Raw genomic sequence first — 125551 nt, 5'->3', positions numbered from 1 at the left:
AAGATCGAGCCCCACAGCTCCCAAGGGTTCATCTCAATGTGAGCCTCTGTACCACGGAGGGGAAGGTGAGTCTGGGTGCTATGGAACTTCACCTCTGCTCTTAAAGGTCACATGTCCCTGGAAGGCATATTAGAGGCCCGATGCTACCCGGGGCAGCTGGGGGGGTCTTGAACTCAAACAGTAAAGGAACAGAATTGATAGGAAAGTCTTCCTCAGATGTCTGAGGAGCGTTACGAGGTACGGCATGGTCCAACATTCCCGCCCGTCCAGCTTCAAGTTCACACATGTCTTTACAAATGAATGCATCCATTGTTCCTTTAGGGTTACTTTTTAATAACTTTTTCAATTTTATTGATGGTACCAATTAGTATGTTAGCAAGCTAAAGAGCTGAACTACAGCTTGGACCCCCCTACAGGAGTTTTATAATCATGTATCGTCACACAGATAAATGTGTGCCATGGAGGCACCCTTGCCAACCAACTCCGAACCAAACAGGCAACTGTTGTACTCTGAGAACCCTCCAAGGTCCTCTCTTACCTCTAAGGCTCGGCTCTCTGAGTTCCTCCTTCTCTCTATAAGGCTGAGCTCCTCCTTCTCTGTCCATAAGGAGCTAAACACTTTAGACAGAAATCACATGCCCTACTAAGCTGTGGTGAAGATTTACTCCCACCGGCAGATATATATCTGGAAGAGTTGGATATATTATGTTCAAAACAACCCATAGATTCTAGAAAACTATTACTGCGTCATTATTACATCCAGAGCCGTCCTCTTAAATTTCCCTCATCAGAACCGTAACAGCACCTTTCATAGAAAACCTGAATGATAGTCAGAGCACTTCCAGCAGCCCCTTTTAATTCACTCATAAGCCTTATCCAAAACTCGTAGATTGATCAATATAATATTCAGGGCAAACTTATTAACTTATTAAAAAAATTTTTTTTTATAGCTTTTGAATCCAGATCTTTACATTAATCCACAACAAGTTGACCATATGCACCAAAAACGTAGTGTTTAAGTTGTGGTCCGGGATCCATTATTGAGAATCTGTTGTGGTTTTTGTGAATCCTACTGCAACAATAAAGAACCAACAGGTGAAAATAGAACCTCTTTGGTAGAGGCGTATAATGTACATGATACAAAGACAAACAACCAATGTCCTCATCCCGTCCCTGAAACGCTGTTGTTAACAGTCACATCATTCTGGCTTATCCAAAACGTATCCAAAACTCTGTCTGAGGTATTGTTGGTCCTGAAGGAGGGATACCAATGAACCTCGATGTTAATGCTCTCATTTAATCATAAACTCTGGGATCTGGAGCGGCTGAAAGTATCTAAATTCTGGGTGGTCCAGAAGTCCCTGATACCAACTGACCAGCTAACAACTTAAAGTACTCTAATAACTCAAGCCTTTAAGTCAATCCACGGGGCTCTTACGAACAATGAACAACACCAAATCCCTCATAAATCTTCATGACGTTTCAATTCTGTGATGAAAACTCTTTCCTCCCGGCCTTCCAGTCAGGATATGGTTAAGTCAAGCAGCAAAGCCACACCACTGTGCCCAGTGACTTAAGTCTAAGCCTCCATTCAGAGACTCTCAACCAGAATCACAAATGGGAAATCGTCACAACTATGCTGAAATGTCCTCGCTTAACCTTTGTGGAGTTGGAAGCTTAAGTATTTCAGATGGTGATCAGTGATCCATTTTATGTCTGCTGCTCAGTAAAATCAGTCATTTGTGTTTTAAATGGAAGGTACTGCTCCTGACCTGGTGCCATGACGACAGCCTTCAGTCCACAAGCTGCTGGGGCAAACCTTCCTTAACTACCCTATTACAAGCACAAAGGGTTGTAGCCTAAAACACAGTATGACACTGCTTAAAACACCTAATCAGATAACCGTGTTCTAGTTAGCATGCATTCTTGTGTCTTTTGACACATTCTTTGATGGGGAAGCACGATCATCACACAAGCTTTAAATACTTACAATAAAAAATATTGATGCTACCATTTTTCGCGATGTAATATTGGAAAACACGCAGACAAACAATCACAGACACACTCACTCCCATTTATCACCGTGCCTCTGAAAAATACATAAAAGTTGGAGAAAAAGCAAGTGACAATGAGTGCTTTCTTGAATAAAAAAACCATCAAAAGTTCATGAAGAAAAAGAGACGGATGTTACTGTGGATAGTACAGAAAAAGACGCGGAAGAAGATAAGTGACAAAATAATGAGGGTGCAGCTTACAAAACATTTGTGTGGAGAAGGCTCTTTCAGCTTGGTGCAGTATCCACAGGACAATATACGAATTAAAGGCAAAGAAAATTATTGAGTGAAAAGCAAAAGTAAAAAAAAAAGTGTATTCCATCTTTATTTCTAAAACTGTTTTTTGTTTTTTTAAGAATGACTGCCAGGCTTTAACATTTTGATAAAAATAATATATAATTTTACTATTTTTTTCTTTTTATTTAAACAGTTATAACATCGTTATTAATGACATCTTTAAAATTAACAGTTTGTTTTGTTTTTATATTGTACTATTGGCAAAACTCAATCCTTGCATACGGTTTCTACCGTATATTCTGTTATTACTGTTGGGATGCACAAATTTTCTTGAAGCGCATCCCAGGGATGCACTACTTTCTTAAAGTAAAATGAACTCTGGATAACAATAACAATTCAAAATTTAGAAAGCTTGGATAATTTTTCTTATTTCAAGTCCTAAACAGAAGTTGAATTAAGAAAAAAACTTTTAATCACTACAGTATCATTACCATTATGTAATTATTACACCTGCAATTATCTCAGTTCACTGCAGATACTTTCAGAAATTTTACTGTGTCTCTACTAAAATCTATATTTATTTTGTGTTTGAATATTTCTGCGGTATATTAAGGCCACCATATATTCTTAGAAAGTAGTTTTTACGCTTTGATCTGACAACACAGAAATATCTGTAACGCCAGATTACAGACTAGCTTCTTTAACCTCATTTCCTCCTCAGCATTCCACCATAAAAATAGTTACGATTTTTAGTATCTTGTTATAACTAGTTATAGAGTTCTTTGTAATCTGCAAAACATTACTTATAGTACACTGAAGCAGAGCTTTTTTTGCAGTTGTGCAGCATGTAAAGCTTTACTAACTTCATCTCCCTTGAAGTGATGAAAGTAGTTTCCTGCATTGCATGTTTGTGTGTCTGTGTGTATTAGCATCAATTTAAGAATGAAGTGGCAAGAATGCAGAACATTTTAAAATGCAATCAGTTTTCACCAAAGCATTGTGTAAACGGGGCCTGAGGCAACGAGGTCACCAGTTCCTCCTGACGACTATGAACAGTATAGATGTTGTGAAACACACAGTTTACATCCTGTAGTGAATAACGTGCTAACAGGATTTGGTCTGCGGTTGTTGCCATAATTAAATCTATTCGATGCTGCAGAGCCGAGAGGCTGAAACCCAACCTGATATCCAAAATATGCACTCAGACCCTTTCCCCGATCTGTTTCCTGTCAAGTCCTGGCACACGGAGCTTTCTGTCCACCCCGAGTGTGTGTGTGTGTGTGTGTGTGTGTATGTGTGTGTGCGCACAAGGGTCTCCAAACTTTTTCCTGTAAGGGCCACATAATTTTTCCTTTCTCTAAGGGGGGGACTGGGGTCAGCAACAGAAAAACTGTGAAGATCACAGAGGTGCCTGAATGTAAACATTTATTGTCTTCCAGCAGTAAATATTAATAATAACCCTTTCCAGCTATTATGTCATTTGGGAGAGCAGCATAGAAATCAACGAGACTGTCCAGCTTGAATTCGACCGACTCAAACTGATAAGAAAGTTGGGTTTCATCGATGACGGCAACAAAGGGGTTCTGGAAAAGATGGATTTCTTTTGCATTTGCATGTAGTTCATGGATTCACACACAGAACCTTTCAACTGGGAATGGGACCGCTGGATTCTCTGCAGAGAAGTTTTGGGTAGCAGAGAGATGGATGAAGATGTGCTTCTTCACTTTGTCCAAAACCAGAGCTAGTTTAACCTCAAATGCTATATAGATATAGATATAGATATAGATATAGATATAGATATAGATATAGATATAGATATAGATATAGATATAGATATAGATATAGATATAGATGTAGATGTAGATGTAGATGTAGAGTCTGACGCCGAGCGCTGCAGATCCACCTGTTCGCTGCACTCAGACCTGCTTCCTGATCTGGATGGGGAACATGAGAATATGGAGGACTCTGCAAGGAAAACAGGTTTTGTTTTTTTTTTAAAGGAAAGAGTCGGTCTTATTATCCTCCGGATGGGTTTTGCAGAGGAATGTGGCGGAGCTGAAATTCTTTACCATAAACAAAGGATGTGCTTTCTTCTCTTGTCCTTCTTCGTCTCCTCCTGGTGTTTGTGTTGGCTGGTTTATTGTGTTTCACATTGAGACGTGGTTTCAGGCTTTGTGTTTGGGTGACACGCAATATGAACCAAACTAAGACCCCCCCCCCCCCAAACCCCCCCCCCAAAACAAACAAAAAAACAAAAGCAGACAATAACTCTCCTTTCGTCTGTTATCGAATCTCATTTTTCTGAAATCATTTGTTGTTTTTCTTGAAGACAATTTGTCCCATCTTCAGCCGCTCATCTGGATCTGGGTAACGGGTTTACGCTTGAGCCAATCACAGCTGACTGTGAATCGGAGGGCAGGTACACCCTGGATAAGTCGCCACTGTACTGCAGGTCTTACACTAACATTCATTCTAATATTTATTTACAATTAAATCTGAAAGGGAAACTTTGCAAGACCGACTTTTTTATTTTGAATATACGCTACCTTTTATATCTGTCGATGCATTTATGTATTTTTGTGACCTTCTAATACAGATGCAGTATCCATACTTGTTCTGTGATCCATACTTCTATTGGATCTCAGTGTGGCCTTTGACACCATTTACCATCAGATCTGAATAGAGAGATTAGGCAGTTTTATTTTCACTAAAATAACAACTTTAAGCTGGTTTAAGTTCTATTTATCAGACAGAATTTGTATGTGCCATAAGCAGTTCTTCTCTTTAAATAAAGGTTAGCGTTGCAGTTCCACAAAGATCTATACTGAGTTCTTTTCACTCGTTTTGTGCTTGTTTAAGGTAATATCAACCCCTTTTCTCTCTAATCCTGTCTGCAGGCGTGATAACTGACATGACTCTACAGGTGAGGGTCGACTACAGTAGTAGGAAGCAAAATTTGTGTCGTTGATACCATGACGATAGGAGCAGAGAATTTGAAGGTTTTACTGAAAACTGTGTAGAGGTACTCAGGCGAAGTTTGGATAGATTGTTAGGGAAAGATGTGCTGACAGGTCTCAAGCCTCGCGGACAACATTCCACCCACTGCCGAGTGTGAGACCATCCCTCTGGCTGCTGCCTGTGAAGCTAGAAAACATTATTTTGCCGAAATTATAATTGATCAAACATTTTTTATGTGAAGGAAAAATACATTTGGAGTCAATAAAATTTGGTAAGTTAGTTTTAATTATACGTTATGATTGTTTTTTCTGCATCCAGCTTAACTCAGAGCAAATGGCAGAAATAATATATAGGCCATCAGGCCCAGATGACTGTCAGCAATGAAAGGGTTAAAAAAATCCATGATGGTGATTTTCTCTTCTATGCAGACGATACCGAGATATATTTGTCATTTAAGCCCAACAACACAAACAGATCAACTGAAATCCAGGCCTTTCTTGAAGACATTAAAATGTGGATGGTCTGGTTTTTGCTTCAAGTCGGACAGAATTGAATTTTCCATTTCCCTTGGCCCTACTGTTCATACCCCAGAAATACATTAATGAATGCTGTAAACAAAATTAGGATGACACCTCTATAACCTCTAGTAACCTCTACTACAAGAAGCTTGGGAGTGATCTTTAATCGGGATCTGTCCTATGACTCCCACATAAAACAAAATCTCTAGATCGACAACATTTTTTTCAGTTATATAATATCATGGTCATGATGGTTCCACTGGTGACTTCTGGTGAAGATGTGACCATGAATCCTGACCTGATTACCATTCAGTTCCTGGACTGCACTTGTGTAGACCTCCTCAATAACCTGTTTCCAGACTCAGTTCCACCATCATGATCTTTGATTGTTGTGCTCTGTCTTTGTAACATCTATTGTATGTTTAGGGAGAAGAATTCTTCATCTGTGTTTCTCCCAGAGGTTTCTGGAGGGCTGGAGATGGAGGGATGGAGGTAGAGAGCTGGAAGTGGACGGCTGGAGGCAGAAGTTGGGGGACTGGAGATAGAGGGCTGGAGGGGGTGTCGCTGTTTTCTATTCTGGGGTTAGACAAGGGAGTGGGAGGAACAGATTATACAGAAAACCACTTCCAGAGGAAGTTGGTTTTAATGCTGACAGAGTTCCTGTGGAGGCTGTTATGCTAATCTGCACCTCCTCTCTGAACGGTGAGGAACATCCGTGGTGGGGGAGAAAGTTCATGGTGAAAACCTATAGCTCCGGCCACAGATAGAGGGGGTTGAGGGTGGGGGTATGGCGCAGAGGAAGCACACAGGAAGCAAACACAACATGTTTTCATCTGTCCAATGGCATCACTGGAGCTCTCTTACCTCACTCTGACCCATCTAAGAGGGGTGACATCTTGTTTTCAGAGTGGATACATCCACCCACTCAACCCCCCCCCACTCCACCACCACCACCACCACCACCCACATGCACAGACAAATACACACACACACACACACACACACACACACACATTTCAGCACCCCACCAGATTTTACAGCTGGATGAAGAGCATCAATGGGAGCAGTGAGTGGCCAGACAATGGGCATAAACGTCCAGGCTAGCAAGCCGTCACAGGATTTCCTGGCTTACGTTTACAAAAAAGTCAGACCTTTCCGGCCGCACAATACAGAATGAGTCTTCAGCGTACCAAAAAAGAGCACGTTGGGTAATCCCACAATCAGACAGGTGGCGTTAGCATCAGTTTACGGGGTTGTGACGGGAAGATATCAGCTGGTTTGTTTTTCACTGTCGCTGTGAATTACTGGAAAGGTTCAAACTCCAGCGGCTCGGAAACTCTGATACAACAGGGCTTAAAGAAAGAAAAAAAGCAAACAGGGACACCCGGACATCAAACGGTCTCATTCTGACCCCCCCGTCCTCTCTCTCTGAGCCAGCATTGAAGTTGTCAGGCCTAGTTAGCGGAGAGACGCCCACCGCCAGCCTGTCTGCCATCCCAGCCGTCTGACCCCCCCCCCCACAGACTGTCTGACTGTCGCTGCTCTGTGCAGCTTTCGGTCCCGATATCCCCGACCCCGTCTGGATCTCACTGAGGTTGTAAAGGCAGCATTAAGATGCCCTAGAATTTGATCAGAGTGAGATCAGTGTCTAAAATTATATAGGTCAAAATTATGCTTTGACCAAAACTACATTTCCCACAATGCAGTAATTAAGCCCCTTTAAACTTTGACAAAAACATTTTGAACAAAGTTAATGTCCTAACTTGTGTTTGATATTATTTTTATTTATTCTCTTGAATAGTTTGAGCCTTGATTGATGGAGTTCTGTGGGTTTAATAATTTGACAAATTAAAAGAATTTGTTATAACAGAGAAATAAAAAAACCCCCAACATATTTTATCAGTGTAACTGTAATGTTTGTAACTTGAATAAGTAAATAAATTTAGAGTTATTTAACATTAAGGAGAACAGTATTTTCCGCACTGTAAGGCGCACCTAAACGCATTTAATTTTCCCAATTTCTTATAATCCAATGTGCGTTACATATGAAAAAAAGTTTTAAAATAGACCATTCATTGAAGCTGCGCCTTATAATCCAGTGCGCTTACAGTGTGGAAAATACTGTAGTTACATTTATTTTACATTACATTGAGTTACTTTTAGTTACATTTATTAGTTACATCTGGCCCTTTAAAGACAGCCGTTACGCCGTGTTTCAGTATCCTGAAACAAAGTTTTATCAGACAAATCTATTACTGATTAACAGAAAAATATGACAAATTTTAAAACAAGCTATCCAAATATTGTCAAGACTTTGCAACAAAACAACAAAAGTAATGGTGAAGCTGGATAAATAGATGTAATTTCACTGGAAGCTCTGGGTGTCTGAAGCAAAGCGTGGTCCAGACATGCCACTCAAACCTCCCCCCTCCCATGACAATCAGAGTTCCTCTCAAGTTTGACTTCCTGTAAGCCCAGAGTCCTGTGATCTCCTGAGGAGCACAGCATCAGGGATTCCCTCATCCTTTCCTGTCCCCCCCCCACCCTCTCTCCTCATGTCCCATCATCCTCCACTTCCTCCTCGTCTTTGCAGGAGGACATAAGCCTCTTATCACCCGGCACCGGTGGGCTGAGTGCCTCACAAACTGTTTAGAATGTATTGCTTTCGCCCAGGTGGCTCTGAAGGAAGCAGCTCAACGGGATGCTTTCATTGACATTAAAACTACATTTATAGTTGTTTTCTTTAAATTCTCAGAAACCTTGCAAGGAAAAAAACATCAACCTGAAACTGGAAAAACAAGGCAGCTGAAGTTCACCAGTAGCGGTGAAGAGAAGTTTGGGGAGCAATTTCTCAGTACGGTGGTTCAGCGTTGCCCCAGGGAGGTGAAAACTCTCCCTTGGAAAGTAACAGATGCACAGAGGAGCTGTTTGTGCCGAGGGGAAATGAGAGAAGCTGCGATTATCAGCTCCAAAGGCAAAAAGATCCCTCCATTCTCTAAAGCCTCTGGCTCTGAAGCCTCACAACCCGTTCATCCCACCTGATTAGAAACACAAAAGCTCCTCATGACTGCTACTCCGACAGAGAGCTGCAGATGTAGAGGAACCTGTGAAAAAAACTTCTGTGACCTCTCTCCCCTCCACACAACCGACCAATCGCTGAATTTGTGGTTTTAGTGTAATATGTAATATGTCAGTTTCCTGTTGTCGCCACCACTTCCCTACCTTCATAAGGATTGAGGCTAAAAAAAAAATCAAAGAGAAACGGAAGGAAGAAGTGAGGAAGAAGATAAAATTGCATATCTTCGAATTTTTGTAGTCGTCAGAATGGAATTGGAACCATTGTGTTTTTTTTAGTTGCATTTCTTCTCCTGTTTTTTAATTCTTTAATCATTTATTGGACACTAATGACCTAAAGTATTTGGCAAACTGTAATCCTGCTTCCTGGAACAGTTCCGCCTCCAGGTGAGAGCAAGATGCCCAGCACAGCGAGCGGATATCAGCAGACCATCATCCTGTGTGGGGGGGTGGGGGATGGGGGGGTGACCCGTGCCTCCTTCAACACCCCAGAGGTCAGCCAAAAATAGGTGTTGGATTCAGATGGCGCTTGTGTGTTCAGAGCTTCACTGACCTGCTGAAAGGAAGTCATTGTCTCGCAGAACTCTGGAAACCTTCGTCCCGTTGTCACTTTCACTGGAGGGTGGGAGTTACTGACTCAGCAAGGTGTGAGTCATCACAGACATCTCTCAACAGAATAGACAGATTTTTTACTTTCTTTATTGTGTTTCCTTTTCTAAGTAAATAAATGTTGTTGTTTTTTTAATTCCTTGTAGTTTTATCTGTTGCATAAATTATCTGCAATACTTAGACCGACTCTTGCCTTTCATGGTACCTTAAATGTGTTGCAGAAAAAAGAAGAAGATATTTTCAGTTTAACTTAATTGCTAGTAATATCACAATGTTTAAGTGATATTTTAAATTTATATTCAGTTTGAGACTGAAGGACGTCTGTCCACAGCAGCAGTGAGTCTGGATACTGGTGGTGGTGGCGGCTGATGACTCTGCTGAGGCAGAGCAGGGTGATGATATGGTGAATACTGGTGAATCTGTAAAGACTGGGCTGTGATGAGGAGATGGAGAACAAATAAGAGAACCAATGTTTAAAACCACAGCAGCGCGATGATTAGCTAAAGCATGTCCCTCAGCTATTTGAACTATTTCATTTGAGCAGCTAATATCTCAATTGACAGCCCATTGGTGATAAGAACTATTACAACTATATTATAAATGTGCAGATTTACAAATAAAATACAAATAAAATAAAAAATGAAGTATCTTTAGATGCACGTAGAGAAATACTGTAGTACATTTACCACTAGCCTCCCTCCAGACACACATGCAGCCCCGTCTCTGTTGGTCTGGCCAGTCCAGGAGCCACCGTCACCCAGCACACAGAGGATCAAAGCCAGGCGGGAAGGGGAGGGGGCTGTTAGGCTCTAATGTGTTTCCACTCGGGAGTCGTCTCCCTGGGAAAGTGCAATAGGTTAGAATATCAATGGGACGTGCCTGGGAGCGTAACCGCTCACCTGTCGTCTAACTGCTTTTGCACAGTTCCTCCAGTCAGGAGGCGACCCGGCGTCTTGTCCCGAGGCTCCCAGCAAACACCTGACGCTGGATGGATCCTGGAAGCAGCCAGACATCCCGTTGAATGCAGAGTGCAGTTAGAGAAGTTCAGTCAGACGTCTTCTAAACGTCTGCAGACATGAAGTAAAGGCCGGCTCTGTTTCTCTCAGCACCGATATGAGTCCCGTTAATCTGTTCAGATTATAAACACTATGTTCAAGAACAAACATAGAGCGATCAGATTATGAATAATCACTGTTGAGTGTTTGGCTTGATCAACACAAGAGGATATGAAACATTCATTCATTCATTTTCCCATACCGCTTCCTCTGCTTTCGTGGGTCACGGGGCATGGGTCATGCTCATAAATTCGTTATTTCATGTCGTGGAATGGATATGAAACAGTTATGATAATATACTGAATGTGCCAAAGTGCTTAAATAATCAGTCCATTATCAGGCTGATTACTCAAAAAAAAATAAAAAATAGTTGCCAAATTCTGAAATGCTGAAAATGATGATAAAGTAAAAATTTGTGTCCCTGTTTTACCAGTAAGCGCATAGTTACACAAACACGTTTCTGAGAATCATCTCATAATGTTGTGCATTGTTTGTTTGATGTTTTATTATTGTCTATTTAGCAATAATTGATCATCAACCATCAGATTGTGTCGGTCAGAAATTAAATGTTTGTGCGCAGACCGGACCAAAGATACAACGGAAATGTTCAGTTGATCCAGCTGTTTTCTCCCCCTCCTCCACTATTTTTTTTTTCTGCATCACGCCCCCCCCCCCTTTGTCTGCCCCACTCCCGCATACCAAGTGTCCGGTGGGGGGAGGTAGGTGGGGGGGGGCAAACAGGTGTCTGACTGTTGCAGCAACCCGTTGGTTGGTCTGCAGGTTTTACCCCATGCTCCCAGCTGCTTTCACACACACACACACACACACACACACACACACACACACACACACACACACACACACACACACACACACACACACACACACACACACACACACACACACACACACACACACACACACCTTCTGGATGTATGACATCTGAAAATGCCGATGGATTACTTTAGTAAATCTTTTGACAGATGGGCAAATGCTGGTGGTAGTGGTGTGTGTGTGTGTGTGTGTGTGTGTGTGTGTGTGTGTGTGTGTGTGTGTGTGTGTGTGTGTGTGTGTGTGTGTGTGTGTGTGTGTGTGTGTGTGTGTGTGTGTGTGTGTGTGTACTTTCACTCGTAACCTGAGCACTCGGCCACCTGCAGCAGACGACTGAGAAACACATTGAAAAGACAACACACACACACACACACACACACACACACACACACACACACACACACACACACACACACACACACACACACACACACACACACACACACATGCTCCGTTGTGTTATTGATGCCTGCCAAAGTACAGTACAGAATGTATAGGGGTCCAGACGTGTCCCGCCCTCCTCTGCCTCTGATTGGCAGGCGTGAGGATGTCATCACCACACAGGCCCACACAGACAGAACAGGAAGTACCGGCTGTTTTTCCTGTTGGGCTATAATACCAATATGCATCGGTAGTCACCATGACAACCCCCAGCAGTAATCATAGCAACAACAAGTGGAGGAAAGAGTCTTCTAGATGCTGCTGATGGACAGCAGACAATCACTTCTCCTGAGGGAACAGTGTTGTTTAATACGCTTCATTCATTCATTCATTCATTCATTCATTCATTCATTCATTCATTCATTCATTCATTCATTCATTCATTCATTCATTCATTTATTCCTGAACTGGAGTGTTGAATCAGCAGCAATCACGTTGTTATGTGGAGTCATGGCCGTACAACTGCAACAAATCAGGGCAGCGGTGGGTTATGTGGTGAGGCCAGTCTCCCCACTTCCCCTCGTCAACACGTTGAAGTATCCGGTGTTGTATGGTCGCCATACAGGCTGCCCACTAATCCATAGGGATGGCAACAGCGAGAAAAAAAAAGATTTCCTCCTTGTGGGATTAATAAAGAATCAAGAGAAAGAAGAGAATACAAACCTCAACCCTCCCCCCCCTTCACATATTTTAGTGTCAGTAAATAGAGATGTAGAGAAAGTTATTCCACAATAAAAAAAATTGAGAAATGTTGTGAGAAACATTGTCATTCCAAGCCAATCAGAGCAGAGGGGTGTGTCATAGTGTTGCCATAGTGGGAACACACTATGGGTGCTTTGAATTTGGTCTCGTAGCTAGAAGGTTGCGGGTTCGAGTCCCTTCTGTGCGGAGTCTGTATGTTCTTCCTGTGTCTGGATGGATGGATGGATGGATGGACGGATGTCTCTTCAAACTGCAATAGGCCACAATTAAAGTGTGTTCTCTGCTTTAACAAAGGCTAATTAGAATACCCTGTAATATGATTTATTTATTATTTATTTGTTTCATTAAAACAGAGTCAGTCGATTATTATTTCACTACTGTTCATTTGCTCAAACATCCTTCATACTGATGTCTTTTTTTTAAATCCAGTGAGTCAGTTATTTTCACCGAGGGCCACATCAGCATAACGGCTGTCCTCAAAGGGCCAGATGTTAATGTAACTAAATGTAACTCAGTGTAATGTAACATAAATATAACTACTCCTTAATGTTAAATACCTCTAGATTTATTACTTATTCAAGTTACAAACATTACAGTTGTAAAGACAATATATGTTTGCTTGTTTCTCTGTTATAATATAATTCATTTTAATTTGTCGGGTTATTAAACCCACAGAACTCCATCAATCAAGGATCAAACTATTGAAATCAATAAATAAAAACAATATCAAACACAAGTTAGGTCATTAACTTTGTTCAAAACGTTTTTGTCAGTGATAAAATTGGATAAATGACTGCATTGTGGGAAATGTAGTTTTGGTCAAAGCACATGTTTCACCTTTTTATTTTTAGACACTCTGACTTTTTATGCTCTTGAAGGCCACAACAAATGATATGTGGCTGTGGCTCACCAAACATGTTCAATTAAAAAGAAAAAGCATCTCTTCTCTTCTCATCATGCAAACAAATATGCAAAATATGCAACACAATGCTTGATCACACAAAAACAACAGCAGCTGATGTTCAGTCACGGAAACACAAGTTTGATGCAAAAAAACCACACAAACAAGTAGTCGTGTTGTGATGTGGAGGCAGACCGGAATTTTGCTTCCCATCTGTAATTCTGCTACTATTTCTGTTGTTTCAGCTTCAAATAGTTTGGTTGACCACCAGGATAGTGAGAAATCAGAAATATATGGACCATCCCAAAATAGTCCAGTGGAGCTGGAAGCACAGATCAGCTCCCTGGTGTCTGCTTTGAATTTACAAATCCCTGTTTTAAATATCCTGAGTCCCATCGAGCATCTGAAGGCTTTCAAGCCATCCTTCCTGGGTATTTTCAGAGTCAGACTATATGATCATTGCGTTTGGATTTGAAACTCTTTCCTGCTGACGGATGAGGCAAAGATCAGACGCCGTTAAAACCCTCAGCAGCTTCGTGAGAATCATTTGTCTTTGAATCCAGTGAAGCTGGTTATATACCACAGGAAATGGAACGAGACGCCAAAGGAAAGTAAAGCCACGTACTGGGGTGTTCTACATTGTATGGCAGGTGTGAGTGACCCTGTAATCTGAGTTAATGTAAGATGAAACCATTTCTGATTGAAGAGACCATTTAGTGATGTGGTGAGTTAGCTTTAGTGTACAAAAATACCAATAATTCTCTGTTAAATCATCATTTTAATTCTTTTATATGGTGTGAAATAATGAGGTTAAAACGGTGCACAAAGCTTGTCGTAAACATCTAGAGAATTATTCCATCTGCTGCTTTTTGGGGGGAACCTCTGACTAGCTTCACTGTTCCGTCTGTTTGACCCACATTTGGATTGTTCCGGTCGGCTCTGTTCACGCTGTTTCCAGCTGCAGCTGTGCAGCCTGTCAGCACCGAGAGGCATTTAACCTCTAATGAGCCAGAGGTTTTTAGTGAAAACATCCTGGAGCTAAAACTGAGTATATGTTGGACTTAAAGTTCACCAGAGAGTTCACCATATCACCTAACAAGACAACCAAGTCACTGGCAGCCAGAATTAACAGTTATTGCATGTTTCACTACCCAAAGGAATGGAACCAGCCCGCTTGGAAATGGAGACAAAAAAAACACATTTTTTAGACTGATCTGGACCAGTTGGTATCTTCTCACACCACCAACCTGCTGATGTAAGCCCCCCCCCCCAACTCCAGCCTGAAGATGTATTTAATTTACACTCATAAAAGCACTTAGATGTTTAACAATAACCTATAATTATAATACATTTCAGTGTGTACTTGTTTTATCGTCATCATGCCTGTTGAGATGAGTGAATTAGTGCAGATGTCAAAACTTGCTCCATTGGTGCCTATCGCTCTTCTTGAGGGGAAAATATCAGACTTCAGATTATTGCACTGCGTATATTGTGTGATAATAATATGATAATAATAATATTCATACTCCATTCATGTATGTCCCTGCCGTTACCTAGACTGAGTCCTTTTTCCTCTCAGCATAAAGGAGAAAAGAAACATCTGGATGCAACATTTACCCTGCATGTCATTACATTTGCGCTGAGGCTCACAGACAGACAACAAGACATTTAGAGCCCCGACAGGTGGACGTCCTCTCAAAACACACTCTCTGGCAGCCAGAGCCCGGTTTGAGGGAAGACGGGAAATTCATCTGACAGTAGGAGACAGTTTGTTGTTGGTTCATCTTTCAGAGGATTCTGTAATGTTGGCGTGTCTGAAAACCACACTGGACACATTTGAACACTAAACCTGTCTCTTTTAGCTGAATAACAATGACAGGGACGCCCTTCAGGCTGCAGGGGACCAGGACAAATCGTCCTGCCCCGCACGCCACCCAGGGTCATGGTGGTGGTGGGGGTTTCATTTTACAGAAATGCTATCTAAATAAAACAGTTATACTCGTGTGTGTGTGTGTGTGTGTGTGTCTGTTAATAATAATAAATGTTAATAGAAATAGTAGGTTTGTGTTACAGCATTAGCTGCTCCACACTGAGCTATTGTTAATTTTTCATTCATTCATTAGGAAGAGGAGGTAAGAAGCCGTCTTTTAGTGTAGCATTGACTGTGTGTGTTTAAAGTTTGTCTCATCAGGAGTCAAACATCAGACAGAAACTGACTGACTGATGCTTAGATGGTCCTGATGGGTTCGATGCACTGGTCTTTGCACTGGTTCCGGAAAAAAAACCACTCACATGCTGCTGACCATACTGCAGACCACTAGAGGTCCACTGATCCCTGATTGGAGGCCTTCATCTGACGCTGTATGCCTAAAACACACCTGAAGCCTTGGAGTCTTCTTTCTGGACCTCATTGTGTTTTTGATCACATAACCATCCTCTGGATTCAAGCACAGACATTCATAGAATAACAGGAATGTCAAATAAAAAGCAGAATAGTTTGTGTGCAAAGCTGCTTGATTTGTCTCCTGAAGAACATTTGAACCTGAGTTCTGAAAGAGCTGATCCGGTCCAAAGAGTTTGAGCGCCCCCATGTGGTCGGGGTGATTCAGCCTGCAAGCCTGCATTTTCATCCATGTGTTTGTTACTTATTTTTCAGCAGGAGAAAACCTATTAAATAAATATCTATGAAGATCCAGAATGAGCTCATCTAGGACTACTTTTGCCTTTTTTTGTTGTTGTATTTTTTCAACCCTTTCTTTGATTTTTCAGGGAACAATGCACAGATCTGGAAATAAGTCAGTCATGTTTAGGGGCCTGAAATTCTTGTGTGTCTGTAGCTTGGCTCTTCATTCAATCTGGATCCACCAGATTTCATTGATTCCACAGGAACTCAGGAACTTTTGTGGTTTCTTCATGCCCTGAGATGAGCTGGCATCTCATCCAGGGTGTACCCTGTACTTCTCATCTTGTCTCAGCTTCATGATGAATGAATGAATAAATGAAGGGAACACAATGTTCCTTCTGATATAAATAGAAACTCAAGGAATGTAAAAACACACCAGTAATGTTTTTGGCTAGTTGTAGTATTTAAAGTTGTCCTTTCATCTGTATGTAGGGCAGCTTCTTGTGATTGTTACCATACCAAGGTTGTTGACGATGGTTTTTGTGAGTAGTTTGCTGGTTGACCACATGAAGAGCCCCGGATCAGGAAGTCATTTGTGTCATTTTTACGGTGTGTCCTGGTTGTTGAGGTCAGCATGGTGGAGCAGCGGGTAGCACTGTCATCTCACAGCAAGAAGGTCCTGGGTTCAAATCCTCCTGAGGCTTTTCTCTGTGGAGTTTGAACGTTACCCCCCTTGTGTGTGGGGGTTCTTTCTGGCTTCTCCAACTTCTCCCCCCCATCACAACCACATGCATTAGAGGTAAAGTGATGACTCTAAATTGAATGTTAGTGTGACTGGTTGTCTGTCATTGACCCAGCAATAAACCCCGCCTCCCGTCCAGTTGTAGACTGGGATTGGATCCACTCCAGACCCTAAACAGGATGAGTGGTACAGAGAATATCTGAATGTTCTTGTCACGATTGAAGACGATCAAGACTTCAAGATAAACATACTATTATAAAATGATGCATTTTAAATACCTCATCTGTTAATCAAACCTTACCTTACAGTCTGCTGCTTTACTTAAGGGTCCACCCAGAAGTAAAGTTTCTGTTAGAAACCAAAGAACCAGTCGCCTTCAAACATATCTTCATTTAATGCACAACTTTGTTGCATTATTTTTCCTGTTATACACAACTTATATTTAAAGCAACTCTTCATCACAAGCATCTAGAACACACAGAACAAACTATCAGGGGTGGAAACGAAACGGCCGTTTGTCTATTGTACACCATGTTCTACGCAATATGGAGGAGCCCTCTTTGTACAAATTACATCCAAAGAATAGATTTTCTTTTGTCAGAAATATGAAGACATTCAATAATAAAATATTCCACCAATCCTTTCATTTGAGCACAAACGGATTTAAAAAAAAAAACTTTTTCTAACATTGACATCACTTCCTAATTTGACATCACTTTTGTAATCTGTGTTTAATATATTTTCTGCTATTGATAGTAATTACAAAGCTCAGAGAACATCGATCAGCCTCTTCTGGAGTCTTTAAAGCCCCTCTCTGGGCAATTCAAAGGGGAAATGGTTCAGTTTTCACCATTCAATAAAACAAGTATATAATCCAACCATACAAAATGTGTAAACTAAAGCCACTGTAATTAGAACAGTTTGCCAGGAACTTCACTATAACCCCTCTCGTCTCGTTGGGATTCAGAATCCCCAGATTAAATTAAAAAGGAAGCCATTCTTAGAAATTGACATCAAATTCTTCAAAATGCATGTTAAGAGATTAAGATTGGACCAGAGAGCAGCTTTGAATCCCCATTGGCTGCAGCTGCGTTCCCGGGCGTTGGTATTGGTTCAGCAGCTTCTGGTCGTCCCCCTTCTCTCCACTGACCAGCGTTCCTACTCAGTACCGTCAGGAGAAACATTTGCTGATCAACAGAGTGGGTTTCAACCGAGCTGTTCAGCATTCTGATAGGACGTGATGTGACAGATGTAGTCTACTGGTTATCCACAAGTTCCCACCTGGATTCTGGGTTGATCTTAATCCAACAGGAAATGACTGATTCTATGATGTACACCAAAAGCTGCCCTTCACAATCCTTAAATAGATTTTTCATTAATGGCCAAAATGAGTCAGATGAACAGGATATCAACGGCTGGCACAGAATGCCCAGTCAAGTATATAACTGTATTTTACAGCATAATTTGTGAATTTTGGCTTCTCTTGTAGAGAAAATAATGTTTGAAAATAATGGTTTAAAAACCATTTATCTCTAAAAATACTGATCACATCAGCATGAATGGATTTCCTCAGGTACCTGGCTCGAATATACTCTGATGATTTCTACTCAGTAATTAGAAGCAGCAGAAGTCAGGAGAAGTATTAGAGACCGTCTTTACAAAGGAAGTGTTGTTTAATCATCGGAGAAAATGGATTTAAAAAAAACAAAAAACAATCTTTAACCCTTCAGCTGGAACACAAAATGATAAAACAGCATGTTGGGGTGTAGCAGGTCCAGACCTATGGTTCAGACACGTCCAGGTGGGGCCTATTGGGGGGAGACTCAGGCAGGAGCTAGAGGTCCATGAAGGTTGATGTTAGGGGGGCTGGAGGGGCTGGTTGTTGTGTCCCGACCAAAACGACCGGCCTCAAGTAAACTGGTACTCCTCTGTGTACTCTGTGTCCTCTGGAGCGTACTGGTTATCCCCAGCTGCATACAGGTCGTTTCCAATGCCGTACTGGACAATGCTGAAGTCTTCAGTCGTGTACTGGTTGTCCCCCTCAAACGATTGTTCTGCTGCATTTTTGTTCTCAGTGTTTGCCGTATTTAATCCCGTTTTCTTCACTCTGAAATGGGATTAATATTGTTGTTTGTTAGGGGTTTAGGTTAGAAGGAGTTTGTGAAGGTGTGGTACAGGTGAAAACTGAGCATGATGAGGCCTCTGGGGGAATTACTGCTAACTCTGGGCGAGGGTTACACCTCAGTTTTGTACAAAAATAAGTATTTTTAAAAGAGACAAGAAATCAATCCTTGGTCGGGGCTATGAGGCTCTTAGTCATGTTTGTAGTGTATCTTCTGATCATTTAACGCACATGTGGAATAATGGCATAAAATCACATTAAACTTAATACCACTGGAATAGTTGACACATAGATTCAAAGGCAAGGCAAACAACTTCTTTTGTGGTTTGGGCTCCTTTTATTAGATAATGTGAGAGATTGACTGGTGTGGTAAAAATGTAAAAATATCATTTAAAAAAAAACCTTTTAAAAGTTGTTTCTCTGCACTGACTAAACAAGTAAAAACTAAAAGCTCTCATGCTGACTGTCATAAAGACAAGAGGACTTCACTAAAACTGATGATCAGCATCTCCAACATAGGCCTTAGATGTGAACACTTACTGGTTCTTGTGTTTGGCCCCGCTGATATGAGACTGGTACTGCTCCACAGAGTTTAGTTCAATGTTGCAGACGGTGCATGGGTAGCCTTTGAGGGTGGAAGCTACAAGAAGAGAGAATGGATAGTTAATCTCCGGGCGTAGCGGCGTAGCTTCACGGCTGTGGTTGCGCGTCTCACCTGGTGCCGTGGCGGGGCCGTACGTCTCCATCAGTTTCTGCTTAGTCATCTGTTTCCTGTGCTTCTTGCCCACGTAGTGCTGCTGGGCCATGAGCGGGTTGTTAAAGGAGGCCTGGCAAATGGGGCAAAAACGGTCCGGGTTGCTTTTGTCGTCGCCCATCGCAGGCTCACTGCTCGTATCCTCTGCAAGTTTCTTCTTTGGGGGAGCCGTTGGTGGCGTTTGAGAAGCTACTGTTGATCAAGAGATATTGTGTCAGGAATTAGTAAAAACAAACAAGGAAACATGGAAATAAGTCCCATTATTAACATATATTAGAAAATAAAGCAGGAAAGAGCTGGAGTAGAGGGCCGCTCGAGTCAGGACGGTCTTTGAGGACGCTACTCCAGATAGGTCATCAAAATCATCTTGTGCATATTAGATTTTTTAAAAACAAGAGAAATTCCATTTCTAATGTCAGCAGGTATTTAGAGATCACTGAAAACACAGGAATCTGACATGAATAAAATCATCAACTGCTTTTTAAAAGTGAGCTAACCTGTGGTCTGCTGACCAACAGTTTTCAGCCTCAGGTTCTTGGAGTGGACTTTGCCCTGGTAGTGCGTCTCGGCCACCACACTGGAGGTGAACGTCATCTTACAAAGATTACACACCTTCGCCCAGTCTGGATCTCTGTTGTTACAGGCTGGCTGTAATACAAAAAAACAGAGGGGCATAAATCATTCATGGTCACAGGAGTCTTCCTCTGCTCCATTAATGAAGGTCAACCTGGATGTCGCTGGTGGGCATCAGTTCTCTGGCTCCTAAAAGCCACTTTTCATTAAAACTGTAGATGATTAAATTCACTGTTTACACTAAAAGCTGTATTTTCTAAAAACAAACATGAAAAGCTGACGAGATACGTATGTTTAAGTGGCGTTTATGAGAAGTTATGTCTGAACTAATGACACACTAGTTTGAATATCCTCATTTTGATATTTGAAAGGCCTTCAAAGGCCTTGTTGGCAGCCTTCTGTAGGTTCATGAATGGGCCTCACAGTCTCGCTGGATTCCACTCATGGTTGTCAAATTCATGTGTGGAGTTCTGATTCAAGCTGGTTTGGCTCACATTCGAACTGAACAGTTTACTCACACTGACAGATGAAGTAGTCTTCAGTTTTTTGATCACTGGCTCCTCGTTTTGGACAGAAAAATACCGGCGCACTTTGTTGGCATGTTTCTTACTCTGAAAAGAGAAGCAGATGAAAAACATCAGCGCCTAAATTCATCACAGGAACTCACTGAAGCGAGTGCAGGAGGAAAGTTTTTTTTTGACTGCGTAGCTCCACAGACAGCAGCATTCTGATGACTCCCAGAGGGAACTGGGAATGAACGCGACAAGCGGACTGGTTAAGTAGCACAGAATCTACTGCACTGACCAAGCCATGTCTGTCATCGATCTATTATTACTATGTACATGTCAACTATTAAAAATACGGCCTAGCAGCACTAATATAACGAATGCTTACCTGCTCCAGCTCAAACTCAGCAGTAAGTTAAGTTTAAAGTACTTTATTGGTACAGATAAAAGTTTAATCTCATCTTGTTAATCCTCTTTTAGCTCAGCTAAACCCCAAAAATATTCATTGCAGCCACATTCTGGTCAACAGTTAAGTCTGGGACTCTAGTCAACTATCTGGGCTTCCAGCGTGGTGGTGCCCCAAATCTCTAAAAAAAAAAAAAAACACAACATGTGGAAATACAGTAGTATAAAAACACGATATAATGACTGGAGTCCAGACCCACCAGGGATGACATGATGCTATTAACTGTTCAAATGACATTGGCAAACTGTTCAACCAGTAATTTTCCACACAACGGAACTATGTACTGGTGTCTGGAGTTGTGGTTTGTGTGGCCCTCAGGGGACAGCAACCAAAAGTCACACAACCCAACATATTTCCATCATTTCTAGAGTGTTCTCATGTTTTTCATTGTAGCCATGAAATTTCTGTACATGCACAGGCAAAGAACCAAGCGCACAACGACAGATTCACTCCCATAAGATATATACAAACAGTGATTAAGTTTTCGCTCTCACTCGTTCTTCTTCATCTTAAGTTCTTCTTAAGTTTTCGCTCACACTGATTTGGGTTATTACACATGGCTCAACAATAACAGTAACAAAGCAGTCATTCAGTTATCAAAAGTTGGAAATAGTTGTTTTGCTGGTGATAAGAAATAACAAAAAAAAACACAGATGCATCCATTCGTTTTTGTATGAGCCATTAATACCAGTTCCAAAATATTACAAGGCTCCTAAAGGAACTCTGATCACAAATTATGGCTTGTTGGAATGCCATCCAAGAAATACAAGAAATATTTTAACCTCTTGTATCTCAACCTCTGTTGTGTCCCTGTGGGATTTGATGCAGTGAAAAATCATCATGAATATTTTTTTCATTATCAGTTATTTTGTTGTCTGTCTGGATGGAGAACTGGAGGATTGCCCAGTGATCTGGTCCTTCCTCATAAATACTACCATGACTCCTTTTAATGGGGCATCACTCTTTAATTATAATCCCATTAATGAAATGCAAAACGCATTTGACGATGACACCTTCTAACTAATAATCAAGCTGAGTAATATGGCATCAAAAAAAAAGTAAAGTTCCCTGATGCTGAAACAGCAGCAGAAGACTGTCACTGACCTGATAGTGAGTTAACTTCTGAGACTCCGAAATGAGGACAGCACTGCAGATTTTACACTGGGAGTCAGAAAACAGGTCGCTGTGCTCCTTGATCATCTTATTTACTAGAAAGAGGGAGAAAAAGAAACAGGACAAATGAAGTTACATATTCTGGGAACACGCATTTACATCACACACACAGAATAATCTCTTCAATAAACTGATCAATAACTCCGTACGAGAAGCTTTTCATTCATCAGGATGGTAAATCTGCACAGTAGAGTCCACCTCCAACAGCAACAGAATGCTCTGTATTGGACAAATACTGTACACAATTTAATTAGGGAAACGGTGCTCTGCAGGGATGCAATCCTCAACATCCCATCATTTTAAATCACATATATCAGGCAAGAATGAATCTTATCGAGTACCACCAAAACAATGCAGTATGTTACTTTGCAAGGTAGTCAGCATGGAGAAAGTGTGCAGATTTATTTTGCAAGTACTGTATTAAAGAGTTATTCCTGTTCTACACATAACTAAAATACATATGTTGTATTCAGTTGTAAATATTATACTGCATTTAAAATTTCACTACAAAACATCACAAGCAACACTTGCAGTTCCTGAATATCCCGCATAAACAGTCTAACAAATAATGTAAGAAAATTACATCTGACAAAATTATCTCATGGGACAAACTTCGAGTTCTTGGATGTGCCAAAATCAATCGTTCAGACTAATTACTTATCATATGTTCGATCCCAACCTCTGCACTGACAGAACATGCAGGGACTGAAATGAACCCGGGGATGCAAACAGAGACCCGTCACCCATGTGGGCCACTCACAGCATCCTGACGGCGCCAAGGAGGCAGAAACAACAACAGCCACGCACATGTTTTAACACTTTACACTCAAATATACAACAAGTACCTAAAGTCAATATCCCACCACCACACAAACGGGTCCTGCGTGTGTTAAAGAGGCATTCCTGCACAGACAGGGCAGGGTGGACGCTGCGTTAGCTAGGCACCATTCCTGCGTGGCCCACCCTGGATGAATGCGCTCGTTAGATTAGCTCAATCGAACGTTCCCCTCAGAGTCTCCGCTCCTCAAAACAGACGCGATCACCGGCAACAAAAAAAAACATCTCATGCATTCGTGCTCTCATCGACCTTGGAGCCCCAAACGGCTACAGCTAGCTTGGCTTAGCCTGGTCTGTCAAAGCCGTCCCTGTCAGCTCCAGCTAATGATGCTAGCCTGTTGTTAGGTGACAGCAACACTGTTTAATTAATAAAACACAAATGCCAACGAGGCTCGTTTGAAATTTATGCGGCAAATTAGAAAATAAACATGGCATACTCTCCGCCGGTCCCGAAGGCAGGAAAGGAAATGCATCCGTCTCCATCGCGACGGCCATTATTTGTGTCACAACCACAGACGTCTCAGCGCGCATGCGCGATGAAGGAGAAGGAGATTTTTAATCGCACTCAAACATTTTACAATTTTACATTAGATGAAAAGTGCTAAATTGCTTAAAAAATACTAAAAACCAACAAAAAGAAATACAATTTAAAAATCCGTGCATTATATCAGGAAATTTGCAAGAGTGAGTTGATCATCAACTAAAGTGCATAGGACATATTTAGGTCTTTTGTCATTTTCATTTGTCATTTATTGTTTTCAATTCTCCTCTTTCTGGTCACGTAAATTGCGAGTTTTGCCTCTCCAGAAATAAAATTTAAAAGCTGCCACTTTCCTTGATTCAATGTATTGTACCCAGCACCATAAATAAATTTCCTGATATTAAAATTTTCACTGAACAGATTTAAAACATTCGTTAAAAGAGTGAAGAGCACTGCAAGTCTCTTACAATCTTTAAAAGCATGAAAGACTGTCTCACGAAGGGGACAGGAGGGACACTGGGTGGACACAGCTGGGTTAAAAACAGAGATAAGCATTGGAACCGATGGCACCATGTAAAGTCCTCCACTGAGGAGAGGACCCTCAAGCTCTCCAAACAGGGGACTGAAGAATCTGTTTAAAACAACCTATAAAACTTGATCCCTATTTAAACCTCTGTTCTTTTCTTCTGTCTTTTTTAATAAATTATCTTTATAATTTGTAATATTTTATGCAATCAGTTATTGTGCTAACATTACATCTGCTTACCAGTTTATATAAAATGCTAAAGCTGATTGATCTTGGTCTCTAATGTTTTTAAAAGTTAAAGTCTGCTGTCAGACATTATTCTGCTGGGTTTTGTTTTATAAATAAAGTTTTTTTTTTTAAAAAAAACTACGCTTCCGCATCATACCGGAAGTTCTCCAATGGTAGAATAAGAGACTTTAAACTATTGACAACGTACGATGACGTCTGACGTCAAAGTTTCGTTTCCGCACAAAACATGAACGGATCGAAATGAGTCGACAGTGAAGTTTTCTCCTCACGTTAATCACACGGTAAGCAAATTCCGGTTCACTTCATGTTTAAATACATAATCATTAATGGTTATCCAGGCTCACGCAATTGTTTTCGAATTCACGGCGAATAAAATGTAGTTAGCATACATCACAGTAGTACTGGATGTATGCTAACTACATTAGCCAAAAGGCTACACTGCCAGCATCAAAACAAGAGGGCTTTAGCTAAATTACCTCATTCCTGCTACTCAGCACGCCAACCTTTTGTGATAAGACTGCTCCCGAATATTCATGCCATGTTACTGTTACTTTATTTGGAATCACTTGAATCTGATCATTCTGGTGATGTCTTCTAAAAGTCAAAACTACTTACACAAGTGTGACCAAGCCTCATAAGTAGACAATTGTCACAAAACCTAAGAATGTATGTTTTCGAATCTTGTATATCTTGGCAATTTTGAAATTTCTGGCAATTTTAAATATCTGTCTGAAACATAAACATGCTGATATTTAAAAAAGGATCAAATAAACCTAATCAAAGCCTTGCAGTCAGATATGTTGATCCTGATTCTGTGTTGTTACATATGTTAGCCAGCATACCACCTTTGATATTTGTTTCTTAACATGATCCAGGTCAAGGTGTCCTGTTTTGGCATTCTGCCTGAAGGCCTTTTCTTCCCAGTCTTGGTTAATTTTTATTGATCTGGTTTATATTAACAAGGGGTTTAGGTAGAAATGTGCACTGTGGGTATTTCTTTAAACTCTTCATCACACATGGGATGTGGGGTTGAGTGTGGACAGACCTTGTAGGGAGAGTGGAAGGGAGTGAATCTCAGACAGACCAGTGATCAGTTTTTTAATCCCTTGAATCCCTTGAGTTTTTCCTGTCAACCTGATTTGTCAAGTAGATTTGATTAATTCAAATGTTCTTACAGAGTTGGACAGCATGTCAAATACGGACCCTGATTTTGAGTTCATTGCTGACTGGGATGACGTCACAGCTGTGAGTTATTGATTCATGATCAAAATGTCATTTCTACCTTATTCTTGTTAAGCCATTAACAAGTTATTGTTTTATCCATAGAAATTCAGCTCGCTTCAAGGAAAAAATGAAAATATTATGTTCCGACCGTCAGGTAAGTGACATTTATGTCTTTGTATATCATTCATATTAAAAAATAGGGCTGCATTGTTGCAGCTTTCCTCATCATAGTGTATGTATGAGAATTGTTCGCTTAAATCACACACACACACACACACACACATACACACACACACACACACACACACACACACACACACTTTCACATGAGTAAAATATGACTACCGTAGTTATCCAAGATTGTGCTTTTTGAAGGAAAGTGTGAAGTTCAAAGGGAAGAATTGTCATCAGTTGAAAACTACTTGAGCAGGTTTCAGTTTCTGTTTAAAGATATCAGATTAATACAACTACATTAAAGATATCAGATTAATACAACCTGCGTAATAACTTCTCTAGACCCTGTTACTTTTGACAGTGACAGGCAGACTGAACTTGTAGAAATTGATCTGTATGTAATTTAAGCAGAAAGAAATAATCAGCCTGCAGTTGCACATTGACCTAGAAATTAGAGGAATCACAAATTCATAGTGTTTTGGACCTGGACCTGAACCTCACCAGTGGAAATAACCCCATGCAGAACACTGCCCCCACAGGCTGGTATGGCAGGCAGTAGCCATGATGCGTGTGTCACTTCTATGGTTAATGGTCAGCAAGTTTGACGGATATGAAATATCAAGCTGATATTTTTTCTGATGTGGTTTTAGCAGTACATCAACATGATATATGAAATATAATTCAGACAAATGAACATTTATTTAAAGAGTATTCATATCATTATGTTATAATATCATTAAACAGGTTGGAATTTGCATTTCTTTTTTGTAATCAGTCCATCTGTGTTGCTGTGGTGTTGTTATAATGTGAACCAGCATACTGGGGGCTACAGTAGTGTTCGGTTTAAGGTAATCGCGCGAGAAGACGCCACACAGAACGCTCGTATGATTGAAATCTGAGGTGTTGCTCAATTAAAACTAGATGGGGACTTTTTTTAGTCCAGGTAGGGTATCATATAATTCATAAAATCCTGCTCAGACCTGGGTTTTTGTCCTGTTTCATCTGCAGAGGCGGTGTTGGATAAGTGGAGCCTTGTCTCTGCTGAGACCAAAGCAGAGGCCGCACAGCAGATGAAACTCTTCTCATTCTGGCTTCCCATTCTGTTGCGGCGTGATGAGTCCAGTACCACTGCTTGCTGGGCTTTACTTATTGGGCTAATTGATTCAAAGTATGTATAATTGCACAAAAAAAAAATTTCCTAAAAATTTTTTTTCAAACTACAAAAAATTATTACTTGTACTATTAAACATTTGGATTGTACCATAGTGCCTAATGTGATGGTCTCCCTGTCCTAACAGTGAAGATCTAAGTCTGAAGAACATTCACAGGATAGAAATAGTGGAAGCAATCTTCAGAGCCCTGGAGAAAGGAACTGTAAGTTGACCATGTTATCATTAAGTAAAGCCTCTTTTGTTCAAACACATGGATATGTGGACTATGGAACTGTTTGTGTGAAGATAAGGTTAAGTTGTCTGGATAGCATCGAGTTTGTAGCTGTTAAGGTCATGACCAGTTAAGGCAGTCACAACTCCCGCAGTTTTCAGCTCCTAGAACATTTGAACTGGACCTAAATCTAGTCTCTGGTTTCCTTCCAGCTGAAATTTTAATTTCATTCACACTTTTGCCTGAGTTTGTTTCATACGGGAACTTCCTGCTTCAGTCAAGCTTCTAAAAAAATTCAAATTTGAAGGTATAAGATAGAAAGTGTTGGATAGACGGCACGTGAGTGTTGGGTGGGCGGTAAGAGAGTCAGTGGTTTCTACATAATAGAAGAAAAAGAAAGTCCACTTTTTTATTCCCAACAAGGAAATTATCTTTACACTCAGCTATACAGTACAGTGTCCGAGGAAGGCTAGGTGGGGGCAGGAATCGAACCGCAGATCTCTGATCATAGGGTGGGGCCCGCTCTACTGTTGATCCACTGCCGCCCCATAATGATCTTAACTGTGGCCAGTTGGGAGCTTCGGTGCTACGATGCAGAAAAGGCTGGATCTGTAATTTATTATAGATAACGCGTAACACAGACCTTGAAGATTGAGGAAAATAATATTACATTGTGTTGTTTATTGTCATTTGTTGATGATGTTTTTGCTTTTCCTTGAAAATCCTGTTTTTTTCTCTGTTCCAGTTGAACAAGAACCAATCAAAACGCGCCGTCTGGCTAACCGGCCTGCTGAACACGGTAAGAGTTAGATGGTAAGGGTGAGATGTTTGAGCAGCAGTGGAAGACAGATATTTGAGAGTAGATGGTGGGAGACGACGGCAGTAGGGCACAGTCAGAGCCACGGGTTGCCCTGGCAACCAGCAATGATGTTAGTAGACTGTAGTAGTACTACTACTCTAGAACACAGCAGTACTACTACTGCTACAGCACTAGCTATTGTGGTTGTTCATTTTTCAGGTTGTTCTCTTGACGCTGTAAACCAGAGTGTTAAGAGGTGTTTTTTTTCTCTCGGAATGTGTTTGTTTCTGTCGTCAGTGTTGCCCGGATTCAGTCGAGGTGACCCTCCAGTGGTTGGAGCGAACAGGAGAACCTGGCATCCGCCACCGTGTCAGGCAGCTCGGCCACACTCACATGTGCTTCTTGGCGTTACGTTTCATCTTCACTGAATGTGAGACACGCTTCAGACTGGAGTTCACACTCTGCTCTGCTGCTACACTGACGTTCACACCAGCTGCTCTCATGTTAGGCCTTTAATCTGTGTGTAGAGGAAACCCCCCCACAGCCTGGAGGTGTGCTGCATCTTGAACACCAACTCTCCTCTTTTTGTTTCAGTTATTAATTACATGCTGGCGATGGGTACCGACTTGATGAAGATGATGAATTCCCTGTGTGTTCCTTCATCCCCCTTTCATGTCGATGTAAGACCACAGCTTACCTAATCAATAAGTAGTAATTGGTTGTGTTTAACATCCAAAAGTCAGAAGTTAACAGAATAATGAACCAAGGAGAACCCAGACGTGGTGTGTTTCATCAGATATGTGACACCAGGCTCTTCACATTCTGAGGTGTCGCTAAATGTTTCCTCCTGTCCTTCATCCAGTTAAGTGAAGAAATGAAGAAGAAAGGAAACGAGAACTTTCAGAGGAAGCAATACGAAGATGCTCTGAATTTTTACACCAAAGCCCTCGCTCTTTAGTAAGTTGCTATTCAACAGGATCCTGTCTGACAGGATTCAACCAAACTATTGTTTTGATTATCATAAACAGTTTGACATTTTATGATTTTGCCTTTTTATAATTCTGAAGTCACTAGTTAATTTTACACAGCTGTAAAATGAAGGAAAACACTGGTGGCTCTGCAGGTTTTCTTTGTCCTTGTGAAGCTGGGATCTTGGGACCTAATTGATATGTTCTCCATCAAATTGAAGCAATATGAGAAATGTCTGTTTAGCATTGCCAGCAGAAACAGAGCTTCTTAGAAACCAGGTTCATTGTGGGGTATCAGATTGTTTTGATATCACAAATGTTCAGTCGGGGTACTTTTGTAACTGAATTCCTTGTCCTTCCTCCACACAGCCCTGAAAATCACATCGTTTATGGAAACAGAGCCCTGTGCTTTATGCGATGTAACATGTATCTGTAAGTGCTCTCATCTTTAAATACACACATTTTTAAAAAAGTATTTAATTTTTTTTTTTATTATTTAGTGCTTTTAAGAGAAATGAGGAGTTTTGTGTTGTTTGTGCTCCTCTTTTCTTGGCAGTTACTGAGTGCTTTGGGATGAAGTCGTTTTTCAGTGTTGTCAAACTATTTCCCAAATGACCATTTTTGGTCTGTTTATGCTTCTGAATCGATTTCTGGTGCTGAAATCCTCAAAAAACACTGTTTATTGAGAACATCTTGATTTTATTGTTAGTGTTCATGAAAGTTTTTAGAACTGTTTTAACCATATGTGTAATTTATTTTACAGAAATGCTGTTGGTGATGGAAAATGTGCTGTTCTGATAAAACCACTTTGGGCAAAGGTATAGTTTTTAAAAAATGATGTACAGTAATGTAGAGCAGAGGAGTAATAAAGACACAGAGACTGATCGAACAGTGGATGCAGGAAACGTGAGATCCAGAGAATCAGCAGCATCAGTGTTGATGCCGTCTAGCTGTCAGAGACATGACGTACATTTATTGTGGCAGTCTGATACAATTTAATATTACTTATTATTACAGGCAACTGCAGAAAAGTTCTAGGGAAATTGATTTTTGGTGAACTGGAGCATTAAATACAAATATTGAGTTGTGTTTTTTTCTTTAGCCCTGCTTTGTCACATTTTTTTCTGGGAAGGTGAACAGTTAGGAGTCAGAACTGTGGTTTGTCTTTGCAGGGTCATTATCGTTATTGTGAGGCTTTGTTCTTGCTGGGGGAGGTCAAATTGGCTATTGAAGCTAACCGTTCAGCGCAGGATCTGTGCAAGAATGAGCAGGAGGGAATCAAAGACCTGGAACAGCAGCACCTGAAGTTCCTCTCTGAAATATCCGACCTCCCAGGTATTGTCACCTGTGAACTGTGGGTTTTTGTTTTGTTTTTTGTTGTTATTGTTTTTTTTCTATAATGTAAGAAAAATTTTGTTTAATTTTATTTGTTTTTTGTCTGTTTTTTTTTAACTTGGAATTCTCAATGAAAGCCAATTTTGTCTCTTCCGTCTCTTTCTTCTGGCATCAAGAAAACTGATCTTAACTGAAGCGAGTGAGGGTTTAGTTCTTTTGACGATGTTCTGGGTTTTTTCGTGACCTTTTGGATGAGTCGTCCACCTGGTCCTGGGCTCATTTGTATTAGGCTGGCTACTCCTGACTAGGAAGGTACAACAGGGGTTTGTGAGCAAACATGCAGCATTCAAACATATACGTATATGCTTTGTTTTCCAGTTGAACGTCCGAAGAAGACTCACAGTAAAAGGTTTGTGTTTGTGCGTGTGTGTGTGTGTGTGCGCGTGTGTGAGAAATTAATTTATGGATGTTTTAACTACTTTCTCTCTTCCACAGATCAGAGAGTTCTAACAGAACACACGTAGTGGAGCCACAGCCAAAGTCTGTGGGAGAAGAAAATCATATTGATCCACCGGTCGGCACGGCACCACAGAGGAAGGTGGGTAACGATTAGTTTAAGTTACAGTGACTGTAGTTTATTTGTGGCAATGACCCTAAAGGCGTGTTAGACATCTTGGTATAGAATCAAAATCGGGGTGGACTGTTGGCAGAACCCGTTTTTTCAGAAAATGTTAATTTGCAATGAACATTCCTCTTAGCAGGAGCAGGAGGAACGAGCTGAACTGAACCAAAACCTTGGTTTAAAGCCAAGCTTTGCTGATCTACCTTTGGACAGTCTTTGTTTGACTGTTGCCTAGGAGACAAAGCTATTGTAACATTGCACCCATTTTCCACAACATATCTGTGTGAGGTGAGCTATTTAAGCCTGACTGCTTTGTTCAAGATTCTACACAGACCAGGCTCCACACCGAGTTAATATGAATGAATTGAGAGACTGTCTATATATTACTGTCTATAAACTATATCAGGCTATAAAGTGTCATGTGGAAGATTTTTGGTTCATGGTGTGCCTCGTGAATATTTTTAATGACAAAAGTGTGCCGTGGCTCTAAACTGATGTGTGCTTACAGTTCCTGCAAAAGAAAATGGACAAGAAACCAGGTGAGTTTCATTTAACAGCCACTCACACACACGACAGGTTTACTGCTCCCTACAGATGGGTCTAATGCAGAGAACAAGTGTCACCGTAATGTATGTGACATCAAAAGAAGTCGTTTTTATGTAATCCGTTTAAGCAAAAGAAAGTCAGGGGCATGTTTATGGTTTGATTCTCATGACTTTACTGATGGGCAGAGTTGAATTTAAATCCTAAACTCAACCTTTTATCTCAATGTTTTCTCTCCAGGCAAAGCTAAATGTTCTTCACAAGTAGATGACAGTTCTAAAGATTGCAAACCATCGACAAGGTGAGTGGAAATCCTGGGACTAACATGAAATGTTTCTATAAACTACTGTATGTCGTGGGTCCTTAGGAGACAAACTTTCTGCCTCTTAGACATTCAGTTATACATCAAATTTCACAAATGGTGAGGAAAGGAAAGCTGGACCGACTGTACGTCTGGTCTTTGGTGTTTTTTTCTTATTATATAAACGCACAAACAAAAGCAGCAGTCGTCACATTTAACTTTACAGTCGGTACCTAATTCTCTACTAATGTTTTATTTGTTGAAACGTTGCGGCCGGTATTTATAAGGGCCATATTTGTTTTAAAGCGGAAACTGAGAAAACACACGCTAATATGACCTTATAAGGATAACTTACATTCACAACTCTTACTCTGATGTATCCATACAGTGAGAACCCACCTGAAGTCATATTTAGGTTGCTGGACAGCTAGCAGGCAATGCTTAGCAGGGTCCTGAATGGCAGCAGCCATGAGGTGTGGGAGGAACTGAGCCTGATGGATGGATTCCAAACTTAACTCCTGATTTACTCGTCTGTGTTTTCAGTGATGTTTCTTCAAAGAATGGGAAAGGACAGTCTGTCGCCACACCGAAGAAGAAACCAGAGGGCAAGAGTAATTCAGGAAGTGAAGTCAGGCAGGTGGGCAGCTCGACTTTATCATTAGCATGTGAGACGTTTCCAGTACAGGGTCGCAGGAGAACTGACTTGCTCTGTTTTCTGTTCAGAACCAGCAGGTGGACAGCAGTAAAGCAGCGGTCTTAAGGTCTGTGGTTCAGGATGCCTGTGCCGCTCTGGTCGGCCTCCGGAGTCGTAACGCTGAGCAGGCGTTCAGTCAGGCGCTGGCCTTACTGGACACCAGCACTCCCAAGGTAACAGCACTCATACGCTAACAGGACCGAAGCAGTGAGCACCATTAAAGCAGTCAAGAGGAGCGTTGGTTTATACAGTGTGTGTTTGGTCTGCTTTGCACACGATATTCCTGACCTTTCAGTTTGCAACAGAATTCAGACTTAAGTGCAGCATGAACCTGCTTTCAGTTGGGTTTTTGTCTGCGCTATCTGACAGCTTCAAGAAAAGATTTGATAATCATGACTATACCAAACAAATAAATATATTTTGTGAAGCTTGGTGTCCATTATATCAGTTATCTGTTGTCAAAACCCACTCAAATCACTACAATGACGTGGAGCTTCCTGTGGTTTAAGAACTTTATAAAAGCTCAGTGTCTTATGTGATGTACTGCGATCTCTTACAGACTAATTGATTGAGATTCTGTCTTGTCAGGAACTTGGACTCTGCACGCTGGATGTGATGCTGCTGCTGTATGGATGTGTAACCGCCCTGACAGAGATCGGCATGCCTGAGGTAACAATAACTGGGCACTCCACTCACATTTTCAATAAACAGTTGTCGAGGTTTTTCAGATGATCAACAAGAATGCTTTGGTATCTTAATTTTTTACGCCGTTGAATTAAATGTGTCCCCGGCTAGTGGCTATCTACCCATATTCAGCGATTGAATGATTGTTTTCTCAAGTATATACTCAATGGTGATTTAAACAATCACTTTAACACAACCCAATCTTTGACATCTAGCTTCACAGTGTGTTTTTCCTGAAATGTAAAGGTGCAAGTTTTAGGGTTTAGAACTTTAAAAAAAACAACTCATCAATGGGGTCTGAAGGAACCGTTTTGATCCCATGACAAGTACATCTACTAATGTTAGCATGCTAACTAGGTAGCTCCACCCAATCTAGTAATATTTCTTAGTGGATGTAGAGAGACCTCGTTCAAAAGCGAGACAAATGAACTACAATTCCCCAAAACCCTCAAGCTGGTTTCATCAAACTGATTCTGCACTGAACTCTTTAACTATTAACATTTACTATCGTATGTTTTCCAGTGTCACAATCTTTGCTTTGTTCAAAACAGGAACTTGGAGCGGCACGAAGACTTTTGGACAAAATTCAAGCTTACGAGGAGAGGACGTTTCAGTGCCTTGTTTTTTATGCCCTGGGGCGGATTTATGTCAAAGAGAACAGGTAGGTCATTTCTGGTCCTACCAGACCTATTTTCCAGTTCTGTTTCAAATTTTTAAAACATGAATCTCTTTCCCTAATAGGTTTACAATGGCTCTGGAGCAATTTTCAAATTCTTTACAAATGGTCAAGTATCAAATAGTACCGTGTAAACACACCTGGCCTTTAACAAAAGAGGTTGTCAAAGAAACACAGTCAGATTATCTCAAGGTATGTTGTCGTCATAGGCTCGTTTATATCTGACAAACAATTACACATTTTTGAATTACAAGAATATTTGATTATATGTCTGTGTTTGAATGTAGGACCACATGCACAGCCTATCAGAAATCACTCTCTTTAAGCTCATCTAAGTTACATTTCCTTTTTTTTTTTTTTTTTTAGGAAATATTGGAAAATGCTATTGAATTGTGTACATTTCCTCCTATTCCTGATGCCATTTGTCGATTTGATAAGTGCCACGGTCATTTGAAAGCTGAAATCTACTTCACAGATCCAGATTTTAAGGTAAACGGCAGCTATTAAATATAGAAGGCTGTTTAATTTAATAAAAATAATAAAAACCATGATAGATTTTAAACTTCTGGACATCTCCGTGCAGGGATTCATTCAGATACGCTGCTGTCAGAACTGTTTTGTTGAGTACCACGCGACATGTTGGAAGACCCTCAAGGCAACATCCAAATTTGAAATAAATGAAAAAGTATATTTTTCGATTCTGTTGCAGCATTTTTCAAAGGCTAAGCTAGTTCTTTCCTTCACCTCAGTTCTTCATTGTGTTGTTTCTGTTGGACAGGATTATGTGCAGAAGCCGTGTTTTACTCCAGACTGCATAGGGGAAATCTGTAGTATCAAAATCTTTGGTTCCACTGGCATGGTGAAATGTAAGGTAGGTAAGGTTTCTGCCAGTGAGTTTCTCATGAACCACTTGACCAGTGTTGACCTGGCTTTTCATTTTTAGTTTGAAGTGGCCATCCTTAAAGAAGAGATTCCAAAGAAGCCAAAAGTCAAGCAGAAATGTACAAGGTGAGCCTGGATCATTTGGCCTTTTTTAAACTGGTTTGTATGGAAGATGATTTTATTGTCCTAGCCTGAAATCAGACAACACACACACAGCAGTACACTTCAAAAAATGACTGAACTTTTTCTTTTTTTAGTCTAAAAAATGTTAAATCAAAAGAAGAGCACCGGCTCAAGAGGAAGCAGAGGAAGCAGGCGTTTCAGGAAGCACAGAAACTCAATAATGAGAGTCTGGAGCAGAAAGAAGATTCTGCCCCCCAGGTTCATCAGAGAGGTACCGCTCCTCACTTTATCACGTGTACAGAGCACAGCAGTGTCTGACTGCACTCAGGTTGAAGATCCCTTTTGTTTTTGTGGAGCTGGACCTCGGTGACAGTCTGGAGCAGCTCAGTTTGACATCCATGAATCCTTGCTGCATTTCCAGAACATCTCTGGAAAGATCTTATTTTGGGCCTCATTTTAGTTCTTAAAAGTATTGTTTTTTGTTTTCTGCTGCTCCAGCCTGGCTCCTGTACAGGGACAGGGTTCTTCTGCAGATAAACCAGAACATGGAGCTGCTGAGAGAGGAGAAGGGCCTCCATGTGTCGGCCCTGACCAGCAGCCTGAAGCCCTGGCTGGAGCTGGACTCGCTGAAGGGGAACCAGCTCGCGGTGAAGATCCTCCACTGGGAGATGGAACAGCTGGACAGTGTGGGTCAGGTTGTTGAAGTGCTCCTACAGAGGAAGAACCGGGTTTGGGCCCGCGTTCTCATCCAGTTCCTCAGTAGCTGCCTTAATCTGAATCCTAAACTCTACAACTGGGCGTGTCAGCTGAACAGTGCAGGTCAGCATTTGACAACAGCAAATAAAACGAAACATGTTTGAAACTCACTTCATTATCAATGATTATGCAGAATTTATTCAGATCATATGAAGTCTGTGTGATTGCTGTTGACTTCAGTGACTTCCTTTAATGAAGGAACACACGTTAAGACTGTCCCGCTTCCTTCAGGTCTGAATGCTGCTACGTGTTTCGTTGAGCGCCACTCGGGACACCTGGAGCAGCTGGACTTGTCTGGTTTGATGGACTTCAGTCCTCTGCAGGAATCAGTGGTAGAAAAACTCGGCACCAGACCGGAGCTGTTTTCAAGCATTGGTTTGACGGTGACTGAATACCTAAAACAGGCCCCCCCACAGGATATGAGACTTTTTATTTGGGCTCTAGAGGAGCATAGAGATAACTATGACTCCTGTCATTTTATACTGGATGAATATTTTGATATAATGGGTATGTAACTTTGCTAACATTTTAATTTAAACATTTATTTGTTTCTGCTTTATGCTCTTCTGTCGCTAAAATTGCCTTTGCTTATTTTTCAGATGGAAATTGTTCAGTTTTAAAAAAGTCTGATGAACCTCAAAATGTAAGTCTCTAGAAATGTAGGAGCATTTTCCTGGGTTTGCTGAATGAAACCTGGTTGTCACTAAATTGGAGACTAAATTTGAATTTCCTGTTGAGAGATTAGAGATGGAGACCAGCATCAGGTCTGGGTAGTAAACACAAGTAGGTTTGATGTAATGTAATCCACAGAAAGGTCTAGATTTCCATTCTAACGCTTAACCTTTCATTCTCTTGATTTTCATGAACATGAACATTGACATTTTCTTTAAAATACAGATATGAAGTTATTAGTTTGATCATTACTGATGATGAGAAGAAAATAATTGTTATTTCTATCTGGAAAAAAAAATTATATTCTAAATAACCCATGTAAATAATATATGAAATATATATGAAATTATATGATTGGGTCTTGAAATAATCATGATAAACCATTCAGTCTAGGTTAAATTGGCAATATATTTTGGTTGCTGTGGAATTAGTTGTGGTGATGAAGGCATCGGGGGCTGATTCAGGCACCTTGAATTTGATCTTTTACTCTTAAAGGATTCATCCAACCTGAACTTGTAATTTTTCAGTCAAACTGCATTTCTCATGGGTCCATTTTTGTTAAGAATTAATGTTTTTGGGAAGCAACGATAGTAATGGGATATTTTGATGAGTTCATTTAGTTTGTTTATTTCATGTGAACACTTAAATCATCCTAAATGTTCTCAACACTCTTCAAAAATCACACTACTGAGGACTGCGATACGTTTCATTGGTTGTAACTTCATTAGCTGGGTTAAGTCTGCATGAGACTAATCCTGATAAAAGTTGAAAACCTCACCAGATTGATTTTCTTCCACACCCTTAATATAAACAGACATTCATTTGTTCTTGTTTCAGAATTCTCCTATGAAGAGAACCCGGAAAAAGAAATTGAAAAAGGTGAAATATCTGCTTTACAGTTGTTAATTGTAAAGGTTTGATGTTTTTCTGGTGCCGTTCTGACGCTCTGCCTTCCCTTCCTCTCAGGCTGTTAACGTTTGGTCCGGTCCAACGGATGAATGGGATCAAAACATTTTAGAAGACGACTCTTTGTGAGTTGGTGCTGTGTGGCAGCTCGGATTGGGTTTTGTTTCCAAGTGGAACTGGTTTTATAACGCTGAGCTCTCCTGTCAGCAGATCGTTCCTTCACCCTGGTGATCCGTTCAGCGTACCCAGTCACCTTCAGGAGCAGGTGGCCGAGTTTGAAGAGCAGTACAACAGCAGACACGGTTTTCACTCTAACGTGTTTTTGGACAGCAGTTCTGACCAAATAAAAGAAAGTTTGTATGAGTAAGTGTGGTTTTTCAGTTTTAGAATTGCTGAGTGCTGTATCAGAATTAAAATAAATAAATATAAAAGTGAACACTTTAAAAACCACCTTTACCCCAGCTATGACTGATGTTTTTCCACACGGATGTAGGAGCTTTTATTCTGTTTTTTTCTTTTATATCACCAAATTTCTGCTAAATGAGAGATATTAGTTGCACGGTGCGTCTGATTTGTGTCATTTTTAGATTTTTTAGCTCAGAATGACCCTCAGTCAGCCAAATGAGTGCGTCTCTGAGAGACATGAAGTTACTCCTGTATGAGAGACACCCAGGAGTAACTTCATGTCCCTCAGCGGACATTCAGACGAGTCAGAAAATGTAAAAAACAAAGAGGTTTTTGTGGGAGGATGCTCTCGTTTCAGTTACATGTGAGGTGATCCAATTTGATTCCTGATCATCAATCAATCAACTTTGTTTTATAAACCGCTTAATCACATCAGCGCTTTGATTTCAAAGTGCTTTTAAAGACAGAAACCCAACAGAATCCAGAGCAAGAATAAGTCATTTTTCTTTTCTTTTTTGTGGAGCATGTAGTTTGATTTGAATATCTGATCGTCTCTGTTCTTTTGCAGATACTTTGCACAGATCTTGGAGGAGTGTGGTCCTCTGGTCGCAGACGACCCCGTTCTGGTGGGAGAACTGAAATACTTCCCTCCTATGGCCCAGCAGAAGATCAGCGAGTCGGGCGGCTTTGAGCCCTTCTTGTTGAAGTCTCTACGCTTCGTAAAAATAGGGCGTTCTATCGGCCTGGCTAAGCACGCCGTTCCTCTGCAGGAGGCGGAGTGTGGATCCAGACCGGATCAAGGAGAAGTACTAGATGTACTAGAGAATAATAATGCCTACTCAGCAGTTCCTGATTCTTACACTCCCCCCTCCACAAGCAACCCGTATGATTATTCACCTCCAAACAATGAAGTCTTTCCTGTGGTTCCATATCTTTATGCGTATGGCCCCCTCCCTCCTCCTCCATGCGTCCAGCCAGCAATGGGAGTCACCTGGCATGTTCCTTTTCCACATCTGGCCAGCGGTTACCATCCACAACAAGCTGCTGGATATTTGTACGACAGCTACGAGAAACGGAGCATCTATTTCAGTGATGCTGACGATGGCGTTTCAGAAAATGATCCGTCTGTTTGTGGCGTCGCCTCGGTGACGTCCGAGGACAGCGCTGCGAAGAGACACGCAGCAGCACAGGTGAATCCAGTGTGTCCATGGAGCAGATGGAACACGGTCACGTTCGTGTGTGTCGACTTTAACTGTCTTGACGTTTTTCTAGACCTGTTGGGAGAACATGAGGAGTGTATCGGTGAATACTGAGCCTGTTGAGCCCTTTGAGAGTTGCCTGGTAAGTTCCTTTATAGCTTCATGACTGAGTTGATTACATTTCTTTATTACATCCCACAAAGCAGTGATGTATTGTAATTGTCAGTGAAAACTAGGTCAAATTTCAACTTTTGTACATTTTTTTGGAAAGACGAAACGAAAGGCGTTATATTCAGAGAGGCAAGGGGATGAAAATTAAATCACATTCTTGACCTTGAAAAATTAGGTCAAGGTCAAATGTTCACATTTGCGCCTTTTTAGGTACAAATCTCTGAAACCTGATGAGATAAAATCACAAAACGAAAAGCAACATTTTCAGGAAGACAGAGTCAGAAAACAGTGATGATGTCCTTCACCTTTGGAAAATTAGGTCAATGTTTTTTACCACTTTTGTGTCTTTTAAGGTGCAAAAAGGGTAAAAAAATTTATATTTCAGGGATGTTGTGGGATGTTAGTCTCTGACTGCCTTGTTTGGTTTGGTTTTAGTAAGCTAACACTTGTACATTCTTCATTTTAATATATACTTAACAAGGACAACGCCGACTTTTACTTTTGTCTTCAGTCTTGAAAATACTGAACATATTCTTTTTTTTTTTTTGGTCTTTTTTTACTTTTCCAGGGTGACATAAACAAAAAACTACAGAGCATCAAGGAGTTGGAGAAGCAGATCCAGGATATGCCAGATGACTCTGTCAGCAGCAGGAACAGAGAAGAGCTCTCAGTCATGGAGGAAGACCTTCAGAAGATAACCGCCAACATAGAAGTAGGCTCGACCAGCTGTGTCTGGAATGTGTTGAGAAGTTATCGACGTAATAAATGAACGACAAATGACTGATTTCTGTTGTCAAGGTTACCAATAAAGAGCTGGCGCTGTTCCAGCAGAAGCTGGAAGAGGAGGTGAAAAAGGACCAGAAGGAGAAGAAAGCCAACCAGGAGTTACTGAAGAGCCTCAAGGCGGAGATGGAGGAGTTGGTGGAGGAGCAGGGGAGGTGAGGGAGACCACCTGGTCCGGGTTGTAGTTCCAGAAAGGATCCCGGGGTGGGACCTGGAAAGCTTGTATCCTCTGTAGAGAGGTTTCCACAGAACGTCACATGTTGGTGCTTTCAACCAATCAGAGCCTCAGCAGGTGGATCTACATCCAGCAGCCACTCGTCACTGATGGTTGTCTTTATTCCCACACAGTCTCGCTCGAAGGGTCCGAGAGAAGAAAACCAACTATGAAGCAGAGCTGAACGATTTCCTGGAGTTGAGGTCAGTGCTGAGCGACAGCTGAACCAAAACACCCCCCAGACTTTTTCTTCACTCCTTTCTCCTTCTTGTTGATCAGCAATCAGTCTGCTGCTGAGAAAATGAGTCTGGAGGACGAGCTCAAACGCTGTGAAGCTTCTTTCGCCGCCGCCACCCGGAGGTCTCAGAGAGCTCAGGTCAGTCCGGAAGTGGCGGTAAAACGTAACACCATAGCACACGTTCCAGCCATCGCTGACTCGGTCCGTTGCTTGTTTTTTCTCCTCCAGTTGTCACTGGTGGAAAGTAGTCGTGATCAGGGTTTATACGGCCTCTACAGAGAGCTGGCCAACACCAAGGCTTGGCTGACCAAACTGGACGAGGGGGCACACAGGTAAGAGGAGTGGAATCCAAACGTGAGTCGGAGAACTCTTTGTTTCCACCTGATGTCTCCCCCCACCCACCCTCGTCCTCCCCAGACACCCAGACCTGGAAGCGTTCAGGAACACCTGGAGAGGCATTGTCCAAGAAATCGAGAAGAAAATCTCTACTGCAGAGGTACGTGAAGCTGAGGGTTACAGATTTTTCGTGTTGGTATCCAGGATTGATCGGTGATCAGTAGCGGTGTGTCTCGACCCGCTGTGTGTGTGTGTGTGTGTGTGTGTGTGATGATCCAGATGTTTAGTAAACCCTGTCTCCACACACTCCAGGCGCAGTACCAGGACCAGATGGACCGGGTGAAGAGCGGCGCCAGAGTCAGTGTGTTGCCTTCAGTCGACATCGCTGATCAGCCTGGAGAAGCTGCAGCGGTGAGACGTTAGACCCTGGCTTCTTACCGTTCTGTATTAGATTGTGTTTTTAGTTGTTTACTGTAACAGATTAACATGGAGGTGAGTTCGGCCTGTGCTGAAGAAGGAATCAGTGGAAGGTGGAGCTGGTCTGGACGGAGGGTGGTCGACCCTGAAGGCAGCCATTGTGTCCAGTTGTAAATTAAAACTGACGGCTACTGATACTTGTTTTTATTTTTTTCCATTCACTCCTTTCAAGATTAATGTCAGATATGAAGGTTAAAGTTCAGTATTTCTCCAGCTCTGAATCAGAAGCATTAAAGGTACTGATGACCTAAAGTCCTCATTAAACACTTCTGTCTTCTGTGAACGTTTCAGCTGTTGGGATCAGACAAAGGCGTTCCATCTCCTCCTAGCGCTCCGGCTCACACGCTACGCAAAACTCCACCCAGAACCCAGGAGCCTCCGTCCATCACTGTGTTTGACAAGGCGATGGAGCAGCTGACCACCATGTTCCCAGTCTACACGAGGTGATGCCATAGTGGCCTTATGTTTGACAAACTAATAGCTGTCTGGAGTCTGGGAAAGGTCCCCACAGTTTTTTTTCTCCTTCCATGAACCCTCAGGACACTAAAAACAAGTTCATTCTGTTTGTCCAGGTCAGAACTGATGGCTTTTGTACAGGAATTACGTTCCTCCAGCGGTGGAAGCCTGAGCAACATGTCCTTCCTCGATCTGGTGGAGAAGGTGACCCAACTGATCCTGAACCACCAGGTAGGGAAACCGGATTCACTGGTTCAAGATACCGGCACACAAACTAGAGACCCCTAGCAGCCCCCATGGAGCAGAGTGAATCATTTCGACAGGTGTTTGGTCCCGTAGCTTAGCAACACCCACACACCAGTAATGTCTCACTAAGAGAACTGGCATCACTCAGCTGTCAGTTCCAGGGTTTAGATGAAGCAGGAATAGGAGGGAGAGGATTTTAGTAAAAAGCATGATTTTAGGAAAAGGATATTCTGAATAGACTGACAACGAATGTTTTTGTTAATATGTGTTTCTTTTCCCCCCAGGAGAAGCTTCAATCGGCCAAATCAAACAGCGTGGGACACGGATCTTCATCTCAGAGCGACAACCCCCCTCCAGTGGCGTCGGTCTGGCAGACCCCCAGACCTCAGAAAACCACGACATCAACAACCGCAGTAAGGCTTTCACGCACTGATCAGTCCCGTTTCAGGGAAGACGTCATGAAAAAGTACGGTTCAGGCGTGTCAGACGATCTGCTGCCCGCTGAGAGTCTCTGTCCTCCTCACAGCTGAACGTGGATGAACCCTGCATCATCTGTCACGATGACATGAGTCCAGAGGACATCTGCGTGCTGAACTGTAGACACAGCTTCCACAAAAAGGTAACATCTCCGTTGTGATGTTAAGTTTGCGCTTTGAAAGCAACACACAAAATTAAAAGCCGTTCAAACAAATACGCGTTAAAGTGATTCCGTATCTTTGCCGTGTTTCAGTGCATTAAGTCGTGGCTGAAGGAGAAGACCACCTGTCCCACCTGCAGAGAGCACACGCTGCTGAATGAAGATTTCCCTGCGCTGCACGGGAGGAGACGGAAAGCCCTGTGAGGGCTAGGCTCCGCCCACTTTACATCAAGTTTGCTTTTAGCTTTTTTTAGCCGTTTCATTCAATAAAACCTAATTAAATGTTCACAGAGTCAACCCTGAGACCAATAAACAGTTTCTCCTTCCCTCTGTTTGTTGGTTCACATTAAGTTCAGTTTAGTTCTGGAGTTTCTTGGAAACAAAACGTGAAGTTTCCCTTCACTGGTTTTTTTCTAGATATTCAATCCAGAAATGTGCTCCTTAGTGTTTGTTTTACTTTTGGATAGATAGGTATTGGTTTCCCTGTATTTTAACTTTGTATGCTAAGCTAACAGGCTGCTATCATCATTTTCCTCCATCTCCATGACAACCGAGCAAATTGCAGTGATGACTAGGGGGTCAGATCTCACATCAGTAAGCAGATTTACGACGTGCTGCTCAGTGTCCTTTTATATATATAAAAGTGACATTAATACTAATTAGAATTTTGTTTTTAATATTAACATATCATTGTGTTAAGTTCTACCAAAGGCAAAAAGTCTTCAATCACATCATCCACAAAAATTTTTACTTAAAAATTACATGAATTGAACTGAAATATTAGAAAACAATCACAAAGAGACAATCTTTCGATCCTTTTGGTGACATTTAGAACATGATTTTCTGAGTGGTTGTGGGTTAACAGGATTTCTGGTCTAAAGTTCACATGATGAAGGAGATGAGATCCGACGTCCATAGGAGGAAGAATCCTGCAGTTTAAAAACTGCCACAGGAGCGTCTGAGGGAAACGTTCCTGCCGGCGTGACGTTCAGACTCTGCACAGCTTCAGAGGGAAGTTCTCTGTGATCAGGTGATCGTCGTGAAGCACGATGACGACGTTGACTTCAAACTCTAGAACAGGAAGAAAGACGACACGTGTAACTTCCACACGTGTCTATACAACCTTTGGAGGGAGAAACTTTTCATTCAACGTACCGGGACGCGATCCCACCGTACTCTGCCTATGATTGGCTGCTACTTATTGACTGACTGAACACCTGAACCCACTAAGGGCCCCTACTGACCCACTTTGAAGTTGGTGGTCTCCAGCGTGGGGCAGGTGAACAGCCGGGGGAACACCATGTAGATGGGGATGGGGAAGCTGTGGCACACGTTGCCCTCGGCGATCTGGATGTTCTGGATCTCTGTGGCGTCTCTGGCGTAACCTTCAGCACAACCTGAGCGCAGAGACGTCGTTGAGAAGATCTGCAGCGCTTAACTGTTCGACCAATCATCTGCAGCTTCACTCACCGCAGGTCTCCACTCGCACCAGCTGCAGCTCAATGCTCTTGATGGGAACGTCGGAGTTCTCCACCACCAGCTCTCCGGTCAGCGGCTGGCTGATCAGACAGTTGGTGGTGTCCAGATGGCCTCTGATCAGAAACTTCGGCACAGCGCTCCTCTGTGGGCGTAGAACAGGTTCCTCCCGTCAGAGCGTCTTCAGTAGAACGACAGTCAATGAAATCCAGTGTCTCACCTCACGCATGTTCTGCAGGGTGTCTGGGGTGATGGTGAAGTTGACTGGAGTGGGGACAACTTTAGATATCTGTGGCTGCAAAAGAAACAGCAAATATCAGAGGTTACGCCGGAGGACGCAAAATGACATTTATTCTTATTTCTCATGACTTTTGCACAAGCAAATTTCCTCAGATTTAAATAATTCTGTTTTGACAGAGCTTTTATTTGTTATTTGTATATTTTTATATTGTTTCTATTACTCAATAGAAGCCATGTTTGTTTTAAATTAGTTCATCACCATCAGTCGCTCTCACCTGACTGTGAACGATGAACTCGCAGCTCCTGCTCAGGTCTTTGGTCAGCAGGGAGCGCTTCAGGTCACAGCGGAGGGAGTACTGAGGAGGAGACGGCAGCTTTTACATCCGATGTCGGTCGTATGGCTTTTGAGCGCCATGAGCTCCGACTTTTCCACAACTAATTTGTTCACTCTTGTCTTTATGAGACACTCGGGATTTAAGACACTGTTTTCCTTTATATTCGAATGTTCCCCAACATGTTGTGATCATTCTCTACATGCAGGATGCGGTCAAAGGATGGACTCATTTTTGTGACTCCAATTGAGTTTGCAAACAGTTTTTAAAGAAATTAAAGACCAATAAACTAAACCTGGAAAGACAAAAATGAAGGAATTAAATGTCAACTTGTTCTGTTCAATGTGTGTGTGTGTGTGTGTGTGTGTGTGTGTGCGTGCGTGCTGATATGAGGCTGGCTCACCTGAATGTTGACGAACACTCCGTGGTAGGTCTCGTACAGAACCTTGTTGCCTTTGGCGGTCAGAGGGAATTCAAAGGGAATCTCGGTCTTCCCTGCGGGGACTTTTCCGGCTTTGGCCACCTCGATGTTACAGCTGATCAGTGAGATGGGCTGCAACAAGACAGAAAGTCACTCTAGTCCATTAACACTTCTCTCATTGTGTTTCATTTTATTTTCATGGTGAATAAATGTTCATTTTCTCTATAGACCAAAACAAATATCTTGTTTTCTTCACAAAATACAATTTCAGGACGGGCTGATGTTTCTGTGACGCTCGATTTAATCCCTAGGGAAGAATGCATTTTTATACAGACCCTCTGAACAACACGTTAACAGGTCACTGCTCACCTTGACAGAGTTGTAGAACGCCTCGAAGACACCGACACTCTTGGAGCTCAGCTGCAGGTTGACCAGACCCTCCATGTTCAGGGAGATGCATTGATGCTGCAGCGCCTCCTTACACACCAGCTGGATGACCCCAGCCACCGTTTCCTACACACACACATACAAACACACACACACACACACACACACACACACACACACACACACACAGCACCACTAAGGACCTGATGCAGTGGGAGCTGCTGCAGCCACCTGGGCTTTGGTGGATGCATGCTGGGACCCGATGAGGAACCTTGACTGTATTTCCACTAAAGTACACTCAAAGGATTTTAAAACATGACATTGGATTTATTCACAAATTTACTTAGTGAGTTTATGCTCTTCGAAAGAAAAATTTTTTTTTATTCCTTACTAACTTTTAATGGCATCTTTGACCAATAGCAACACTAAACAGGCACAAGAGAAAACAACACATGAACCAGTTTGTCCTTCCCCTTCAGACAGCGTTACGGTGACAGCATGACTCTCCGCTCATCAGCTGACTGATGTCTTCATGAACTCCACCATTACCAGACATTTGTAGTCAAACACAGATAGATGGGTTAGCTTAGCAGTCAGCTCGTCAGCTGACTGTCATTACGTACTTACCCCTTCATGGTAAACTTTATTAGCTCTTTTTAGTCTTATATCTAACGTGACGCTCATTTCTGACCTTCAGACTAACATTTAACGAATTGACTAAAGACTGTCGTCATTAAAACAAATAAGAAATGAAATGTTTTCGTCTACATCCGGTTACCGTGCTCCGTTTTCCGCAGGGGTAGTAAATAAGATGACTTCCGGTTTAGGTCCTTCAGAATAAAATAAAACTTCGGCGTGTGTTCCTCCAAAAGTCCTCCGGCCTAAATGGTTCAAAATGAATGGGTCGCCACTATCTCAAACTAGACATCCCTCCACATCCCTGTACTTTCTAAATACGTGAAAAGTAAAAAAATACTGGACCACCTAAAAAGACCTGGGACAATAAAGGTCTTTATCTAATTATTTGTGATCACTGTTGATTATCAGCAAAATTATTTCCCGGAATAATGGGCATCTGGATCCAGTCTGAACTCAGCTTCTTTCACCTTTCACGCATACATGAAATCCAATCTTTATGAACTGTGTTGATTTGACACTGATGCTGCGGCAGTCCTTCTCAATATTCCTGTTCAAATCAAAAAAATCTAAATAATCATCTGGATATAACAGGTAGAAAATTATGTTGTTCAACCTTATGTATTTTTTTTATTTTGAACATTTGAATATCATTGTTCTTATTTTCATGGTATTTAAAAGACTTCTAGACATGTAGTATCTCGCAAAAGTGACAGAAACTGGGGTTATTCAGATTTTGTGTCTGCATCCAGAACTACTTTGAAACATAATCGACTCATTCTCGGTCGACGATCCTCCTTTCATAAACCCATCAGAATCCACTGATGACTTCTTACCCAAGACAATCCAACAGTTGAGTGTGATCATATAACCTTCTCCATCCCCATCCAACATCTGCATGTCTGTTCTCCTCACATTATACCAAGCAGTGATTCACATTCTGTTATATTGTATGGGTATTTCTTATTATGGGCTGGAAGTTTATTCCAGGTGATTAAAACCTGTTTGTGTCTGACGGTCAACAATCATCTGCTCTGGACTAGAGGTCATTCCTCTCTGATCCACACGCCCATGGTTGGAGCTACTGGCTGCTCTGTGTTGTTGCCACAACAAAAACTGGAGACCAACGACAGGGGAGCTGGTGGAAGAACCAGTTTTGTCCTTTAAATGACTTCACCATTCATCCATTCATCCCGTCGTCCATTCTCTATGAGAACTGGAGCCAACCCCAGGGTATGGAAACAGAAACTGGAATATATCCAGTTTCTGTTTTCAAAAGAGGTTATGGAACATTAATTTTGTTTTTATCAAATGAACAAACATTAATTCACTTCAGCAATTATATTAATCTTTAGAGAGTTTGTTTTTCTTCATCCTGAGAACTAAACCCAACATATTTAAAAGGTTGTTTTCCTGTTATAACAAAGGTTTCACATCATTTACCACACAGATTTAATTAAAAGGTGTTTTATTGATCAGGGTTGGTGCTAATTAACACCTTGGTTGCAACTTAAATTATCTAAGTGGAAATTATAAGCGAGCAGAAATATTAAAAGTTTCTGAAAATCCAACGTTCCATTTAGTCAGAAATATTTTTATATTAGATTGATGCTTGTTTAACTCACAACACAAATAGAACCATTGTGTGGGTTTCTATAAGCTATAAGCTAATATAACTGTAGCTTCAAAATAATTAATTCTCAAAAACCCTTGGAAATATTTGACAGTTGGTGAAACTAAAAACTTGTAGTGAAACACAGTCTGATATATTTTAACCAGCAACAAAGAGATTTTAACATACAGTACTCAATAAAAACATTTTAAAAATGCATTTTTTAAACTGGAAAAATATATACCAATGTGATATTGAATAAACTGAGTGATAACATGCAGGTTATGTCTCATTATCAATTCTGCTGGAAAATTTTAGGACTTCTTTGAGAGAATTGTACTAAAATCACTTAAGACAATAAACATTTGGAGTGGATTTCCAGACTCAACAACAGTCCAGGCTGACCCATCAGACACAACATAAAGTGATGCTTCCTCTGTTACTTCTTATACTCCTCCTCCAGCTTTAACTTCTCTGTGTTGTTACTGAGGAACGCTGCATCGTTGCTCACCTGTACCTTATCAAAAAAGTTGAAATCAGCCACATAGCGCCCCCCGGTGGTGCTGAATAGCACCGGTTTGAACTCGTAACCCCAGAGGATCTCCTGCGGAACGTATGAGGTGCGACTCTGGCACGTGGCGGCCGTCGACTCCATGGTGGCGTTGAGCGTAACGAGCAGCTCGAAGTCACGCGTGAGGAGGTTTTTAGCGTTGAGTCCCGCCAACGGGCTGCGATCATCCAGAACGTGGTAGAAGGTGAGCGGGAGGATGAGGAACGGACACTCGCCGCTGGAGTCCATGTAGAAATCCACGGAGCTCTGGTGGACTTGAGTCTTTTCGCCCTCCTCTGTCACATTGGAGTGGAGCAGCTTCCCTGAGAGCTGACACTGGATCAGGAGGCTCTTCCTCATGTTGGCCACTCTCACCATCAGGACCAGTCGGCCCTGGTGCCTGCAGATCACCGCCGACTGGCTGAACTTGATGGTCTCCGCTCGCTTCTTGGGCCGAGCCAGTTTGGCTAGAAACGCCCCGGTAACGAAGATCTCAGCCAGGCCGGTGATGACGAGCTGAGCCACCAGGGTGAAGATAGCCAGAGGACACTCCTCTGAGATGTAGCGGAAACCATACCCGATGGTGGTTTGAGACTCCAGGGAGAACAGGAAGGCTCCGGTGAGGGTCTCCACGTTCATCACACAGGGGGTGTGGTTGGAACTCAGGCCGGACTCCAAGTCCCCGTTGCCCATGCCGATGAAGTAAAAGATGACCCCGAAGATGAACCAGGTCATGACGAAGGTGGAGGCGAACAGAGTGAGTTTGTAGCGCCACTTCATGTCCACCACCGTGGTCCAGATGTCGTGCAGGTACAGCTTGACCATGCCCTCCACGTTGTCGATACGCACGTTGTTGTGGCCGTCCTTGGACACGATCCTCCGCTGGACCTCAGTCTTGTTGGTGACCATAATGATCTGAGCCAGTTCAGTCCGGTGTTTGAGTTCGACAACGCCAACGAAGGACTGACAAAACAGACAAGATCAATATGTCGTCATCATGTCATCATTTAAAGATTACTGTACTAATGAATGAGAAGCACTACTGAAAGAGAAAACGCTGGTTTTAAGACCTGGTTGCAGTGGCTGTCAAAATGGATGGATGGCAAAATAATGATCAATATAATGTTTAAATGTTTTCTCAAATAGAATATTGAAACTTCAATAAAGTACTAGTACCTCAGCTTTTATTTATGACCATTCAGAATCAGAATCAGAAAATAGTTTATTTCCAGGTACAGTGAAGTTTAGCACACGGGGAACTTGACGCGGTGTCGGTGCATTAAAAGGTGGAAGAGAAGCAATAAGGAATAATGAATAAGGAATAATAAACACATTTTTTACAATTTACATTACATTATTTATTGTGTGAATAAAAAAGGTTTAAGTTTATCCGTGATTAATAATAATATAGAATAATCTAAAACAGATAAAATATAATATGTAAAATAAAACCCATAACAGACTGCATGTCTAATCTGTTTAGTACAATTTCCTCTCGGATTAATAATCTATCTATCTATCTATCTAATCAAAGACCATCTCTTACACAACGACCAAGCTTGAAGGTTAACTTGGCAGTAAACTGTTTCAGGACTGAATGTTCCTTTAATTAATCATTGATTCCTGATAAATCAGTGCTTCATACTCACACCCCGCTCCTCTGCCTGGTCTCAGGTGTGGAACGGTTTCAGGTGTGGAACGGTTTCAGGTGTGGAATGGTCTCAGGTGTTGGTCCTCACTTTCTCAGGGTCAGTCCACCCGTAACTCGACGCTTCCAGGGATCATCCAGCTCGTGTCTTCTTACTCGTTTTGTTCTGATTTTGAGCTCTGAACTTTGGCACAGTCTCATCGAGGGCTGAGGAGAAATGAAAGACAACGTCGAGCCGTAAACGGTAACACACCTGTGGGTTGGCTTCTACTCAGCCCAGCCCCACCCATTCACGCTCCTTCTGTCGGTGTTGTTGTTTTACACATGCACCCAGACGACTGCTATGAAGGGCAACACAACTTCACGACATCGTAAATAAACAGTGAAGTCACTGAATTCTGATCTGTAACTGGAGATGAATACTGGGAAGAGATCATTTCCTATTTCAATGTGAAACAGTTTGTGTTGTCCTGATCTGGAAATTCTTTGTGTGACAGCAGAGATGGGAAAGACTGAAAGCCGTCAATGTGGTAGTAAAAAAAAGAAGGAAGACATTTATTAATTAGTCTAAAAGATGGCAGGAAGCTGAAGAGTTGAAGTTCCAACACTGAAAGGACAGTTGTTGAGGTGACCTTCAGGTCAAGTAGACCAGATAGACGGCTAATCACTAAAAGGACTGGAAATGATGCGTCTGATGATGAGTTTTAAGCGTGGTGATGATGATGATGAGGCTGATGAAGGCTGGCAGCTGAAGTGGTCGTGAGGCGTTCAAAGCAGGTGAATGAAACGTGTTGCGTTCAGGCTCTGATAGAGGCTGAAGTGTTTTATAATGTGCGGGATGTTTCTTTAAGTCCTGATGGGTGTTTGGACCACATGACCTACAATAAGAGTCAGGAGCTTTATCATTAACCCGACTGTCATTACCCACATTCCTGTGTGCTGAGCCTGACGTCACCGACAGCCTTCTTATTGTTGTTCATCAGGCTGGGTAGAGGCGCCACCTCACAGCTAACAGGTCCCGGGTTCGAGTCCTTTCTTGCGCTGACCTAGTGTCGTAGAGCAAAGCACTAGCTTGATCTACGGTCTTACACACGCTGGCCTTCTCCCTCGTCTTTCTATCTGGTTCCTGAGTGTGCAAAAGTTGATGTTTGACCTTGACCTAGTTTTCCGGAGGTCATCATCTCATTTTCATCCCCTTTGCTGCCTGAGTAATACGCTTTTTGTTTCATCGTTCTATCTGCAACGGTTGCGAAGGTGGACATACGAACGGACGGACACAACACTGACAATCGCAATACGTCACCGCTTTGAAGCGGGATGCAAAAATATATTTCTTCAGCATTTATTCATACATGACTTTACATGACACACACATGTATGTATTTACATGTTTATAACAATATTTAGTCTTGTTATTAACATTTTTCTGACATTTCAAGCCACATTTTATAATCATAATTTTACGATTATTCTATTTATTATTTTATGAACTATTTAATTTTATGATTACTGTACATATCTTACACATTATTACAGATGTGTTTTTACTGTGAAGCATTATGCATGTTTGAGCCAATCCCCACTTCTGGAAACAAATAATCTAACGTATAGCCAAAAACAGCGTGCATGAAATGAATGGGGCAACTTTTAAGTGATTTGTTGCAGAAAACTCATGACATCAGCTTAATTATCAGTAACTATTCAGGCAAACTTAAATGGAAAAAAACAGACATTCTCAGTGTTGTAACGTATCCCGCTGGTTTTCTCAACCTCGCATAGCTGGACAATGACAGCGTGACACGGGGGGAGATGTTCTAGTTGTTTTAGCCACATATATGAATAGAGCGAGCAGCTCCCCACAATCTGGTGTCTGGAAAGTGAAGGGGTGGGGGGGTCTGGAGGAAATAGAAGTGGTTGTCATTGGTTGTAAACATCGGTGTCATGAGTTGAGGCCATCGTCCCACAGACGGACTGTTGTCAGCCTCCTTCATGAGGAAAATGACTGCAGCGAGGTCCGGGATGCTGAAGGTCACCTCACTGCGGGGGGTTAGCAGTGGTGGCCTTCAAGACACCTCGCAGTACTTTGTAGTTGCTGAGCGGTTGGTTCTCTTTGGGGGGGTAACAGGGGCCGCGATCTGTGGCGTAGGAGAACGGGAAGCGCAGGACCCAGAGACCGTCAGACGGCAACACCAAATCCATTTGTTCTGGGTGGAAAAGTGGGCAGGGAGGAGGACCGGGCTGCACCTGAACACATCACACACACACACACACACACACACACACACACACACACACACACACACACACACTGTGAGGATTAACAACACGTTGGTGTCGAAAACACACCGATTCCTGCAAATCAAGATAAAATACCTTTATTTGTGACCGTTTCTTCTTTATTATTGATGTAATATTTTATGTCAGTGGTCGTATTTACATTGGGAACATAACGTGAGACCTTATGGACCCTAAACTAAATAAATAAAGCTCATAAAGTGTAAATCTAGAACTATCACTGCTGACTTGACCGTGCTTCAACACTTTGAGCTGCTCACCTGTGGGTTGAGCGTAACCTCCAGCGGCGCGTCGGGCACCACCACATAAAGGCGAGCCAGCTGGGCGTAATGAGGCTTGAGACCGCGGCCCTGGGAGGGCGAGAGGATGTAGAGTGGCATGTCGGTGTTTAGCACCCTGGTGGCGGGGTCCTTGGCCCCCCCTGGCCCCAGGACCTTCACTATTTTGTCAGGACCGCTGCTAATGAAGCGCCGTCCTCTGCTGTCTTCATACTCGAACCCCACGAACACACGAGCCATATCGTCCCTCCTGCGACTCCTCCCCAGTCCTCCGGTGCTTCCCCGCTTCCCCACCAGGGTCTTATTGGGGGCCGGCCACGAGGAGCTTCCATCCAACGCCTCTGACGGTCCTGCGTCCTCCTCTGACCGAGAGCGAATCACCAAATCCCACGGCAGGAGGAAGGACGAGCCGGGTAGGAAGCCCGGCTGCTCCAGACCAGTGTGGCAGTTGTACGACTTTGCTGGTCCCAGTTTGACCAGCGACCAGCTGGAGAACTTGGGCAGCAGGCCCTTGGGGCAGCCGGAGTGCATCATACCAGGGAGGTACTCCACGGTGGACGGCTGCCGATCGGCCAGGCTCGGCCTCTTTTGCGGCACTTGGGCTTCGGGCCCGTCCCCCTCCCCGTAGGGGCCCAGGCTGTCGGTGGACTGACCCAGGCTGAGAGCCAGGCTCAGGCTGGTGTCTCCGGGGGTGTGGCTCTGGGCCGTGCTTTGCTCCTTCACCCTCCCCTCTTCACCAGACCCCGAGGCCTCGCACGGGAGTCGCTGAGCTTGGTCGCTGGCCGGGGCGGGGTCGGGGGTGCTGGGCTGGAACACCGGAAACTCAATCCTGTCCAGCTTCGCGCAGCATTTCTCCTCCAGCATCTGTTCAAGAAGAGAAACAGACACGGAAAATAATGTGCGGTAACGTGAGAATGGGAAAGACGACGTTAATGCTGGGTGTGTGAGTGATGGAAAAGATCCCCGTCATCGATCGATGGACAGACACCGGATTTATTGATGGAAACATCAAGGCATGAGCGACGTCGTCTCTACTGCTAACACAATAAGTAATGAATATGAAACCTCTGATCTTTATACCATCTCCCCACCAGGCTGAGACTGTCAATGATTTTGTTTTCTGTACATTTAAAATTATTAGAGCTTCTTAACCTGGAAACAATCTGTTTGATTACGAGTCTCTCTTTTATGTAAAATGACCACCTGACCAAGACGACCAAATTTCAGAGGTCAGAGGTCAGAGTCTCCTCAGTTGGTTTGACTGCATCTAGTAATGCATCAGGCGGCCTGATAGCAGTCACTCCAACACTTCATCTCTGCAGCCTTTTGCTTTGTGTCTGTGCTTCTACTTCAGTCCTGTGTTTACTGGATGACACTCAGATTGACCAGCCATCACTGGACGGGTGTTGAAATAAAACTAAATGAACACCTGAATATCACAGTGAGACAACAGAGAGCAGTCAAACACCAGAGATGTCTTCTACAAGGCTTAAAAAGTGAAAAATTCCCCCTCCTCCTCCACCCAGGATGATCAGGTTCAAGGGGCATTTACACAAAAATTGTAAATTCCTCCCCTTTCCAGATCCACGCCACACTTCCATCGATTCCTTCACCTCCCATCAGGGTTCACAAACATGTTCTTTATGCATTTCTTTCTAAGTGACACATAAACCAATGACTGTCTTAGAATGACTTAAAGTTGAATGAAGGCTTCTTGTGCCTTCCTGAGTGTGGAAGGCGTCCTGACCTGGTAGAAGTCATAATTGGCCGCCTGAATATCAAATGGATCTTCGCGTGGAGCCTGCTTCCTGCCGCAGTTACAGGAGCTGGTGGAGCGCCCCCTGCTGTTGTGGGTCAGGATGGGTGGGTTTCGGTCCATGTCGGGTTTCTCTCCTGAAGGGATCAACACCACATCTGTTATTAGTTTTCTCTCAACTATATTTGATGTAATATAAATGCAAAAACAGAAATGAACGTCAGAGCGGAAACAAGGATTTACACAAATATTTTAGAAGTTATTTTTCTGCGGCGTTAAACCCTGAGTGAGTTGTGAGGTACAGCTTTGTCTGATAATCACTGAAATACTTCTACAGTTGTTGTGTTATACATGATGTACATGACATTCATTACGTTTGTCCTGGCCGACCCTGACGCAGCTCAGTACCTGGCTGAGGCAGCAGATGGAACTTGTGAACACAGTGCTGGTCCGACAGGCTTCGCTCCTCACAAAGTTGGTGACCATTGCTCCAGAACTTGTAGCAGTCCTCATGAAGCTGCAGAGCGTAACGCTGGAAAGCCACACCTCTGGCGTGCTGGCTGTACACCCGCAGGGCTTGTGCAAGCTGGTTCTTGTGCACCGTGGTGGTGTAGTTATGGGGAAGGTTGGACTGGTAAGCGCTGTGAGCCAGTGGCAGGGCTTTTTGGCATCTGTTCTCAGAAAACTTTGTGTCTGCATCGAGAAAACCTTCTAAAACCTTCAGCTGACTTTGCACTTTGGCGGTCAGCTCGACCATTTCTTCATCTGTGGTGCTAATCAGAAACTGGTGAAGTCTGGACGCAACCTGGACCCATTTGGAGAAAGTCGGCAGCTCGAAGTGTGAAGGTTGTGGATTGCGGCCGACGCTGTCGTCAAAGCCCTTCTTTGTGAGGACCAGCTCTATGTGCTGCCACAGGAACTCCTTCAGGGTGCAGTCCGTCAGCTGACCTCCCGCCAACATGCTGCCCGAGTCGCTACTGAAGCCAGATGGACGAGCCGCACGACGGATCTGCTGATATCGTCTGGGCCCCGATATGGAGACGGTGGAGTCGTGTTCTTTCAAGATACAGTCAGACCTCAGCTGACCGAGCAAGGCACCCACTGGGTCCTCCTCCACCGTGGGGACCATGTAGACGAAGGCTTGGTTGGCTGGCACGGTGAACAAGCAGTTGCTGCTCTGGTTGGTCAGAACCCTGCTCTTACGGAAGATGCGATAAATCTGGTCCTCCAGGGCATGTTGCAGGCGCCTCCTGGGGGAGTGCTTCTTAGGCTTGTCAGGGTTTCCTCCAGACTCAGACATGCTTCCCGACACCTTTGGAAAAACAAACACGACTATTAACAACTTATAAAACAAACGTGTGCCTTCTCAGGCTTATATGATGCACTTTACGAGATATCTTCAACTTGCTAAAGACTACTACTTGAAAAAGTAGGTCAACAATTTAGAAAACATGCTCCCTTTCAGACAGTTTTTAAAACTTTTTTCTTCAATTTACACACCTAAGGACAAAAAACAACCCCCCCCCCAAAAAACAGGAAACAAATTCCCAAATTCCAGGATATTTTTTTAAAAACAAGATGCACTTGATGCAACACCTCAAAACTCAGGACTTCAAGAAGTCTCCACTCTGATCGCGTATCAATACATTCTGTTTGCTATGGTGTTAAACCTAATAAAGCCCAGCTACAGTTTCAGTCTAACAATAGCCGGGCAGACGGATTATTTAAAAAAAATGCTCTTCTACTGTGACACATTGAGCTTCCACTAAGCAACAGTGAGAACGACTCATTTAAATGCTCCTGTTCCCATAATAAAAAATGCAAGTATTCACATTTGTGGAATACAAACTGTTGGGTGTTAATCCCACTTGAAAAATGTACTAATAAATCAGCAATTCAAATAAACATATCCTCTGATTATGATTAAATACAACTGCAGAAATTAGAACTGACACAATAAACCTAGACTTGACAAAACCTTAGAAGTAATTATAAATTATATATATATATATAAAATATAATTATAAATCTAGTTGCAAATAAATAACCAGACCTTAAGACAGCCGTTCATCTGGAACACGAAGAGCAGGCGCGGAGGACACGGCCGACAGTTCACCTTCCACTCTATGGACACCGGACAGTCTTTGATGGCAGCCCGAAACAGAGGCAGGACCTTCTGCCGGAGGGCGTCCAGGGCCCGGAACAGCCGGTCGTAGGACACGTCGAACGTCTGGTTCGGGTGGACGAGCAGCAGGACGTGGCACACGGAGAACATATAGAGCAGATGGAGGCAGTGCTGCTTGTCGAGGCCTTTCCAGAAGTCGTGGGCGTCGGAGTGGCCGGTCCCGGCGCTCAGAGCCCGGCAGGCGCGGAGCAGCTGCCGGCTGTCGCACACGGACGACAGCACCAGGTAGAGCACCTGGGAGTCCCGGTTGTAGAAGGCCTGGATGTGGCTGTCTGCGCCGCCGCCGTCCTCCGGCCCGCCGAACAGCGAGAAGATGTTCTTGTCCGCCAACGCGTTGATGAGAGACTCCTTCGGCAGCCCCGACTGCATGTTGCTCTTCCCGAACACCCCAACGACACACAGCCCGTCGTCCCGGTGGGCGCCGTCCTCCTGCGTGTCTGCCTGGAGCAAGTCTCCTATGCTCACAGGCGCAGACATCTTCGCTTCCTTCATGTTGAACTCGGGGGGTAGAAAAATAACGACGCACCAACTTCCGGTGCGATTTCCGGATTTCTAAACTAATTCGTCCGATGAGCTACAATGTTTGTGAAAGGTTCCGGTTTGACTACCTGCACGTTTCAATTAAGACAGTTGATAGGGATAATATACGGATAATGTGTTTTTCTAAGTCATTCATTCATTCATTCATTCATTCATTCATTCATTCATTCATTCATTCAGCCACTCATTCATCTTCTTGTCTGCTTCTTCTGCTTTTTGCAGGTTACAAGGGTTGCTGGAGTCTATCCCGACTGACTTAAGGGCGACAGGTGTCCATCTTCTTGTTTCCCATTCGGATGCTGAAGAATGTATGAAGAACCTGTTTCTTTACTTGAACAGTTGTTTTTTCACAATCGTTGCAAGACAACTTTCAACGTCAGGGTCATCAGTATTCAGTGCCCTTAAGACAGTATTATAGCTGCCAAACCTGGCAAACATTTTTTTGAGAATGACCTTGTATTGCTTGTCAAAGGTGTTCTTGTTGATTTTACTCTGTTCACCTTTAATTTCGGCCCATGACAATTCAAATAAGTGAGACACAATGCTTTCCCTGTTTGGTGGGAACTTCTTCACCTTGAGGCATAGCCTCCACACAACCTGTGCAATGAGCATTCTGACGTAATCTTTGAATATCATTGCATTTCGTGGGTCTTCACATGTTTGGTCAATCTCTGGAAGAATTGACATCACACGGGTTGCAGTCCTATAACTGTAATGGCTAACCTGACTTTCCAACCACCAATTCATCATGACTATAAATATCCATGCGTTTGCTGTTATATAATCATTTGACTCACATGGAAATGCCTTCAAATCAAAGCTGTTGATGAGTGAGAAATCATTATGAACAGGTACAGATTTTGCAAGCTCTTCCATAAGTTTGATGTATTTAGTAGTTTTGTCTGACAATTCCGATTCCTCTTCTTTTTCCGGCTTGTGTGAAGGTCCAAACATATCTATAATTAAGTCTGTCAGCTGAGTTCTCCCATCTCGTTTTATTGAGAAATTCTCTGTCATACGATAAACTAATACTTTGACAAAATATTTTGTAAAAAGAGCATCAAGCTTGCCCAGAATCTTTGTGAAAAAAAGTTCATAATCCTCATTTAGCACTGTTTTTTTTTTAAGAGTTTCCATTACAATCATGTCAGCGGTACACAAAACTTCATGAAAGAAGTCAAACTGAAAAGTCCGAACTGAGTCTGGTGAAAGGTCTTTTAAGGCGATATACAACATACCAAAAAGCTCCTTCGTGATTGTTCTTTGTGCATCTTGGCAAACAATCTCTCGGAAATTTTCTTTAGAATCTTCAATGTCAGGATAGTTGTTGTATATGACGTTCGCCATACATTCTGATGGTTGATATGGGATTTCGGTTTTGTAGCCCTTCAAAATTTCCCTTGTATGAGAAATTATAATGTTAATGGTGCTTGGTGTGGTAAAATACTCAGGCTTTGGGGAGAGGCTAGAGTTGACTATTTGCATGATCTCTGTATTTACATAGTTTGTGAGACGTGTGAAGTGGAATGTTATGGTTTTGATTGAAATTTTGAGAGCTTCAATAAAGCTCCTGTTTATCATGTCACTCACACAGCGTTGGACATGGTCGCTGGACACAGATGTATAACTGTTTTTATAAGTCTTCACCATGGCAAAGGACACAACTGTCATTATGTTCAGGAGTAACTCAGCCAACAGGATGTCAACAACATAATCAGCTTTCCCAGACCTCAGTAATTCCCATTGTTCCTCTGTTACTTGACTTAAGAACTTTTCAATGAGCGGACAAATGCCAACTTCAGTGTTTGTAAATGGTGCCCTTTGCGCTGCTATGCTTTCCAGAACTTTCTCAAAAGACATAATAATTTTTTATTGATTTATCTGCCTCTGGCAGATTGATTGTGCATACCTTCATGAACGTGCATACAAAAACAGCACATTTATAGATTTTGCAACTGCAAAGATCCTAGCGATTGCAACGCTTTGAGGTTGTCTTCAAAGGTTCTCGGTCATCCAGCTGTGATCTTCTATATCATCAGACATGAACAGCTTCCATACATCTATTGGGGAGACAGTGCTACATCTGGCTTTGACCATAGATCAAAGCTATTGCATGGGTAGATCAAAACAGTAGCTTTGATCTTTGGTCTTACACTGGCCTTGTCCCTCGTCTTTCTATCTTATCCGGTTCCTGAGTGTACAAAAGTTGAAATTTGACCTTGACCTAGTTTACTCAAGGTCAACATCATCATCTCATTTTCATCCCTGAAGGGATGGACGGACGAACACACGAACACTTGAACACTAACAAATACAGTACATCACTGCTTTGAAGCGTGACGTAATTAATAAAAGAAGAATGTCGTAGCTTAAATATCTGCTTCGAACTTCAGATCAGACAATAACCTGCTCTGTTGCAAGCCAGGCTTGCTTGGCATGTCCTGCAGAAGCCAGGCTTTGAAAGACTCAAGTTGTTCATCCAATGTAACACTGTAATCATGGGATGAAATTGTGCCTACGGTTGACCAGGAACAGGTCCCATATGTAGCGATAAGCTGCCATGTGGTCTGTTTTCAGTCGGTAGGCTTTGGTCCACTTGTCATCAAAGCGTAAGAAACGGCGAATATCTTCAAATCTGTGAAAGGACATAGTGGCCTTGTACAATGGGTTGTGCAGAGGACTCCCAAAAAGCACATGGACTGGTACATCCCAGTTCTTGCCCACTGAGGACCACTGTGAGCAACATCAAATGTGCATATTGTGGCCACACACACCAGTATCACACTTGTTCAAAACCTTGGATCATAGCAAGGTACATAGCTTATTAAAAGAATCAAATTACAGCAGCAATTTTCATTATCTTGTTCTTCATGAGATGTGTAGTGTTATATGTGAGTGTCCTGCTTTGGCCGGTGAGGTCCAGTCATGGCCTGGCTAAGGGTCCTGTTCTTGAAGAAATGACACATACACACCTTTCAGACATTTTGTTCACATTGAAACACTCACATTTTCTACAATGGTGTGTGCTGTTGCTTGTGATAGTGTAAATGGCTCTAACTCTGTTTGTAAAATATTTAATTACTCCTTTTATTTGTTAGCATTTCCACTACCCATGAATTATCTAGTAGTAACAGGATTAAATGATTAATATCAATAAATATTTTTTTAATACATGTCACTAGAATATGCACAGATCTGACTAGAATTTCACTTTATTTTTCATGTGATTGCACACTTTGTCCAGGTTGATGGCTTCTTTGAACTTTCTCAAAAAGAAGAAAAATCTCATCCGGTTTCATCTCTTTGTTCTTTTATCTGCATAAACTCCAACAGCTATTCCATCTTAAAAGAACCGCATTTCTTTTTTACTTTGGCTTGGCTGTCCGTTCGTTTCCAGTCGTGAATGAACTAACCTGCACGGCGTGTATAGGTAGGACGCATACGCAGGACCGGCAATGCTCTGATTGGCTGCATAGCATCAGTGAAATTCATCGTATCATTGGCTGGATACCTGTCACTCACTGAGTTACAATGCAAAATGGAATAAAAAAACAATAGTATTGGTCTAGTTATTTAGATTACAGTATTTTCCGCATTATAAGGCACACTGGACTATAAGGCGCACCTTCAATGAATGGCCTCTGCCAGAATCATGTTATAGTTAAGTCACCATCACCACATTAGCAATAAATATATACAATATAATACACATTTCATTTGGTCTTTATTTCCTACAAATACAAATGCAAAAGTTATTTTTGTATCATTCATGTAGTTCACGATTCACCTACATTTAGGGAACGATAATAAATCACTATGTGCTGTACATGCAGACCAGTAAGTCAGCTGGGAGAGGCTCCAGCAAACCCAGTGACCCGCAAAAGTGGATTAAGCATTCAGAAAACTAAATGAATAAGTAAGAAAACAAAACAAAACAATTTTTTTTTTTACGATCTTATCAACTATTGGAAAACAAGGGTGTTCAGAGAAAATGCGTATGGGGGAATCTTGCCTTTTTTTTTTCTGCCCCTCGAATCTTGATGTGTTTACCAATGGTTTTTTCACAGAGAGCTGTATTTCAGTTTTGCAGCTTTGCGTGTTTCAATACACCAGCAAAAAACATCAAAATTGATTGAAATAACTTTCTTTTTGATGGCTTTGTCAATCATATAGAATGGAAAACCGGAGTGCCCAGAGTAAACATGCATTAGAAGGGAAGCATATCTTTTTTCCTGGTGTTTTTAATGGACAGGTACATTTTGGTGTTGAAATAGCATAATGTTGATGTGTTTATTGAGACCTGCGTAAAACAATCAAACTTGATCGAAGTAGATAACGCTGAATTTTTTGATAAGTCTTGTCATTGAGCGGGGAACACTCCGGATGATACGCCACCTCAACACAAGATTTGTGGCATGTTAGTGACATAAGGAATTGTTTCTTTTCCACTATCTCTAATTTAATTTACTTTTAATTATGGAGCACTCCGGCCAGTTTTAGGGTCAGAAATTGATGTTGAAGAAGAATGTGTGAAGAACCAGTTTCCCTACTTTAACAGTTGGTTTTTTACAATCTTTGCTAGATGACTTTCAACTTCGGGGTCATCATTATTCAGCGCCTTCAAGACTGAACTATAGTTTCCAAACTTGTCATACATTTTTTTGAGAATGGCCTTGTGTTGTTTGTCAAAGGTGTTCGAGTTGATTTTACTCTGTTCACCTTTAATTTCGGCCCATGACATGTCAAACAAGTGAGACACGATGCTGTCTCTGTTTGGTGGGAACTTGTTCGCTTTGAGGCATAGCCTCCACACAACCTGTGCAATGAGCATTCTGACATAATCTTTGAATATTATTGCATTTCGTGGGTCTTTACATGTTTGGTCAGGAAGAATTGACATCACACGGTTTGCAGTCCTATTACTGTAACGGGTAACCTGACTTTCCAACCACCAATTCATCATGACCATAAATATCCATGCGTTTGCTGCTATATAATCTTTTGACCCACATGGCAATGTCTCCAAATCAAAGCTGTTGGTCAGTGAGAAATTACTGCGAACAGGGACAAATATTGCAAGCTTTTCCATAAGTTTGATGTATTTTGCAGTTTTTTCAGACAACTCTGATTCCTCTTCTTTTTCTGGCTTGCATGAAACAAACATATCTACAACTGTGTCTGTCAGCCGAGTTCTCCCATCTCGTTTGATTGAAAATTTCTTTGTCATACGATAAATTAACGCTTTGATTAAGTATTTTGTAAAGACATCTGCTATTTTGCTCTGAATATTTGCTGAAATTAGCGTAGCATCTTCATTTGGCTCCGTTTCTTTCACAAGATTTTCCATTACAATCATGTCAGAGGTACACCAAACCCCCTGAGAGAAATCAGTTTGAAACGTCTCCATTAAGTCTGGTGAAATGTCTTTTGAAGCAATACACAACATACCAAAAAGGTCTTTTGTAATTGTTCTTTGTATATCTTGGCAAACAATCTTTTGGAAATTTTCTTTTGTATTTTGAATTTCAGGATAGCTCTTAAACATGTCGGTTATACATTTTGATGGTTGACACGGGGTTTGGGGTTTGTATTCCTTCAAAATTTCCCTTGTATGAGAAATTATAATGTTGATGGTGCTTGCTGCGGTGAAATACTCAGGCTTTGGGGAGAGGCTAGAATTGACTATTTGCATGATTTCTGTATTTATGTAGTTTGTGAGACGTGTGAAGTGGAATGTTATGGTATTGGTTGGCATTTTGATAGCTTGAGAGAAGCTCTTGTAGATCATGTCACCCATACAGCGTTGAACATGGTCAATGGAGACGGATATAAAATTGTTCTTATAAGACTCTATCATGGAAAAGGCCACAACTGTCATTATGTCCAGGATCAACTCAGCCAACATGATGTCAAGAGAATAATCGGGTTTCCCGGATTTCAGTTGTTCCCATTGTTCCTCATTTATCTGCTTGACAAACTTTTCAATGAGCGGACACATAATATCAACTTCTATGTTGGTAAATTCTGCCCTTTGTGTTGATATGCTTTCCACAAACTTGTCAAATGGGTCATCATCCTCATCTGGTGACATCTCTGTTTCTGACACGTTCTTCAATACTACAGAAAGCGTTGATGGTGAATACAGAGTGGAAATTTATAGATTTTGCATTTGCAGAGATGAAAGCAATCAGAAGCTGTGATGTTAACTTCAAAATATGATGTTTTCATGACACGTGGTCTTTTCAAATGATTTTCAAAGCCCACTGATAAAAGCAATACTTCCATGTTGTTTACATAAAGTTCTACCAACATGGCATTAGGTACGGTTGTCAGTGAAAACTATCATGATGGTGAGGTGAGGCTTTCAGAGGATTTGAACCTTCTCTGGTGAGAATGAAGCCGGTGGTGCTGCTGTAATGACGTCTCAGAATCCCGATTTTTATCCCACAATCTAGACCTTGTTTTTTTCCAGTGACAATAATCATCCTACATAAATCACGCACACAAACACACATGTATATATTTATATTACATAGACATGCATGAACATGTAATCTACATCTCTTACTGCTTTATTGAACCTTGCTAGGATTAATGAACATGAAACATTTTCCTATGAGATTACGATATATCGAGAAAAGATTAATACATTAAATTATATTCGGTTTTTATTCAGAAAATATACGCAATACAAGAAACGTTAAAGAGCTGTTTTCTGGGCTGATCAATCGTTGTGTGGTTGCAGTACACACACCCGGCCAAAGAGGGCGCCCACTCTCACAATGAATGGGGCGCCGAGAAATGAAACAGTTATCGGCACAAATGTCGCAAAGTGTTCGAAGTCCCATGGGGCGCCATTCGGACATCACTAGCCATACCAACTGCAGGCGGGGAGGCGAGGGGAAATCTTCTGACACTGAAAGTGATGAGAAGCTGAACTAAAAGGCCTCAGGCTGATCAGCCTAATGAGGCATAGGTGTGAACATGAGGCTCCGCCCACAGGCCCAGCCCCGCCTCCTGCCACACTCCAATAGGGCAACACAAAGAGAATCATAGCACTGTGTGCAGTGTGGATGGATAAACGTCATTGTTCGCTGGGAAATGAAATGGTAATGAAAACATACTGTAAAGTGAGTTAAAGTGATGCAAACAAATAACTTAAATTGAAGGTTTAATTGCTAAAATGCGTCTGAGGTGAAACAGTGTATGGAGAACTGAAAATGCCACAGATGCACACAATGAATGGATGCCTCGGTTCCCTCAGGATAAACTCGTTAAACAAAAGGAATGGTTTTCAGGCATCATGAATTACTAGGGTAGGAAAGAGGCGAGTTTGGTAGTCGTAATTTTTGTTGACAAATATTGCTTCTTCAAGCACGTCTCGCTGGAAATATCACTCAAAAGTCTAATGGAGTTCAATGTATTCTTCCAGTTTGCTGGGTCTGTGTGATTTTTCTTTATCTCGGAATATTAAAAACAATTTTAAAAAAACCCACAGCTAATAATGATGTTGTGTTGGATTCCATCTGAACAGACTGAAAAGGACTGTGTTCAAACATCGAGAGTCTATGAGATAATTTTCATCATCTGCTAGGAGTCGTTGAGTCCAGGAGGTGGCGCTAATGCAACGACCTGGACACTAAATGACATTAAACAACAGCACAGAGGAAGAAGACGCGCAAGCCGAAGAAGAAGAAGCGAAAGAAGCCTTGAGCTGTGTCGGACGTCGCGTTTGTGTGATCCGCTATAGGCTATTGGTAAGTAGGTCGTTGAAAGATGTTTCGCATTTTTGTAGAAGTCATTGTTTTGAGACATATTTAGGTATTTTGTGTCCTGAATGTCACAAAATGTTTTAGGAATGTCAGTTGTCTCTGCACCCAACCTCGTTAAGGGCTAGCATAAGTGACAACGAAGGCTGAGTGACACACAGGCCTGAGCAAACGCAGATAAGGATAGCGACGGGTCAACCCGCATTCCAGTGATGGTGACGCTAAATCTAATCAAGACTAACATTCGATGGGACTTTACAGACAGGACTGCACCGATTGCTCAGCCGTAGCATCGGATTTAATTTTCTTACTGAACTGAGACTTTAACTTTTGACAGCCAAAGGCTCGTCAGTGCTGATAAGGACTGAAACCGAGCCGACGCGATTAGAGTAAAAAAAAAAATCTAATTTGGAATCACGCTAAGGTTGTTTTTTGTTTGTTTTAAAAAAAATAAAAACAAACCAACATTCCCCCCCCCCCAAAAAAAATAGAAGTCTGCATGAGGCCTAACATTTGTAAAACCCGCGTTTGGTCCCGATCCATCCAGCGTTGACCCGGTTGAACCATCATACTGAAATATTTGGCCTTGGTTTCTAAACTTTCACGCTTTGGCTGGGATAATACGTGACGGGAAACCGATCTAACTTAGTCTCCTCGGTAGAGAGTTTGAAGGAGTAAAAAATAGACTCCCTCCTACGCCCTGATTTGAGTTCATGCCAGCAGCTAACACAGCAGCTGTGATCACTGCTCAGCTGTTGGTAGGTCCTGGTTCCTACCAACCCTTCTGTCCTGAGTGACAACCTATCTGTTTACACTGAATGGAGCTGGTGATTCAGCAGTGAACGAAAGTTGTCCATAAAGAGATGCTGTGTGCTCCTCAAGTTTTCTGAAGCGTAGTGCTTGTTAATCTGAAAATGACCAAATCCCAATCATTCCCGAGTATTTTTAAAACAGCTTTTATATGCAAAGGTGCTCTTATATAGTTAGATCACCACCCAGCTCTAAAACAGAACAAGAAATGTAAAGTGATTCAAGACAAACTCTGCCAGATGCAGTATTGATTTTGCTTAGATCAAGAGCTATTTAAACAAGGGCCATTGCACCCAAATTCAAACATTCATTCCACCACTGTTGTGTAAATGTGTAAAGTGCAACTCCACTGAAAACAATGGCAGCACAGCCCTGCTTCACCTGTGCCTATGGCAGTTCCTGTAGCCATAATCACATACTGTAGATCAACCGACTACTACTTGATCACGCACACTTCTGGGTTTCTTTTCTTTTCATTTTTCATACTTACAATTACAGGCATTTTTTTTTGTTTGTAGTTTTTTAAATGCAAAGGTTTTTCTCAGTTTTTAACATTGCTTTAATGGGGCTTCAGACTTGTGTTAAGAATGTTTTCAGAGCAGAGCAAATATTAGTTAGATTTATGATACAGTAAAAATATGATTTTATTTTTTTATACAGATTTTTCACTCATTACCAAAAATGGTTCGACCACATTTTGGACCACCACGCTTGAAGCCCAGGTAAGACTGTCAAATTACACCCAGACATTAAAGTCTAGTACTTTGGTCTGTTAAGATCTTTGAAATGGGAGCTTAAAGGTTACATTTACTAATCCATCAACTGTTCTTTTGTGTGTGTGGTGTGTCTGTCTGTCCCTTTTATTTTAGACCTTACCTAGATGGTCATGACAACGGTCCGAATGAAGGGAATTACAAAAGTCGAAGAGATGTTCATGAATATTCAGAAAAGTCCACTTTTAACCCTAGAGAGTCCAGGGGTAGAGGGCGGCCCCCAATTACCAGAAGGGCCCCGCTGATGGGACAGCAAAGGGAGTCACGTTTCAATCACTTCAGGTCCCAGAATCAGGATTCTTTTCACACATACCACCTGAAAAGGGAACTACACCACACACAGAGGAGGCCTTCTCCATCCAGGCCGAACCGCTTCCCTCACTTCCAGCACTATTCGTCCTCTCGCAGTCCTGCACAAGGACCCCACAGTCAACGGGGCCCACCATTCCATGGCCACACGTCAGGCCACAGGTCCCCCTCCCCAAGACATTTTCACAGCCATCCAGCTGACAGGAGACCGGGCCCTCCACCACTGTACCAGGGATCTTTCAGGGGCCATAAAAGGCAGTCAGATTTTCTGCGTCAGGAGCACCGGGGTCGAGACTCTCGTGGGAATTACAACCCCAGAGAAAGACCGCATGAGCACTCAGGCCCCGGAATGAGGCGCTGGAATGACACGGGAGCGTTCTGTCATCCGCGTAACGGAGAACATGGGCACTATGGGTCACAAAGGAACCCCAGAGAGATGCACGGGAGAGGCTCAATGCCAGAGAGGTACAAGAATGAAGCAGCAATTCCTGCTGGGTAAAAATATTAAATAGGAGGCTTGAAGCTGGCAAAAGACGTCCCAGTCACAGGAGTGGGAATAGTAATAATTACCCCTACTCGGCCCCAGCTCTCAACTGTTAGTGGGGTTTAATTGGTTCTGATGTGTGTGGTTTCACTTCCCGGTGACAGAAGTGTTACACCTAGAATGTCTTTACTCCTCTTAAATCTTAAGAATCTTTCATGGCTTAATGAAGGGGCCGCATTAAGATAAAGTTAAAAAGTTCCGCCTCCCACTTAACTTGGCAGTGGATCTATCAATGTAATGATTTCTCTATTGTTTGATGGATGTGCAGGTGGTCGTCTGAGCAAGAATCCAGGCGGCAGCGTGGTCCGATGGAGAGGCAGGGCAGCCGATCCCACAGTAGAGAAAGGGCACAAGATGTCCCTCACCACCCCCCTTTCAGACCGCCCCCATGGAAAGGAGGCCCGTCATCCTCCTACCACAGGAGCCCTCTGGAGACGCAAGAGACAGGACCTCGCAAGAGGAGGATATCGGACATCAGCATGTCTTCCTCGGATGATGTGTTGGAGCATGAAAGTCCAAAACACCCCAGGAGAGAGAGACCCCAGCTGCTCAGTATTCCCAGACCCTTCAGTGGTAAACCTTTGTCTCTTAGGGATAAGAGTTACCTTGTTAAGACCAGACAAATTCGAACGGAGTCTCTCATGAGGGTCAAAATACCTCCATGTATGAAACCCAGGTCTTTTCTGGGTGACCCCGCCTCAGAGGGGAATATTAGCTCTGTTCTTGCTATGAGAAAAAAACGTTTCCAGTCAAAAGAAGCTCCCCTGACAAAGGTGGAACCAAGCCAAGCGAATCCAGAACACTCAGCCTCAGAAGACGAAGAAAGCAGTGCCAGCAAGTCTTCAAGAGACTCTGATACGAGCAAAGAACAGGTGGAGTCTCGTCGGTCCCTGAACTCTCACAGGTATGGTATTTTCCTACTAGCACTGTTCGAAGGGGCTTGATGATGGTTAAGAGGTCAAGAAAGAATGTCACTGTGTGAAGGGGGTGCCAGCTGTGGAAAATGGAGATGACGTGATGAGATAAATGTACGACACTGATTCAGTTGAGGAAAAGCTGCGAAAGTTATCCAATGCCCCCCCTCCCCGTGTCTGCGTGCTGCCATTGTTTCAAAATATCTACTTGTCAAGTGAGCTCAAGAGAGTGATAAAATATGCACCGCATAACTGAAGCCACCCGTTCTTAAAACCCGATAAATACTTTCAGTGCCATTGATGAGGAGTGTGGAAAAAATTAGTTGATCTGTGTTGAAGGATTCTGCAGTTGGTCAGAAGTGCAACCTTGAAAGCATATTTTTAAGCATATTATGAAGACCTTCTGATGGAGAGCAGAAGCTGGAGCTACGGCATGCAGATGAAACAGCATTCATACGGAGAATGAAGATCTGAGGTGGACCTCCAAAGTTTAATGCTGAATTTGCCCTGCCTTGCTGCCCTTTTTTTAAATTACTGGCAACATCTAAACCCATTGTGCCAACCAGTTATGGATCTTGGAATAGAAAAACATCAGATGAATTTTCAACTTTGAATGGGATCTGTTTGCAGCATTTGCTGCAACAGGAGAGTGCAAGCCATTACATATGTTGTCATGGAACTTCAAGAAACCACTCCTTGTCTCACCTCGCTAAAAGCTGAAAATACAATCAAGATGGATAACTAATGATGAGAACCGGAGCTTCTGTTGCTGAAGGATATCCCTAGCCACCAGCAGAGTGAAATAACAATGTTCAGATAACTTAAATTTCCCAGTCTATGCTCAAATTACTGCTAAGGTGTCTTGTTAGAAGTTCAATTCATTGGTAAAGTCAATTACTAATGACTTTAATCATTGGGTAAAAGGGGTTAAAATCCAAAGTAAAGTAGTCTTCAAACACATCATCTGTTTCAACTAAATCTAAACCCATGTTAACCAAATTGTGGAAATATCCCTCTGATCAGATGTGTTTGAGTTCACAAGTCACTCAAATTCTCTCCCTCTATAAAGTGTATTTATACTGGAAGGATTGGTTTGTCTGAGTCTGCACCACCTGAGGAATGATTCTCTTGAAAAATGAGTGGCCAAATGACAACTTTCCTGTTCCCACTGAGTGTATGGAAGCTCAAGGATGTATTCAAAAATTCATCAGGCACTAGTACTACCATAAATGGAAAGAGGTTTGGAAGAAAGGAACTGGAATATAATGGCGACTTGAGCAGGAGTAATACACATGACCGTAACCAATGCCTACAGTCGAAAACCACTAAGAATGATGGGAGAACTCAATGGGAGATTGGAAAAGAGCAAGACCGAAGTGTTGGAAGATTAGAAGAACGGATTAAAATGCAGTGTATCGAGGTGATAAAGATTGAATCGGTGGGCAATACCATCTTGTTACTACATGGTCATGGAAGCCAAATCAGTTTGGTCTCTGCAGTTCTATTGTCAATGTGTTTGGGCTGGACCTACAGTTCAGCATATGCTGTGCTCAGATGTTGCTTCTATTCGCACTTATGGCCGAAGTGCAGATGTGCATCGTTTTCCAGGGGGAGATCAAAAGAGATGCCAACAAGATGGTCTTAAATCCATTTTCAAAACTGTCAGTTTAACTTAAGACTATTGCATGAAGAGGAAAAGAAAGAACTGGAGGATTGTCAGTTTACTGCAGAACCAAGAGGCTGATCGTCTTTACTGAGTATCCATCTTTCCTAAATCATTCCAGAGGCTTGGAATTTGAATGAATTAAGGAGCTCTTATGGAATAATTCTCACTTCTGCCACCTGGATGTATTCAAGAAATCGTTTAATTGAAGCAAGCGTCTCCAAGACTCAATCGGTCGTCTTTTTCATGTGCGTTTTATTTTCTGGATGGTGAAAACGGAGACAACCCTGACAACGGAAGCCATTGAAGTGAAAACAAGGCATTATCCTCCTGTGCGTCTCAAAGGATGATAGAAGAGTTGATATCTTAAAGTTCTTTCGGAGATTTGCTCAGTCAGACGATGGCTGAGTAAATGAAGATTCATATTGAATCAGGGTACAAAATAGGAGTAAAGAAGCATGGACATTTCATGGTTTTTGTAAGTACCCATTAGTAATGAGATCATTTGTCTGCTTGCAATACAGTCTTGTTCATTACTGCATTTAAATTGCATTACTAAAAGTCGATAGGGTGATATTTATTGATTTTACTAGCACTTTTTTCCCCCTTTCAACTACTGTACAGTTTTAACTTCAGTGACATTATCTTCATGTATCCAGGCCACATTTAAAATGTCCATCATTGATAGAAGCCTCACATGATACTGACGCCGACTAACGCCACTGATCCCTCCCCAGGTCGTCTCCCATAGAGAAACGTGACCTCGTTGTTTTGTCCCACTGGGACTCTTCGTCCAAGGACGGCTCACCTCCGAAAGCTCGCAGCCCAAAATCAAATGCTGGCAAGTTGACTTTGTCTTCTTCTGAGTTGTCAGGGCAATCCAGAAGCCCTTTTCTGCTGTACATGAATGTCACCTACTCTCCTTGTAATCGTTGTGTAACTTTGTGAAAAATCCCATTCAGACACCACAGAGAGCCGTAGACTGTCAAGGTCTGAGGATTCCAGATCACCGCCTGACGAACGAAGACGAAGCTATGTGGATAAGAGGGACTTGAGGTGTGTATAGAATGTGAATCCACTTTCTCATTGAATTTGAAATGCAGTTTTTCTGACATCCTTTTTTATTTTTATTTTATCCAGCAGGCAATTCTACTTACAGGACAGTCACAGACCTTGGAGGCCCTTCAGGAGACCAGGACCAGGTCCAGGACCCATGCAGGTGAGTGAAACACGTACCACATTTGAGAATAGTTTCTTACAGGTGACTGGATTTGCAGACATCGAAGCCTTTTCACTGGCTTATTTTCTCACATTGTTTCAAGCCATGACATCACCGTTTAGGTCTTGGCATGAAGATTTTACTCAAATGTTTGAATCGTAGTTTTTGATGAAGACAAATTAAAAATTGGCAGCAGTAGCTCAGTTGGTAGAGCGGGTCGTCCAATGTTCACGAGGTCAGCGGTTGCTCATTTTGGGCTCACCAGAAAGCAGCTTCCTGCCACTCTAACTCCCATTGCATACCTACCGGCCCGTGTGTGTTTGTGTGTGTGTGATACAGGGGCCTTACACACTAATATGTATGCATGCAATCGTTTGACAAAATACTAGAGTGTACTGCCTTAATTTCCCTTTGGGGATCTAAACAATAAAAAACAGCAAAAAATAGGGTTATGTGGAATATTTATGTGTTTAGGATAACAATGGGGTGAAACTAAAAAGATCAGATGACTTTAATTGTAGTATTTTCCGCACTAGAAGACTCGCTGGACTACAAGGCGCACCTTCAATGAATGACCTAATTTAAATCTTCATATATAAGGTGCACTGGATTATAAGGTACATCTGATTATAAGGCGCACTTTCAATGAATGGCCTATTTCAAAACTTTTTTCATATATAAGGCCCACTGGATAATAAGGCGCACTGTCGGTTTTTGAGAAAATTAAAGGCTTTTAGGTGCGCCTTATAGTGTGGAAAATACTGTACTTAGGCCATGTACTTAGGTACTTTTTAAAACAGAAATTTTTTCCCCTCCACTTAGAAAAAAAATCTCCATCCACACGTGACCACATAATAGATTGTGCAATTAAGAAATATACACAATATATAAACTTTGATAAAGCAAAAACAGGCGAACAAATATTCAACTGTCAAACATGTTTCTCATCATGTCTTCGTCGTGAAACGTTTTTCTGTTGGAAAAAAGCGGACCACCTTCTTTGCTCAGAGTGAAGCAGCAGCACTTGGTTTGCAGAAACAAGACGGTAAAAAATGCCTGAATGATTGTTAAACGTCAACCTAGTTTGAAAGACAACCATGATGTTTCCGAATGTGAACACGGGACACACACACACACACACACACTCACAATGTCACATAGGCAAGACGTATCAAAACATTAAAAACGCAAATGCATAACCAGTATTTTCAAAAATCGTCACTTTGGCCGGCTTTTCAAAAGATGTTTTTGTGAGCGAAATATGCGTGTAATCAAAAGGCCTAACCATAGAAAAAAAGTGGTTATTAAAAATATGTGGTGTGTGTGTTTGTGGCGTTATAGAAACTGTGGAGGTTTGTGAGTAGTCACCCTTCACTGATGTTTTTCAGAGACCCAGGTTCTTTGGTGGGCCAAGGAAGCCCGGCCCTGACCTGTCTGGAAATTTTAGACGACCCCTCATGGTATGTACGGTATCTCAGATGACTTGGATCTCTTGAAAATGCTAAAGGCATCATGAAATCTAAATAAATCCACTGTGAATCTGTTTTTTTTTGTTGTTTTTTTTAAAGGAGGGCGTGATTCCACGTCCTTTCCCGAATCAGAGGCCAATGTTCCGAAAAAGTCAGACAATCATGTACAAATACCGAACGATGAGAGTGATGCGCCAGCGCCCGCCGTACAACCGAGGACCCAACCAACAGCGCTGGTGATAACCTGGTGCGTATGATGGGGGAGCGGAATCTCAGTTTTACTTGCTTCACACCATAAGGAGGCCTATATGGTGCTCAGACTCTGTCAGCTCTTTGGCTTTGTCTTACATTCCCGGTCCAGAAATCACAACTATAACAACCCAGATGACTTTTGTCTGTGTTTCTCAGGTCCTACTTCCTGAAGACACTGGAAATCTCAACATGATCAACTCGGCGTGATGAACTGCTCTAATTTTTTTCTCAATAAAATCCCCACCTGCACATATTGGAAGTGATGTTGCTAATTTGTTATCCATGACCTGTGTTTCAGTCACATTTGTTTCAGAATAATTCTCACATGTCATAACATCAGAGCTGTCCAACTATTTTCTGGTGTATAATTATTTGGGATTTTCTGCTTCTATAAGCTGTTATTTTGTGGAAGTAGTTTTAGCATTTTGTTTGTTGACCGGCAGCGGCCGATTTTTTTTTTAATCCACAAAATTTCTACATTGCTGACATCATTTAACTTTAATAAATCTGATTTGATTAGACATGGCTGCTCGTCATGATACTTGGCTACCTGTAAAACACTAATGTTCAGTTTGAGACTTGAATAAAAACTGGATTTTGGCAAACCCCTGTTGACTATTTTTTACCTTTGTTTACTTGTAAATTTGGACACAGAACAAAATCTCTTGATCAAAAATGTTTTTAAAAATCCGTCTTTAATTCAGGGTGTTTTTTGGTCCAGATGGATTGGACAGCCTTATTCCAGAACATCAATCTCAACTTTGATATCCAAGGATTAATATTTTCAGGTTTCAGATTTAAACACAGAGCCCAGTGTTTGTCCAGTGATTTGGGGTTAAAGTAGATCGGCAAGAAAAACAATACAGGTTTAGCACTGAAAACACTGCACTTAATACTACATTTACCATGATGCAATTTGCTTCATGAGACTGTCTCCAATCACCAGTCTGACTCGGGCTTTATTTTAATTACCCTAAACAGTTATAATCTGAGTAAAACCAGTGGAAATACTCAAAATGTCATCAGTCTCCTGTCAAGTTTGTCCCACTGAACATGTTCTGATAACCTTGCGGCATCACTTCACATACAAGGATCTGTTCCCATTATTACTGTGTGTTAATATGAAACAAAACGCGTATTATTAAAGCATATTGATAACTGATTCTGTCAAACTGATTTATGTACCATATTTTCCGCACTATAAGGTGCACCTAAAAGCCGAAAATGTTCTCATAAACCTGCATAAACGGATCAAAAGTCATGACTACAAAAAAAATAATGATCCTACATAGGCTTCCTTTCTCTGGGAATCAGTTGGCTGCCATTTATCCAAAGCTAACCCACATTGTTGTAGCTGTCATCAGGGTATAGCTACTACTGGACATATGTTCTGGTACTGACCAGCACTGGAGCCAGATATTTGAGGCTTTTCCACATACAGTATGTGTGACGGGTTCATCCCACCAGACCCCATTATCACTGAAATCTGAAGAGGTTCAACTCTCCAAATCCCATGTAGGTACCATTACATTGGCTTCACCTTTAACTTACAGACTTATCTTATGGCAATGGAAATCTGCTAATCCCCCATCAGTCCTTCGCTTTTCTACCCTTATAAAACCTGAAATCCTCAACAGATTCCACAACACCTGGAGTCATCTTTTATAATTCACAAACATCAGTTCTTCTCTTCATCCTCAATTTCACACGTGACAGATAGACTAGTTTAGTGATAGGCACTTGTACAATTACTTTATTAACTGTCATTCAATAACAAAAGACAGTTAAATTTTGCCTCTCTGTATATGTGTGTCTTTATTTTGTTTGTGTGTGGGTTATGTCTACCCTGGTAGGGGTGGGATTAGGCTTGTTGTATGTAAAATGAATGCAAAATCTTTGAAAAAAAGATTCTGTATGTGTACTTATAAGAATGTGTGAGCCTCACTCTGTCTGGAGCTAAACTTAGCGCTGACTACCACTCCTCATCACAGCATACTGACCAGACCACACCAGGGTACAATGGAGGGTGTTGTGTTACCACAAGTGTTGCTGGATGTCACCAGTGACGCCGGGCCGACAAGGTGAGTGTGTACAGCAGAGACACTCTGTCAGTAATCTTGTCATTTGTTTACTAAGTTTACTAATGTTTCTGTATTGTTTTCCTGTGATCTGATGTTCATTGATTTATTTACTGCTGTGGCATGAGAGACACAGCAGTAAAGAATCATGGTTAAGAATCATCTGTTTCAAGTCAAGAATGAAGCTGCTGCTCCACGACAGACAAGAACTAGCTAAACATATATCATAGTGTTTGTGGCATGACGAAACTGCATGGAGCCTGTTTCTATTGGTCTCTACTCCACTAACTTGCTGCGATCTGTCATTTGTAGATGTAAACTTAAAGGTTCTGCAGGTTTTTCTGTCTGTCCCTCCACACTTGTGCTCCTCTGTGTCGTGATGGGCAGCTATAGCTCAGCCCTCGTTCCTGGTAAGCCCAGCAACTGTTGTGTCTGACATAATGTGATTTGAAATACTATCTTGCTTGATTGCTGTGTGTTCATTACAGTAAATGGACTGCTAATGTGAATAAATCACTTGGATGCAGAGCTATTGCTGTGATTGTGGCCTACATTCTTCATAGGTTTTTGAATTATCTGTGGGTTTTGACAGTTTTCTCTGTTTCTCTCAGAGACTGAAGAGTTTCATTCGATCGTGTCGATCGCGGAGAAGCTGAATGAGCAGGTAGCTCATGCTTCAGACTCTGGGAAGTATACACTTTTGATGACAGAATTTATTTGTGGCTCAGTGTTTGAGAAAGAGTGTTAGGTCTGGTCTGCTTGTCCTATCTGTCCTTGGGATAAATTTAACTTTCCTAAGCTGCCTCACACACACAGCCAGGAACCACAGCAGGACATGAATTCACTTTTTCTCAAAGACACCAGCTCTGTAATAAATATAAGTTACACTTTCTAAATTCTCTTGACCTGAAGGTCGTGTTGGGGACATTTGGTTTTTAGACGTACAGTAGGTGGAGTACCCTATAAATGTATTTTACTTATCAGATATCTCATTCTAGACTTCATTTACAGATGACTGTAATGATGGAGGACGAAACAAAAGAAAACAGCAGAGAGGAGCAGACGCCTCCAACTTTTGAAGATGACTCAAGTCAAAACGAGACAGACTCGCCCGTAAGTGTATGAAAGCAACTTCGAATTAACAATCAGATTTTTTTTTGAAGTTCACCATCAATTTTTAAGTAATATACATTCATTATTCTCCACAGAAAGAGGAGCCCGATAATGTGTCGGGGCAGTCGCTCTCCTCTCTGTTACCAAAGGTTCTCTCTGCTGTGATGCCCCAAAGCCTCAGCGCCAACGCCGAGGCCGACAGCGATCCAATAAAACCCAACCCACCAAACCTGGAGCGACTTCAGACGGAGCTGAGAGATCTGAAAGGCCAGTTTGATAAGATGAAGAGTCAGCACAAGTATGGCTTTATTTTACCACCTTAGCTCAAATCCTCTCTACATGGTGTGACACAGCCATACATCGCTGCCTCTGTCGGTCTGTCAAGTTTTGCCGCACTAATTTGATGACTATCTTGTTTTCCAGCAAAGAAATTAAACTACTGATGAATGAGCTAGATGAAGAGAAAAAGATTCGCTTGACTTTACAGGTGCAGGATTTAAAGGATTTAAACTATAAAAGCTTTTTGAATGGCTCTAAGATGAGAATCTTTGGCATGTACGTTGTATCTGTCCTCATTATTTAAATTTCTTTTGTTACAGATGGAGATTCAACGTCTGAAAAAGCACATGTCTAAATGACAACAGTAAAGAGCCTACAGATCAGCTGACAGAAGATCACAGTGCTTTAAAGATCCTGTTCTGTATGCCACTGGCATGGGAAATTATTTGTAGGTTAAAAAAATAATCTGTGCTCACTTACGGGACAAGATAAGACAAGAAATGACGGAACTTTGTTGAACCCATGGGACATTTTTGTGTGAGATGTTGCAACATACAAATTACACAACATAAAATCAAGCAAGAACGAAATAATATTTTCCTTAGTAATAGATTCATATCGTCCATGGTACTGATTTAAAAGTGATTGAAAAGTGATCATATTATTCACACTGACAGGTGTTAGGCTGTCCTGCTAACAGAGAGGCTGAGTTGTGCAGCACAACTTTACAAAGAGTTGTCATTGTAAAGCATTTAGTGACAGTTTAAATTTTCACCTGCAAAGAAAATTGTTCATATTTAGACGAGACTCTGTTGACCAGTACGTTGGTCTTATTACACAGCAGATTTGTGTTCATTTTTGTGGACATTCTCTGACATCTTTAACATCCCGCAGAGGAAAAACAGTGTCCCGAAGTGATTTTATTATGAGAAAATGATGTTTCCCCCCTGGTAGTCCAGATTGGTAGGGAATGTTTAGAATGGGATTTCATATTAAGAGGCATTTACTAAGCAAGCCATTTGCGTTAAGACATTTGTTTATAGTTATAAGATTTGGACACAGAAACAGAAATTTCCAACATATTTTAGGTTAATACAGTTTGTTTTTTTTCTGATCAGGCAGAAAACTGAATATTACAGGCAATTCCTCTGTTTTTAATTTGTGCTGAAGCAGCGTGAACTCATTAAACGGGTTAGACATCATTGACTTTAGATTTTATTAATAAAGGTGAATTAATACACATATTCATATACAAAAATAAATATAGTTAGTAGAGATGCCATATGTAACAAAAAACATGTTTGAAGGAGTGTGTATTAAAAAAATATTTAATACTTGTTACATTTTCAGTCTTAAAAGATGCAGTTATAATATCATTTCCTTTTGAATATGTTTGGACAATCATCCGTTTTCTTTATCAGCATCAGTAAAACCACCAACCTTTGAAACTGATGTCAGTTTCGGTTTTGCAGTCACAAAGCCTGCTAGAAACATGACTCATCATCATGAGTCATTTAGAGGTTAATTCATTTTCAAATAAATGCAAAGTCAGATTTCCTCTACATGTGAAATGCATAAAATTTTTTTTCCCTTTTCCGGGCAAAACCGTTCTTAAATGGGATACATTCTCTCAAACACACATACACACATCTGTTGTTGCAGTCTTGACTATTTCTGGAGGCTGATGAGTCAGCTAAATCTTGCTCTTTCAGCAGGGTTTAAGAAATCTTTTGACACAGAGTCTGACTTCAGCTCAGAAGTTGGAGTCTTCACAGGGAATGGGCCTGAAGGTGACCTCTTTGTTCTCCTCAAGAAGGATGTCGTATCGACAGAGGGGCCTGTAAAGGTCGGTCAGCATCGGCATTAATTCAGATGTGAAAAAGGCTGGTTTGATTTTAGAAGTCCAGGTTATGAGATCTTCAAAAAGATTAAAGTTTTGCGGGATTTTATAAAATTAAAGCATCAGAATGTGTTGCTTACCTTTCCTGACGGTCCAAATTCGTGAGACGGATTCTGAGAAGGCGGAGCTTGTATCTCGGCGTGAATATATTCCCGTTAGAGAAATTGAGAGATACCTTTTTCACGACCCGGATGTCTTTGTCAAACTGGGCGAGCAATGTTGTCTCTGTGTACTTCTTGAACTCCGAGGCTGCACTGCAATGAATGAAAGACTAAATAAATAAGTTGAACACCAGAACAGAATGGAATAACGCTGTATTGTTTGCTCCTGATGTTATGGTAAATAAAGTGAAGACTTACTGGTTTATCTTTGCCACTGATTCTTTACCATCACCATGAAGTTTCACTGTGATGTATCCCCAGCGCACGTCTTTGTTCCATATCATCATGTCCACCCGGTAGTTTGTCACTGAGAGAAGGCAATGTAATATATTTTTATATTAAATATTTATTCTAACATATGATATATATCATAATTTTTTTTACTCTTCTTACATGTTTTATTCACACATAAGTAAAGGTGGAATTAGTTGGTGTAAGTTTTCAAGTAAAGTTAAATGTCATCTTATATGTGTCATAATGCACTAGAATATACAGTTGATCAATGCTCAAATAACAGAAAGCATCTTATTTAGACATTAATACGGTATTGAAATTGGAACTAATGGAAAGATATAATGACATTTCAAATCATGATATATCTTTTAATGAATTCCTCAAACAAAAATTTTACTTTCCACATAAAGGAATATTTAGCTGCCACATAGAGGTTGAGGGGTCCTCCTATGTGTTTGTTATATGATTATTACTATGGTTGTACTTACTGCAGAATGGAGAAACTGTGTTTGTGCTGAAGAAGACTTTAGTTTCCCCGAGTTTCAACAAGACATCTTTCCACTCTGTGACGTTATAACCTGGATGTGAGTGAAACACTCTCGTCAGGTCTAAGATACAATACACTGAAGGCCACAAAGACAGAAATAACCGAGTTCTTCCATTGACAGTGACATCATCTATTGTATTTATTATGGGAAACCCGATCAACTCTATTAAAATGGACTTTCATGACAGTTAAACAGCTCTTTGACTGAAATTATGTGTTTATCACTCAAAGATAATTCGAGTACAAACCAAAGACGGGACACCCCAGGTCTCCAAACCGGTCACAAGTCATGCAGTTCCCATCCAGAAAGTCTTTGTAGGAGGAGCAGGGGTAGGCTTTACTGTCACAGGTGTGGCTCACAGAGTCCAGGTAGAGCATCACTGACCTCTGATGGTCACATTTAAAGTAGGATCCTCCTGAAAGGGCACAACGACAACTATCATTAACCCACAGGACTAATTCTGTTCTTACAGTACAGGCTGCTACTTCATTATGAAATATTTGCCTCCACCAATGACAGATGGGAAAAGTTATGTGATCGCCCACATTTGTTTGTTTTTTTGTCCACAAGATAGCTAAAAGTGGAACATTTTATGCAGGATCTTGAATCCGACAGATAGTCCAATCAGAACAAAAAATAAAAATACACAGATGTAAACAGTTTGTGATTTTTCACCACTGGATCGAGATCTAGGAAAATGAAATTTTACAGCCTATGAAATAATTATTTGAATGGGCATACAATGCCACCAATAACCCGTTCTTGCCCAGCCACCCGGATTGTGAGCTGGCAGTGGGAAGTGTCAGCTCATATAAAAAAGTTCAACAATCTCACCAGAAAAGATGGTCTTTGGGCATCCAGGTTGATCTGTTCCTCCATTAGGATAGAAATCAATGTGACCAATCGGTTCCCTGTAGCCCAAGGCTGTGAAGACGATCAGTACATGACGTCATTGTAATCTGACCGACAAAATTTATGGGTGTAAAATAGCGTTTCAACTTGACTTACCGTCCATGTCTGTGTGTAAAACATCCACAAACAGGGCGTCTGTGGGGTCCAGGTGCATCTCCGGAGAGGTGCCTCTGAACATAGGCCCAGCAGGATCCAGAGCTGCAAATATGCACTGCACGATTAATGTTAAACATAAGTTTGATGAACATCTGACACAAAAATTTTGCTCTTTTAATAATATTATTGTTATTTATGTAATTAGATAGCTTTAAATTTGAGTATTTAAGATTCATTCAAGTGTCACAGTGTGTATGAGTATCTCAGAAAGACTATAGTGTTGATCGTCAGATGCAGAAGAAGCCAAATGAGGTGAAATAAAGAATACCATCACCCTATATTTACCACATCACTGAAAATTTATGAGCACCGATTCAACACAGATGTGATTGAGCTCAGTGAAGAAAAAAAAAAACCCATAAAAAGACTGATTTGTCAGTTCACAACTGTCACATCACTGCGTCAGCACGAGAGGGTTCTGACCTGTGATTCTTCCAATCGATCCATTCATGTTAGCACCTACAAATCCTGATATATGAGCCCCCAGACTGACTCCGATCATGTATATGGAGCTCATGGAGGCACCACATTCCTGATGAAAACACAAATCACTCGTCTTGATGTAGAAGAATACTGACTTTATGATGTAAGTCACAGAGAGCGTTTCTCAAACGTCATACCTGCATTTTTTTAACAAAAGCCGTGAGGTTTTCAGCTGCCTTGTGTGTGTTTTCCACAACTCTGAAATAATTCAAACTGGTAGCTCCATGGCACCAGTCCACCACTATGACATTAACGTCACTCCTGGCCAGTAGCAGATCTATGATTCTCCCTAACCACATCGGTGGGGTTCCAGTTGGCCGGTACCCATGGATGACGAAGGTCGTTGGTCTTGATAGGTTAAACTGGGGGTGGTTGAGGATGTCAGTGTGGGACATGAGTGTACCACAGGTGGCATTCTCTCTGGTGTACAACAACAACCTCGTTTTCATGCTGGTTCCGATGATGGCGTGACCAAAAGCTAGATCTGTGAATTCATCACATCCTTGAGCTGGGAGTGATGGAGGGCAAAAAACAAGAATCCACGGAGTTAGTTTTATTTTGATAGAGGACAATGAAAAAGTAGAAAGATGTATACAGTCATTTTGATGGTTCACAAGCATTGCACAAGAGAAAGGTTGCGTAACTTTCAAATATTCATTATGTGAGGTTTCTGTCACTTATCAGTGACATATCACATGCGTGACTCAATGTGGGAGAAGCAAGTAATTTAACAACAATTACATTCAAGAATGAAGCTGGTGTGAGGGTTTGGGGCTCATTCACCCTAATCCTATGACTGCTATTCCTGTTTGTGGTTGCAGGGGGGCTGAATTTAAATCTTCTTGAATTGAGTTTTCCATTCTTTCCATATTTGAATCGTAATTTATTAGATTAATCTGAATGATTGAAGCTCTCTTTGAAAAGTTGCTAAAGATGAATTATTAGTAATAGTTTGAAATCACAGCTAAAGGGAATTACATTTCAATGTCATTTATCCTTTTTTAAATATATTGTTTACATTCCATATGCAGCTGGAAGCAGGAAAAAAAAAAGAAGAAGCTTGTCTCGCTTCGTTGATGTCCTGTTGGGTTTGGTAGAAATTTGAGTTGTTGTCTGCGATGTTTTTTTTTTTTTTTTTACTTAAATACGTACCAAAATAATCATTCTATAGAAGTGTTTCATAACTAATGTGTGTAAATTATTAGAAGGTAGTAATTCTACCGTAGCTGACTTTGGACACAAGGCACTATCCCACCTGAAGCCTAACAATGTGTTACAGACTCTAGGAAGTTGGTCTTCAGGCAATAGCAACAGCTGATTCCAGCAACGGTTACACAACAGATAAACTTCCATCTATGAAGCCCTCATGGGGCATGTATCAGCGTTTTAGAAACCACAATAAGGGCCTCTTGCTCAATAACGGTTTTCTCACGAATTGTCAGTACCTCAGAGGTTCCCTGATCACTACGTTACGCTCAACGCCAAACACAGCCATGTTTTCATGTGTGCTTGTGTACACACTAATGCATTCAAGTGTTATGTTTACCTTTGTGTATTTGAACAGTTAACAGGAGCAGTGCCAGATATTTCAACAGGATCATGCTTTACACCAGATCTGTAATCTGTGAACAGACTGAAATTGTATTATCGTTACTTCATTACAGAAATAATTTGGTTCATACTGGAATAAACAACAAATGACATGTTCACAGACACAACAAATACAGGAACACAGCTTCAATTCCTCTGAAAATGTAAACCTCACCAGTCATAAGGAAAGAGAAGTGCAATATTATGTATCTGCTTACCTTTCAATTAGATGAAATTTGTCATAAATAAGTGGGAGAGGACAAAAACCCCAGATGTGCCATTTAGTGGAGATAATGAGTTGATCTTCAGTTTCTGGCTCCACCCACTTTAATCTCAAAAATCCTTTTATGATAAGTGAAACTGAAATCTACAGAAATCCCACATGAGTTGCCGTCTCATGTTCTCTGAGTGTCCAGAGTCTTCCGTAGGGGGGGTTGTTTCTAACATTTCACAACAGTGACGAGTACATTGTGTCTCCATTGCTATCAGAGTCTTACCTTTACTGCAGGATAATATTTCCTGGTTGGATGTGTCCTAAGTCCACAATAAAACAGCTTATCCTGTGTTTGCAGCTCTACATATTTGGGCAGTGATCAGGAAATAAGAGGAGGAACAGCAAAGCAATGCTCCTCTACTCCTCTCCCGTATGCACTGAGCGTAACCACACCTCTGGCTCCAGGTCATTGTGTGCACAGGTGAAACATTCCTGTGAAGTCACTCCTGGTTCCTGAACCGGTTTTTGTGTTAAACTTGACTTGTATCTGCAACACCAACTCTTTTCTGTTTTCTGGTTATATGAGCCCCTGCTTGTTCATGAAAAAGTTTTTGTAGAAGTGAAACATTTAAAGAAATAAATAAATCACAAATGTATTAAAAGTATGTCTATGTTTGTTTTTTTCTATTATTAAGATTGAGTCAAATTGTTTGTGAATTGTGTCAATCTGTAGTTGTTATAGTTTAAACAATCTACTTTTAGCTAAATTCATTCATTAATCAGTTCTTTGGTCTGTTTGGGGCACAAAAACATTTGTGTGTGCTTTGTCAATTATTAAATCTACTGGCATAAAACACAGGAAATACATGATTCTCTTTGAAGTTGTACCCAAACTTTATTTGAAGCTTTAGTTGCATAATATCCAGCAGTGCAGCATTGTGGGTGATTTGCCCCTCTGTGTTTGGTTCCAAAGGCTGTCAGACTAAACATTGTGGCCATAAACCTCATAATTGACCATCATTTTCCTTCCCATAAGATGAAATATTTTACGAGAAGCAGCCACTATGCTCAAGTGAAAAACTTCTGACTGTTTGATGTGCTTTATGGAATATTCTAATGAAAATAATAACAGTAATAATAATATTGTGCTTCATACAGCATCCTTTTACTGCGATCTTCCGTGTATATACAGAACTAGTCATCACAAGCTGATTATTGATGACAAGTGTAATCTACATTCTGGATATGTTTGTCCAACTGGTTTGAACTTTGCTCTCGACATGCATCCGTCATCAGTGTCGGGCAGGACGATGGGATCTGAACTTAAAACGCACGCAGGCTTGGAAATCCCTCCTTTGCACTGGTTACAGCAGGTGTGAGGAGCAGCGGGTGGCTGCAGTGGTAAACTGTTACGACAGAAGGACGCACAGCATCCAGGATGGCCGGAAAGAGACGAGGTCGAAGCAGCAACGGTCAGCAACAGCGAGCAGCACAACCCAAAAGAGGAGGCTCTCGTAGGGTGAGTCCTTCTGGGTTCCTTCAAATCACGTGGGAGTCACATGAAGAAGAATCTATTTGTCTTAAATGTTTTTCTGTGGACATTACTGATCATACGTTCAAATGCATTCAGATGAGGGTTATTAATTGTAATGATGGGTGGAAAAGATGTCGTCATGACTCATGGTTGTGTCACAAAGCATACACTCACTAAAGCTTAATTGGTATGACAAAATTGATACCAACTGATTACATCATTCTTCCAGTTAGAATCATGCTATTGTCATCAGTTTTCACTGCTGTAAATGAGTCAGGGAAAAAGTATGTTCGTATATACACCGCATAAAGGTACAGAGTGGGAAATCATGGCAATTAATAGAAGAAGCAGAATAAATGACAGTATATGAAATAGAAGTTTAGAGCATGCTACAGTTGTCTCTCAAAATTAAGCATTTTGAGAGACAAAATATCAAAAAAGCTGGTATTTGATCAGAATGTGAGTTCAAAGTACGGTATACATTACAACACCACAAAGCTGCATATGGATCAACATGTAAGACAAAGTCTGTGTTACATAAGTTACTCATTTAATCTGCGATGACTCTCTCGTCTTAATCCACCAGACATGTGGTGGTTTTTGAGCTTTTTTCTTTTAACCCAGTCAGATTGAGGAATTTATAAATCAATTACAAGTGATAGGAAAAATTGTATTAAAAGTCAATCTATAACAAGTTAATATTGCAGTGCCCGAATTCTCTGACATATAACAGAACTGATGTGTTTATTATCGGTCTTCACTATTTTTTATTTTTCCCCCAGAGTACAAATACATGCACTTTAGGCAACCTTGAAACTCAACAATTATCCAAACATGAGACTGGAAGTAACCCGAACGGATTTGAAAACAGTATCCGATCAAAGTTAACATGATTTCTGTTCCTGGTGTTTCTTTTGTCTCTCTTTTTGTGATCAGGCTCTGAGGGAACCGGCTTCTTTTGCAAAGTCTACGGGTTGTGAATCAGAAGTCTCGTATGAAAAGCTGACCATTGAAGAGGCGAGGAGGGGAACACCAGGTCACAGCTCTCAGTACTCCTCTGTGCCAGTTTGTTTCCAATTACTATACAACCGTATTCACATGCCATGGATGGATGGATGGATGGATGTCTTCACATGTAGTCACTGACATAAGCATCTTTTTATCAGCAACTTGTATTAGTAAGCTTGTTTTAGAGTTATATTTTATTTATTTATTTATTTATTTATCTATTTATCTATTTATCTATTTATGTATTTATGTATTTATTTATTTATTTATTTATTTATTTATTTATTTATTTATTTATTTATTTATTTATTCAGTTTTTTTTCTTCTTTTCTTTCCAGATATATTATTACAGCAGACTTATATATTGGGTTGATTGGTATTATTGTAATTTTTCTCAAAGACTATCACTCCTTCAATGAATGCACTAACATTGGAATAAAAGTATCAAGGACTTTGGGTGAACAAACGTTAGCATCAGCACAAAACCGAAAGTTCAACAAATGTCAAGAACAATGGAACAAATAAAGAGAAGGTTGGTCGTGCCGTGTTGAACATATGTTATTTAATTTATTACCTTATAGCTCATCGTCCGGTGCGAGTCTACGCCGATGGGATCTTTGACCTTTTTCATTCGGGCCACGCTCGAGCTTTGATGCAAGCCAAAAATGTGTTCCCCAACACACAGCTGATTGTAGGAGGTATGAAAATATTAATGGAAAAACCTGCTGGAACAGTCGGTATGTTAAGGAAAACAAAGTGAACTGACCTGAATGAATTTTATCCCACCTCCATGTGACATCCTCTCTGTCCCCGTTCTTCTAGTCTGCAGTGATGAACTCACCCACAAGTTTAAAGGCTACACGGTAATGACAGAGGATGAACGATACGACGCCTTGAGGCACTGCCGTTACGTTGATGAGGTGGTGCGTGATGCTCCCTGGACCCTTTCCAAAGACTTCCTCACAAAACATAAGGTCAAAGGTCACACAGGCACTGAACACGCAGCTTCTAGCAACGTCATACCCTGACTGGAGCAGACATGCGTTGGTTTTCAGTCTGAACACTGTGATCCTTCACTCACAGATCGACTTTGTGGCCCATGATGACATCCCTTACACCTCTGCTGGATCAGAAGATGTTTACAAGCACATCAAGGAAGCAGGTGAACAATTTAAAAATTCCCCTCATAAATGATTTAGAATCACTTAAACTCATCATTTATGTTTTAACTTTAGGGATGTTTGTAGCTACTAAGAGAACGGAGGGCATCTCCACATCCGATCTGATCACTCGTATCGTCCGAGACTACGACATCTACGCTCGACGTAACCTGCAGAGAGGCTACACGGCCCGAGAACTGAATGTTGGATTCATTAATGTTAGTGTATTTAAATTGAATCAATTAGAAAAAAAACATGTTTTGTTTCCGAAACAAGAACAACGGTCATTTATTTTGCTCTTTCCTTGCAGGAGAAGAAATATCGGCTCCAGAACCAGGTGGATAAGATGAAGGAGACGGTCCGCACAGTGGAAGAAAAGTCTAAACACTTTGTATACAGAGTGGAAGAGAAGAGCCAAGATCTCATTCATAAGTGGGAGGAGAAGTCCAGAGAATTCATTGGCAACTTCTTGGAGCTCTTCGGACCTGATGGAGCCTGGGTATGTTCACTTTTACATTAATCCAAGAAAATTCTTCATTTAGAAAAATGTCATATAACGCTGTATGGTATTGAGGAAGTCAGTGGAAAATGAGTCACAATACCTGGCCAAATAAAATCTGATATAAAATTGTTTCCAGACTTCATGCAAATCCAAGCTAACAAAACCTGCTCACCCTAGTCCCAGACAAAGCAGACAAACACAAGAGCAGTACTAAAAAGAAAATGGAAAGAAAGCAAATATGTGAATTCCCTAAAATGTCACATTATTCATTTAAAAATAATCAGGTTTTAATCAAAGATCAAATGATTCATTTTAGACTCATTTAACCAGACATTTAATAAAATAATCCTTCCATCAAAGAGGAGGCAGTCATAAGACGTGAAGTTATTAGTCAAGGACACTTTATGTTTTGCACAAAATGCTTTTCAAAAATCATCTGGCTCCATCGAAATACACAAAAATATTATAATTGTGACAGGAAAGGCCATTAAGTTAAAAGAGAAACAGACAAGAATACTTGCTGGTCTTTTTGCACATTTTTCTCACAATCATCTCTTTCAAATCTGACCTCAGACCAGATATTCTACGCCACTTAATTTGTCTGGTTGTCTTGTCCTTTGGATAAACAAGCCTCTGTCTCGGGGTATTGGTGGGGTAAACCTGTACTGGGATGTTGTGCTTTTTAAAGATGGTCTCTCCCTTATTCAGCATGCCATCCAGGAGCGCAGTGGTCGTATGCTCCAGGCCCTCTCACCCTACTCCTCACCCCGTGGCTCACCCAGCAGCAGTCCCACCAGAAGAGGCTCAGTTTCCTCTGACTCTCCACCCTCCTCCATCTCCACCTCTGTGTCCCCATCCCGCTCCTCTGTCTCCCCCCCTTCTTCCCCCTCCTCACCTAAAAAGGGCAAACGCTCCTCTTTTAAAGCATCTTCAAGATACGGCAGATATTCACAATGAACCAATGCTTTGGTGATTTAATTGGTGTTCTTAGAGGCTAATGATTATTAGTCTGGTACATCATGTCTAAGAAGGCTATCAATGCAAATGTATAAATAACGACTAATCCATTTGTTAGTATGCTTAATAAAGTGCAGTATATCATAATGTAAATAATGTGTTGCCAGTAAAAAAGAAAAGAGAATCAAACGTTCTTGGTTTGTCGTGTCTTCTGTTATCGTTTCTCCTGTGTGTCCGTCTACCAGATGTTCATGCCCTGTTCAGTAAAAACAATCTAACATAAATTGACTAGTGGACCGATAAAGTTGTTTCCAAGCAGCTCCGTGCGTAAATATAAAAAGTAGAACTTTCTGTATTTACATTAACTTTGATTGTGTCAATATCACAAGTGTAAGCAGCTGATTTTCAAAATGTAATATGTAAATGAGTCTACAGATCATTTTCAGGCTTTGATTAAACAGTACACAGCTAGTGTATGTAGATTCATAGACAACAGGGCACTTTTGGTAACATGATACTTTGAATTACCTACTTTAGAGTAAGTAAATTAGCTTTAATTTAATTTCGCTAATCAACGACAGATTAAAGCTGTTTGATCTTGATCGTATAAGTTATTAATTTCGTAACTCATTATGTTTCATTGTGTAATGACTGAAATCAATGCACACCCAATGAGTAAAGCTGCGAGACCCGTGAGAACTACAAACATGTCGGCTCAAGTTCCGGGGCCTCTGAGCTTCCGCTTGTCGCGAGCGTCTATAAAACAGCGAATTTGACGTCACGGCTAACTGATGTCCTACACGGATTAAAGATGGCGCCCTCTCATGCGCTGAGGTGCTGTAAACGGGCTGCGAACTGGTTACCTGTGCTGTTTATAAACCTGGTCGTCGGCTGGTCTTATTACGCGTACGTCGTGGAGCTCTGCGTCTGTAAGTAGACTCACTTCTCCGGGTATTAACGGACCACAGGTCGGGCGTGTGGTCGTGTTGACAGTTGTGTGCTAACAACTTTGATAAGCTAGTAGAATTGAGACCTGAATGACTCCAGGCGGTCTGACTTCTGTTTCTGATCTAAACCCTTTGTTTTCTGATCAACGTTACCAATTCCATGCACTCCGACATCAGCAATATATGTCATAATAACGTTTTTATGACATTTTTTTTTGTCTTGTTAACGTTGCACGTAGAGCCAAAGGACACAGTATGTACAATCAACAATTAAAATAAATTATTAATACCATCATTCAGGTAATTACAATAGCAAATATAACACATTTGTCACAGTTCAGCGGAGTCATTTTATTGCCCAACATTAGAGAACACAGCTACTAAAACAATGGAAACTAATGTCATAAAATATTTCAGAGTAAGATGTTGACAATGACTAGACAAACTAACGGCTGGGATTTGTAAGTATATTTTAAGCGCGTAATACGGAAGAAAGAGAAAGAAATAAAAAAAAAGTTATCTTCCTGTTTCCTAATGTCTTTTCACAGGATGTATTTTTGTTTTTGTCTGCGGAATCTGTAACATACATTACTCATGATTATCTCCAGCTATGAACAGAAGTCCATTTGCAAAAAAAGTTTGAGAATTATTGTTTAAATGTAAGTGAAAACTTTTTTTTTTTTAAATTTGCTAATCCCTTTTAACCTAAATCTCAGTGAAACTGAAATCAGCAAAACAAAAAAAGAGGTGTTTGGTGTTCAAATAGGGTTAGTTTTTAAACTTTATATTTAAGCAAAACATGAAATCCAGTTGAGTTCATAATGTTAGCCAAAGTGTGATGTCTACTGTTTGAGCCTCTGATCTGTCACTTGCTAAAATCATCTAAGGAAAGACATGACTGATTGAAAAAGTTAATGAATGTGTCATTAACGACATCACTGAAAGATTTGGAATTAAATTAAAATGCACATTGCGTAGCCATTAAACTACAAGTGATGTAATTTAATGCAACACAACACAAAAACCTTTCATAGTTATTTCATAATAAAGCATGATCGTCCGAGCTTTCATCCAGCAGGTCTGAACGTGTGTTTTTCAACATTTACGTATTGATCATATAAAAATCATAGCTGTGATCTGCTCTGTCCCTTCATTCAGAGTCTTCTATATAGTTTTTCTGAGCCAGGATCTGATGATACCATTATCATCAGCTTCATTATGTAGGCAGACTGCAGTAATGTGCTCAAGACAGGGACATCCCTGGTGCCTAAACAAAGGACTCTCTGATGGCTGGTCACTGTTGGCAGTGCCAGGCTGCTGCCGCATGGTGTGAGAAAGGGGTGTGTGTGGTGTGTATGAGTAGTCATGCAGTCTTAGACATTTCATTTATTTACTTTTTGCTTTGCCTTGTCCAGATACAATCTCAAACAATGCAGAACGAAGTAAGTATTAACTCCTGCCATGTAAATAATTCATATCAGAGATTGTGACGGAGGTCAGTAAAGCTCTCTTTCTCTTTCTCCCAACAGTTGGGTATTTGGTCATCTTTCACATTTTCCTCGCCATGTTTATATGGTCCTACTGGAAAACTATTGGATCCAGACCAGAAAGCCCCTCACAAGCGGTAGGTGTGTGTGGGGGGTTACTGTCAAAAACAAGTCACACAAGCAATAAAAGGAAAAAATGTAGCCACAAATATTTTTTATTGGCAGGGCAGGACACAGTAAATATGCAAATAGAGAATATTCCATTCCACCGAATGAACACCCCTCAACTTAGTTTGTTTCCTCCCATCAGTTCGGTTTGCCTAGAGCAGAGAAGGAGCTGTACGAGCGCGAGGAGAGAGGGGAGATGCAGCAGGAGATTCTGAAGCGAGTGGCAAGAGGTTTACCTGTGTTTACACGCACGGCAGGAGGAGGTGTGTTTACACACACACAGCAGCAGGAGGAGGTTTACCAGCGCGGCAGAAAAACTGTCCCCCATCTTTTTTAAACACCTAGTAAACCTTCTGGGAGAACAGTGACCGTTGTTACTGTTCGCTCTTACAAAGATCTCCTCAGAAACAGTTTGTCACTGACTTACACAACATCAAAAAAGATATCCTGACAAAATTGGGTTAATATTGTCATTTATTCTTCCTCTTTTGGCTTACAGTGCAGCGCTGCAAGTATTATGTGATATAGACATGATGTTGTCATTTCCCTCATAATGCCCATCCATGTGTTTATTGAACCAATTGTATCAGAAGGGCCAATTAGCCTCAGATGCACCTCATCCTCACTGAAGGCCCCACTGTCTTGTTAACAGTAACAATTTCACTCCATTGGTTTCAGTGGGATCTCTGAATATATGATTCATAAAACGGATAATCCCTCCATTTAACTCACAGGGAAATAAAAGCGTTCATGTGGGGACGTAGATGATGAGTCAGTGGTTTGATTTCCAGTGTCACAAAACATCTCATTCTCCTATTGAAATATCTCTGTCATACTAAGTCCTACTCTAAGTCTACTCTACTCTGTCATCCACTGTGAATGTGTCATTTGTTATGAAAGAGCGTGGGCGTGGAGGAAGTAAATGTTATCCACTAGTACTTACAATGATCCTGCTTTCATTGTTGCTCATCAGCCATCCGCTACTGCGACCACTGTCAGATAATCAAACCTGACCGCTGCCATCATTGCTCCACCTGTGAGATGTGAGTGTTGTTTAAATGTAAAATTTAAGCTTCCTCACTCATCCACAGTGTTAACATGTGCAGCATGAGTTGGTACTCATACGATGTGTGTTTTGTTTTATTTCACCAGGTGTGTGCTGAAAATGGACCATCACTGCCCCTGGTAGGTTTCTTATGTAGATAAGCGTTTTTTGTTATTCCATCATGAGCTCAGTGAGCGTTAAAGAAGACATTTTTAATTACATATTTGTCTGTTTTAGGGTGAATAACTGTGTTGGTTTCTCAAACTACAAGTACTTTATCCTGTTCTTGGCCTACGCTTCACTCTACTGTTTAGTCATTTGTGCCACCGTCGTTCAGTATTTCATCAAATTCTGGACCGTAAGTACAAAAACCTCCTGTTTTGTTGTTCTTTAAACGCTAGCTGAAGCCCGTGAATGCTGACCAATACGTCGTCACTTATTCATGCATCATAATTATACGAGATCATTATAAAACCGCAGTCCAAAAATTAAAGGCAGTCTGTCTGTGCTGACACATGTGATTAGCATTTTTAAAATTAGATGTTTCTTAAATTTTTAATCATCAAAAGAAATCTTCAAATAGCAAAAAAACCCTAAACCTATTGTCAAATAACTACTTCTGTTTGAGATAATATTGGATGGGATACAGGTGAATTTATAATCCTGTCAGTTATTGTTTGCGATAAAATTACTGACATTTTTTTCTTTTTCTCCATCTGAAGAAGCAGCTGAGTGACACACACGCCAAATTCCACATCTTGTTTCTGTTTTTCGTGGCGGCGCTGTTCTTCATCAGCATCTTGTCACTTCTCAGCTACCATCTGTGGCTTGTTGGAAAGAACAGGACTACTATAGGTAGCTAGAGAAACGTCATTTATTTCAACTCACATGTTTTTTTAAAGTCACCATTACTAATTATGTTTTCTTATATTCATTTCCAGAGGCTTTTAGGGCTCCTGTCTTCACTAACGGTCCAGATAAAAATGGGTTTTCTTTAGGCTTCAAGAGAAACGTAGCTGAGGTATTTGGAGACCAAGCAAAGTTCTGGATGGTTCCTGTTTTCTCAAGGTGAGTTTACTCTGGCTGATTATATCCATGAGAAGTATAGAAACTCCAAAAAGTACTGTTAAGTCTGAATCTTTCAGCTCCAACATGTTCAACAATGCTCTCTTTATTTTTGTTTTATCAGTCTGGGAGATGGACAATCCTTTGTTACTAGACTGGTGCACCTACATCCTGAACAAGTAAACAATGTCCTGCAGCAGAATGGCAAAAGGTCAGCATTGAGTATTACAGGAATATTGAATATTGTATTTCTTTTTCAGCCCCAATCCCAACATAAAAATGGATTCACGTGTCAGTTTTTCAATCATTCTTATATCCAAAATGTATTTTATAAACTATATTTGCAGGTGTAACAAAAATTTAACACACTTCAGTCTTTCATGCTTTTTTGGTTTTTGATATTTACCACAAAGTAGTTGTTTCCATGGAAAAACAAATTATATATCATCAAAGAAACACATAAATCATAAGCATAAATCACTGTTTATGTTTTTGTACAAATCTTTAGTTAAAATTTTCAATGAAAGGAGTTTACACGGTTCTACAATCACCACAGGAATTTAGGATGTGTGACATATAGATGCATTTGTTGAGGCTTTAGGAGATGTTACTGTTGAGGTACCTTCAGGTGACCTTTTTGTCATTTTTTCTGTCTCTTGTGACTTTAATCACAGCCCTACTGATGACCAGAACAACGCCTGTGTACAAGTTAACAATGTACATACGGCGGATGACAGCAACCAGAACACTGGTACAGTTTGACCTTTGCTTTTTTTCCTTTATGCATTTAAACATCTAAATGAAGTGTTTTGTGATTTCTTTGCTGGGATGTCTGGTTCATCCTCCTGTTTCCTTTCAGATGGTGGCCAGACGGTGTCAGTGGTTGTGGAGAAGGAGCAGTAACAGGCAAGTGGATGTCAAAGTTGTCCAGTTCTGCAGCTTTGTCTTCCTGCTGTGTTTATTTGTGCTTGGTGGGCTGTTGCTACCGATCACAGCGCTACAGTAAATGATGATGATGCCTTAAATGATGAGCCTCAGCACCTGCAGGAGCATTCCACCACCCTCATCCTTCACGTAGGCACACAACACTACTGCTATGATCTAAATAGAGAGCGTACAGTGACCTCAGGAACTGCACTGGCCTGCAGCTGGCATAATTCACAGGGGTTGTCTTTGCTTTGAGCCAAATTCAAGCTTTTTATTATGATGATGTTGATGATGATGACGATGATAATGATTATTATTATCATCCTTATTATGAAAACGTCTGAGACTGAACTTTGATCCTTGAGCCAATGTGTCCACATTGTCTGTGCTCATCTCTGTGGAATAATCCTATTAAGCATTTCACCAATTCATTGTGTGTGTGTGTGTGTGTGTGTTAATCAAAAATTAATGACTAAATTATGGTTATTTGATGTTAATGTAGTGGATGACATATTTTTTATATTTTTGTATCACACAAAATACTGATGCATATCAACACCCTCAGAATGTTTGAATACATATGATCAGGTCTGAACCCGGCTCAGTAAAAATATAAAGACGAGAAGTCATCAGATTGTCTAATTAAGTTTACATTTTACCTGAAATATACTGTATAAAGAGCTTAATGTTTACAATTTTGATGTATTTATTTTTACATGTTTTAGACAGGCAACACAGTAAGCTTAAATTGTGAGGACCAAATGTAGTTTAAGTGAAGTGAGAAATATTTCGTCTCTATTTTAAACAGCAGGTCTTTTTTTCTTTTAGACACTTATTAGCAATAAATTTGCCATTTTTAATTGCACTATAAGTATCTGTAATTTGTTTTCAATACTTAATACAAATGATCTATCAGTGTTTGTTGATTTGATTGTAAAGTTTTTGTGTTTGTTTGTTCGTTCATTCATTCATTCATCTTCTTGAAGACGCATCGACTGTCTTGCCAGCACATTGCAGGGTTTTGTTCGTTTATTTTTATGAAATGGTATTGATAACTCCACATGATGTTTTCAGTCACATGATTGTTTGTTTACTATAATATGTTTATTTTTAAATTATTCAGTCTTTATTTATACAAAAGATGCAACCTCTGTACTTCTATTTGTGTTTTCCGATTTGATAATGACATTTATATGAAAGTTGGAAAGAAAGAGCACAAAAAGGAAAGAAAACTGAACCTGAGGAACATTTGATTCGCTGTGTTCTTGAGCCAGAGGCAGTTGGGAGGAAATAAACGTTATAACCAGCAAAGAAAGAATGGCCTCGTATCATCTCCAGTGTTCATGTTCTCCAGACAGTTGTGTCATTATGATGTTCCTTCAAGCAGATGTGATGTTCAGTGATCTGTTGATAATAATATTACTCTCTGAGTGGCACAACATGAATGTTCTCACTGGGCCAGTTAATACCTCTTAATGAGACTAAACTATTCATCTCAAAGGTGATCCTTATTCTGTAACAATAAATGTGATTCCTCATCTTTGTTTGCTGTGGTTTTTAACTAATTCAGTGAATGGGTTTTGTGTGACTGAATGACCGTCGCACTGTTTCAGATGTTTGTCATCACCAGTATATTTTTAAAATGTTCCCAGGTTCCAGTCAGACCATTTCTGATGAAAATTTGATTCTGATTGAGTATTTAAAAAAATATGAAACATGGAAACGTTCTGCCTCGCAAAATACAGTCTGTATACGTCATACGATACAGTGATCCTACAGCACCACCTGCTGGCAGTTTATATAACAACCAGACCAAACCAATGACAGCAGTCATTGGCAAAAGAAGATATAACACCCATAAATCAATAATGCCGTTAAATATAATGATTATTGTATAATGTAATGATCATTATAATGATAGAATAATGAAATCTAAAGAAAACAACTGCAGGAGCCAGGGCCGCTGCACGGTGGCGCTGTTGCCTCAACAAGAAGGTTCAAGGTTCTATTGCTTTCTGTATGGAGTTTGTATGTGTTGGAAACACTGTAGTTCTATTTATTTATCATAACCAGCAAAACATGACTTTATTCTACAAAGTTTACCCAGTTTCCCTCAGAAATGGTAGTTTTTGAATACATTCAGCTTTCATCATTGATCATCAATAAGCCAAACATTTTAAAAATCTAAATAGTGTACAGAGTATGTATTGTGTGACTGATACAGTTGTAGTTTTTGTTTAGTGTTAGTAAAAAAATGCTAACATTCTATACGGTAGTCAAACACTCAACTGAAAAGGAGTATGGTGGCATCCTGTTACGTAACTGTCCGCTCTCGTCACCACCACACCTCCGCCTCAAGGAAGAGCTACCCTGACTGAACTGTTGCCAACAGAAGTAAAATTCACGCTGGACCTTCTGTTCTAAAATAGGAGATAGCCTTCATGTGGTTCACAGTGAGCTGTCAACGGGCTGTAATCATGAAGGCTGGAGCCTGACATGCTCAGACAAGTCATACCTGTTGACCTTTTGTCTGGCGCCGGAACAATAACATGGAATGAGTTTGGCTTGCAGCTAGGGAGAGGCGAATGACCTCGGTGACGCTCACCTGTCAGCAGCAACACAACCAGGAAAAGCATCACAATGATCAACACTCATGGTTTTACAAACCAAACCTGAATCTTATCAGAATATATTATTCAGATTATTTCTAATCATGCCTTTTCAGTCTACTCCCTTTTAAATGTATTTATTTTGTTGTCTCACTTTTATCTCATGCTAACATTCTGGACAGCGTGAATGATTAACATTCTGCCCTCGTTCAACAAGTTTGAACAAGTGTTTTATCTCAGAATGGGTGTACAGTTGAAATTAAAAGTGGTAATCGAGCTCGAGTAGGTTCCCTGTCGGAGTTGCACGTTTCTGTGTGTTGTTATCTTCTTTTACATCTTTATACCCATTCATTCACGGGGGTGGAAGCAACACGCCCAGTCAAAGTGTGTCTCTGCTGACACACTCGTATGTTCTCACCCCACATAAACTACCACGCTGACCTTGGTTTTTTATTTAATTATTGTGACTTCAACCTGTGAATGAATGAGCAACACTTACTGAAGCACTCCCGTAAAAGTTTAAGCCCTGAACCCGTTGTGGAACCTCTACTTCTAAAAGTCACCTACTGGGCAAAGTGCATTGATGAGTGAATCCATGAGCACTTTAGATAAAGCCTAAGAGAATCAGATGAACTTGTTAGTTTCAACTCAAACATCACTGAGCTGGCGTCTCATCCAGAGTGTATCCTGGCTCTCACATGTGGCCAGCTCCGATCATCCCCAGCAGAACCTGCGACCCATAACTTTGGATAAGCAGCTGAAGACGAGACGACCGTAAGAAGATGAATGAATGAATGAATGAATGAATCAGGGACTTAATTAAATGTATTTCTGCTCTAGAAATTTATGTTAGATTTGATCTAGACCAAGGTGGTCAGTTGTTAAATTTGTCCAGAGGATCATCTGCTCACCATGGAGGAAGCCCTGAACAGCACCATTCATCCTGCTTGCTTACAGGAGCCCCCGCTGGCTATGGATGTGATCAAGCGTAAGTGACTCATATTACCTGATTACTGATCATGTTTCCTGACCTAGTGACAAACCAGCGTTGTTCCATGTTTCCTGGACACACCTGATGTCATTGTTCTCACAGACAGTACAGAGTAGAGCTGCTACTCAGTGTTGTGTTTGTTAATCATGCTTGTGCTGGAAGTAAATGTTCTTCTTATGCTCATTTCTTTGTATTCTTTAAATGCTAAAGTATTTTTCAGCACAAGTAAAATCATTTCAAGGCTGATTTGTGTGCCTTTACATATAGAGTGTTTAAAGTATGTGCACTGTTTCACATCATAACCCAAAGCCTTCCCTGTCCTTGTTTTAAATCAGAGCTGAATATGTTTGAGTTCTGCCTCTACTTCATCCTCACCTTGATGTCCTGCATCTCTCTGCTGCTCTACCTGGAGCAGTGTGTCTTTATTTATAAAAAACTGTCCTACCCTAAGAGGACGACCATTATTTGGATCAGCGGTGCAGCACCAGTAAGTATTTAGACCCGGTTTGATTTTACAGCATGTTAGTACTTTTAAAAAACCAATGGAAACACATGACTAATGCAAATGAATCTATGAATATAAATACATTATTAGTAGTTCGAGGAAATCTGATTGGATTAGAACATTACAGAAGAAAGAAATGAAGAAATCAGTTACATTTATTGTTAATTATTTAGTCTTTAATGCAAATTAATGTTTTTCTCTGTTTCAGGTTATTGCCAGTATGTCTTGTTTTGGGATGTGGATCCCAAAGGCAGTCCTGATCACAGACATGACGTCTAACTGGTGTGTTTTCTTTCAAAAACTTCTGAATCAGCTCAAAGGTCAAATAATTTTGTTCATTGAATTAAAGTTTTATTTTCATGTTCTAGCTAATAATGAACGATTATGCTTGAAACATCTCAATGTCTTGTAAAGTTAAAAATCAGGAGAGTCTTCTCTGGAGGTCGATCCCCCCCTGGATCAAATTCTCAGCCATAAAAATGAAGCTTCATAAGTTCAAGATTACAGTTCCATGTAACCAGTGGATGAATCATTACACAGGGATTGGGTTCCAACACAATAAAAGTCAGGGAAATCTTTATAGGATCTTGACATCATAAGTGACTAATTTTATGTGATTTCTATGATTCCACTTACAGGAAAGTGTGTTTGATTTCTCCCATATCAATGGCTGTGGTGTTTCACGGAGTAATTCATTTTTCAATTATATTTGGAAACTGAAAAATTAGAGTTTTGAGGGTGATGGAAGATCTACTCTTTAAGAACACATAAAACTCCTTTCTGTTTGTGTGCGTGCAGTTATTTTGCAGTGGTGGTGTATAAAGTTTTGGTTCTGATGATTGAAGAGTTTGGAGGCAGCAAACAATTTCTCAAGCGGTTTTCTGGAGAACATTTCAAGATCAACACGGGACCCTGCTGCTGCTGCTGCTGCTGTTTACCCCGGGTGTCCATGTCACGGTACAGTCGTTTTTATTCTGTCTTTGTACCAATAGACATTACATATTGATGGAACACTTTGTACTGATTGGACACATTTCTAAAAATCTTTCAATGGGGCATCAAGGCGAATGCTGTTTTTGCTGAAGTTAGGAGCTCTCCAGTACGCCATCTTGAAGACAGTGCTGTCTGTCCTGTCCTTGGTGTTGTGGACAAACGGCAACTTTGACCTGTCAGATGCAAGTGTTTAACACTAGTAGAATGTCTGTCTACATTCCCAGTTGTGGTGAAATTTAATGATCATGACAAGAAAATGTTTCTTTCCTTCCCTTTCAGTTGGAGATAACAGGTACATCCATTTGGATCAACCCATTTATTGGTGTTCTGACCATCACCTCCCTGTGGCCTGTTGCCATCATCTTCATGAACACCAACAGATTTCTACGACATCTGAATATTGTACCCAAATATGCCATGTACCAAGTAAGTCAGCACAACATTTGTTTTCTTGCTTTATGGCTCAAAGCGTGTTCTTCTTTTTGTTTTACTGCATAGGGTTAATCTGACTTTCTCTGTAAGTTCTAAAAATTTATGTAAGGTCCCATGAGAAGGATTCATGGACATTTCAGCCAAAACATTAAATGAAAGGTTCATAACAAGCATGATAACCTGTACAGTTCTTATAAAAAATGTAAGGCTAAGAGAGCCACAGGGTTTATGGGAAATGTAGTCTCACTGCAAAGACCCACTTATTTTAACACCAACTCCCTTGGATGCATTTGATCAATAACATGCGAAATAATTTTGTTAATTCTCACACACATTCAGTACAGTTAGTTTATACAGTATGTTAATGATAGACTATTGTTTTCATCCATAGCTCGTGCTAATATTGAGTCAGCTGCAGACATCAATCATCAACATCTTGGCCTTGGATGGAACCATCGCCTGCGCGCCTCCCTTCTCGTCTCAAGCTCGTGGATCCCGTAAGAAACAATCCTGCATCCGCCGCTGACGTGTGATGAAATATTCCATCTGAAACCCTGACGTTTTTCTCTCTTCCTGTCCTGCAGTGCTCAGTCAGAAGCTGATGATCATGGAGATGTTCATCATCACCCTTGTCAATCGCTTTTTGTTCCGTCGCACATATGACACACTTCCCTCTGAGGCACAGGAGAACAACCACAACAGCAAAGCTGACCTGCAGGCTGCTCTGGTGGAGCATGACGTCTAAGAGTACAGGAAAAGTGGGAGTCAACTGCTCTTTAGTGATTCAATAGATTATTACATCACTGGACCAGCATGCAGTTTCATTCTTCACCATTTTCACAAGGATGTTACTGATGTTTGTTAAAATCTGAAATGTGACAAAACTTAAAGGTTTGTCTACACAAATATCCTCTTTATTTACAAGTTTCTCTGTGTCATCCAAAGTTAATATGACCTTGTTCTCTTAAGACAACAAATAAATTTCATTAATTCAAGAAGGGGAATGGATTCAGAAATTCCAAATCAGGTATCTAAAAACTTCAAGATATGATGAGTTAGATTCCATAAATAACTAAAGGTTTTAGCTGAGCTCCGCTCCAGTTATTTAACCTGTGGAAAACCAGTGCGTCAAAGCATCACATTGTGGTGTTGGTGGTTGTTTATTAGACAAGGCTGCATTCACTGACTTCATGGTATGTTAATGCATCACACTGTATTTACCATAGAAATACAAGAGGAAACAAGAGGGAATACGAGAGGAAACCTTAAATACTAAATCAAGAAATTATGCGCAGTTCTCACAATGTCAAAACTAGGCTTTACTTGATTTAAAAAATAAAGAATTAGTGACATTGAAGTAATGTTTCTTTAAGTCCTCTAATAAAGTTCTGGAGGAGAGGAACATTTAGATTTAGAAACAAAGACCATGTTTCTGAAGTGTGGAAGGAAACTTCTTCCTTTGCTTTCCCTCTGAAAACAGTAAATATTAACACCTATTTATTTATGTGTATATAAATGTTTATGATGTATTCATTTTTTTTATTTACAATTTACAGTATTCAGTTTATGTTCCCAGATGCCCGGGATGCAAATCTATAAAAAATAAATCCATTTAATAAATTACGAAATATTTTACATAGTTCACTGAGTAACATTAAGTTAACTGCAGCACTGCTCATGTTTCTGAAACATTCCAAATAAATTTTTTGTGTGTCATGCCTGTTCTTCTCTGCCTCAAACATTTTGAATTTTCTTTTTTCAAAATGTTTTCATTAAATTAATCATTTATGCTCCATATACAGTGCTGAGCCTTTAGCAACTGACCCACTTACTCAGACTCGGTTTGGGGGAGGAAACAAGTGAATGAGTCAGGAATTTTATTTTAAGACCGAATGTTTATATTAGAGCAGTGCGCAGCCAAACTTTGACTCATGCTGTTCCAGTATTAACCACAAGAGGTCGGGCTTCCTTCAACCCAAGTGGTAATAGATAGATAGATAGATAGATAGATAGATAGATAGATAGATAGATAGATAGATAGATAGATAGATAGATAGATAGATAGATAGATAGATAGATAGATAGATAGATAGATAGATAGATAGATAGATAGATAGATAGATAGATAGATAGATAGATAGATAGATAGATAGATAGATAGATAGATAGATAGATAGATAGATAGATAGATAGATAGATAGATAGATAGATAGATAGATAGATAGATAGATAGATAGATAGATAGATAGATAGATAGATAGATAGATAGATAGATAGATAGATAGATAGATAGATAGATAGATAGATAGATAGATAGATAGATAGATAGATAGATACTTTATTAATCCCGGAGGAAATTGCATTAAGACGAGATAAAGTTAATTTAATTTCAATCAGAACAAAGGACTTACCTTCTGAGAGTATTTGGATCTTCATATAATATAATATCATTTTATATATATATATATACACACACACACACACACACACACACACACACACACACACACACACACACACACACACACACACACACACACACACAGTATATATATATATATGTGTATATATATATATATATATATATATATATATATATATATATATATATATATATACATACACAAACACACATAGATACTCTATATACAGTATACTGTATATATATATATATATTATACAGTGCATTATATAAACCTGAAAAATGTAATGCACTAAATACTAGTTGTGAAAATCTGAAAGATGACCACCTAAGACACAGGAAAAAATGTTGGCTGATAAGAAGTTAACTATAATTATATGCTGAAAAAGTTTTTAAATTAATAATGTGTGATACTTTTAATATAGGAATGACAAAAACGACAAAAATGACCTCACCTTTATCTGAAAATAATCTGAAAAAAGGCCAACAAAACCAAACAGTAGCAGAGACCACAACAGCACAACCATGCTTAAGATGGGTTCATAAAATTTAAATGAAATCTATTATTTGTGATTACTTAATCACCTGTATAATCTTGATGATCTTCAAGATCACCTCTGGTGAATGATGTCAAAAAGGTTAAACCAATGATAGTTTTCGATTTCTGTCTTTAAGATTTTAAGATTTAAGATTTAATATACTTTAGTAATCCCCGAAGGGAAAGTAGTATAAACCTTCATGCTTTACAAGGATCATTCAATTTCTTTTTGTGTTCTTAAACAGATGTTAAAATATTTATTTCGAAGAAAATATTAGGAAAATCGTCTGAAATCATGACAAAAAAAGCAAAATTATTCCCCAATTTTATTTTGATTTCAATAAGTATTTGTAAAATGGTGATTATATAAAGTTTCTCACAATTTGTGTGGTAAGGATAAATTATGTTTGGTTGCTATGACCCTCTAGCCGTGAATAAAATAATTTATTAGAACAAAACAAATTTGTTCCAAATCACTTTGTAAAGACATGCAGTGCTTTAATCTGAGTCGGATCATTTGTCACTAATAATGGAGTATTTGTATTTGCTGTTTATGTAAACAGAGTCATCAGACAGGGGGGAAGAGAGAACTGCATTCAGGGTGGTTGATGACAGCCCCTGGCTCTGCATTGCTGACGAAAGCTGCTTAGCTCCTCTGTTGCTATGGCAACCGTGGAGTGCAGCCAGACAAAAAAATGAGGCAAAGGGGAGGGGCATTTCAGAGAGAAATAGAAGAGAAAAGGCTGGATGGGAAAGCTAGGAAGAGGGAGGGATACAGACACCCGATACAGAAACACAGCGAGAGGTAAAGAGAACATCAGAGATAAAGCAAGGCTACCGACAGAGATACAGACAAGGTCTGGATATATAATATCACACCCCTGGCTGCACGAAACAGCAGCAAGTGAAGGGAGGATACAGAGAAAGGGGGGAGCAGAGAGAAGATGGATGTACAAACTGAGAACACAGACCCCCCGTCTTGCGAATCCCAGCCGAGTGGAAAAATCAGGAAAGGATTTAAACTCTTTGGCAAACGCAAACCGGGTAACATCTTTTCTATCCGAGGCAAAGGAGACGGGAACAAGTCACCTGTCAGTAAGACCAAAAACCTAGATGGATTATCGGAGACCACTGCACCAGATTCAGAGCAGGAGCCAGACAAGGAAAATGGACAGGAGGTGAGTCAAGGGGAGATGGAGCATGGGGATGAAGAATCGCTTGGCGAAGATGGCGTTCTGGCTGCCGCCCATGCAAATGCCTCCATTTCTTCTGCCAGCTCAGCCAGGTCCCTCAGCTTCCTGTCATTACTGAAGGGTGGTCGGAAAGGAGGAGACCGCCAAGTCCAGACCATATCTCAGCCTCCAGGTCGGAAACGTCGTGGGCTGAAGGGTCTTTTTAACAATGTTATGTTCAGATCGAAGGATAAAGACGACCTGGAGGAAGCCCCCCCGAGTCCTCTCCTCATGTCATCCCGCACCAACAGTGTTGAGATTATCAAAGAAGACCTTACGCTCACCCCCAAATCCAAGCCTCGCTCTCTGGACAGTCCAATGAAAGAGAGCTGTGAGCCCAGCGAGAGTTTAACCACCCAAGACAGCGCAGCTACGACTCCGTCAGAGACCACATCACCCCCGGTGACAACAGGGAATGTGAGTACAACTACCAAACATGTGCCGCCTTTACCCACCTCTGAATCACCTATGGTACCTGGTGATAACAGCCTGAGCTCCTTGCTGGCAGACATCTCCTCCCTCCTAACCTTTGACTCCATAGGAGGAGGAGATATCATGGCTGATGTAGAGGCAGAGTGGGGAAAAGCCAGCAGTGCCATCAGCGCTGCTGTGACCGAGGTCACGCCATCATCCACATGTTTGTCCTCTCCAGCGACGTCGTTTGTCAGCACTGCAAAACCCTCTCCTGTAGCCGTCCCCACGACTACCTTGAACAAATCCTTTACGTCTCCGGTAAAGACAGTTTCATCTTCCCCTCCGACTGCCAAGCCAAGCTCTATCATCACAACATTGGCCAAACCGTCCACATTAACAACTCACTCAGTCAATCTGAGCTCCGACGCTACAGCCTCAGAGATTACCACCAGTATGAAGAAATCAACTCCTATAATCGCCACTGGAAAACCTTCAGCTACTCCTCAAATGACAACTAGTTTTTCACCTCCAAAAATCTCTACCCCTTTATTGACCTTTCAATCTATGCCAAGTTCCACCTCTGCTGTTACCACAACTTCTTCAAGCACCTCAGCCACAGTAAGCAAGGCTCCCTCGGTTAGTTCAGCTCTTACTTATACAGTTAGCAAATTGGCTTCAGAGAATGCAGCACCTCCTCAAACAGTTCCTTCAGTATCTCAACCTAGTTTTATGTCCACTCCAACTCTTGCACTAGATAAAACTGTACCCGTAACCCATAGCCCTCCCATTTTTTTTACCCAATCTCCACCTGCTAAATTTGATAGTAGTAACAATCTGAATAGACAAGCTTTCTTGCCCTTAGGATCAACTTCTGAAGCTCCTGTGACAGAGCCACAGACCTGCATTAGTGCAACCAAACCGTCCTCTCCTGCACCCATTACTAACTTTAAAATACCAACTGATCACTCATCAACTATAACCTCTGTCTTGGAACCTGCAGCTGTTCCCAAGACTACCTTCGCCTCTAGCCGAGTGGAAGTGAATCACACCACTCTCCCCCCTGTAACTCTTCCAAACCATTATTCCTCATCCACCCTGACTGCCACAACTAAAACCGAGCCAAGCCCAACTCTATCTTCAACGTCTTTAGATAGGACGCCTGCTATGACTAAACCTATTCCTGCCCCAGTCTCTCTAGATAAGATGCCCTCTGCTTCCACAACTCCTCCGGCACCCACAACTCTTGCTGTTGTTTCTCCTGTATCCCCAATACCTCCTGCTCTCCTGGTATCTCAGTTTAAATCCCCTCCCACTACTTCAAAAATCACAATTGCTCTACCTAAATATCCACCAACTCCTGCTTATATTGATGTTTCTCAATCTAAACCCCAAGCGGTACCGACTGTACATAAAGATCCCCCTGCTCCTGCTCCTGCTCCAGCTCCTGCTCCTGCTCCTGCTCCAGCTTCTGCTCAAGTTGCTCTCAGTAAAGCCCCTTCTGCCCCTCCTCAGATCCCAGTTTCTTCATCAACTGACCCTTGTGCCCCTGTTCCTACCCCAATTCTAGTATCTAAAGATCCACCTGCTCCTGCTCAGGTCCTAGTTTCTCAAGCTAGAGCCCCTCCTACCTCTGCCCCTGCCCCGGCCCCCTGTCCTGTTCCTTTGCTTCCTTCTCCCCCTGAACCTTGGACAAGTGAAACCCCAGTAGCTGCTAAGATGACTGGAGACAGAAAATTATCAGTGGATGGACAGCTAGTCAGTCCAAGTAGCACGATTGCCCCAAGGACCCCGGGTGTAGCATCCAAAACAGATGAACTGCATGAGTCACAAATGAGCCTCCAGGGCCCCTCCAGAGAAAAGAGAACACCACATGTAAAGACATCAGGTCTGAGCAAAATCCCAGTTGTTGGAGGGGGTAGAGCTGGCAAAATACCTGTCCGGGAAAGTCAACATGCTGATGATGAAGCAAGGAGGGACCCACCTACACCTGAAGAAGAGCGACCCCATTTCAACTCCCATGATGAACTGAGCACAGAAAAGATCAGTGATGTTAGGGGGGGTGTACCCACTTCAAAATGTGCCCAGGAGGAGAGTCAACAGCCTCCAAAAGTCCTCACCAGTCTACCACGTGACTCAAAGATCCCTGTGAAACATGGTGCACAGTCTCACACTGCCTCCTCTCATGAACCTCCTCGCACCAAGATACCCGTGTCTAAAGTTCCTGTCCGTAGGGTGGGCAAACCTGCAGCTGCAGGTGGCAGCGCCCAGATAAGGAAGTAAAAAAACCTGAATACGTAACTTAACAGTGCTGATTGTGACTTTCACTACAGTGTTTTCCCCAGCATAACCACATGACCATCCTTTTTTAAATTTCATATTTCTATAATATCTTGGCTTGTCTTTTTTGCAATCTCTTGGCTTTACCACAACTTAAACTACAGTAACCGACTCAAAAGGCTGACAGCACTCAAGCACAAAACATCCCGCCAGGGAGTCAAAGCGACATGCTTGGCTCTTTGGTGCTGAGCCACCTGGACATGCACTCAGGAAAGGTTCAGGGTCACACCTGAACACACAGCAGCATCGGTAATCGAAAATGAGCAGGATCTAAGGTCTTCTGGGAACACAGTAACACACAGCATGGACGAGTGCCTTTTTTAAGGGTGCTTTTCCTACAGACTCACAACGTCTTCTTGGAGTACTTTTAACTTTTTTTACTGTCGCATTTTTTGTAGGAACTGTCAAATCTTTTTGTCTTTATGTCCCAGCAAGTCTCTTTGATATTAACCAGCCCCTTTACATTTCTTATTTATTTCTGGAGGAGAGTGGAGCTCTATAAAGAAAAAAAAACCAAATTTCACATTCCACACCTATCTCTGGATGTATGTAGCAGAAAACGTGCCGTTAATTTTTTGTATAAGATATCAAGCTGTACAGTGTCCACCTGCTCATATGTAACATGATCTCATCTCACTATAAACTATGGGAGAGACTGGGTTTGAGTAAGGAGAAGATGAAACTCCTTGAATGGTAATGGATACTGGACAGCAGCCATTGTGAATGGCTCTGAGATGAGATCTCCAGCTCACATATTGGCACAACCTCAACGTTAACCCGCTTGTATTCAGATGAGAACATCTCTGTGTATAGTCTCATCTATGTTGTCCTGTTCCTATTTAATCAATAAAACAATGAGTACTTTGCAAGACGCAAGATGCTTAAGTTGTGAATTATATCCTGTGTGGCGGTTTGCAGACAGTTACAAATTATAAATGCATGCAGAACTATATACTGGTGCTTTTTTAACATGATCTAATAGCATAAAAATATGTGAAAGCATTTGCATAACTCTAACCTCTAAATGAGAAAGAGAAATGTCCAACACTTTATATTTTCACTGCCGAATCCCCCACACTGTTTTACCATCTTGCTACAGCCCACGATCAGAGTGTCCTTGTAGGAACATTGTTCCAACATCATTCACACCCCAAGCTCACTGACCTGAATAGCAAGCACATGAATGTCAGCAGCGTCCAGCCAATCAGCTGCAAAGGAAAATGCTCAACACGCATGCCTTATTATCAAGAAAAGGGTTTGGGAATGTGTGTCATTGCTATTCTTAGTGTGAAATGCACCAAATGCCTCTGCTGATTAATAACCTTCAGGCTAAGTGGGTGTTATGATTTGGAAAGAACAAAAAGTGGACAATTAGTTATGTACAAAAGGCTGGGCTGAGCTATAAAAAGAATGTACAACTATGCACCAGAATAAAAAAAGTTTGTTTAAAAGTTAGCAATTAAAGCCACAAGGTTAAGGGTGGAAGTCTGATGTGAGTCATGGGGTTTGAGGAATAAAGCATGAGGCATAAAGAGTAAAGGAAAAAGTGTTTTTTCCCTCACAAGAAAAGGATCGACAGGGGTCACAAAAACACCTTTGTTTATTTCATGAAGCCATGAGGGCTGCAAGCAAAGATGAGAAGACCATTTGCCTGAGAAAAGCACGAGGACTTCAGAACATCAGGTGCTTACACAGACTAGAGGGTAAAGTCATCTCTCTGGGAACAGAACAGTTTCCCCCTGAGGCTCTGACACAACACAGGTTCGTTTCTTGGTAGCACCTGCAATGTGGGATTAAAACAGTTAAAATAGTCTTGAACTGCATGCAGTTTGCAATCAGAGGTCACATTGTGCAGCAGTGTGATAAATTACATGGTGATGAATTACAAAGAGAAAACTGAGACGGATGCCCTCTATCAATTTGAATTCACATGATGCTCCTCTGCAATGTGACTTTCACACAACTGCCTTAAGAGCAGAACAACCACAGAACTTCAGCTTTTGATCAGCACCTAACAAGTCTTCTCAGTGTCCCACTGCTTGGTCCGACCCCACTCCTCAAATGTGTTACAGACAATTAAAGTACCCATAATGCACCAAGGCCTCTCCCTGCATTCTACAGTCTGTTTTATTTTGCCTCTGGAGTAATGGTGTACCTCCACAGAACCTTATTTAGCACGCTTCAGTCTGTGTTTCCATGCCAACCCCACTAGGTCAACCAATGAGTGTCTGGAGGAGGAGTGCCTTCATGAGCTCACTCACACCAAACAGGCAATTACAATTTAGTGAATTGTAATCATGTTTCAATGCAGTATTACACACACACACATGCACACATGCACGCAAGCATGCACGCACACACACACACACACACACACACACACACACACACACACACACACACACACACACACACACACACAATATGTTTTACATACATGAACGGTTTGACCTGCAATTTGAACATGCTGGCTTGAAAAAGGGATTCATCGTTTTTCAAGCTTGAAAATCAAACAACTCTGCAATTATGATGGACAGGAGAGATTTATTTATTAATACTACTACTACTACTACTACTGCTACTACTAATAATAATAATAGTGACCAACCTAACAATGGACATGGGTGAAAATATAAACTGTTTATTGGATATAATAAGTGAAAGAAAGACTTCCTTTAGTGATCTGGGAGACATATCTTGTTACATTGCAGGACCACTTTGATGTATTATATAATAAGGTAACTAATTCCCATGGTTATATATTACATAACAGTGTTAAAATACTGCTATGGTTGCCAGTATAAATGGGACAAGGCAGTATTTTGTTGCATTTAACTCCTAAAGCTCCTTTGCTGTACTCCAATATTCAAACTCAGAAAAGAATCCATCAATCCACAACTCCATTCAAAAATTGAGTTTTTACAGAATTATTTATTCGTATTTATTTTTCAGAAAATATGAAAAACATTTTGTTATAGCACTAAAATGACCATTATCAATACACAAAATATGAAATTGTAAAAGCATTCACACTATATATATAAATGCAGCCGCTGGTTCAGTTTAGAGGCTTGTGTCTCATGTAGTGGATGACAATACGTGATCATGACAGATTAAAAAAAAAAAAACAGTCTGTAAAACAACAACCACTCATTTAGTTCTCTTTCACTATCAAATACCAGCAGACAATCATTAGTCAAATAATATACAGATCAAATAAATGAATTTCATGACATATTCAATGCACAGAGCAATTTGTGACAAACATCATCACATCAATGATTTGTGGTTTGTTTCAGTAATCAATAGCTTCATACTACATGTGTTTTAATGCACATATCTAATTGTTAGACAAACATGGATGCTGTTGTCTTTCTGTATCCGCACCTTTATTTAAGTGCATAACCAGCCAGAGCATTACGTCATTTCAGTTCAATAACTCTGCAATAACAGTGCCACCTGCTGGTGATACTGCATAATGGAACGCAGAGGAACATGTGTCGCAGCACGCAAGAGCATCATTGCTGCAGAACATGGCCTGGTTACATTAGGCCTCTGCCACAGCTCCACAGTGACATCATGAAGGTATGATCTGGGATCTTTGATCCTTATGGAACGTAAAAAAAGTGCTTGCTTGAAGAAAAGCCCAAATTTGTGGTCGGAAGGAAAAAGTGATTCAATATTATCAATGTAAAGAAACACTGACATTCAGCCCTGCTTTACGTAAGCAGAAAAGAGCAGCTTATACTGGCAGTCAGGAAACACATCAAAATGCTTGAGCTAAAAATACACAATAATAGACACTACTGGATTTAAATATTTGCTACACCCCAGATAAAGACATTTTTGGAACAAGGATGATCCAATAAAGCACATAAATATAAGTTCGACTAAGATACAAACAAACTGAGAAGCTGGAGTCAGACGACAGAGAAAAGAGGAAGGAGGCAAAGAATCAGGTTGGAACATGTTGGAAACCTTAATGTCAACAAGCTGTTGTTATTAGAAAGCTGTTGGACAGATTATAATCTGTAGTAGGGAAGTTTAGTTTTCAGTTTAATTAGAAATTACATTTTCAACTTAGCCTGTTTGATTTCCGATTATTTAAATGGTTCCAAGCGTTCAATAAATCAAACAAATATCAGCTTGGTTTTCATGATGTTTCAGCCACTCACATTACAAAAAGGAATATAAAAGACAAATAACTCAAGAACATGTAACTGAAACTCAGAGACCTAAACAGGATATGAATTGATATCAGTCACGAGCTGAAACATGACCTTCAGTCAGACTGAGTGGCAAAAACCTCCAGGAATACAGTCACAGTTAGGAGATGAAAATAAACTCAAACTCAGTATTATCCTGCAAAATTACGGCCTTACAATGCACCAAAGAACTAGAGTTCATTCTACATTAACACGTGGTCCTTTTACATTAACATGTAAAAGTCTTTAAGTATTTTGTTAATCACAGAGGATCAACTTCAGATTCATGTTTTCGTCTTTCGTCTGTGATTTTTTTTTCTGGAGCTTTCAGCAGTAAAAAAAACCAAACAAACCTCAGTTCAGATTCCCTTTGAATCTATTTACAGTATATGGTCCATGTGAAAACAGCTTTATACATATTCAGACGTGTTAGCTCTTTTATTTACCAGCATCCAGGCCCTCATTGTGACCAAGTGCTGTAACTCTGCCTGCTGTGCATCACCTGCGTACCCTGTATTGCTTTAACCTGTCACACACTGCATGATTAAACTGTATGGTGTGTTTTTGGGCCCAAGCTGTAGGCCACAAATACTGTTGGTGCTACATGACACATGTTTACTGTTGACCATTAGTATGATCTTTAAACCTCATGTGACACTAATGTTGTCTAAAGAAATGTCGCGGCGTGGAGCCTGATCTGTTGGGATCGGTTACACCATGAAATGCATCTGCCCTTCGGCGCCCGTAACCATGACATCCATCCAGATACGCATGGCCTCAGGTGACGGCGCCACCATGTAGTACACCCGATCGTGGGTCTTCACACTGAAGGTCAGGGAAGGATTGGGGCTCTGGGGGGTGGAAGGCGAATGCGATTTTGAGAAAAAAAAAAAAAAGGATAAATAATGGATAGAGGGTGAGGTTGTGCATGTGTGGGGTGGATGAAAGAGGGAGAAGTGGAGGATAAACAGATGTCAGCAAGCATTCAAAGACAATGAGGCATGTGTGGATGATGCCACATGCTTGAAATCACGCACACACATGGACACAAGATGACTTACTTTGTGAGCGTTCTTTAGGTGGTCATAATAAACCTCCTCTATGGCTTGGAAGTAAATGACTCCCTTCATCTTTGTCTCATGTTTATCTGCAGTGGACGATGTAAATACACAAGTTAACGGACCGAACGCGCCCGTCATTTACGCCCAGATTATCCTGGCGTCTTGTTGCTCACCTGCGTAGTAGGTGAGGGTCCTCCGATTCTGGTCGAAGACGAACCAGCGTTTCTTCCAGGTTTTTATCTTGCCGCCCATTTTGACCAGAAAACCTCGACAGGTTTTATCTGTGATGGCTAAATGGAAGCAGGCGTCTGGGTTGTGTCCAGCTGCCTCGATGTGACCGTGAAGATTAAAGTCATCTTTTCTCACAGGGAGGTAGCGGGTCAACAGTCGAGACTAGGAACAGAAAAGACGAAATCTAACACCACGTGTAAACACGGAACCCTCTTTTGTTCAGGAGCGTTACACGAAGGTGACACGCGTCATCATTTTGTGGTTTTGGTGACTACCTGTGATCTTTGTTTCTCCCTGAGCTTCACTTCTCTCTCCACGAGCCTCTGTCTCCTGCTCGTCTCTTCCTGCAGGCGTTTCTCCAGTTCCTCCCTTCTTCTCCTCTCCTCCTCCAGGGCCTGCCTGCGCATCTCCATCTCCCGCTCCTGCACAGGCCACGTGATGTAAAACACATCATGATTCCTCAGCGAACACACACATCCACACACACACACACACACGCACGAGGTTACGCTTTGTAAGGTTTGGCATCGTACCCGATGTTCAAGGAGCCTCTGCTTCTCGGCTTGGGCCTCTCGGAGCAAACGCTCCATCTCCTCAATCTTTACCATATTGGACATACTGGCACTGATGGAAAAAACAAAAAGAGTAAAACAAGCTGTCAAACACAAGCGGAACCAGATTTCTCTAATAAAAGGGGGGGCACTGGTCCAGAATAGGCATCAGATCTCTCTGATCTGACACATCAGAGCACTTCCTGTTTCCTCTCACTCCTTTAATCACCCTGAATATCCTCTGCAGCCTTTGTGCTCCAGCATCTCTTCTAAAAATAATGCTTCTCTTGTCTTTATTCACAAGGTTTTTGCTCTGCTTGCGCTCATCAAAGGTGCTTATCTGTCCTTATTTCTCTAACCTGGAGATGTTGTCTGGGGAGCAGGCGGAGAAGCTGGTCTCCAGGCTGTCAGAGCTGTCCACGCTGACGGTATCTGACGTCTGGCTGTTGTCCGGGTACGAGAAGGAATCCAAGAAGACGTTGGACTCAGAGATCATCCTGCTGCAAATATCGCTCCTTCTCTGCCTGTCTTCACTCATGTGTGCTTGGCCGCCGCTCGCTGGAAGAACAACAATATGACATAACAACCTCAGCGTGCATGAGGTAATGTCGATCTGAAGCGCACAGCTACAATTAATCAACCAGAGGAATAGCATCATGTTGTAATTCCTCTTTAATAAACTGTTTGGAGTCATTACAAACTGTTCTTGACAGAAGGCTGACGCAGGTCTTCGCTACACGAAGATGTTCAAACGCTTTTTAAAATTTTTTTTAAGTGCATTAAATCTTCAAAGAAAACATTTCATGGATTAAAATTGTATTTTTTTAATATCGACCAGTTCTACTTTCTGCTTTCTGCTGCTTATTGCAGCAACTTGATTTTTAAATCACGTCTCTCAAAACGTCGTTACACATTTTCTCATGGGAGGATCATACCTTTTATTACCATAAAAGGTATGATGAATCTGGTATATTTGAATTATTAACGCAGTGTTGTCCAGTATATTGTAGTGTTTCTGTTAAAATAATTTTTCATGCCACATCTAGGCCGAATATGGCTGCCTTTGTGCATCGGTATTTCCTATCCAGATAAGTGTGTTAACTTGTTTAAACTTGGTCTCACACACACACAAACACACACACACACACACACACACACACACACACACACACACACACACACACACACACACACACACACACACATAGCAATCTGATGCGGACTAGATCTGACACTGCCATGCTCTGACTCACTCTTTGGGAGCCGGCGGCTGGAGAAGCTGAAGGCTTGCGGGATGATGCTGCCACAGCTGGAGGTTTGTGACAGAGGCAGGTGGGTCTGAGGAGGGACACAAGAGCATAACCAGACTCTATAACCTTCAGATGACAAAACTGTTCTCATCTGCAAAGCACTTCATGAGCTGGATGGGTGTAACGAGGCGGACTGGAAAGGAGAATTCCTGTTTGGGTGGATCGTTCTCCAGGGAAGAACAGTTCTGGATACACATGAGGACAGCAGGGAGAAGCAGCAAGAGTAATCATACCGAAACCGTTTATCAGATGTTTTAAGTACTGTAATGTTTTAAAACTTGAAGTTATTCTTTCCTCAAGTTTGATCGATCAGAATTTAGCAAAGACCCAAACCACATTTCCAGATTTGAAAAAAAAAAAAAAATCAGTTTAGCGTTGTTTGACACAACATTAAAACTAGAACCAATGCAGTCACAGACTTCAACATCCCGCGACAACCCTGAATTTACCATTTTACCCTGAACTACTTGCATAGGTCAAAGATTAAAGCTAGTGCTCTGATCTACTGTCCTTGATCAAATGACTAGCTTTGATCGATGGTCTTACTCACACCGGCCTTCTCCCTCATCTTTCTACAAATACGGTTCCTGAGTGTACAAAAGTTGAAATCTGACCTTGAACTAGTTTTCTCAAGGTCAAGGTCGTCATCTCATTTTTATCCCCTTTGCTGCCTGAGTAATGAGCTTTTTGTTTCATCTTTCCGTCTGCAGTGGTTGCGAAGATATTTGGTGGACTAACTAACGGACGGACGAACACACAAACACTGACAATCACAATACATCACCGCTTTGAAAAAAAAAAAAAAGATAAAGAGATGAAATTAAAATAGTTACAATCACCCTGGGAGGAAGTGTGCGTCCCAGGGATCTGCCGTAGCAGGTGAGGAACTGCTGATTCCTCTTGTGAGGTAGGATGTCGTTCGCATTGGAGGAGTTTTCTTTGCTGCTTCTTCTCCTTTCCTTCAGAGAGTGCAGGTGCTGCAATGATCGAATGAATTAGAGCAATAATACCGCATTAGAATTAGAGTTAGAATAAGTCTGGATCCAACACCTACCTCTGTGACGGCTACAGGGTTGGCGCTGAATGTCTGCCCCTCAGACAACGCTGCGTATTTCCCTTCCAGAGACGCCAGTTTCTCTCTTTCCTGCAGAGATCAGGAAAGAGCTGTCTGTTAAATAAAATTAAAAGTTTTACAAAGTCCACACTCACAGGTTGTTCTTACCTTCTGGAGCATGATGAGAAGATTGTTCTTCTCTCTCTGAAAATTCTCTCGTTCCTGCTGAGCCTGCAAAGTAATCTGTGATGACTGTTTCTTCAGCGTCATGATTCTTTCCTGTGAGGAAACAAACAAACAACCACAAGACATTAATAGAAAATATCGTGCATCTTTATTTGGCACAAAACTGTTGCAGACGCAGATGTGGTTTATTTTGGATCAGCAGGAGATTCAACAGGAGTAAGTTCCAATTTTAGGATAGAAGGTTTTTGTTGTCCTACAACTACATATGCTTTACACATTAATCATCTCATTGTTTCTGCCCTCTGTTGGTCGCTTTGCCCCTGACTGAATAATCAGTTTATTCTCTCTGTATTAATTACTATGCAAATAGTATTTCATGCTTACCATTGCTGGTATTGTTGTTTCTTGTAATTAGTTCATGCTTTGTGTTGCAAACCTCACAATTTTGCAGCTTTATTTTCATGCACAACCTGTAGCAAGATTAATGACAACAAACCACATTGTAGTAACTCTGCAATAGCCAGAAAAAGTAAAATTTTTAATCTAATATTAGACAGATAAAGTATGGCTTAAACTGGGGTGTTTCATTTCTAAAGGCCATTGACAGAAATTCTGCCTCAAGAACAAGAAGATCTCTTTAGAGCGAGATAAAAGCGCCTGTGCTTCTACGACCATTGAGGTGAAGTGTGTTAACACGAACACATACTTAACAATCAGCGCTAATATTTTACATCTATCTATGCTAAAGGATAAATTTCATTGTGCAGAGTCAAACATGCACACATGCTACATGCTACACTCAAAGAATGAACTCAGTCGACCTTGCGTGTGATGTTGAGGCGCTGACACTCGGCGATCTCCTGCAGCAGCTCTTGGCTCTGTTTCTCTTTTTCCTCGCTCTGATTGACTTCTTTTTCCAGCTTCTGAAACTCCAAATCCTCAAAACTTTTTGTCTGCTCCTGTGCCTCCTAGAAACAACACAGACACATGCAATTCTCCAAAGATGAGGTAAAAGTATCTGAGCAATTGGATATTTTTTTTGCCACAAACATGGACTATGTATTGTGCATGCTACTCTAATGGTGCTTATTGCTATTTAAATTATATTTTTAAACAATGAGCAGATTTAATGTTCCTCCAAGCAACGTATTATCAATGTTCCACCTAATGGGAGTCAGATGCATTGGTAACTTTTTCAACACATGGTAACTATTTGGGCCTCCTTCCAAATTGGGGTCTAAGTGGTACTGAGGCTGAAACAGAAACTGAATGCTGGGAAATGAAGGGATGAGGATGACAGAAAACCAGATCAGGAGGGAGAATAAAAGTAAAAAAGTAAGTTAAAAAAAGGAACAAATTTAGGAGACATAAAAACAAACCCTGTCTTAGTTCTGGCTTATGTTAGCTCATGCTTGAAAACACAAAACTACCATGTATTAGGACCAGAGGCTTTCTGTGTGGTGATAGCTCGTATTTTTGGTGTCTGTGTGGTTTCTACTCAATTGATGCTTCTAACTTTGTGACTTCAATACAGCTTTATTTACCTCTGATTTCTCGGTAGGATTCTTCTTGTCACTCTGGAGTTTCTCTTTCAGTTGCTGCAGACGTTCCTTTTCCGCCTCCAGCTGGGCCACCTCAGACTCCTGTTCGCCCTCCAGCAGAGCACACTCCACCTCCATCTGCAGGAACCAGCAGCAAAGCGAAGTCACGCAAAAACCCTGGACGATTATGCTGACTTAAATTAAAAAAAGGTATTCTTTCATGTTTTGGTTTATTTGTCTTTTAGTAGGATTATAATAGAATCTGCTTGACAGCTTTTCAGGAAATTAAAGGGTTGACAATGTTGGATGACAAAGTTGAGCTTTCTGTTTCTTTTTTTTGCATCTTTAAGAACTCTTAAAAAAAAAAAAAGAATTACAAATGAACTGTTATATCACTGTCATGAGACTTAGTGTGAGAGTGTACCAAAGAAACATACAACCCAAAAATGTAATGTAGCCAGGGCCTTATAGCTGCAAATGATCTTTTATCTGTATGTGAATTTGTTTGACATCTATCTATCTATCTATCTATCTATCTATCTATCTATCTATCTATCTATCTATCTATCTATCTATCTATCTATCTATCTATCTATCTATCTATCTATCTATCTATCTATCTATCTATCTATCTATCTATCTATCTATCTACCTACCTACCTACCTACCTACCTACCTACCTACCTACCTACCTACCTATCTATCTATCTATCTATCTATCTGCCCGCCCGCCCGCCCGTCCGTCCATCCGCCCGCCCGTCCGTCCATCCGTCCGTCCGTCCATCCATCCACCCATCCATCCATTTATCTATCTACTGTATCTATCTATCTATATACATATGTTTGTGTGTGTGTGTGTGTGTGTGTGTGTGTGTGTATACACATACACATATATTAAATATATGTGTGTGTGTAACTGGATGTGTGTGTACACGTATAAATAAATAAATAAATAATGTGTATACATATACCGTATACATACATATACATGTATACACACACACACACACACACACACATATACTGTATATACAGTATACACACACACACACACACATATACTGTATATACAGTATATACACACACACACACACACACACACACATATATATATATTTATATATATATTTACATATATGAGATACAGTAAAAAAATAAATATACTTTTTTTAATTGTATCTCAGATCAGCAAAATCCTGCCTTTACAATACGGATCACATTGACATCACCACTTTTATTTTTAGACCTGTTCGTATCCCTAATGGATTTCCACAGGATTGGCTGTGGTGAGTTGAAGTAACATAATTCTTTACTCTGCTCTTGTTATCAAGAGGTCATCAGTTCGTCCGACATGAGGTAACCAGCAGTACCATGACGCTGCTGGGGTGTGTGTGTGTGTGTGTGTGGTGTTTCTGTGGTGGGCCCTGCTGCGTACCTCTCGGACAGACTCCTCCATCTGGTTGTCCAGGTCTTTGATCTTCTGTTCCAGCTCCTCGATGTTGTTTAAAACTTGAATCCTCTCTTCTTCTATGTGTGTTACTTCTTGTTTCAACTGCATGTTCTCCAAAAGCTGCAGTGACATCAGGAATGCATATAAATACTCTTTGTAAATAAACAGGTAGAACTAAATACTCATAAATATTCTCTATTGCATGGTTCACTGTGGTGTTTTCACTAAAATGAGAAGCTTTTTTTACTAGAATGTTGTTAAATGAATGTACCAGCCAGCAGCATTAGCTGACAGCTGCTGCTTTAGCTCCTCTGAAGCTGGATCCCTGACAACAAAATTCTTTTCCACTTGGTGTAATGGAAATCTGTATCTGTGCACTCCGCTGCCAGTCATACCAAAGTACTCCTACGTCCTTTATCACACTCTAACCGACTCCATTCATTCATAGTTTTAAGAGATGCTGTATTATCAAGTATTCCTTTAGTCCGGGAGTCAGGAGGACGCTTTTCGGAAGCAGAACCTCATGTGGAAAACAGCTCTGGGATTCATAGTTTTCCAGATGTTGGAGATCTTTCTTCCTGCACACGCCGCTCTGAGGAATGCAGGAGATGGATGAGAGGGTGTTGAGTGTGCAAACCCTGTCACTACTGACACGAAGCAGACGGGATGGTTTCAGCTTGGAAATCCAACCTGTGTCTAGCGTTGTTAAAACCGTCACACTGCAAAGATCGGTTGATTCCCCTCGATTGTGGGTGAACGACATTTTCATTTTTCACAACGTCATCCATCCATTCAGCCTCGGTTATACTGTTCACAACATCTGGAAAAACACAGGCCTTTGCCATACATATACACTAAAATTCTTCCATTCACACACACACACACACACACACACATACAGACAAACGCACACACACACACGCATGCACGCACACACACTCAAACAAATTCTCTGTGGGATAAAGTCATTTCCTGTCCCCCTCCTCCTGTAAGAGTTTTAATGGCTAAGTGCTGCAACAAAAGTAGGGCTTCTCCATTAAAACCAGACATACCGTTATGGAGTTACTGGAGGAGAAAAAAGCCCCAGCGACTCAAACCACTAGGACTGAGACAGCGGAGGAGACGGCCTGTCTAAGGCCATTATATTTAATTAGTCTATATTAGTGAAGAAAACGTTCATATTTTCCTGTATTCGTAACAAGGCTTGTCGGCAGAAGAGATGAAGGGAAATTAAACTGTGAGTAGAATTTGTGCAACTGTGATTTCTGTTTATCTGCCTGATTGACCCACATAAACAGGATATGTACAAATCGTCAAATGCACACAGTTACAGCGCTTCTGTTCAGAGGAGTTTGTCTCAACCAAAAAGCTTTTAATCCAGTTTGATCATCATAAATCATAATGAGGTTTTTAGTCCATTAACACCGCCAGCTGTTTCTTAGAATTCACAAGGATGCAACCGTTGGAGGAACATTGATTTTCCACACAGGGGGTTCACATTTGGTGTCTCTGGGAACTTTTAAATGCAAAATACATTTTAAAAGTTGTCCATAAGTGTCAGAAAGAATAATTTTAGCTGATGCTAACAGGAAATGCTGGCAGAGAACCGCAAAGACAGTCTTTCAAGGAGGTCCCTGTTTTTAGTCAATCATGATACTGCTGGTTGACAGGTTAGCATTGTGGGTTTGGAAGCAAATGGATAAGTAGTACATATACATTTTCTACATTTTCCAATAGTAAAATGTAGAAACAATATTGCAGTGGTCATGGGTTGCAGGAAGTTTACATCTTTACAAGTAAGGTTACATCCTGTATGCCTGAAGCTGATCAGAATGAATGGATACAGATTTTAAACCCTAACAATAGCATCAGCTTATATGGGCTCATATTGAAAATAAAACTATTCAGACCTCACAGAAACCAGAATTTAAAAGGATAAAGGTAGTTAATTCAGTTTACTAATCATTTCATCATAAATACTGAATCAGTGGTTGGTGTGTTTCCTCTCTTTTGGTGTTTTGCACGTCACAAATTTTTATATGAAATAAGATTTTAGTTTAAGTTTTTTTTATTTTATTCCTTATAATCTACTCTTGTATTTACCGTTGCTTCATGCTTGCCTCAGTGGTTCAGTTGGTTTCCCTTTTTTTTCCCTGACTCTGCAAAGCGCTCCGAGGAGCTTCTGGTGTGACTCAACCAAATCAAGTTGATTTGATCTGACCTGACCCTTTGTTCATAAGGATAAGGGTTAGTGCTAGTAAGGACTGCTCAACTTGTATGAAACTTGCTTACTTTGTTCCTGTGGTGGGTGGAGGGCGAGGGGGCGCTGCTGTTCAGGCTGATGGCTGGTGAATGCGACCGGGCCTCTCTGTAGCCGCTTTGCAGACGCTGACTGACCTGCTGGTCCTCGGTGAGTTGAAACTCCCTGGCTTTGGTCCCGAAGCAGTTCTCTGGAGCAGAGCTGCCGGGGGAGTCAGAGAACACTGACTCATCATCCGACACCTGCAGCTTCTCCAGTTCCTTATTGATCTTCTGCAGGTCAGACACAGCCGAGCCCGTCGGCTCTCTCTCCACGTGACCCAACTCAGTGCACAGGTTCAGGATCGTCTCTAAGCGCTGACACTCCTGTTGAACGGAAGATCCGTATTCGATTACCTCACACACGCAAGTTGTCACGGTAATGGCTTTCATAGATATTGTACAACTGCATGAATTAGATCCAGACACCAACTCACCAATCTCTGGACCTTCTGTTCTCGGAGGCGTTCATCTCTCTGGTGCTGGTGATAGTCTCTCAGTTCCTCTTTGCCATTCAGGGAGCTGATGCTGCCCACCCTCTGCCCTGGACTCAGCCCACCCTTCCCAAAAGACAACCTCCTTTCCCCAAAACCCAGATCTAAACCTGTCCCGTCCAGGTCCACCCCCAGAGAGCTCAGAGAGGCCAAACTGGCCCTCCTGGGGGTGCTGGGCATACTGGCTGGTACGGTCACATCGGGTGGCTGCTCTAGGGAGGACAGACTGTGTCGCGGCCCTGCTGACCCCACTCCTCTGTGGGAACCAACAGAGTGGCGTGATGCTATTGACAGAGCAGGGGGGTCTACCGCATTGTGCAGCCGAGGCAGGGAGCGACTGTGCATACCAAGGCTGTTTAGCGAACCGGTAGAGTATTTCCTCTGTCGGGGCTCCCCTCCGGCTTTGCCGTGAGAGTACGGCCTGCGGCCCATACGGGGGCTAGACGGCACACTGGCTGCTCCACCTTTGACCCGAGGAGAACGAGGTAGGGGCTGGCCGTAGGAGGATAACAGGGAGCTTCCATCCACCCCGCCTGCGAGGGTAAGACTGTCTTGCGACTGGTGGCGAGAATGGGAATGGCGGAGCAAGCCGTTCTGATTGAGCTGGCGATCGCCTTGGCGAGGCGACGGAGGCACGCTGCTGCTGGTCATGTAGGAGAAGGTTCTGGAAGCAGATTGAGGCCGGTCGGTGTTGCTGAGCAGCGACAGCGGCCTGGTGGGGTGGGATCCGACAGGTGAAGGCACGCTCAGGTACTTCCGGTTGCACTCGGCCGCCCTCAGACTCGCCTCCAGAGCGCTCTTCCTTCGCTGCAGAGTTTCCATCAGTTCCTGTAGCTCCGCCTTGGAGCGGGACCCCCTCAGCAGCGCCCCGCTCACCGAGCCAGCACCGCTCTGCTCCATCTTAACACAGTCTGGAGAAAAAAAAATGAAATTGTCATGAAGTCTCAGATGTTTTTAGACAAGATGTAAGAGTCCAATTTAAGATGACTTATTTCATAAGAGTCAAGAAAGGAGCTATCGATGTGTGTGTGTGTGTGTGTGTGTGTGTGTGTGTGTGTGTGTGTGTGTGAGAGAGAGAGAGAGAGAGAGAGAGAGAAGAATGTATGCTCTTACAGTTCTGAGCCCAGAACAAACATTGGCTCAATCAGTGGTTAAGCTTCTTCTAAAAATGGAAGAATAGTCTTGGACAAACCAGAGTGAATCTCTACTTCAAGAGAACTCTATGCTGACACCGAAAGTCCTGCAAAGCAGCGTGAAGATGTCTTCCTGCATCATGGGTGGTAGGAGCTGAGTAAACACATTCTTTCAGAGTTCATGTGATATTAAGAAAGTCCACTTCCTGCCTCGTAAATGAATTCTGAGTCCCGAAAGATAATATCTTCCACTGTTTTGACAAGTCGCTGTATTGAGATTGTGCTCTTCCTTTTCAGCTAAAATCTTAGAATTTAAAGTGTCATATTAGCTCATCATCACTACTCACAGATTTTCTGAGCTGTAACCTGTACATTCTTTTATTTTGTCGATGAGTAGATGCAACATGCACTGCCATTGGAATTCTGGAAAACCCAGAGGAGAACCCACACAGACAGGGAGAACATGCAAACCCCACGTACAAAGTAATCAAACCCAGGACCTTTTTGCTGAGAGCTGACATCGCTCTTTTTGGTATCCAAAAAAATTAAACAGTTGTCTTGTATGATATCTTACCAGAGCCATAACCCAGAGTGGTAACAGCACTCCTGGGAGGAAGCATGCTCTTCATCACGCCGACGTCCTTCCAGTCAGTCTGAGGATGCAGAAGTCAGGGTGAAACTCGCAGTCGTCAACAAAAATTTATAAAACTGATGAATCCCTAATCTTAAGTAGTGGAATACAAAAACGCAGTGTACCATATGATAAAGCAGTATTATTTTAAATGAATCAATACTCGGTGAAACGCATCCTTATCCCCTAAAGACTCTGCAGCATTACCTCAATTCAAGTTGATATTTCAGATGTTCATATTTAACTGGGGGGGGGGGGGGACTTTCCTGAAGACTAAGTAAGAAAGCAGATCCGAGAAGGAAACTTTTTGGGCTTTTTCAGTGTGGCCAGTAAAAATGGAGAGAAGCAGCACTCTGCTGCTTAATTGATCTTTGAGATCCAAACTCATGACCAGTATTCCATCTGAGCTCCACACCCACTGAGACAGCAGCCAAAGGTACAGAATGGATAAATGTCACCTGTGGAGTACAGCTCACAATGAAACCATTAGTCAACTGAATGAAAGGTAATTTTCAAAAAAAAAAAAAGTTGCGCTGGTCACTTTCTCACGTCATCAAAAAGTTTTGTCCTATTTCATTTTGGATTTGAATAAATTTTTATTTGTTTAAAAAAATAAATCATTAAATTAAAAGTTGATGAAAACAACACAACTCCCATCTTTTTCCACTGCTGTCAGGCTGCCAATAACACAAAGAAGACAGACTTATCCTCTCCTGAGAAAGATCTAAAATAAGCAAATCATTATTCAAAGAAAATCAAAGAAAAACATCCTCAGGTCTTCAAGTTTTATCTCAGAAAGATGAGACTGACTGAAGATATCAGAGGTTTTCAGCGCTACAATGGAAGGGATTTCAAAAATATGAGTGTTTTCCTGAGTCCTGAGACAGTATTTCAACACACACACACACACACACACACACACACACACACACACACACACACACACACACACACACACACACACACACACACACACACACACACACACACACACACACACACACACACACACACACACACAGAAAAACAGACGGTTTCAGATGGGGTTTCTGTTGTGCCGTCTGGAGAGAGGGCCGACAGGAAGCGAGGTATCCTTTTACACAGTCACACAATCAATCAGCATGAGTTCATTCTAGAGACCGCCTGAAAAGAGACGGGGGGGGGGGGGACTTCAGTTTTTTACTGCACCAGCCAGACGACGGGGCAGGAGGTTTGGATTTTTTAAGACAGAATGTAAACAGTTTGAGGAATGACCTGATAGCATGTTTTATCTAATGTTTCCTAACACTTTGAACTAAATATTTTCGGATTGGGATGCCGGATTTTCTTTTAATAAAAAACAAAAAAAAAATATAGAAAGACAGACGAACACATTACAAATGGCTTCTTTTTTAATTGAAAAAAAAAACTATTTTAGTAGTAAATTCATTTTTATCAGTGGCTTCTGAAAACTAACTCCACAATTACTGTGCTGTTTTAAAAATATTCAAATTTAACATCTGGCATTTGGAATTTATGCATTCACACACACACACAACACACACACACACACGCACACACGCACGCACGCACGCACACACACATACAGGAGTGTGGTGAACAAATCAATGTTTTAGCTGCTATTTCTTAACATTTTCAATAACTTATCCGTAAAACTCAGCAAGTTGAAATAGGTGAGAAGCAAAGCCAGACAACTGTAATATCACAAAGTTGAGCTCTTTTTACTTTCAACTTAGCTGTCTGTGTTTTTCCTCATTTCATGAACAGCTCTACAACTCATGTAGACACAGTCTGTGCAGCTCACACATTAGTGCAATGATGGATTTTGGTTGAAAACTTAAACTTCAGTTGAAAGAACTGTGTGTGGTCTAACAAGTTAAACCAAGACATTGTGATCCAAAATAAAAGCCACTGACCTCAGTTTTCTGTGTGTTCACATAGTGTTCTGGTAAGTCTGCTGCTCCCGGGGCTCCACTCTCTCTCTTTCTCCCTCTGCATCAAGTCCTAGAGGCTCCTCAAGTCTTCCCATGACAAAGGATTAGACAGGAGACCCTCTCCTCTCCCCTCCTCTCTCCTCCCACCTCAATTCCCTGCTCAGATCAGGAGGGGGTGCTCATTTAGTAACTTCAGGCTAGTTTGCCGCCCCCTTCTGGTCAGATGGAGAATTGTTCATTTTGGAGATACAAATGACAAAAGGTTAAGGACAAAGGAAGCGTCGTCATCATCATCATCATCATCATCATCATCATCATCATCATCATCATCATCATCATCATCATCATCATCATCATCATCATCCTGTTAATTTAATGTGAGGAGTATATTGGCCATAAAATCAGTATATTTACATCTTCTAACCACAAACATGTTATTTTGATGACCTTTACCCTCTGAAATGATCAATCCAGCTCCAGCATCATGGAGAAACCATTCCTGTAATCCATGCTAGTTAGTCATTTATTTAACTGTCTATATTTATGCACATTTACTTTACAGAGGGAGCAGTATTCATGTTTGGTTGTTGCCCCCCCCCCATAATGTGGCTTCACTGTGGGAGAAAAGGCCAGAATGGACATTTATGTTCAATGTTGTGTAAAAGGAAAAGCTGACTGGAAGACTTGTTTCATCGATACATGCAGGCGGGGGGAGGCCCCAGCATTGTGCCTGAGACGGAGCCAACCTCACTCTCCCTCACAAATGTGCAGAAAAAAAACAACTCCTTATGTTTTTGAGATATTACACACCGCATCAAGGAGCACATTAGTCTGATCATCCTTCATCTGTTGTGTGGATTTAGAAAATATGTTAGCATGCTCAAAAAGAGGTCGATTGAATGTGGAGAATAAATTAGCAAGGTCATGGAGAATGAATGAAAAGACGCTGTGGAAAAATCCCCTGAATCCCACTGAAAACCCTGAACCACTATAGGAGAAACTAAAATTACATCATAGGGAGGGGGCTGTGGAGACTGGAGGAGATGATTGTTTCCAGACACAGGGCTGGGGTCTTTGTCATAAACCCACATACACACAGACACACACAGACACACACACACACACACACACACACACACACACAAGGTCTTTTTCCTTTTTAAAGACAGATGTAAATCTTACCAGGGTGTCATTTGAAAACTGAGACTTCAAAGTTCCTGCTAACATGAGAAGATAATCGTCACTGAGTGCTGAAATATTATTCACGTCGCTGATCAAAGGATAATGAAAACACAATTCCGAGGTGCTCACACAAAACAGTGTCTGAAATCTGTAATGTGTGTGTGTGTGTGTGTGTGTTTTTAAAGCTGTAGACTGAAACTACATTGCGAGAGAAGGCGGTGGAAAATTAAAAAAAAAGAAAAGAAAAGCGGGGAGAAATATGGTAGAAAAAAAATTGGTGTCAGATTGTGAGAGAGGGCGTATAATCACGTCTGGCAATCGTTGAGACGTCTGAGTCACAAAGTCTCGAATGTTTCACCCAATCACACGAGGCCAAAGTCTTCTGGTTCCTGTTTTTCTGTGAGTGTAGATCTCATATGTTTGTGCTCTTTTCCCTTTGTTCTGTAAATTTCTCTAAAGAAGGGAAATCTTCCACAGCTTTCATCTGTGGCTGCATCATCGACCGAGGACTTAAAACACACAATGGTTTGTTGCCAAGGTGAGGCTGATCTACTTGTAACGCCACCCGACTCCTTCACCATGGAAAACTATAACACCGGTTTCAACCATATACTCATGAGAAGTGGTAAACCAACAAAAACACGATTTTCCACTATGGCTGACGTGGGTCTATTATTCACTTAGATATAACTTAACGTATTTGACATCGTCTGTTTGACTCGGCCACGTATTAGTGGCAGTTATGTCTCTTCTACTTGGGGCTTATGGTGTAATAAGGTGGTTTAATATCAGAATGGGGAGGGTTTCATAAACGTTTAAATCAACGTAAATAATAAGATAAATAGTTTGTCGCTCTGTCGTGGAATTCGTTAATCGCATGTGGTTCCTGGAACTCATTAAGTGCAAGGGGCGACGGCGCACTTTTATCCCTTTT

At 41.3% G+C, this 125551-nt stretch overlaps 13 protein-coding genes across 19 annotated transcripts; 7 read left to right on the top strand and 6 right to left on the bottom strand.

Annotated features, from left to right (window-relative positions):
- Positions 1-17147: 17147 nt before the first annotated feature.
- On the bottom strand, positions 17148-23689 carry znf346 (zinc finger protein 346). 2 transcript variants are annotated; one of them, XM_068331295.1, is made up of 7 exons: positions 23615-23689; positions 22272-22375; positions 20714-20806; positions 20120-20270; positions 19584-19814; positions 19409-19508; positions 17148-18853 (listed from the first exon to the last, which is right to left on the bottom strand). In XM_068331295.1, exons 1-7 carry the CDS (start codon positions 23670-23672, stop codon positions 18655-18657), a joined length of 936 nt encoding a protein of 311 aa, XP_068187396.1. In that variant the 5' UTR covers positions 23673-23689; the 3' UTR covers positions 17148-18654. The 2 variants fall into 2 exon arrangements, with proteins under 2 accessions (XP_068187396.1, XP_068187397.1); XM_068331296.1 differs by lacking the exon at positions 23615-23689 and adding an exon at positions 22490-22508.
- Positions 23690-24626: 937 nt separating this feature from the next.
- ttc3 (tetratricopeptide repeat domain 3) lies at positions 24627-42684 on the top strand. Of its 2 annotated transcripts, none has more exons than XM_068331003.1 (46): positions 24627-24714; positions 25611-25678; positions 25760-25811; positions 26840-26999; positions 27130-27205; positions 27960-28013; positions 28311-28443; positions 28608-28693; positions 28876-28970; positions 29351-29413; positions 29745-29799; positions 30154-30316; positions 30695-30725; positions 30812-30914; positions 31447-31477; positions 31722-31782; positions 32326-32419; positions 32506-32649; positions 33065-33145; positions 33712-33821; positions 33902-34028; positions 34203-34325; positions 34420-34521; positions 34615-34707; positions 34780-34844; positions 34976-35112; positions 35340-35660; positions 35829-36104; positions 36197-36240; positions 37107-37148; positions 37236-37300; positions 37386-37538; positions 38149-38770; positions 38853-38921; positions 39519-39662; positions 39749-39888; positions 40082-40150; positions 40227-40323; positions 40414-40517; positions 40603-40681; positions 40834-40932; positions 41290-41441; positions 41571-41685; positions 41985-42113; positions 42227-42319; positions 42431-42684. In XM_068331003.1, exons 2-46 carry the CDS (start codon positions 25622-25624, stop codon positions 42539-42541), a joined length of 5220 nt encoding a protein of 1739 aa, XP_068187104.1. In that variant the 5' UTR covers positions 24627-24714; positions 25611-25621; the 3' UTR covers positions 42542-42684. The 2 variants fall into 2 exon arrangements, with proteins under 2 accessions (XP_068187104.1, XP_068187103.1); XM_068331002.1 differs by having other exon boundaries at positions 37383-37538.
- Positions 42685-43053: 369 nt separating this feature from the next.
- Positions 43054-45987, bottom strand: vps26c (VPS26 endosomal protein sorting factor C). Its single transcript, XM_068331004.1, has 8 exons — positions 45821-45987; positions 45176-45319; positions 44789-44938; positions 44329-44409; positions 44034-44108; positions 43808-43958; positions 43582-43734; positions 43054-43408 (listed from the first exon to the last, which is right to left on the bottom strand). The coding sequence occupies exons 1-8, from the start codon at positions 45875-45877 to the stop codon at positions 43326-43328; spliced, it is 894 nt and encodes a 297-aa protein (XP_068187105.1). The 5' UTR covers positions 45878-45987; the 3' UTR covers positions 43054-43325.
- A 1291-nt stretch (positions 45988-47278) lies between these two features.
- On the bottom strand, positions 47279-49868 carry kcnj15 (potassium inwardly rectifying channel subfamily J member 15). Its single transcript, XM_068331535.1, has 2 exons — positions 49641-49868; positions 47279-48954 (listed from the first exon to the last, which is right to left on the bottom strand). The coding sequence occupies exon 2, from the start codon at positions 48898-48900 to the stop codon at positions 47881-47883; it is 1020 nt and encodes a 339-aa protein (XP_068187636.1). The 5' UTR covers positions 48901-48954; positions 49641-49868; the 3' UTR covers positions 47279-47880.
- A 1107-nt stretch (positions 49869-50975) lies between these two features.
- Positions 50976-56663, bottom strand: smg8 (SMG8 nonsense mediated mRNA decay factor). Its single transcript, XM_068331406.1, has 5 exons — positions 56022-56663; positions 54377-55280; positions 53960-54105; positions 52195-53076; positions 50976-51883 (listed from the first exon to the last, which is right to left on the bottom strand). Exons 1-5 carry the CDS (start codon positions 56643-56645, stop codon positions 51674-51676), a joined length of 2766 nt encoding a protein of 921 aa, XP_068187507.1. The 5' UTR covers positions 56646-56663; the 3' UTR covers positions 50976-51673.
- A 7708-nt stretch (positions 56664-64371) lies between these two features.
- On the top strand, positions 64372-73020 carry si:ch211-114c12.2 (uncharacterized protein LOC336578 homolog). The gene is made up of 10 exons (XM_068331584.1): positions 64372-64450; positions 65933-65994; positions 66142-66819; positions 67167-67802; positions 70213-70316; positions 70438-70531; positions 70619-70694; positions 72083-72154; positions 72263-72410; positions 72572-73020. Exons 2-9 carry the CDS (start codon positions 65954-65956, stop codon positions 72401-72403), a joined length of 1842 nt encoding a protein of 613 aa, XP_068187685.1. The 5' UTR covers positions 64372-64450; positions 65933-65953; the 3' UTR covers positions 72404-72410; positions 72572-73020.
- Positions 73021-74382: 1362 nt separating this feature from the next.
- On the top strand, positions 74383-76338 carry si:dkey-71d15.2 (SH3 domain-containing kinase-binding protein 1). Its single transcript, XM_068332105.1, has 7 exons — positions 74383-74496; positions 74806-74903; positions 75105-75157; positions 75505-75606; positions 75702-75904; positions 76030-76093; positions 76206-76338. Exons 1-7 carry the CDS (start codon positions 74435-74437, stop codon positions 76242-76244), a joined length of 621 nt encoding a protein of 206 aa, XP_068188206.1. The 5' UTR covers positions 74383-74434; the 3' UTR covers positions 76245-76338.
- Positions 76339-77584: 1246 nt separating this feature from the next.
- lipia (lipase, member Ia) lies at positions 77585-82508 on the bottom strand. Of its 4 annotated transcripts, none has more exons than XM_068332101.1 (11): positions 82367-82508; positions 81826-81912; positions 80417-80787; positions 80220-80328; positions 79737-79838; positions 79563-79652; positions 78976-79143; positions 78669-78758; positions 78145-78253; positions 77866-78039; positions 77585-77723 (listed from the first exon to the last, which is right to left on the bottom strand). In XM_068332101.1, exons 2-11 carry the CDS (start codon positions 81878-81880, stop codon positions 77639-77641), a joined length of 1353 nt encoding a protein of 450 aa, XP_068188202.1. In that variant the 5' UTR covers positions 81881-81912; positions 82367-82508; the 3' UTR covers positions 77585-77638. The 4 variants fall into 4 exon arrangements, with proteins under 4 accessions (XP_068188202.1, XP_068188204.1, XP_068188203.1 ...); XM_068332103.1 differs by having other exon boundaries at positions 81826-81901; XM_068332102.1 differs by lacking the exon at positions 82367-82508 and adding an exon at positions 82088-82354.
- Positions 82509-83417: 909 nt separating this feature from the next.
- LOC137606438 (choline-phosphate cytidylyltransferase B-like) lies at positions 83418-87427 on the top strand. Its single transcript, XM_068331690.1, has 8 exons — positions 83418-83602; positions 84554-84653; positions 85207-85323; positions 85448-85599; positions 85709-85787; positions 85861-86003; positions 86096-86284; positions 86996-87427. The coding sequence occupies exons 1-8, from the start codon at positions 83522-83524 to the stop codon at positions 87242-87244; spliced, it is 1110 nt and encodes a 369-aa protein (XP_068187791.1). The 5' UTR covers positions 83418-83521; the 3' UTR covers positions 87245-87427.
- Positions 87428-88045: 618 nt separating this feature from the next.
- Positions 88046-94421, top strand: LOC137605975 (palmitoyltransferase ZDHHC20-A-like). The gene is made up of 12 exons (XM_068330971.1): positions 88046-88173; positions 89607-89633; positions 89721-89815; positions 89989-90109; positions 90820-90889; positions 90999-91031; positions 91129-91249; positions 91614-91746; positions 91833-91959; positions 92081-92167; positions 92631-92707; positions 92816-94421. Exons 1-12 carry the CDS (start codon positions 88056-88058, stop codon positions 92857-92859), a joined length of 1053 nt encoding a protein of 350 aa, XP_068187072.1. The 5' UTR covers positions 88046-88055; the 3' UTR covers positions 92860-94421.
- A 1980-nt stretch (positions 94422-96401) lies between these two features.
- LOC137606622 (organic solute transporter subunit alpha-like) lies at positions 96402-99158 on the top strand. Its single transcript, XM_068331960.1, has 8 exons — positions 96402-96480; positions 96819-96970; positions 97197-97270; positions 97787-97945; positions 98052-98163; positions 98261-98407; positions 98805-98910; positions 98998-99158. Exons 1-8 carry the CDS (start codon positions 96405-96407, stop codon positions 99156-99158), a joined length of 987 nt encoding a protein of 328 aa, XP_068188061.1. The 5' UTR covers positions 96402-96404.
- A 2705-nt stretch (positions 99159-101863) lies between these two features.
- LOC137606042 (mucin-2-like) lies at positions 101864-106224 on the top strand. Of its 2 annotated transcripts, XM_068331078.1 has the most exons (2): positions 102350-102551; positions 102650-106224. In XM_068331078.1, the coding sequence occupies exons 1-2, from the start codon at positions 102487-102489 to the stop codon at positions 105297-105299; spliced, it is 2715 nt and encodes a 904-aa protein (XP_068187179.1). In that variant the 5' UTR covers positions 102350-102486; the 3' UTR covers positions 105300-106224. The 2 variants fall into 2 exon arrangements, with proteins under 2 accessions (XP_068187178.1, XP_068187179.1); XM_068331077.1 differs by having other exon boundaries at positions 101864-106224.
- A 2043-nt stretch (positions 106225-108267) lies between these two features.
- phldb2a (pleckstrin homology-like domain, family B, member 2a) lies at positions 108268-123569 on the bottom strand. Its single transcript, XM_068330381.1, has 17 exons — positions 123418-123569; positions 121445-121523; positions 119681-120648; positions 119238-119570; positions 116931-117065; positions 115499-115633; positions 114776-114922; positions 113937-114047; positions 113769-113858; positions 113554-113691; positions 112658-112742; positions 111764-111962; positions 111387-111477; positions 111129-111275; positions 110796-111015; positions 110623-110708; positions 108268-110412 (listed from the first exon to the last, which is right to left on the bottom strand). Exons 2-17 carry the CDS (start codon positions 121497-121499, stop codon positions 110272-110274), a joined length of 3081 nt encoding a protein of 1026 aa, XP_068186482.1. The 5' UTR covers positions 121500-121523; positions 123418-123569; the 3' UTR covers positions 108268-110271.
- Positions 123570-125551: the final 1982 nt, after the last annotated feature.

The sequence above is a fragment of the Antennarius striatus genome, chromosome 13 (assembly GCF_040054535.1).
Source record: "Antennarius striatus isolate MH-2024 chromosome 13, ASM4005453v1, whole genome shotgun sequence".
NCBI lineage: Eukaryota > Metazoa > Chordata > Actinopteri > Lophiiformes > Antennariidae > Antennarius > Antennarius striatus.
The sequence above is the reverse complement of the archived record's forward strand: the minus strand, read 5'-3'. Positions and strand labels throughout refer to the sequence as shown.

Excerpts from the sequence above, each read along its gene's own strand:
- kcnj15 (XM_068331535.1), bottom strand. The coding sequence starts at position 48,900 with ATGGTCACCAACAAGACTGAGGTCCAGCGGAGGATCGTGTCCAAGGAC.
- LOC137606438 (XM_068331690.1), top strand. The coding sequence starts at position 83,522 with ATGGCCGGAAAGAGACGAGGTCGAAGCAGCAACGGTCAGCAACAGCGA. Across the intron at positions 84,654-85,206 it reads GGCGAGGAGGGGAACACCAG|CTCATCGTCCGGTGCGAGTC; the intron begins GTCACAGCTCTC and ends ATTACCTTATAG. Across the intron at positions 86,004-86,095 it reads TGAATGTTGGATTCATTAAT|GAGAAGAAATATCGGCTCCA; the intron begins GTTAGTGTATTT and ends CTTTCCTTGCAG.
- LOC137606042 (XM_068331077.1), top strand. The coding sequence starts at position 102,318 with ATGGATGTACAAACTGAGAACACAGACCCCCCGTCTTGCGAATCCCAG.
- vps26c (XM_068331004.1), bottom strand. The coding sequence starts at position 45,877 with ATGAGCGTCACGTTAGATATAAGACTAAAAAGAGCTAATAAAGTTTAC. Across the intron at positions 45,320-45,820 it reads ATAAAGTTTACCATGAAGGG|GAAACGGTGGCTGGGGTCAT; the intron begins GTAAGTACGTAA and ends GTGTGTGTGTAG. Across the intron at positions 44,410-44,788 it reads GAGTGTTCGTCAACATTCAG|TACTCCCTCCGCTGTGACCT; the intron begins GTGAGCCAGCCT and ends TCTCCTCCTCAG.
- lipia (XM_068332101.1), bottom strand. The coding sequence starts at position 81,880 with ATGATCCTGTTGAAATATCTGGCACTGCTCCTGTTAACTGTTCAAATA. Across the intron at positions 79,839-80,219 it reads ATCGATTGGAAGAATCACAG|CTCTGGATCCTGCTGGGCCT; the intron begins GTCAGAACCCTC and ends GCATATTTGCAG. Across the intron at positions 77,724-77,865 it reads AATTTGGACCGTCAGGAAAG|GCCCCTCTGTCGATACGACA; the intron begins GTAAGCAACACA and ends CGACCTTTACAG.
- ttc3 (XM_068331002.1), top strand. The coding sequence starts at position 25,622 with ATGTCAAATACGGACCCTGATTTTGAGTTCATTGCTGACTGGGATGAC. Across the intron at positions 25,679-25,759 it reads ACTGGGATGACGTCACAGCT|AAATTCAGCTCGCTTCAAGG; the intron begins GTGAGTTATTGA and ends TTTTATCCATAG. Across the intron at positions 28,444-28,607 it reads ACGTTTCATCTTCACTGAAT|TTATTAATTACATGCTGGCG; the intron begins GTGAGACACGCT and ends TTTTTGTTTCAG.
- si:ch211-114c12.2 (XM_068331584.1), top strand. The coding sequence starts at position 65,954 with ATGGTTCGACCACATTTTGGACCACCACGCTTGAAGCCCAG. Across the intron at positions 67,803-70,212 it reads CGGTCCCTGAACTCTCACAG|GTCGTCTCCCATAGAGAAAC; the intron begins GTATGGTATTTT and ends ATCCCTCCCCAG. Across the intron at positions 70,695-72,082 it reads CAGGTCCAGGACCCATGCAG|AGACCCAGGTTCTTTGGTGG; the intron begins GTGAGTGAAACA and ends GATGTTTTTCAG.
- si:dkey-71d15.2 (XM_068332105.1), top strand. The coding sequence starts at position 74,435 with ATGGAGGGTGTTGTGTTACCACAAGTGTTGCTGGATGTCACCAGTGAC. Across the intron at positions 74,497-74,805 it reads AGTGACGCCGGGCCGACAAG|ATGTAAACTTAAAGGTTCTG; the intron begins GTGAGTGTGTAC and ends TGTCATTTGTAG. Across the intron at positions 75,905-76,029 it reads AAGATGAAGAGTCAGCACAA|CAAAGAAATTAAACTACTGA; the intron begins GTATGGCTTTAT and ends CTTGTTTTCCAG.
- phldb2a (XM_068330381.1), bottom strand. The coding sequence starts at position 121,499 with ATGAAGAGCATGCTTCCTCCCAGGAGTGCTGTTACCACTCTGGGTTAT. Across the intron at positions 120,649-121,444 it reads CACTCTGGGTTATGGCTCTG|ACTGTGTTAAGATGGAGCAG; the intron begins GTAAGATATCAT and ends TTTTTTCTCCAG. Across the intron at positions 119,571-119,680 it reads AACAGAAGGTCCAGAGATTG|GAGTGTCAGCGCTTAGAGAC; the intron begins GTGAGTTGGTGT and ends TCCGTTCAACAG.
- smg8 (XM_068331406.1), bottom strand. The coding sequence starts at position 56,645 with ATGAAGGAAGCGAAGATGTCTGCGCCTGTGAGCATAGGAGACTTGCTC. Across the intron at positions 54,106-54,376 it reads CCATCTGCTGCCTCAGCCAG|GAGAGAAACCCGACATGGAC; the intron begins GTACTGAGCTGC and ends TGATCCCTTCAG. Across the intron at positions 51,884-52,194 it reads AGGTTACGCTCAACCCACAG|GTGCAGCCCGGTCCTCCTCC; the intron begins GTGAGCAGCTCA and ends TGATGTGTTCAG.
- LOC137606622 (XM_068331960.1), top strand. The coding sequence starts at position 96,405 with ATGGAGGAAGCCCTGAACAGCACCATTCATCCTGCTTGCTTACAGGAG. Across the intron at positions 97,946-98,051 it reads CCCCGGGTGTCCATGTCACG|GCGAATGCTGTTTTTGCTGA; the intron begins GTACAGTCGTTT and ends TGGGGCATCAAG. Across the intron at positions 98,408-98,804 it reads CCAAATATGCCATGTACCAA|CTCGTGCTAATATTGAGTCA; the intron begins GTAAGTCAGCAC and ends TTTCATCCATAG.
- znf346 (XM_068331295.1), bottom strand. The coding sequence starts at position 23,672 with ATGGCCGTCGCGATGGAGACGGATGCATTTCCTTTCCTGCCTTCGGGA. Across the intron at positions 22,376-23,614 it reads GCCTTCGGGACCGGCGGAGA|TAAATAAGATGATCAAGGAG; the intron begins GTATGCCATGTT and ends CCCTCTTTCTAG. Across the intron at positions 18,854-19,408 it reads GGGGCCAAACACAAGAACCA|AGTGAAGAAAACGGGATTAA; the intron begins GTAAGTGTTCAC and ends ATCCCATTTCAG.
- LOC137605975 (XM_068330971.1), top strand. The coding sequence starts at position 88,056 with ATGGCGCCCTCTCATGCGCTGAGGTGCTGTAAACGGGCTGCGAACTGG. Across the intron at positions 91,747-91,832 it reads AAAGAACAGGACTACTATAG|AGGCTTTTAGGGCTCCTGTC; the intron begins GTAGCTAGAGAA and ends ATTCATTTCCAG. Across the intron at positions 92,168-92,630 it reads CTGCAGCAGAATGGCAAAAG|CCCTACTGATGACCAGAACA; the intron begins GTCAGCATTGAG and ends CTTTAATCACAG.